This window comes from Setaria viridis, chromosome 6 (genome assembly GCF_005286985.2).
Source record: "Setaria viridis chromosome 6, Setaria_viridis_v4.0, whole genome shotgun sequence".
Lineage (NCBI taxonomy): Eukaryota > Viridiplantae > Streptophyta > Magnoliopsida > Poales > Poaceae > Setaria > Setaria viridis.
Window position 1 is genome coordinate 2,344,237 of NC_048268.2, and position 139,617 is coordinate 2,483,853.

General features: G+C 43.1%; 17 protein-coding genes and 1 non-coding gene across 23 annotated transcripts in view; 13 read left to right on the forward strand and 5 right to left on the reverse strand.

The window, feature by feature from the left end:
* Positions 1–1,573, forward strand: part of LOC117860375 (obg-like ATPase 1) — a 6,232-nt gene extending 4,659 nt beyond the window's left edge. The window contains exons 9-12 of the mRNA XM_034743651.2: positions 303–378; positions 637–729; positions 1,137–1,187; positions 1,275–1,573. Of these exons, the coding sequence (XP_034599542.1) occupies positions 303–378; positions 637–729; positions 1,137–1,187; positions 1,275–1,373 (319 nt within the window). The 3' untranslated portion in view covers positions 1,374–1,573. The remainder of the gene's footprint in view (positions 1–302; positions 379–636; positions 730–1,136; positions 1,188–1,274) is intronic.
* A 3,732-nt stretch (positions 1,574–5,305) lies between these two features.
* Positions 5,306–6,485, reverse strand: LOC117860376 (photosystem II 10 kDa polypeptide, chloroplastic). The gene is made up of 4 exons (XM_034743652.2): positions 6,214–6,485; positions 6,000–6,055; positions 5,794–5,846; positions 5,306–5,583 (listed from the first exon to the last, which is right to left on the reverse strand). Exons 1-4 carry the CDS (start codon positions 6,403–6,405, stop codon positions 5,489–5,491), a joined length of 396 nt encoding a protein of 131 aa, XP_034599543.1. The 5' UTR covers positions 6,406–6,485; the 3' UTR covers positions 5,306–5,488.
* A 2,493-nt stretch (positions 6,486–8,978) lies between these two features.
* Positions 8,979–12,946, forward strand: LOC117859495 (uncharacterized). Of its 3 annotated transcripts, none has more exons than XM_034742615.2 (4): positions 8,979–9,244; positions 9,413–11,967; positions 12,142–12,498; positions 12,571–12,946. In XM_034742615.2, exon 2 carries the CDS (start codon positions 9,439–9,441, stop codon positions 11,890–11,892), a length of 2,454 nt encoding a protein of 817 aa, XP_034598506.1. In that variant the 5' UTR covers positions 8,979–9,244; positions 9,413–9,438; the 3' UTR covers positions 11,893–11,967; positions 12,142–12,498; positions 12,571–12,946. The 3 variants fall into 3 exon arrangements, with proteins under 3 accessions (XP_034598506.1, XP_034598504.1, XP_034598505.1); XM_034742613.2 differs by having other exon boundaries at positions 8,980–9,244; positions 12,077–12,498; XM_034742614.2 differs by having other exon boundaries at positions 8,980–9,244; positions 12,077–12,464.
* Positions 12,947–15,447: 2,501 nt separating this feature from the next.
* LOC117859496 (KH domain-containing protein At4g18375) lies at positions 15,448–20,713 on the reverse strand. The gene is made up of 8 exons (XM_034742616.2): positions 20,554–20,713; positions 18,529–19,139; positions 17,563–18,063; positions 17,226–17,465; positions 16,860–17,147; positions 16,692–16,747; positions 16,493–16,583; positions 15,448–15,872 (listed from the first exon to the last, which is right to left on the reverse strand). The coding sequence occupies exons 2-8, from the start codon at positions 19,126–19,128 to the stop codon at positions 15,741–15,743; spliced, it is 1,908 nt and encodes a 635-aa protein (XP_034598507.1). The 5' UTR covers positions 19,129–19,139; positions 20,554–20,713; the 3' UTR covers positions 15,448–15,740.
* A 3,136-nt stretch (positions 20,714–23,849) lies between these two features.
* Positions 23,850–27,656, forward strand: LOC117861163 (cold-responsive protein kinase 1). Of its 2 annotated transcripts, XM_034744677.2 has the most exons (7): positions 23,850–24,107; positions 25,321–25,436; positions 25,529–25,635; positions 25,723–25,933; positions 26,023–26,260; positions 26,349–26,499; positions 26,962–27,656. In XM_034744677.2, exons 2-7 carry the CDS (start codon positions 25,382–25,384, stop codon positions 27,301–27,303), a joined length of 1,104 nt encoding a protein of 367 aa, XP_034600568.1. In that variant the 5' UTR covers positions 23,850–24,107; positions 25,321–25,381; the 3' UTR covers positions 27,304–27,656. The 2 variants fall into 2 exon arrangements, with proteins under 2 accessions (XP_034600568.1, XP_034600569.1); XM_034744678.2 differs by lacking the exon at positions 23,850–24,107 and having other exon boundaries at positions 24,118–25,436.
* A 3,841-nt stretch (positions 27,657–31,497) lies between these two features.
* LOC117861159 (uncharacterized) lies at positions 31,498–40,352 on the reverse strand. Its single transcript, XM_034744669.2, has 6 exons — positions 39,447–40,352; positions 35,097–35,260; positions 34,808–34,929; positions 34,568–34,672; positions 33,060–34,365; positions 31,498–32,938 (listed from the first exon to the last, which is right to left on the reverse strand). The coding sequence occupies exons 1-6, from the start codon at positions 39,697–39,699 to the stop codon at positions 32,105–32,107; spliced, it is 2,784 nt and encodes a 927-aa protein (XP_034600560.1). The 5' UTR covers positions 39,700–40,352; the 3' UTR covers positions 31,498–32,104.
* Positions 40,353–43,924: 3,572 nt separating this feature from the next.
* Positions 43,925–46,623, reverse strand: LOC117861164 (NAC domain-containing protein 21/22). The gene is made up of 3 exons (XM_034744679.2): positions 46,206–46,623; positions 45,509–45,837; positions 43,925–44,490 (listed from the first exon to the last, which is right to left on the reverse strand). Exons 1-3 carry the CDS (start codon positions 46,375–46,377, stop codon positions 44,116–44,118), a joined length of 876 nt encoding a protein of 291 aa, XP_034600570.1. The 5' UTR covers positions 46,378–46,623; the 3' UTR covers positions 43,925–44,115.
* Positions 45,884–45,957, forward strand: TRNAV-AAC (transfer RNA valine (anticodon AAC)). Its single transcript has one exon. It is a non-coding gene; the product is annotated as a tRNA-Val (tRNA).
* A 5,479-nt stretch (positions 46,624–52,102) lies between the features above and the next one.
* Positions 52,103–54,580, forward strand: LOC117861162 (putative F-box/LRR-repeat protein 22). The gene is made up of 2 exons (XM_034744675.2): positions 52,103–52,506; positions 53,529–54,580. Exons 1-2 carry the CDS (start codon positions 52,154–52,156, stop codon positions 54,379–54,381), a joined length of 1,206 nt encoding a protein of 401 aa, XP_034600566.1. The 5' UTR covers positions 52,103–52,153; the 3' UTR covers positions 54,382–54,580.
* A 967-nt stretch (positions 54,581–55,547) lies between these two features.
* LOC117861160 (protein ACCELERATED CELL DEATH 6) lies at positions 55,548–61,496 on the forward strand. Its single transcript, XM_034744670.2, has 3 exons — positions 55,548–58,014; positions 59,796–60,376; positions 60,519–61,496. Exons 1-3 carry the CDS (start codon positions 57,111–57,113, stop codon positions 61,257–61,259), a joined length of 2,226 nt encoding a protein of 741 aa, XP_034600561.1. The 5' UTR covers positions 55,548–57,110; the 3' UTR covers positions 61,260–61,496.
* Positions 61,497–66,392: 4,896 nt separating this feature from the next.
* Positions 66,393–67,891, forward strand: LOC117860742 (F-box protein SKIP19-like). The gene is made up of 2 exons (XM_034744117.2): positions 66,393–66,778; positions 67,243–67,891. The coding sequence occupies exons 1-2, from the start codon at positions 66,393–66,395 to the stop codon at positions 67,826–67,828; spliced, it is 972 nt and encodes a 323-aa protein (XP_034600008.1). The 3' UTR covers positions 67,829–67,891.
* Positions 67,892–69,342: 1,451 nt separating this feature from the next.
* Positions 69,343–71,276, forward strand: LOC117860743 (putative F-box/LRR-repeat protein 22). The gene is made up of 2 exons (XM_034744118.2): positions 69,343–69,635; positions 70,694–71,276. Exons 1-2 carry the CDS (start codon positions 69,343–69,345, stop codon positions 71,223–71,225), a joined length of 825 nt encoding a protein of 274 aa, XP_034600009.1. The 3' UTR covers positions 71,226–71,276.
* A 1,079-nt stretch (positions 71,277–72,355) lies between these two features.
* LOC117860744 (putative F-box/LRR-repeat protein 9) lies at positions 72,356–74,647 on the forward strand. The gene is made up of 2 exons (XM_034744120.2): positions 72,356–72,723; positions 73,677–74,647. Exons 1-2 carry the CDS (start codon positions 72,356–72,358, stop codon positions 74,338–74,340), a joined length of 1,032 nt encoding a protein of 343 aa, XP_034600011.2. The 3' UTR covers positions 74,341–74,647.
* A 3,398-nt stretch (positions 74,648–78,045) lies between these two features.
* On the reverse strand, positions 78,046–80,162 carry LOC117861166 (putative F-box/LRR-repeat protein 23). The gene is made up of 3 exons (XM_072294540.1): positions 79,810–80,162; positions 78,367–78,508; positions 78,046–78,213 (listed from the first exon to the last, which is right to left on the reverse strand). Exons 1-3 carry the CDS (start codon positions 80,160–80,162, stop codon positions 78,046–78,048), a joined length of 663 nt encoding a protein of 220 aa, XP_072150641.1.
* A 10,028-nt stretch (positions 80,163–90,190) lies between these two features.
* Positions 90,191–92,710, forward strand: LOC140223076 (uncharacterized). Its single transcript, XM_072294501.1, has 2 exons — positions 90,191–90,859; positions 90,964–92,710. Exons 1-2 carry the CDS (start codon positions 90,310–90,312, stop codon positions 91,299–91,301), a joined length of 888 nt encoding a protein of 295 aa, XP_072150602.1. The 5' UTR covers positions 90,191–90,309; the 3' UTR covers positions 91,302–92,710.
* An 898-nt stretch (positions 92,711–93,608) lies between these two features.
* Positions 93,609–102,036, forward strand: LOC117861161 (cysteine-rich receptor-like protein kinase 6). Of its 3 annotated transcripts, none has more exons than XM_034744674.2 (7): positions 93,609–94,574; positions 99,427–99,549; positions 100,302–100,435; positions 100,583–100,790; positions 100,877–101,114; positions 101,223–101,359; positions 101,446–101,774. In XM_034744674.2, exons 1-7 carry the CDS (start codon positions 93,719–93,721, stop codon positions 101,634–101,636), a joined length of 1,887 nt encoding a protein of 628 aa, XP_034600565.1. In that variant the 5' UTR covers positions 93,609–93,718; the 3' UTR covers positions 101,637–101,774. The 3 variants fall into 3 exon arrangements, with proteins under 3 accessions (XP_034600565.1, XP_034600564.1, XP_034600563.1); XM_034744672.2 differs by having other exon boundaries at positions 93,610–94,574; positions 101,206–101,359; positions 101,446–102,036; XM_034744673.2 differs by lacking the exon at positions 99,427–99,549 and having other exon boundaries at positions 101,206–101,359; positions 101,446–102,036.
* An 8,792-nt stretch (positions 102,037–110,828) lies between these two features.
* LOC117860745 (putative L-type lectin-domain containing receptor kinase V.1) lies at positions 110,829–111,467 on the forward strand (the record flags this gene model as incomplete). Its single annotated transcript, XM_072294541.1, is given in 1 exon segment — positions 110,829–111,467. A coding segment is annotated over 1 exon segment (639 nt), but the record flags the coding sequence as incomplete, so codon positions are not given.
* A 12,764-nt stretch (positions 111,468–124,231) lies between these two features.
* LOC117860746 (putative F-box/LRR-repeat protein 9) lies at positions 124,232–125,297 on the forward strand. Its single transcript, XM_034744122.1, has 2 exons — positions 124,232–124,566; positions 124,715–125,297. Exons 1-2 carry the CDS (start codon positions 124,232–124,234, stop codon positions 125,295–125,297), a joined length of 918 nt encoding a protein of 305 aa, XP_034600013.1.
* The last annotated feature ends 14,320 nt before the right edge of the window (positions 125,298–139,617 follow it).

Sequence of the window (139,617 nt, forward strand, 5' to 3'; positions counted from 1 at the left end):
AAAAAATGAGATCCTGGCTACGCTCCTGATCCCCAGCATTCAAATAATTGCCAACTTTTGGCCAATCACACATGATTTAGAAATAATCTTTTTTGTTACAATTATATCAAAATGCCTCTTGACATTGCTCAAGCTGAAATAAAGAAGGGCATTTTGAGAGTGCATGCCTCGAGGGCTAGGGTAGTGCCAAGGATTTGTGAATAAAAAACATTTTTTGAAAAGTGTCAATTGTTTGACAACTTTCTGAGTTCTCTCATTGGTTTTAAATTTTCGCTAAAAAGTTTCTCTATTATGTCCTGCAGCATGATTCCCAAAATTATCAAGACTGGTTTTGCAGCAATTCATCTGATATACTTCTTTACTGCTGGACCTGATGAGGTACTTGATCAGTGCAGCATAATCTATCCTTTTGTTATGTGTTGCTAAAACTGTTACAGTAGGATACAAGGGGTACAAAAGGTGGTATCCAAATTCATGATGTTTTTGTTGAACTTTAATAATGTTTTTAGTTCTTCAGAATGTTTTCAAAAGTTGTACAAGTGTATTTGAAGTTGAAAGGTCATTTCTATGCTCATTTTTGGAGGAGTATGTAATTTGAATTAGCTCATTTAGTGACATCTGTGAATTCTTTTTCAGGTAAAGTGTTGGCAGATCAGACGTCAAACTAAGGCACCTCAAGCTGCTGGTGCAATTCACACTGATTTCGAGAGGGGCTTCATTTGCGCTGAGGTAAACCTCTGCTATTTTAAGTAGCTGATATTTTTGTTAATTATTGTAATCTGCAGCAGCTGTAAGTTACATGTGACCTCGTTTTATATAGTTGTCCTGCTTGAAATATTTTGATTCTTTGTGAATCTAGAAGACTGGATGATTCTAAAGTAACTTGCTTTCACCTCTTGATGTAATTCTGTCGATGGTCATTGTGTAACAGCACACAGGTTCTTTATCTGATGTTTTATACTTGTGCACGCTTATGAAGGAAAAACGATAGATGTATTGCCCTATTGAAGCCACACATAGTGATATAGGTCATGGAAGTGATATTTGAGTCTTATAGAATTTAGGCCAGTCATTTATTATATCTCTATTCATGTTTCAACAAGATCATAATTGTTACATCTACTTTTGTGGCTCAGGTAATGAAGTTTGATGAGCTGAAAGAACTGGGCAGTGAATCTGCTGTCAAGGTGCGTGTGTTCTTCCCTGCAACCATTCTTGTTCAAGTTCCTTTGTCGAGTTTTGACCTCGGAAATTCAATTGCATGTGTACTGTAGGCTGCTGGAAAATACAGGCAGGAAGGGAAAACCTATGTGGTTCAGGACGGGGACATTATCTTCTTCAAGTTCAACGTGTCTGGTGGTGGGAAGAAGTGAAGGTGCGAGGAGACGATAGCATTCGATAGTGTGTTACACCTTACCCTGGATTTCTACATTTTTGAGGCCACTAGCGAGTACCGATTACAAGTTAAGATTGTACGATGAGGCTTTAAACTGTTGTAAGGCTTGTATTCGAATAACATGTACGGTTGTATATCTTGAGCTCGCTCTTACCAAAGTCATCTGCGTTCCTGAAACAGAGGAGTTGTGTGGTTGGGCTTTGCATTGAGTAACCTGGTATGCTACAAATGATTTGCTATTTTTGGAGGGAAATTATTTAAAATCACCGGGGCAGAATATATGCTTGTATAGTTGTATGTCATGTTCTTGGGTCTGGGGCTCTGGGCCGCACTCATGGGCCTTCTCCATCCTCCGAATCTATTTTGCATTTTTAAGGACAACATGGAAATGGTATAACCTTGCAGCCCGTTTGGTACCTAGAATTGAAACTCATTCCATGAATCAAATACTAGCAATTAAATTCAATAGTGAGTTAATTAGAATCTGATTTAATTCAATTTTCTTGTTTGGATATACACATAGAAACATTTTCTTAGAATTAAATTCCAAATGTTGTTAGAATTTTCAAAGTCAACTTTTCTCTTGTGATCTCCTAGCCCTTGTGTCAATGGGTGCCCAGGGCCACCCACCAGCATCTCCGTTGTGGTACATGTTCCATTAGCTGCTACATGCAGTGCAGCCATGAACAAGGATTTGCTTGGATACAAGTAATTTTTTAGCTGAGAAATCTCTACGGATTTTGGATTTTCCTCCATGGGTATTGACAATAGTTTACATAAATTGCGCTCTTATTAAAAATATAAAATGAGCTTATGTCTCAGTCGCCACCGTGTCGAAGCAGGCATTTATACTAAAGTTTAATAATTTTATGGAAGGAATTTACTTTTAATCTGAAAATGTTTGGTGTTGGCTCATAAATATTCCCGAGATAAATCAACGTCCTCCAAGTCCTCTTCACTATAGATATACAGCTAAGTTGTACTGGGTTGTAGGCTTGTAGCTGCGTACGTCCCCACCCTAAGGTTGCAACTTTTACTGTATGCCCCATGTCCTAGTCCTATTATATATATATTAATAAAACATTACATATAAAAGAGTAAATATTTTCTTACATAAGAGAAAAGGAATAACATTATACAACATATAATCTATCCATGCTAAACATTTTTTCCTTTACTCTTTAGATAACCATGGTAAATCCATGCTTAATATACTTCACACAGGCTCCATGTCGAAGATGGTAAAAGTTGGTGAGTTTGTCCATGTCTTTGGATGTGAATTTTCTGATATCTGATATGAAAATTTTCCAATCTGTTGCTCTCTCTACTGAAATTTATTCTGAACGGTCATTCTCACCGACTCACTTTGATGCTCATGGTCAAACTGGTTTCCCTTCTTCTTGAAATGATATAAGATGAGAATCCAGAGCATCGAAGATTCGAACATTGAAATATTGGGTGCCTGCATGCCTGCTAATGCTATCTGCACTTTGTATCCAAACAGCAAAGTCCACCGGTGAAAAAATATACAGCTGCATCCTTGTGCACAGTAAATTACAGGCGGAAGGCACTTACAGGTGATAAATAATACAATTATGCCAAACAAAACCTAAGTTGCTTTTTTTTTATACCCCACCGTGTCGAAGCAAGCGTTTATACTGACCATTATTAATTTTTATAGGAATTTGCTTTTAATCTGAAAATGCTTGGCGTTGGCTCATAAATATTCCCGACATAAATCTCGTCCTCCAAGTCCTCTTTGAGTTGTACTGAGCTTGTAGACTGCCTCCATCGTAAGGTTGAAACTTTATAACGTTTTCAGCCAGCAATGTTATAGATCTATGACAAGAACAAATGTGTCATAAATTTTTTATCATAGATCAACATATTTCTTGTAGTGTGGATACATTTGAATTTATTTTTTCATTATCCGCATTCATATTCGTATTCAAAATAAACGTGGATGTGGATGGATATCCAATAATATCCGCATTCGTATAGCATAAGCACTTCTCTAAACCATACAAAAAATATAATATCCGCATTTGTATAGCATAAGCACTTCTCGAAACCATACAATAAATATATTATTTTAATTTATTTTGAAACTTATATATTTATTTGTGTAAATTACTTCAAATAATTTATTTTGTTATTGTAAAGTATTTTTATGTCTTATTTGTTTATTGAATTATTTATGAGTATTCATTTATTTATTATAATATTAATTTATTTTATAATATTTTCAATGAATAATCTTAGTCTACATGTGTTATGTTTTATCCATACATGTAATTGTATGTCTAAAGATGATTTTGTTCTTCCAAAACTATCAATAAATGAATGTATACTTGCTAATTGCTATTACCTAAATTAAATGGATATTCGAATAGAAATCTGAACTCAAGCTATCCAAATCTGAATTCACATTCGACAACATCTGAATCTGAATTCGCATTCGAGTGAAAATGTGGTAAAAAGCGCTATCCGATTCCGTGCGAATCCGATGCGATACCACCTCCATAGGCTTATAGCCACTGCTTGGAGAGGCTACAAATCGCTACCGCGTAGACGTTCCAGCTACATGTGGTGTAACACACGGTACATGAGCAAGTAGGAGAAGCTAGAGGCAAACACGATTGTGAGGAGCACACGCGGGCCTAAATCGAGGAGAGAGTGCAAGGATGGGAGACGGGTAAAGGAGGATGGGGAGCATTGGGAATGGATGGTGCAACTGGTTTTGAGGAAAGTGATTTTGCTCCAATAATTTACCCCAAAAAAGTCCATCCCTTTATCCTCGTCAGAAACAAGACGTAGCACGTATACGTGCTCCCATATGAAGATCCTTTCACTCTAAGACTATTGGAGGAGCATGTTAACACTTGTGGAAGAAAATGCTACCGACATTGGTCATGTTCGGTTAGAACAAAGGGAGGAGGAAGGAGACAACACATGGGCCCAAGCAAGTGTAATAGAATCAATTGCTAAAATCATTGGTATTAATAGCTTGTGTCATATTTAGATGGTATTGGAGTTGAGTGTTCAAAATTAGATAAATAGACAAGTTTAGAAGAAATGAAGTTATCCATTTTCCTATTGCAATCATATCATATTCTTATTCATATTCATACTCTTGCACAAATAATATGTATCTGAAAGGTTATTTTATTGAGCTGATAGGTTCTTTATTCACAAAGATATATACTTCCTTTAATTTAGTCATAAATACTCTTGATGTTACAGACAAGGCACTGGTTAAACTTTTGAAAGTTTGATAATAATCAATGTATAAACTTTAAAGTAATTAGATGGAAAATATGAAAAAAATCATATGTGAGTTTATATTGAAAACTATTTTCACATCTTCGTAACTCTTTACACTTTATAAATATATTATCATACAGAATAGTGCCATATTAAAGACTATTGTTATGTTCAGATCATCAATTACTATTGTTGGTTGTAGGGAATTTAGTGCCATATTTTTGCTAGCTAGCTAGCTGGGTGATTTTAAATTTAATGGTAATCCACGTTTCTTTATATGGAGTTAGTAAATTAGAATGATCAAATGCATTATGCATGTATGAGGACAAATTTCTTTATTTCCACACTTTGATGCTATGTGAGTTTTCATTTTCATCCACATTTGGCTGAGAATGAATAGATATTCAGGTTGTATGTGTAACAGCATATGTTCACATCTATATTCAAATAGTTTGTATTTCAGTTTAATAACACGCATGAACTATTTGTGTATGGATCGATCGTGCACTACACATGCGTCGCACATCGATGAGTATGTCTTAGTACATATACATATATTCACTTAGCATCATCATCTTCCTCACAATTCCAAATGCTCACAAGGCACAGAGAAATTGCCAGTATGGAGAGCCGTAGTAGCATCAATTAATCTAAACATATAGCATCAATTAATAATTGTCCCAAAAGTATGGAGAGCCGCCGTAGTAGCATTGTTACATGAACCAAGCATTATACTGGGCATCAAAGGAGGCTAGATTACAGACAGACACCCGGGCTGATCTTACACGAACCGCAAGCGCATGCGGCATGGATTGTGTATGGATCTTCTTAGCCGGAGAGGGCGCTGGTGTTGTACACAAGGAGGGCACCGCCGCCAAGGAGCCCGGCGAGGGTGATGGCCCAGATCAGAAGCCCGGTTTTTCCTATATAATATAAAGACCAACAAGGAGATTGAACCATCATAAACATTTGTTTCAACTCTCTGCTACTGGTAATTTCCATCATTTTTAAGATGTGCATGCTAACTGAAATTACTAACAACCTAGCATACATAGCTAAGATCTGGTGCTTAATTTCTGCGGTATACTCATAGCAAAATATTCTGGACAAGTGAGAGTGAAATTACTACTTACCGCCGACGTAGACGTCACCGCTGGGAGACCAGTCCTCCTCCTTGTAGATTGGGCTGTAAATTGATTGGCAAACAAAACCTTAATCAGCCACTAATGTTCACACAACAGCTACATGATCCTTCTAAACAAACAAAGAAACATGGATCTTCATGCCTAGCTAGTAGCTACATGCATGCATGTCTTGGTCACTGGCTGAGCTAGCTCACCTGTATCCGTCGACGTTGGCGCCGTACTTGTCAACGAACTGGTACACGCCCTTGCCCTGCATCCACCCAAAAAAAAAATGAAAATTTTCAGTTTATGCGCCATGAAGAATCACCAAATTTCCACTGAAATCTTCCGGTGAATTCAGTGACTAGATTCTTGTGCTCCAAACGGTTTCGAGTCAGAAAGAAATTAAGCGGAAGAGGCCCTCCTCACCTTGACCTTCCTCCCGGAGGCATCGACGTCGACGGTCAGGCCACCCCCAATCCCGAAGGGCTTGTCGGTCTTGATCTTCTTGCCGGTGCCGCAGACGACGGCGAAGGAGGAGGCGCGGCGGCCGAGGGACGGCAGGCCCTGGGCCCTGGCCGGCGCCGCCAGAGTCGACGAGGAGATCATGGAGGCTGCCATTGCTGCTGTAGCTGTAGCTGTAGCTGCTTCGGTTCACTCGCTCTTGCTGCTATGCCTGCCGGATGCAGAGCCTCCAGGAAGCTACACGGAGCCAATATACTTGTGGCGCCAAAACCTGTGGATAATGCCAGGAGGACAGGTGCGACCGCCGTGGCGCCACGTGGCGGGGCACGGTTGGCCGGGCACGATATGGCTGGGCCAGAACGTTATCTTCTTGGGGATTTTTTGTGGACAGGGGTGAAATCGTCTCGTTGGAATGGGAGAGGGGAAATTTTGTGATGGATACACGAGCTTTGCCATGAAAAGAATCAAGAACCTGTGGTGCCCATGGTGTCAAGCAGAGTTTGGTACTAGATGCCAACAGTTGCAATGCAATCTAGAATGTACTGATAATCTGATATATATGAGGGATGCAGCGACTCAAATTTGTTGGGATTCGAATTTTCAGAGGTGAATAAGGAGCTAGTATTTGGAAAGCACCATATGCCAACCTTGTCAAAGTTGGACATCAATTATGTGATGTAGAAAGGTGGAAAATTAAAGTTTGACATGTTTGGCACTCCGGGATTTCATAGCAGAATGATGTTTACTACCTGTAGATGTTGCAAAGAATAAGTTTCTCTTTTGAATAATGTCTACCTCGTGAACAAATTATTTTTACACGCAAAATAAATACATTAAAAATAACAATGAAAAAAGATAATAAAAGGGGGAAAATAAGATAAATAGAGAGGAAAATAAATTAATATGTAAAATAATACAAGAGGAATAATAATAAAACTTTTCGCAAAAAAAGAGGAATAATAATTAAACAAAGGGAGAAGAAAAGAGAAAGAAAAATGGGAAAATTGAATGGAGATCCCATTTCTGTCAAACATAACAGCAACTCCAGCAATAGCCTCTACTCGAAAAAGTAGCTCCTCCTACTTTCTGGGGCCATGATTTCTGCCATCAACTCCAGCAATAGCCCCTACACATGAGCCCCAACTTTTATTATGACAAGGGGGACCTACTTGTAAGTGTCTCATCTCCTGTTTTTTTTCTTATCCTTTCCCACCTGACGCCCTGCTGCCCCACGTTCCTCTTTCTCGCGTTGCGTCTCTTTGGTCTTCTCCGCCGCATCCATTCTGCCGTGCCTCCTTCCTCTCGCTAGCAATGCGGAGCAGGGGAAGGCAAGGGATTCCAGCAGCTTGCTCAGGGTGCTCGGGCTCCGGTGGAGAACCTCGTGGCCCACGGGGGAGTTCGGATCCCGACGAAAGAACTCAAGCTGATGCTGTGCAAAATCCGCGGCATATGTCGAATCCACCCACCATGACATCGAATCGGACTTCCAGAGTGTTGAATCAGACCACCACATTGTCAAATCGAACTTCCGCAGCGTCGAATTGAGGAGTTGCAGCTCGGGGAGGTGGCGTGATGCAAGAGGAGTCCGGAGCTCAGGTTCCTTGCTTGCAAATTCGTTTTGGCTACTTTATTTCCTCACAGATTTTGTTTCGTCGTTTCGTTTCCTTGTTGATTTGTCTTGCTTTGATACTTCCGTGGATTACAAGTTTACAACCCTAGGCGCTAGGGATGTAGAAGCGGAGCAATGCAATCCTTGGGGCCTGTTCGGCTATCGATTCAGGCAGGCAGGATGGCAGATGTGAGCGGGCGACGGCGAAATTGAGCCCGCATCGAACGAATTGGTGGCTAGCCAGCAAGTCGAGAAGGTCAGCGGGGCGCACGGAGCAGCGGTGAGTTGGAGAGGGGAACATGCGTGCGCGGGTGAGAACCAAAAAACGGTCGAGTAGGGGCCTCCCTTCCCACTCGTGGGAGAAGGGGCTGGAGAGGGTGATTTGGGTGCCTCCCTACTCTAGGGATCAGAGTAGGAACAGTTGTGTTTTTTTACCCTTGATCCTTACTTTTTGAGTAGGGATCTGAGTAGAGATTTTGCTGGAGTTTCTCTAAATTGCTGTTCCGCAATATTGGGCTACTTCAACTTCTCCCAGCACCCTCTAGTTCATAACTTCGTATGGGACTTTTCTAATGCTTTATCGCAAAATCACCTAAAAAAATTGACGCCCATCCTCCTATGTGTCGAATTTTCGTGGGCTGTATAGCCTGCGGTCCAGTCCAACATTCTTTAGGTAGAGCACTGCAGCACCTAGTGCTTCGACTTCATTCACACCCGAGCATAGCGCCGCCAGTCCTCTCCACTTGCCCGGCGCCGGCGCCGGCAATCAAGGCTCGGTCCAGACGATTGCCTTCTTTCTTTGCTGGTACATAGTCCTAACACGCTTGGAGTTTGGGGCAGACCCACTTCAATTTAAGAGTATATTCAGCTAAGTACTCATTATTTTTGTCAACAAATTTTGTATATGTAGTACTTCCTGTGTATATATTTGAAAAACAAAAATAACATTTTTTTTGAGGGGGAAAAACAAAAAATAACAGAATGACAAGGTATTGAAGCAATTCAGCCCAAAACATAGACGAACCCACCTCTCCCTACTTACCCCGCTCCAGGCCCAGTGACGAAGCGGCCCAATCTGGTCTCTTAGCCCAACTCTATACCCTGTGTCTGACACTCTGACTGCTCCTCCTGTTCGGCGGCGGGGCAAAAGCAGGTGCGGCGGCGGGTGGCTTGCCGTGGAGGCCGCAGGCGTCAGACCGCAAAGCTTGCTGCGCCGCGGCGAAGGGCAGCGGCCGGCCAGCCGCGAGCGCACGGTGCCGCGGGGCGCGGGCGCACCGCGCTCGCCGGACGGCCCTTCTTCGTTCTCCTCCTCCTCCGACACGGCGGCAACCGGCAAGCCAGCCATTCTTCGGGACTACAGCATGCCGGCAACTGAGTTGTGAATTTGTAAGTTAATTTTGCTATTTTTCATTCTTTGAAAATTTTGAACACCCATGGTCAAAATCCTAGGCCCGCCCCTGCCATTATCTGCAATCACAATTGAAGTTAAATTTACTTTGCCTATTCAGTAAGGGAACCATCTAAATTTTGTCATTGATGATTGATGGGTCGTAGGAAGAGCTGAAAGATTCATATCTCCAATGCTCCTGTGGCGGCAGCCCAGATGCAGTGCTGAATGGTTCAGGCGCAGCAAGGTTTTCCCCTGGGAAGTTGCTTCTTGCCCCTTCTCCGTATCCGCTGCTTCAGTCCAGTCAGATGACTCGAGCGGTGATGAAAAGCTGAATTCTGCTCCTGATAATGAACCTATCTGGAAACGACACCGGTCTCTGAGCTCTGACAGTGTTGTGCAGACGCTCCGCTGCCTAAGGAGGAAGCCTGCTGTCGCATTTGCCTACTTTAAAGATACACATAGCCTTGGGTTTCACCATGACTTCTCAACCTACTCAGAGATCGTAAAAATTTTATCCCATTCATTCAAGGGGGAGATGCTGGTATCCTTGTTCTGTGAGATTATATCGGCAACTGATGGTGGTGGTCCTGACATCTTAACACACATTGATCACCTCAGAAAAACATGTGTCACTTCTCATGTACTCTCATTTGCAGTCAATTGCTTAATCAAGGCATATACCACATGCCACGATGCACAAGCAACAATAGAGAAGTTTTGTCACCTTTGCAGGCTTGGATTTGTCCCAACAGTTTGGGCTTGCAACTTTCTGCTCAAATTTGTATCTCAGAGCGGTGAATCGGATATGGTTGTCACAGCTTATGACCAAATGAAGTGCTTTCAGTTGATGCTGGATGCTTATTCACTAAATATAGTCACTAGGTCGCTTTTTCAAGCAAAGAAGGCAGATGAAGCATTCAAAGTGTGGGTTGGGATGATAGAAATGGGAGTGAAACCAGATGTACATGGATACTCGTCCTTTATAATTGGTCTTTGTGATTGTGGAAAGTATGACCTTGCTTATAACATGCTAAGCAGATATACTGTTCTACAAGAAATCACCCAGGAGAGAATTCCAATTGAGGCCATGGCTTATAAGATGGTAATTTATGGACTATGCAAAGAAATGAAACTGGAGGAGGCTGAAAAAGTCTTGGAGAACAAGACCAAACATGGATCTGCCCCTGATCGATATTGTTATAGCTATCTCATTCATAGTTATTGCAAAATAGGTAACCTAGAAAAGGCATGGCATCATGTTGAAGCTATGGTGTCCCATGGCATTGAGATAAACTGTCACATTGTTGGCTATCTTCTACAGTGCCTCAGGAAATTAGGCATGACATCTGAAGTTATTGTGTACTTCCAGAAATTTAGAGATTTAGGACTCCATTTTGATGGCGTGCTTTATAACATTGGTATGGATGCTTATTGCAAGCTTGGGAACATGAATGAGGCAGTCCAGCTACTGAATGAAATGATGGCTAAAGGTTTGACGCCAGACAAGATCCACTATACATGCCTGATCCACGGTTACTGTCTCAAAGGAGAAACAGATAATGCTTGGCAAGCATTTGAGCAGATGCTGAAGGCAAATATAAAACCAGATGTAGTTACATATAACATACTGGCCAGTGGATATAGCAGGAACAGTCTTGTTATGAAGGTTTTTGATCTTCTAGAGCACATGATGGATCAAGGGCTGGAGCCCAATTCACTCACCTATGGTGTGGTTATTGCTGGTTTTTGTAGAGGAGGCAACCTGAGCGAAGCAGAGGTGTTATTTAATATAGTAGAAGAAAAAGGGATAGATAATATTGAAGTGATGTACAGTTCTATGGTTTGTGGTTATTTGCAATCAGGCTGGACTGACCATGCTTACATGCTTTTTCTTAGGGTTGCTAGACAAGGAAATATGGTGGATCAATTTTCATGTCTAAAATTGATAAGTGGCCTTTGTAGAGATGGAAAAGTCGAAGGGGCTTCAACTGTATGTAGCATGATGCTGGAAAAGGATATTGTCCCTGATGTAATTTCCTATAGCAAACTTATATCAGCTTATTGTCAGATGGGAGATATGCGCAGTGCTTGCTTATGGTTCGATGATATGGTTGAGCGAGGACTTTCTGATGTCATTGCATACACTGCACTGATGAATGGTTATTGCAAGGTTGGGCGGTTGAAAGAAGCATGTCTTTTGTTTGATCAAATGATAAATTTTGGAATCAAGCCTGATGTAGTTGCATACACAGTGCTATTGGATGTCCACCTAAAGGAGACCCTGTACCGACAGTGGCAGGGAATTGCTAAGGACACGAGGAGCTTAATTCTTAGATCAAAGCATAAGACGTGGCTGAGCAATATGAAAAACAATGAAATTGAACCTGATGTAGCCTATTACACAGTATTGATTGATGGACAGTGCAAAGCAGCATATTTAGATGAAGCCAGGGAATTGTTCGATGAGATGTTAGCAAAAGGACTTACTCCTGATGTTTACACATACACATCTCTTATAAATGGATACTGCAGCCAGGGAGAAACAGCTAAGGCTGAAGATCTTTTACAAGAAATGATGGATAAGGGAATGAAGCCAGATGCACTCACTTTTTCAGTATTCAATCAGAGAACCGTGAGAGGTTGAAAGGTTCATTCATATTTATGATGTACCAGTTGTTGTGCATTGATGAATGGCTGAAGAGATCATGCCAGCATAAAGGTAATACTTTCTTGTAATTATATTTAATCCTTTCATCATCAGTTTACTAAATATTTTAGCATCCACTTGGATTGTGTTATCCAATAAAACGATGTTTATCCACCTGCAGGCTGTTGTGTTCTGAGAATCCTACCAGATTAGGTTACCATTGATTAGTGGGCTTATGTCTGTCAGGAAGGCAGACACCTGGAGCGCGGGAAGACTGCCCTCTCAGCACAGCTTTGGGTCTTCAAGGAGAACGAAATGCTGGTACTTTCAGCGTCAGGACCAATGACTACCAATGGTGCTGTGCACATGCCATCGTGGCAAAGCCTGCTGTGGCAGCTGCGCGAACTATGAGGTTTTACCGGACCATTTTGTGCCCGGGACTAGTGCTGTGTTCCCACAACCAAGAGGGGAAGTTGAAAGAGGTAAGCTCTCCAGGGTCCTGGTCCCAGGCCATGGGGAGCTCTCGATGCCCCTGAGTCCATGCTGCGCCACATTCACGTTTTGATGAGGTGATCCCAACTGTTTGAGCCCTGCATCCGGGAAGTACGTGTTGCAGTCTTAATATTCATGATCTTGTATTTGATATTGCCAACTCATTTTACCTTGTTTTAACAGAGAGCAAGGCGGTTGCTGTTGGGTTGCGCTCTTGAGGCCGTCTCTTGCTGAAACACTGATGCACGCTTGTGCAGGTTACTTATCCTTTTGATTCCATCAGTGGCTGACAGACTTAAGCTAGCTGGGGAATTGAAGGATCCCCTGTGAAATTGTGAGGGCGTAGAGTTTGAATGGCCTAACTGTGGGGCTTGTATATTTTGGCCACAATAGAATTTTTTTTCTGTTCTGCCGTCCCATTGGAGCTGTATGTCTTTGCATCTGTGTCGCCTTTGTAGATGAATCAGACAGGATTTGTAAAGTTACACACAGTACATGCAGCCAATAATCTGTTGGTACGCATTGTCAAAGTATTTTGTTTCTGCACTGCAGGTTCCCAGTGGCTCAGTTGTATACAGACACGCGGTCGTCACACAGCTTCTCCCATTTCAAGCCATATTTGCATATATCTTAATCCCCTGCAATCCATACGTAATTGGAGGGAATAAGGTGAAATTGGTTATTTTTTCACTTCAATCCACGTGTGTTAGAAGGAATTTGGTTTATCCAAGCAAGCTTTTTTTTTTTCGGAGCGCAATATTTCAGGGTGGGTGCATCGATTTAATGCCACACCCCTGAAGCCGCTGGTGCTTCTACTCATGTACTGGAGGGCCAGTCATTTTATTTTATTTTTGAAAACTTGGCCACTCAAAATTTTAGGCACAATTTGAGTTTGCATCACTAATTCCCATTTTCATAATTTGGTTCCCCAGTTTTTGCATTGCTTTGATTGCAAGTACTGCCAACACAGTAGATTTGATCAAATTTTCACGAACAGTTGTGATGATTATAATAGCACGCTTTCAAATATAGAGCATTGATGATCACATACACACAAATTTGGACTTACAAGGCATCTCATCTCAGGTGCAGACGTTTAGTAATGCGCGAGTGTGCGTAAACATTTCTCAACTAATCGTTTGCCTCCCGAAAATGCAACCACTGAAAAGAAATTAGGAGCCGTTTTGCAAACTTAAAAAACAACCAATCGCCGGGTTTTACATTTATTTCCAGAAAAACATGGAAAAAAACAAAGGAAGAAAACTGGCACCATGTTTCAAATTTTCAATTAAAATCTTAAACATAAAATGGTAATCGAGATGAACACAGAATCATAAAACCTTCCTAGATAAACAACACAGGGACACAAAAAATTCGCAGGAATAAAAAACTGATTTTGAATCTTCACTTGGCAATGATGGCAACAGATGACAAAATAAAAGCCACTATCGTGTGGTTCATCAACCTACCGATTAATAGAACAAGAAAAACCGAAGGTCATTGCCACTTGAAAAGTACTTTTTTGGGAACAAAAAAGTAAAGGAAAAATACAAGACTAACAATGCGTAACCTTGATTTTTTACCGATAAATATACATGCAAGATATAGAGCACACAGCTCAAGTGTAAGGATGCACAACCAAGCTCATAAAAGGTGTATCAAACAATTACGGAGGGTAAAAAAGAACAGACTAACAGATATACGTACCACTTGCCACACAGCAGAAATTACATGAATGAAGAAGAAAAATGTACGCATGTCATGCTATTGTGCTGCAAAATTTCAACATCATGCTCATTATTTACAGAAGACAACTCGGGGTAGCCACATCAATTTTTGCAGCCCCAAATAACTCAATTACAAATTTGTATGAACACAAATTATGATACATGGCAACTATTTACACTTGACCAGTGCCGTAGTTGTTTGTTACCACAGAATGGTACAAGGAGTAACTGCACAGGTGAATGAAAGGAAATTCACTTTACTTTCATGTGGTGGCAGTGGGGTTTTGAGGTAAGTTGGGGGGTTGGGGTTTCAGAAGATTAGGTTTCCAGAAAGCATATTTCTCAAGACATCCACCAGTCACAGGCACTATGCAGAACGCCAGAAAAAAACTGATCCGCATGTTGTGATCCAAAAACTTGACTAGGATTATGTACATGGATGCTTCTGAATATATGGCTATCATTCAAAGTTATCAATGAACTTATTAATATATGGTTCCTCAGCACAGTTAGCAGCAGCAGAACATGCAATTCTTTGGAACCAATGATGAAAGAATCAGGTAGTATTGACATGAAAGGATGCCATGGGTGAACGAGTCAGACTGACCGGGACCAAGGCCCCCTCAAAAGCTGTAGCAGCACAGGAAGGGCTACAGCGATGACAAGACAGTTTTTCAGAAAGCCGAAATGTCAGAATAGTTCTCAGATATCCACCCACGATGGTCACACAACACTGCAGAATGCTAAAAAAAATTTATCTGCGTGTTGTGATCCAAGAACTGGACTAAGATTATGTACATGGTTGCTTCTGATAATCCAGGGTTTTCATGCAAGCTTTCAAGAATAACTAAAGGTTTCTCAGCAGAGTTAACACAAGAAAAAACATGCAACTCTTCGTAACAGATGATGAAAGAATCAGGAATCAGGTATATATTGACACGACTAAGTTACAAGAACCGAAGCAAGCAATGGGTGAACCAGTCCGACTGACAAGGAACAAGCCCCATCCTAAGGTCACAGCAGCACAGACAGGGCAGAGCTAGAAAAACTAAAGCAAGGACCAAGTGAATCAGCCAATGACATTCACTAGGAACTTGTCAACCTTTTAACGGATGTCTGAAACACAGGACTTTGAAGGAATTTTGGACAAGCATTCAACAAAAGGTTCATTCTCGCATTTCAAAGAAGGCCCTTGCTACTACGGAACATATCAGCTAGAAGTTTCATGGAATGAATTTATGAGAGCTACACTAAGCGAGTGAAACAGCCCCTCTACTATTAATGGTGGAAAGAATCAACTCAGTATTGGCAGGACAAAATTGCAAGAGATATGTTAAGCAGTAACTGAACCAAGCATTAAGATAACGAAGAGTAAGATGACCGAATCACGATGATCATGACAACACAAAGAGCTAACAGTTAAGGATCTAAGGAACACGGAGTGCTTTGTCCACTACGGGGAGTACACCTCCCTCAGATACGCATGATATTTATTGGGAACTTGGACAGGTGGAGGAAAACACTGCATTCGATATCCTTCACGAACCCAGGGAAACTATGGATGGCAGGAAAGTCAAAAAGATTGATTGAAGAGATGAGCTAGCCTTCTCAACCGCAAAAGGAATCTTAGGTAGACATTATGAAAGCTTTGATCAAATTCTCAGCCGATTGCCTCTGCTCAGAGGTGCCAGATATGTAAGCAACATGGTCATGACGAGATGATTTTGATTCAATAATTTCAATGTCAGCTCCAGAAATCTGCAACAGTACACACAGAATTATGCATCAACATTGAAATATAATAAAACGTGGATGTTACCAAATAGTGGGTTGGCATACCTAATACAGCACACATAGATGACAGGGCATGTGTAATATTATGTTGTTTCTGAATTTAGTTTATTACGTTCTTTCATAAATTATTCCTATGTATCAATCCTTCTAGTACTACATTCTTTCATAATCTAGTTGGACAATGAATTTAGTCTCCTTATCGTAGAAATGCCATTATGTTTTTCTATTTCAATAATAAATTGTAAAGGATGAAATTGTCTTATACACTAAAAATTAAACTCCACATGTCCAGGGATAGCAAGTGAATGAGATTAAAAAAAAAACTTCAGTCTCCAAAGCAATTGGAGCAAAGTTTCCCGCAATCATAAGGTTTTTTTTTCTAAAAATGCTTTAATATCTACCTATGCCCTTTCCCCTCACACTCACTATATGCCAGATCCAAATCAAAATCAAAAGCTAGGAGAAAGTATGCTTAATTCAGGGCAAAAGGGCATGTAGTTATCGTCTATAACAAGACAAGAACTTTTAGTCATGTGCCTTCATTCTAATAGTAAGCTAATAATAAAATAGGAATATAAACTGACCTTTCTAATGTTGTCCAAGTTTGTACCACGTTTTCCCATTACTTTTGACAGGCCACTAGCAGGGATAGTCATTTCCACACGCGGTAGACGTCTGGTCATTTATATTTGGCAAAAAGAATTATAATTGCAAGTATCAAACTGGATAGCAAGTAAAGGAACACTAGCGGTACAGGTTATAGCAAGTCCGGTTGAAACATACCCTTCATATGCCTTTGATGTATATGATGAAAGTCCATAACGATCATCATCTGCGACCTGATGGGGGAATCAGCGATTAAGATAACAAAACAAATTCATAGATTAGGAATGTCTAAGATCTGAGGAGGAAAAGATAAAAGTTAAACTGATGCAAAATCACAAACCATACCTGCAAGGAGTTATACCCATACGAACTAGTACGGGGGAATATTTCCAGACCTCGCTCAGTTTCACCCCTTCGGTCATAGCCCAAGGGAGAGATTTGTTGGCTGTGAGTGTGAGGAAATAATGCAGGCAAAGGAAGACTGTTGCCATATAAAGAATCAGTGGTGGAAACGGTTAGTTTGCCATCCTTGTCAGAATTTTGGCTGTCCACACTCTCTTTCAGAACATCTTCCCTCAATCTTAAAACTATCTGAACAAGAGCATCACGCAGCTTGTCAGCCTCTCCAGATACCTACATGCATTAACAGGACATATTGATACTAAGGCTATTTAAATTTTTTGAAATGATAATATAAATGAGAACTCATACCTCAACAAGCTCATCACTGGAAGATGCTCTCCGGGGTTTATCGCCCTTTGAAATGCGGATGTCTGCCTTAGTCTTCTTCCTCATGTCATTGATTATTGAACCACCCCTGCCAATAAGACAGCCTATAACCTTATTCGGGACAAGAAGACGTAGACTCATTCTATCTTCCTCATAATCATTGATCTTTGCTTGAAGAAGTAAAACAGCTTCCACAGCTGCAGACTTAACATCATCGGTGGCCTGAAAAGGAAGATAAAATCAAAATAAAATAGAGCAGATTATAGGACACAGAAAGCAGAGAACAACCTAAGGGAGGACTGAGGAGGTTTGGTCTAACCTCAGTGGATGTAATGTTGATTATACTTTCCTCCTTGTCATTCTTTGCATCATCAACATCTATCCTTGCACCACTCTCTTGCCTTATACTCTTTATGGTAGACCCAGCTCTACCAATAACCAGCCCGATCTTGTTACCAGGGCATAAAACACGGAACTCAAGTTCTCCTGAGCATTTTGGGGTACTATAAGTAGGAATAATTGGAAGAACAGATTGATAAACAGGCAGTCGACCATGACCATCGGCAGATAGAGTAAGTTCAGGAACATGGGGTGTTGACCCTAAGATAGACAGGCTTGGATGTCCAGAAGGTATAGCAAGATCTGGGGCTGAGTAAAAGTTACTAGCTGGATAGACCGGAAGTTCTGAAGGGACCATAATGCTTGGAGTAGGTTCAGGAACAGAGGTTTCAAGAGGAATGCTCTCTTTTGATGGATACTTGTAGAGGATGGTTGATACTCCAAACAGTGCCTTTTTAACAGCTTCAGCACCACCAGTTATCTGTTTAGCATAAAGATATCTCCAAGATTAGTAACAATGAATGGAAATTATAGAACATAGCAGAATTAGAAAAAAATAGGTGCTGGATTGGAATCTTTAATTATGATACAATAAAGTGTGCGTACCAAACAAAAGCATACTTTCATCAACAAAGGAATACAATAGACAGAAGTGAAAATTAAAACTTCATTTTCCAAAAAAGATGAATCTAGAACTGTGCTAGGAGGTTGCAACTTCATTCCTGTACCATGATAAAAGATACGCACAATATATGGTACAGTGTAATGCAATACATACATTCGTCGAGAACCAAACAAGTTACTACAAATGCAAATTATACTGCTCAATTTCTGCCTACTGTTTCATCGTTAATCCCATTTAATGTTGGTAAACTTTAGTTTTCAAATAAAAAAATGTTGGTAAACTTACATCGCTTTGCAAAACATGAGATGCAAGAAAATTTACCTGAACAAAATTATCAAAACCCATAGCACATGAATGTGTAACATCGCTTGGATCTTTTGGGCTCACTTTAATGAATGCTTTAGATGTTGACCGAAGATGCTTGATGACTACACCAGATTTTCCTATAATACTTGCAGCCTGACTAGCTGGTACAAGGATGTTAGCTTCTTCTATATTCTTCTTATCAGAGTCTTTACGATTCTTATGTAGCGTATCTAGTGCATCAACAATTGCATTATGTACCCTAAGTAATGCATCTTGAGCTGCGCAAACAGGTTCATTGTCATTACCGTCATCAGCATCAAGGTCTCTATGCTTGACATAGCAATATACCAAGATAACCCTTTTGTCTGCACCAGGGTAGGGGTCAACAACCTTGACTTTGGCATTTGCTTGTTGCCTGATAGCATTTATCACATTGCCATTCTTTCCTATGACACTACCAATTACACTGTCTGGACAGAGAATACGGTAAACAACCAGCCCATCATTATTAGAGCTTTCCTGAGCATGGGAAAATGGCCTCTTGTTTTGGTCCTTCCTTTCTTCTCTTTCATATTCCCTATGTTGGCGGGGACGTTTACCAGTCTGCTGCCTCATTGTTTAGCTAACTGCACAAGGAAAGAATCCATAAGATGCATGCAATACAGGGAGAAACATCTAACAGTAACATACTTTCTGAAAAGGGAATCCAAATTCCAACAAGGAAAGGTACAGTTGTTGACAGCATAGCCAAAATTAAATCAAAATTCGAACAACGAAAAGGTACAGTTGGACACAATATAACCATTTGTGATCATAGCACAAGACATGGTACGGATTCACCATAAAAAAATAGACATATCTAATTAGAATCTAGCCAAACTGTAAATGCACCAGCTCCACCAACCAGTTTAACAAATCAAAAGCATAGGACTCAAACCATTAAGTGCACGGATAAGTATATGTTCTAATAACACATCACGGAAACAATCAAACAAAACAGAATTACACGTACCCCTGACTCGCCACAAATAATGCATCCACAAGGGATGCGACAGTTCTCACTAGAGCCCCCAAACCAGTAGAATTAGGGATTAATGTTCCAAACCAACAAGGCAAAACATGACAAACAACTAATTTAGATGGAAAACGTACCAGCTCCAATCAGTTTAACGTATAGACACGAACGCATAGGACTCAACCGTTAAGAGTATACGGAAAAATATTGTTCTAGTAACGCACCACACAAGGCAAAATTACATGTGCCCATGACTCGGCAACAATCATGCAGCCAGCAAGGGACGCGACAGTTGTCACTACTCACTAGAGCCCCTCAAACGGGTAGTAGCGATCAATGCAACGAAAACGACAAAGCGAGTCGTTACAAGTTACCAAATTTGGGGGCGAAACACGACAAAGAAACTAGATTGCTTACTAAATTAGGAGATCACGACAAAGAAACTAGATTGGGTCATCAACGACCCAGAGCGCAAGGTAGGGCAAAAAAGCGCGCGAAACCCTTTCCGACGAATCATCACGGCCAGGGATGGTATCACACAAATAACCGGAACACGCCGCATCACACAAATAGGCCAACAGGTCCCTTTGCCATCAGGACAAAAACATTGTTCTGAGATGAATATGAATAGATCTTCAAGAGTGCACAAAGAGGTCGACCAGGCCACGAATTCTGATACAGTGCAGGAATGGTGACCTAGACTCCCCGCGCATGGCAAGAATTCGGCGCATACAGCAGGAAGCCACGAGTTGTCTGGACTTATATCGCGTCAACTGCGTGGAAGAATTTTATCTTATCTACTCGAACCACGGATGAATCAGTAGACGGAGTGGATCAGCAGGGAGCCCACCACGAACCAAATCCACGACCATCTCAACCGAGCGGAGGGCAGAGAATTCTCTTGGAAGGAAGAGAAATTCGGAATCAATCGATCCAGGACCGGGGACCAGGACCGATAAATGGATAATAAGGGAACCAAACAAACAAACAAACAATCCGCCCAAGCAAGGTATAGGGTTAGTTACCAAGAAGGATGCCGGGAGGGATCGACCGGCGCGCCCCGGGAGGAATTGCGGCGGCGCGGCAGCGAGGGGAGGATCCGGCGGAGGATTTTGGGAGGGAGGGAGGAAGGAGGAGCCGGCGGTCTAGCCGTCGACTGTTCTACGGGCAGTGGGGTGGCCGGGTTGGTCTGGGTTTTTAGAAGAGGAAGGCGGAGTTGGATGGGCCGGAGGGGGACACGCTTCTGGGAGGGTGGACAATGGGCCCTTGCAGCCCATTAATATTCGGCCCAAGCAGTGGTTACAGACACGGGCAGAAAGAAACCAGAAGAGATGGTGTTGACCAATGTGTGTCGTGGATTCGTGGCGTATGTAACGGCGTAAAACTAACTGAGCTACCGATGGTAGCAACTCCAACTGCATCACTACTTTTAGCTCTCCATTTTACTTCCTCTATTCCAATATAGGTCATTCTAATTTGTAGATAGATGCATAGTTTTAGTATATTTAGATGTATAGTAAATACTATGAATCTAGAAAAGCTAAAATGATCTATTATTTGAAACTTACCAAAAATATTTCTCTCCAACTTGAGTTAGCATATTCCAATAAATCATCCATTTCCTGCTCTTCAAATACCAACGGCTAATTTCCTCTATAAAATATGTATTCTCCATCAACTCCAACATCCTCTCCATTTTGCACTTGGATTGCACTTTCCATTTTGCAATTACTATATAGGACCCACGTTTGGCAAGTTAAATTCGTTCGCCAACTTTGGCTAGCGCAAGGGAACGTTTGGCAAGATGGATGAATTAGTCATCCGGTTAGCAACTGTTGGACCGTAATTTTCTAGCACACTTACCAAATTTTAGCTTGGAGAGGAAGATGACGCACACTTTGGAGAGGAAGATGACTGTATTGTTGGAGTTGTACGCACAAAAAGCAAAGCATCTTCCTTAGATAAGTGAGCTCACCTTTTTGAGTCCTATGACATTCAACGAATTCCTTGCACCTACCGTGCATGCAGAGGAAGGCTAGTCATGCTGGTTACTGAAAACTATACACAGGGGAAGACTCGAAAATTCCAAGTCTCGTTCTTCTTGAGTCCTTGACTTCTTCTAGCTAGGATTTGGACAAGTCAAGGATTCTTTTCTTTCCTTTCTTTCACCTTTACATTTTCAGATCATGGGCACCAACCTGTAATTTCGCCAAATTTTGATAGAAGCCCTTTGGCAACATAAATCCAAAAGCAAAGGAAAATGTATAAAATCTGCATATAGTTTTGTTCAAACATTTCAAAAGTGAATACACATCACACTGTGAGGGAAACTTTTTTAGCTTTTTAGGAAAAGTTGCAAAAATCACCTCCACTTGGAGTTTGACATCCCCTCATAAGCCGCTATGTTGCAAATGCGCTGTGCTCGAATCTATTATATTTATCGCAAAACCTGCGTAAAATGATTAATCAATTTAGCCATTAGTTGGAACCATCAATGCAGTTTTTTTAATGATACTTAGATGCTTTTAGAGTAATGATAATCTTTATACTTCACAACCAAAGAATTGCCAACAAGACTTGTGGGATGCAAGTCGATGTAGCGGTGGTGGTTGCAAGCATATCCCTTGAGCAAAATACGGGCCGGAATGGGATGGAAAAAGCTTGAAATGGTTTGGGCCCAAAAAGTTCACGTGGGCCCGTCTGTGGACAGGTCTATAGATCCTAGGCATGTATTATTATTTGTGTTGGAATCAAAACAATCTCTAAACCATTTTACCGATCATACGATGAGTTCAAAAGTGACAAAGAAAACCTCAAACATGGCGTACAAACAAACGGAGAGAAGGAGCCCACAGGCCACAGTCCCAAGTATGCACGGTGACGAAGTTTAATCATTCCGAAAAGGACTATGCAACCGAAGAATTGCAAATTCCAAGTCCTTTTCTTCTTGACTTGACTTCTTGGAGCTAGGACTAGGATTTTACAAGTGGATGGGTGGAGCCCACGCGATTGCAATATTGCATCCTGTTTGCCGATATGATATACTTTTCTGTTTCTTTCTTAAGGCCAGTCTCGGAGTATCATGCAAGTTTCAGGTGTATTAAATCATATACATCATCAGTTTTGCTTACTTGGCAAGCTAATTATGAGAGGAGAGACGATAGGAGTTTCGTTCCCATGAAACCCAACTGGCACAGTTACCAAGTTCCCATGAAACACAATGAAACTTGCACTAAGAATGTTGTGGTTTCATCGCGTGACACATTTGATCAAAGCATCATACAAGAATTAAATGTTGAAGACTGTCTATGAAATTGTATAACGAAACTGCTGAGAGTGTCACTTTCATTTCATTGAAAAGCTGACATGACAGCTTTAGTAACAGTGCGATGAAACCATGTACCGAGACTAGCTAAGTGTATATGGACGGCAGTTGGCAAATTTTGATGAAATCCCTCTCGAAACATAATGCTGAGAAGGACGGGAGTGCATAAATTGATAATTTTCATCAAAGTTTTCAAATTGTGAATGTGCATGCACCTTCTTTCAGCCATTATTTCTTAGGAACCTTTGAAGTTAGTAAAAATACTTCGGTAGTTCGAAACATAGATGAGGGCCTATTTTAAATTTGGAGAAGAATTTAGTTTAAATTCAATTGTCGAAGCAACCCCATTATCTAAGAAAAAGGATTATAAGCCAAGGGGGCGTTTGATTTCAATGGCTAAACTTTAGCCCATGTCACATTGAATGTTTAAATACTAATTAGAAGTATTAACATAGACTATTTACAAATCCCATTGCACGGATGGAGGCTAAACGGCGAGACGAATCTATTAAGCCTAATTAATCCATGATTTGACAATGTGCTGCTACAGTAACTATTTGCTAATGATGGATTAATTAGGCTTAATAGATTCGTCTCGCTGTTTAGCCTCCATATGTGCAATTAATTTTATAATTAACTTATATTTAGTCCTCCTAATTAGCCTCCAAATATTCGATGTGACACGGACTAAACTTTAGCTCGAGGAACAAACACCCTCTCGGTATCATTATACAGTTATACTATAGCATGATATCTCCATTCTCCAGATCTTCTACATGGATGCTTTGTGGCATCATATAAGTGACAAATTAAACAACATCCTTGTCATGTTAGTGACCTCGGAGTCCAATATATTTTCAATATCATTCTAGCTCTATTTTTTTTTGATGGCATCGAATGGCAGCAAGGATGCACCACCACTGTACAGCAGCTAGGATCTGGCCTAGGGCCACGTGCTGCTTACTGTGCAAGTTTAACCATTTTTTAACCAACTTGTTCCTTGTTTTGACTTCATGCCTTCATGGTTTAGTCTAGACTCAAGTCTAGAGAGAGAAGAAAAGGAGAGATTGATTCCAGAGGAGGGGCAGCTCCTCCTTGTCGACCATTTCCGGTGTCTTGGCTCTCTCCTCGCGGTGTCTCTGCCTCCCTCCTACCTCCAACTCCTCCTCTCGGTCCTCACAGCAGAGGGAGCCGGCCGCGCCGCCGCGGGTTCTTGGGGTGCCGGCATTGAGCCGGCCAGCGCGTCAGCATCAGGTGATTTCTGCGTTCTTGGCGTCGGGCGTTCAGGATCTAAGCCTCTTGTTCTTGGGGTTGCCTGGTTCTTGGGCTTCTCGCCTTCCGGGATCAAGGTGGATTCTTTCCGCCCTTTTGCTAGTGATGGTAGCGATGTGCGTCTGTATTTGCCTTTTGGTCTCTCCTAGTCCTCGAGGTTTCAGTGACTCGATTAATTCTCTGGTTTGATCTGATCTTCTCAGGAATTGTTCAATTAGTGGAGTCCCGTACTGTGTGCTGTGGTTGCAGAAATTGGTCAATCCTGAACATTACGCTTGTGCAAAGGGAGTTTAGTTCTACTGGATGGGGCAAATGTAGTTTGGTAGCGGCAGATTGGTTTGTTATTTCAGTTTATTTACATCTTAAGGAACAAATATGCTATTTTACCCCAAGAAAGGATACTGCCCTGCTTGTGCATGATTGGTACCCAATATGGGGATAGGAATGTTGTTAGTTCGTTACTTTGACTGCTAATTGTTAAATAGGCTATTCTTGAGTTGTAGCCTTGTAGGCACCATCTGAGTTTCTTTTTACCATGGTACTACCACAGTAACATGAAGAAAATGGAAAATTTCCGTCTGGTGGTGAGAAAAACACCTAGAGTTCAAGAATGTCAGCACTTGGTAAAGATAAGAGTGCATTGCTTTCTTTTTACTTGTTTGAAAAAAAAGAATTTTTGGATCTTCAGTGTAAAATTGCTGGTGTGCCCATAAGATGTTTGCCAGCTGTGCCACTGCTTGCTTTCGTTGCTCAAATTTGTAAGCAAAGGTCTCTCTGTTTCTTTTTTGGTTGGTGGCTGGAAACTTAATGGCTTCACTTGGCGGGTGTTCGTGGGGTACACTGAGGAGTTACATTGAACTGGTTATGTTCTCCTATGTGGTTTCAGGATTATGTGTCTCCTGTAATCCACTAGACATATTCTAAACTAGCTTGACAAGTTGACCATTTGGTATTCAACTCCAAAACTAAACATTTTTTATCTAATAGTGCTAGTAATGAGGCTGCAGAGTCAAATCTGCACATGGGTGCATCCAGTCTCTTACTGTATACCTACGGTCAATTTGTACCGTTAAGCAGGCCAATATAGTTTTACAAAATAACGGGCATAGGTATTATGAGGTTGTTACATTGAGACTGGCATCTATCGACTATCAGAAAGAAACACCTTTCTGATGCCCCTCTGTTTATTTCTCAGGAGGTTAGCATAAACCAGGTGATTCATTTTTGGGAGCCTCCATTATATTCGATTTTCAAAAATGTCTTGCTGTTTTATGTGTGGGACAGACATGAAACAAAAGGTTGATGGTGAAGGTGAGAAATTTATACCTTAGCTTCATAGTATACCTTTTCTGTGTATAAAAGAGCTCTTCCTGATGCACTTGGATGTTTTCTTCTCATGCCAGGAGGAAACAAGGTTAAGGTTTTTTCCTACAGTGAGATGAGGAAAGCTACACACAGTTTTAGTGGTGCTAATAAAATAGGTGAAGGTGGTTTCGGTTCCGTGTTCAGGGTAATTTGCACTGTTGGCCACTTCATTAAGTTCTAGTGTCTATTGCATTGAACTCTCTTGCTTAAAAAATTCATTCTTTCTGATCAGGGAAGGCTTAAAGATGGAACAATAGTTGCAGTAAAAGTGCTGTCTGCTGATTCAAGGCAGGGTATCAAAGAATTTGTAACTGAACTCACAGCAATTTCCGATATCGTGCATGAAAACCTAATTTCCCTGGTTGGTTGTTGTGCTGAAGGGTCTCATAGGATCCTTGTATACAATTATCTTGAGAACAACAGCCTTGCATATACATTACTAGGTATGATTTTCTATTTAGTGACTTCCATTCACCAAGTCATCCTTTCAATCACTGTGACTTCTGTACTCACTACTCACATGTTATTGCAGGATCAGGCCGTAGCAACATCCGATTCAATTGGAGAGCTCGTGTAAAAATAGCGGTAGGTGTTGCTCGTGGGCTTGCTTATCTTCATGAAGAAATCCGCCCCCCTATAATTCACCGAGATATAAAGGCAAGCAATATTCTTCTTGACAAGGATCTCACCCCAAGAATCTCTGATTTCGGATTGGCAAGGCTCCTGCCTCCCAATGCAACTCATGTGAGCACTGGAGTAGCAGGAACAATGTAAGAATAACTTTGTTTGAAATTTTTGAAGGAATACCTGTGTAGAGTATACTTTTTTCTTACCGGTATCTTTTATCCCCTTTGCCAGAGGATACTTGGCTCCTGAATATGCGGTCAGGGGACAAGTGACAAAGAAGTCAGATATTTATAGTTTCGGTGTTTTGCTATTGGAAATTGTTACCGGCAGATGTAACCACAATGCTAGGTTGCCTAAGGGAGACCAATTTCTGCTTGAGAGGGTAAGCTTTATCATACTTAACAGGCCTACGCATCAGTTTAAGATTTCTCAGTTTAGTTACATTTCCAATACTGATGTTATCATTTCGGACCTGCTCACCTGCATGGAACAAAATGATTTTACAACTTTCACAGGATATAGATTAACTATTGCAGGAATGGGGAAAATTTTTCTGTATTGTAAACCAGGCCTAATATTGTTTACTATTAGGTATCTGATTAATTAACTTTGACTATTTATTTAAACTTTGTCATTTGTATGCATCCTGATAAGCAAGCAAACATCTTTGTATCTAAAAGACTAAGACTAGTTCAAGAACCACATTTTTGTAGTTACATATCCAAATAAAATAAAAAACCTCTTTAAAATGAATGACCTTGCAAGTACAAAAACTCAGACAATTGTGCTGTTCGTGGTTCTCATTTAGCTGGCTGATTTAAATTTTCTGTTGGTATTTTTGCAGACATGGACATACTATGAGCAAGGAAAACTAGAGGAGATCATAGATATAGATATAGGGGATGATCTTGATGTTGAGGAGGCATGCCGGTTCTTGAAAGTTGGTCTACTCTGCACTCAAGACGCGATGAAACTGCGTCCCAACATGACCAACATCGTCCATATGCTGACTGGAGAGAAGGGTGTCTCCATGGACAGGGTCAAAAAACCAGCTGTGATTGGTGACTTAGACCTCAATGGCAACAATGAGCAGAGACCAACTGATGCAGACTCAACCACAATGAGATCCTTTGCCACGACCGAACCATTAACATCGTCAGAAGCGAACACAGAGACATCTCTGTGAATACTGTTATTATTGTTTTTTCTTGTAAATTATAGGGGGAGAAAGAGGTGGAGAATTATTCTAGTGGTGCCGTGATGCTAAAATGATGCATCGATTTTGTTAGTTGTGTTCATTTGTTGTTTCAGTTTTTTTTTTTTGTATATACATTGAAACAAGGTCATTGGATGGATAAAAAAAGGAATAAATAAACTTAGTTCCTTTTTGGTCATCTGTCTATTGTCTACTTGCTCAGTTTGATCACCTTGAATCCTTGCAAAATTTCAGTCCCAGTTCATAAAAGTGATTGAACCAAGTTTACCCTTCTGGATCATACCCATCATTAATACAGTGATCAACCATTCAGTTTGGAACAACTGATTATGGTATACAGAGTTGATGAAGCCGTGAAGGACCTTGGGCCTGGATTGGCATATTTTCTGCATTTCTGCAATTTCGAAGGACGAAATATGTATAGCTTCATAAAAAGGTTTGGACTGAAAGTGAGAACGGCTGAAATGCTGAATGCATAAGGTGACGGGAAGGTGAGTACATCAGAATTCAGAACTTGTTGCCTGAAAATCAAGCAGAATATTTTTCTTTCACTGATTATCTAAGGTTTATCAGGTGCTAATCATATCGATTTCACAACTTGATTCTAACACAATAAGAAACCTGTAATGTATCTCAGCACAAACACACACACAAGCTAACCAGATGGAGCGGTGAAGTACAAGACAATACTAATGGCGTATCCCTATCTCTTCTGAACGCCCAGCGGTTCTTCAAAGTGAAGATGTGGCTCTGGTACCTTGCTGGTGCCCGGAAACTCCAGGAATACATATGCTGAAGGCCTAGTCTGAGTACTCCAGGTCAGGCTGTTATTTTATTATCAGGTGATTACTGATTAGATCTTAACTTGGAGAGGGTCCACAGGGACGGTGGGGGAGGGAGAGATTATCATTTTTGTTGGCTATGTTCATTTGTTTCAGTTTCTTGTATGTACTTTGAATGAAGTCGTTGGGGAAAAAAGAAGAAAATATATACACACTACTTTTATTTTGTCATCTAAGTGTTATGATCCTGCTCTCTGATCACCTTGAATCCATGCAAATGTGATATCCTGGTTTATCAAAGTGATCTGGACGTTTACCGCTTTGGATTGATCATATCTCTTGCTACTACTACTACAACGAACCAACCGCATTCGAATTGGAACAGCTGATCTGGATATACCGATATAGAGAGCTGTTGAGGTACCATTGCGCCTAGATTGACATATTTAGCACCTTCCTGCAATCACAGATCAGAAAGAAAGTGTACCCAAGGAATAACTAGAGAATATCTTACGCCTTCAATCTATGTTAATTTTGAACTTGTGAAGTGTGTTGCTGGCCAGTTCATTGAAGTGAGCTTGAACAACTTTACTTGCCCTGATCACATTCACATCTTTTTTTTTTACGGCAAGAGCTTTGCCGAAATTTTATTAGAAGAGGAGAAAAAAGTAAAGTACAACTTAGCGGACGCGACTAGGCAGCGCCCAACTTAGAAAAAAAAGGAGAAAAAGAGAGAGAGGGGGACAGCAACAACCCTTGACCCCCTCTTGTTTGAAAAACATAAAGAAACGAAAGCGGACACACTAGGCTCACTGGACTTCCTGCTGTAGATCTTGTTCTTGGTTGTTTCGCTGTGTTGTCCACTGATATTGCCTGGTTTCTTCCTTAACGAGGAATACCACATCCTCAAAAGGCTTGCTTTCCTGGTTGAATGTTCTTCTATTTCTTTCTTTCCGTATGTTCCACCAAAAATACACAACAAGTCCGTTAAAGTAAGGTCTGTTCTGTCTGCCGATGAGCCTCCTACTTTTTTTTCTCCACCCGTTGTAGATTGAGGACGTCGTATTTGCCGTTGGTAAGTGATGCATGTTGAACCATGTAGCCAGACGGGCTCCATACTGCGGTAGTTTAGATACAGTCTTTGCACAAGTGTGTTGGCGTCTCCGGATCCACATTGCATAGCTTGCAAATCGAGTCATTTGGCCAGTTCCATTTTGCTAAGTTATCCGCCATTAGAATTTTCCGGTATAGTAGTATCCAAGCAAAGATCCTGCATTTAGGTTCTGTTTTGGCCTTCCATATCGGAGTGATGTTTATTTTTCTTGTCTGTCCTTAGAACTGTATGAGGGATGTGCTTTTTGTTGAGTATTCGCCATTCTCTGTCCAGCACCACTTAATTTCATCCTCGTTGTCCTGATTTATTTGTTGCGTCAGGATTTCCTCCCAAAAATTTACGTATTCCCTGACCTCATCTCCTGTTGTTAGTGGTGATATTTGGTCTATCCACTAGTTATCCTGTAGTGCTTTGTGCACTGTAAGGTTTTTGCATCTGGACTTGTGAAAAAGCACCGGCTCTATGTTTTTTTGCATCATCCTATTTATCCAGGAGGAGTACCAGAAGAGCGCTTTCCTAGCATTGCCCATCATCACTACTGTTGATGTGTTGAAAAGGTCGTTGTCACTTTTTGTGCAGGGGGTATCCAGTCCTTTCCATGGCCTATCTTCATTTTTCCACTGGAACCAGCACCATCGTAAACGTAGGGCCCTTGCTAGCCGCTCGATATCAAGGATTCCAAGTCCCCCCAGTTTTTTCGGCTTGCATGTTGTTGTCCATTTAACTAGACAATGTCCGCCATTTACTTTTTCCGGTTCCTCTCCCTTCCATAGGAAGCTCCTCATCAGATGGTCTATCTGCTTTATCAACCATTTTTGCACCGGAAAAACCGTGAGATGGTATATAGGTTGGGAAGTTAGTACGCTTTTTACAAGCGTCTCTCTTCCTGCAAGGGATAACATTTTGCCCTTCCATCTTGGTCACCAATTTTGTCTATGAGTGGTTAGAAGACTATTCGTCGTAGTTTGCACGTATGCAGGGGAGGCCCAAATACTTTCCTGGGAACGAGGACACCTTTCTTGGGAAGTCCACTAGTGCTTTAGTGATAATTTCTAGCATGCATCGGATTGGAAAAATTTCTGTCTTGGCCATATTGACCTTAAGTCCTGAGCAGTCACCGAATAGCTGCAACAGTTGCTTAATTCGTTGTAGTTCTGTTTTGTTTGGATTGGCAAATATTGCTGCGTCATCAGCATAAAGGGAACAACGCAATTTTGCCACCCTTGGCAGGACTGGTTGGATAATGTTATTTGCTGCTGCTAGTTTCATGATTCAGTGCAGTGGGTCAATTGCAATAATAAACTGCATCGGTGACAATGGGTCACCCTGTCTCACTCCTCTGGCGTGCTTGAATTTTTTCCCTAGAGTTCCGTTGAGAAGTATTCTTGAGGATGATGTGGGATCACATTCACATCTCACCTTTATAACTACTACTACTTAGGTACTCGTTAGGGCTACATTGTACCAATTTCTTAAAAGAAGTTTAAAAAATATCCAGACAAACAAGTAGCTTGAAGTTACCAAACTCAATAGTAAGCTTCGAGGTAAAGCAATTTGTGGAGTATTTTTTTTCCCAACCCAGCCACGACATATTCAGCAATCTGTACTTCACATTTCACTTGCGTCACAACAATGGTTGCTTGGATAACCAGAATGGGATATGTAGACATGGGACGATACAGATACATTTATCAGGCACTAATCCTACCAATGATGTACAATCACAATTGATCTCAGCTTAAATACACGCAAAATTAATTTATCCAATAGAAAGGTTAAATATATCATAGCACTGAGAGCCAGAGGAAGAAACCTCCAGATTAACCAAGTGCTGCCGTAATATAAATTACAAGTTACGTTAAAGTTGATTACCAGTCAGAGAAGGGAAGTGTTAAAAGTATACATAAATCTGCATTCTCTTGGGGAAAAAAAAAGAATTCAGCCGGGGTGGCTGCTTGAGAGTACTATAAAATCACAATTCTAAGTTAGAAGAAATTTTAAAACCTCACAAAATAATGGTATTGTACACTCTAATTTGTTCTGTAATGTAATGTCATATAAGTCGCAATTTGAGGCACTAATCACCAACCTTGCAACGTCTTCAGCAAGCATCCCAGTTGAAAGTTTCAATGAAGGTGGAAGTACTAGAAATTGGATGACTCAGATTCATCCGCTGTTTGGATCATATTTGTGAAAAATACAAAGTATCTAGTAAGAGCCAGAGGCATGCTTCCAGCTTACTTACCGTTTTTCTGGTCCGACTTTGGAGAGAACTCCAGATTTTGACATGAAAAAAAGACGTAAGTTCTTTACATGGTAAATGATAGAAGTGAGGAAATCACATCTTGGTTTAAGGCTGTAGAATGTGCGAATTACAAGACAATCAGTCTACAATACAAACAACGGTGTCGCAATTCGTGAGTTTTCAACAGGGAGCCGCTGAGGTTGCTTGGGCAGCTGCTGACAGAGATTTTTGAGTAGGTTCAGTTATGGTGTGCTACAGGCACCAAGCACTTGGCCCTCCTTCGGTGGCCGGCTGTTGGTCCGCAATCTTCTTAAACCCGCCTCATTTTATCCTACCCTTCTGAGTTGTTGTTTGTGTTAAAAGACAGTTCACTTCTTTTACGTTTTATCCTATGCGTGTGCCCGGTTAGACCCACGTTGTAAACGGACGTTCTTTCCTTCTTTCCTTCTTAATATAAAAGATACGCACCTCTCATGCGTATTCTCGGAAAAAAACAGTGTCGCAATACTCTATGGGCAAAGTTTTGTAATTTGAAAGGGATGCTTATCGCCTCACATTGCCATACATTGAACCTTGTCTCAGCTGTGCGAGTCAGAGAACAAGTGTATACATACACTCAAGAAATCCGTCTCACCTCTTGAATGCTTCTGCCACACTATGAATTTTGATCCCAGACAGGCACTTGCACGGATACACCGGGCTCTCCATCCCAATACCAAGCTTCTGCCCATTTAATTGAACCGATGTGCCAACGCCATGCTGCCCTGTTGGAGCCGCACCATTTGCCTCATCAGCCAAGCGCTTAACAACGGTCCACACCTCTCCGGCCATGTCAGGGCGATTATCGCTTGTCATCTCAGTGCATTTCAGCGCAAGACGCACCAACCGCTTGGCCTGTGCGATGGGCCAGTCCCCAGCGGATGTGTCCATCACTGATCTCAAGTCACCCCTCTCCAACGCATCTCGGACCACCCTCACAAGGTTCAATGGGGATCTGGCGGTGAGCACGCACAGGATGGTGACCCCGAAGGAGTAGGTGTCTGACCGCGTTGTGAGCACTCCGGTGGTGTGGAATTCCGGGTCCATGTATCCCGGTGTGCCCCAGGGGTGGCTGGTGCAGAGCATGCCACTGCCTGCAGTGTCTGAATGGATGAGGTGCCGGGATGTGCCAAAGTCACATAGCTTGCTCGCTAGATTACCGTCCAGGAGTATGTTTGCAGGCTTGATGTCGCCATGCACGATGCCATAGGGTGTGTTCTTGTGCAGGAACGAGAGCGCAGAACAGATCTCGGTGATGATGCGTGTCCTAGCCTGCCATGACAGAGCTGGTGCTCCGGCCACGCGCTCCAGGCAGCCCTCAAGGCTACCATTTGGCATGAACTCGTACACAAGGGCCAGGGCTTCTGGGCACGCACCCACAAGGGTCACAACATTTGGGTGTCTCACCGTATTCATAAAAGTGACCTGCAAAACGAAGTAGTTCATTATAGTGACCCACTCTTGTAGTGATTGATTATTTGAATGAATTTCAATAGAACGTGGAGAACATGTGAATGGAAAAGGCGACAGGAAAGTGTGTATATACTTCGTGCTTAAAATCTGATTGGCCTTGCACACCAGTGGAGCTCAACATCTTTATAGCCACAGTGGTGTTCCGGAGGAAGCCCTTGTAGACAACACCAAATCCGCCTTGTCCGACCTTGAGGTTAACATTGAAATCCTTTGTGGCACGCTGGAGCTCCACAAGAGTGAATTGAGAGCTGGGCATGGTGTTGTTATCAGCAATGATCTGTGCTGCTTGTTCATGCAGTTGTACCGTATCTCCAACTGTGCTATCTCGCTCTGACATGATCTGCTCCAGTTGTGACATTAGTTTCTTGGCCTCCTCTAATGCATGGTCTCGCTCAGCCATCATAAGCACCTTTTGTCTTTGTGCCTCTGCTACCTGTAGGACTACATGATCCAGTTTAGTTATTGTCTCGTGCCTTTCTTTGCGAAGGGCCTCAATCTCTCCGGCTACCTTCTCCAGCTCAGTTAGCATTTGTTTCATTAGTCCACAAAGTTCCTCGCATTTTCCTATTGCAGAATCCCATCTGGAACGCATTTGCTCTTTCTGCTCATGTAGCTCCATCACCTCTCCATCTGCACAGTTCAATTCAGTCTTCAGCCACTTAATTTCTCCCTGGAGCTCTTTGACTTCTGTCTTAGCCTTTTCTGTTTTCTTCTGAAATATCTTCATTTGTCCTAATACATTTCCCCGTTCAGTTGTTACCTGCCTTTTCTGTTTATGTAGCTCCACTATTTCTCCACGTGTAAAGTTCAATTCAGTCATCATCCGTTCCTTTTGTTCCTGTAGTTCCTTGATTTCTGTCTTCGCTTGTTTTGCTTGCTTGTGATATGTCTTCATTTCTCCTAATGCACTGTCTCGTTCGATTGTTACCAGCCTTTTCTGCTTTCGTAGCTCTTTCTTTTGTCCTTCCAGAGTTCTAATCTTGCTCACTGCATTATCCCGTTCAATCATGAGCTGCTTGCTCCTCTCAAGTAGTTCGGCCACTTCACTCTTCATAATCATCTCCTGCTTTTGTTGGTGCAGTAACTCGACTTCTCTATGGGCATTTGCTTGAGCAGGCACCATCGCCTCAATTAGTCTTTCTTGTTTTTCCTTCACTCTATCACCTGAACCATGTAGGTCTTCTAGTATTACTGTGTCTCCTTTTTCATGTGTTCCCTCCGCATTTTGTGCCGTATCAGCTTGCTCCGAAATCACCAGAGCATGATCCTTTTTCTGCGCCAGTAGGTAACCCTCTGCATCCAGACTGTTTTCTATGTCCCAGAAATTATCATCTGCATCAACAAAGACTGGCACTGACCTCAAATCTTCACTTGGGCTCCTACTAACACAAGCTTTGTGTTAATATATAGGGAGAAGTACATAGAAAATGAACTATGCATAATGCTGGGTGTAAGAGATGACCAAGCTAATTTACGCTGGATGAAGCAACTGATGTCAATAATGCGAAGTAGAAAGGTATTACAGCAAACCATCATAATCATCGTTTTTATTATTATCATTTGCAAGCTCATATAACATACCTACTGAAGATCACCTTCTGATCACAAACAAACCATATCTCACAAAATGGATGAGCATTTTCCATCAATTTAATAGCTTTCTTAGACTGTGGAACTTTCATTTCCCTGGAAACAGGAGTTCAACTGTGAGACTATATTATACCTATAAAGAAACGAAACAATTGCATATTATGACGAAAGTTAATCTGTAATTAAGCAGAAGGCCTGGTTATGAACCCAATGGGTGATCATGTCACGCACTTGGAATGGTGCTTGTCTGAGGCTGCACCCATGACAAGGGTTCTGATCCAAAATCTATCAACTAGTTCTAAAATTCCTTCAGCAACGTTCCACTCCTCAATCATTAAGATTTTGGCCTTGAACTGAAAAAAAAAGGAAACATGATGAGCAGCGTTAGCTTTCTAGCATTCCTATCAACACTACTTTTAGTATTTGGCTATCTATTCCGAAAAAGAAAAGGATTTGACTACCGCTACCGTGTGGCCAACAAAATGAAAATGAAAATAACAAATACTACAAGAGTAGTTACCTCCAATTTTGCACATTGATTCAAATACTTGTCCAAGGGTGCATGCTGTGACTGTGAAAGTTCCTTTGCAGCGGTCTCTCCATCTTGCTCATGTTTTGTCTTGTGCTCTTCTTCTAAATCATTAGAATATTTCTCACAATGTTCCACTTTATGGTTTAGTGATCCTGAATGAAAGATTTACAGATTAAGAGGAACACATTTGGAAATAGGCCCATTTTCAGAGGCAATTGCCTATATAAATCGATTTCTATATGCGGTCCACATAAGCAACACCATTAAAAAAAGTAACTAACCCTATTTTAAGAAACAAATTGTAAATTTTCACATGAAGTCGGATGTACCAAAATTGTAGAGCTCAAAAAGATCTAAAACATTTTAGTTGAAACATTTTCACTTGAGACAGTTTAGGTGCTCAAATATCCATTATAATTTCTTATATATGTTTTGAAGATGTACTTTGTAGGTAAGAGGTAAGGAGGCTATGTGTGGAGAGAGGCAAAATATGAAAGGAAAAAAATCTACTTTATCCACTTAAGCCACCGAATAAAACTTAGGGTCAATTTACTTCCCTGAACTATTTTAGTTGGTCCAATTTACCTCCTAATAATGATATTTATCCTTTTATTTCTCTGAGTACAAGAAGAGTTTATTTTTAGAGAAATTTTAGAGTGCTTGAAAAAAAATGAGAGTCGTCCATCCAGCGAAATCGAACAGTGGAAACAAAGGAAGTACCATGCATGAAGTACCCAAGAGAAGTACCAATTTGGTGGGACCAAGTACCAAAAGTAGTGAGAAATTACTATGATCCCTTTTAATTATATGTAAATCTATTTAATTCTTTTTTTGGTAGGAAGGATAAGAAAGGAAAGTACCTGCAAGTACCACTGGTACTTTCAAAGTATTGTAACAAAGCTCTTATTTTGAATTTTGCAGGGTGACTTATATCATGATGCGCTATGTTGGAAAAAATACATTAGGAAATTTTAACGACTATTTTTCATGCAAATTTGAATATTAAATGTTACAAAAATAACCATGAAAAATTATTAATGTCTTTTCTTAACATAAGTTGTCATGCCCTCTATTTACTCACAAATTTTGAACTTCAAACTCAATTTTTACATGGAGAAATAAAAAATACAATTCTTATTAGGAGATAGGTTGGACCAATTGAAATAGTCTAGGTGAGCAAATTGAGCCTAATTTTTTCAGGGTGTTAAACATATAGGATCGGTGAGTACAATATAATGGACTTTCTTGCAAATATAAAATATATCATGTTTAATTAGAAATCTAAAAGTTTAAAGGGTAAAAATTGATTTACACATGCGGTTGCATTAAAACTACCACCTATGAAAATCAATTTCTATAGGAAATCATGTTAGCTCACCCACACATGGAAGTGCATTTTTAGAGGTGGGTGCTTGGCTGGTTCGTAGAAATGCATGGTTTCAACTAGAGATTGCAATGTGCACAGACCTGCTGGGTTTTGCCATCCCAAACCCGTGCCCGGAAAATTTATTGTGCCCGTTAAAAGACCCATGCCCGAGACAGGCACAAACTTTCGCCCAAACCCATGCCCGTCGGGTTAACAGGCACCCACGGGTCACCCGTGCCCGATAACAATCCTGGAGGGAAGTGTCGCTCATCGACCAAACCAATAAAATTGAGAGAAAAAAGAGACCCCAATTATATGCCAAATTGGACAGGTTGCAGTGCTTTTCAAGATTCATTCATCCATACAACAAGGTGGCACAATTTTCAGTTTGATTCATACACATAAATTAGTCAAAGGCTCAAAACTTTTCTCAAATACGAGGACACACAAACCCATGGTCAAGAACTAAGAAGCTTCTGCAGGGAAAAAAGGAACTCGGAATCTCAGACGAATAGCTACAAACACTAGTTAGCAATCAACAACTAGTCACCAGTTGGCCAGGTTGCAGATGCACAGCATGGACATGGGAGTCACGGCATGCGTCACCGTCACGGAGTGCAGATGTGCAACGCAGCAAGCATGGAAGGACAGCCGGATAGGGGTGCAATGGCGGTGGCTCAAGTGGGGAGTAGTGGGAGAAAGGGTGCAGGTGCTTAGGGTTTCAGCCAGGGTGCCAGGCTTTTACTGCTTGATTGGGCTTGGGCTGCTGGACTATGTTTTTGGGCCATTCGATGAGCACTTGGGCTGAAATGAGTAGGCCGAGCATGTGTAATTTAGGGGTATTGTGGGCTAATATGAGCTGTATTGCTACAATGAAACGGGTAAAAAAAAATCTGTGGGTTTACAAGTTCGGGTACTAGTCCCAAACCCATGCCCGTAGACCCGATGGGTCTGACTTTTTGCCCATTAACAAACCCATGGGTAGAAAAATTAACCCATGTCCGTACCAAATAGAGTAAAAACCCATCGGGTTTCGGGTACCCATTGCCATCCCTAATTTCAACAAGCATTTTGCTAGAGTTTGGTGGCCAAATTGCCTCTATAAATACCATCAGGATTGCCTATAAGAACCGTTTTTGTAGTGTGCTTCGAATGGTCGGAGTAGTCGTGGTTATTGTTGGAATGAGAAACTCAATCTATTCCATGGCCCAAAGGGCAAGATGTCCATGTGTACAAGTGCAGAAACCCCTCTAAGTAGAGGAAAAATACATGTAATAAGTATACACATCTAAGACATATATCTAACACCCCCCTCAGACTCATGGGGGGATCCACAACACTAAGTGTGGAGAGGAAATAGCTATGTTGGCCCCTTGTCTATGCCTTCGTGAAGAAATCCGCCAACTAAAACTCAAAAGTCACGTGATGAAGAGCCATAATCTGATTAGAGGAGAGAAGAGTTGGTGCATAAGGCATCACACAAAAATCCTCAAGTAACGTTGGAGCCATGTGACCTAAGCTGTAACAGCCAGGATAGCCCTTAACTTAGCCTCATCACTCAAATGTGAAACTGCTTCTTGGTTTTCCAGGCAATCAAGAAGGACCCAGGAAAAACACAATAAGCCGGAAGAGAACAACGATCAGTGTGATCACTAGCCCATGTCGCATCAGGGTACGCTTGGAGTTGGAGGGAACTAGAGTGAGGGAAGAACAAGAGACATGAGATGGTGCCACAAAGGTATCATATACACGAAGAAGGTGAGCATAGTGGAGCTGTGTGGGAGCAGAGACAAATTGACTCAGAATATGAACATCATGAAAGATGCTAGGACAAGTGATCCCAAGGTAAACAAGGCTCCCAACAAGATGACAATAGCGAGTGGGGGTGGGGAAGGCGTGTGAGGAAGGGGCGATGAGACGCTGGCGAAGGTCGAGCCACATGCAAAGGTGGGACCTGTAGCGGACCCATCGGCATGACCAAGACGACGCAGAATCGACTCTAATGTGTGAGTGGAATCAACCCAGGTGCGGTAACGGCGATGAATCAAGCCATTATGAGCCGTTCAGGATGAAGAATAGCGACCATGGATGGCAAGAAATAAAATCAAGGAACAATGTAAGTGCACCCACGCAGCAAGAACAATTGCTAGACAAGTTGGAGAAAGAACCTAACCTAGCTCTAGTTCTGTATACCATGTTATGAATATCACTTGTATTCAATATGAGGGTCCTAGGCCTAAATATATACATATACAAATATTAGCAAATATGTACAAAACCTCTTGTACGATAGGAAAATACAAAAAGTACATATACATCTAACACAACCTACTCATGGGGCTTGAGGCTGGGGTATGCTATATGGTGGTGCACCACATAGAAATTTCCCTTGAGGCTACATGGCATGGAGAGGGGCAATCTGCTCCCACCCCTATCACCTGCAGGTTGCCTCTCCCCCTCATTGAATTTTCAAACCTGTCCGAATTCATTGGACTTCTTGAGCAATGTTGCTTAGTGGCTACTTTTGACTATTTCATACCCTACTTTGGCTACTGATTCATTGGCATGTTTTTTTTTGTTGTTTTGGCAGCATTTCTATCATATACATTAACCATTGCTCCCATAGCTGTCATCTTTTTACTCGGAGTTTAAGGGTCTTTGCAACGAAAAGAGGATAGCATAACCAGTAGTAGAAGACATTTGCAAGCAGAGGTGCCTTTTGTCTTATCAATTCAAGGAACCTATAATGATAATTGTTGAATAAATATTAATTAAGTGATAAATTTTGTCTCTGTAGGAAACAATATGATGAATTCCGTACTATGCACTGCTCGACAAAAGAAAAGGGAAACCCTCGCTTAACATGAGATACTGGTGCACCATGTGGTTCAAAGACTTGGCATAAATGGCAAAACTCCCTTGTCTCATAAGGACACGGACTGTCAAAGTCGGGGAAGAGAGTATGGATGAACCTGTTTGCCTCCGCTTGATGTGCATGATGATGATCTCGGCGCTGCTGGACGCATGCTCAAGAACCCAGCACAGGATGGACTCCCCAGATTCTTCGGGCAGTGCCACGAATACCTTCTCCTGGAACAGCATGGCGGCATCCGTTCGCATCTCCAGGCCTGCGACGACTGTAAGATGAAGGTTAATTATAGTTGGGTACGGCTGCTTCCCTAAGTGGAACGAGGAGAAGGAGATGACGACGAAGGCATTGGGCATGCAGATGGGAGATTATATTAGCATCAGCCATCAGGGAGTGGTTAAGCTCAAGACTAAACTTATTATTCTGAGTACTATTTTTTCAGTCTCCATGGCTGCTTAGGTACTGAATACGCATATAAGTAGTCCTAAAACGATTTGAGGAGAAATTGACAAAGCAGCAGCAAAATAAGTTTCATAAAATTTTCATACGCTTGGAATGGCCCCTGCCCCCCGAGTTTGGTCTCGAGTACTAGCGTACTTCTGAACTACTGCAGAAAAAAAATCTTGCCCTACATTTGGACCTGATACTAGATTGAAAAAAAAAAACTCTAGCAACTGCTACCAGAGAAGCACACGGCTTCAAACTAAGATGGTTTGGTCTGTATATTCTGGGCTCCTGTGGTTGGTATAAATCATCACATCATGTATGCACACGTAGTAGTTGTAATTATCTGATAGAGAACAGAAAGTAGTTTACAAGGTTCCTTTTCTTTTGTCTGATGCTCTGCCTACTCTAAATAGATATAAGCAAACTATATCTCCGGTTGTTACTCAGTGAGATTCGCTTGACGTTCTTGCACTGGAGCGTCCAGAGTGTGAGACAAGAACTGGCAAGTGGCTCAGATTCCATCGGGCTGGGGGCTATCTAGTGTGCAGTGGCAACCTGCTGCTGCTTTCATGCATGCGTGTAAACCCTAGGTGCTCAACCAAGGTCCAAGGAATTCGTTCTTGCGATTTCTCCTGAAGCAAAAAACTTCAAACTCTAATGAAAGGATACTGTGAGTCTAACAGGCCATACCCAATGCAAATGCTATCACATAAGGTGGGGTTTGGGGAAGGGTCTTACCCTTGCAAAATTCTTTTAAAATTCTGCAAAAAAAAGCTGGTTCTAATCCATGACCTCCAGGCCACAAGTGGAGAGTTTTACCACAAGTGAGTCTAATGTAGTCTTCAATTTGGAAAAGATAGGCTACTATTACTGTGGTGCTAATCTAGATCGCAACCTTGTATCACTCCAATTATTACAAGCGCAGACCAAAGGAGAACAAATCAAAGTCGATTTATAGATAAACACTGATCTGAAGTGACAACATATTTGGAGTAGGGAGTAAAGGTAGTTAATAAGAGATAAAGACAAATCTTCCTTCACTTGCATTCATATGGACGGACCCTATACCAAGGCACCTATATATTGACTCTGTTTTAGCTGCACAGAACTGTACCAGCCAATGTTTACTACACAACAGTAGGTCATACTAAGCACTGCACTTAACTAATCACTACCCAGCACTAATACAAATATCACCCGGGCACATCTGTGCCAGAGCATTTTCCTACCCCCAACTTGGAGCCAACCCCAGTGATGAAGTGCTGTTGTTGCTTGACATGCTGCCGCATCACTGTCCTGATGGAGTGATGGATAACTTCTCAGAGGTTTTAAAGGCCACCAGGTTCCCAGGGCTCACTGGTCCGGTGAGTGGCAACACCAGCAGGCCAGAGAAGCAGACCCAGCTGATGAGGAGACAATTCCTTTATGCCGTCAGAAATTATCTAAATCCACACTCTAACACTATAAATTTTCTTCTACTTTCATTACCATCAGAAATGATCTAAATGTGTACTCTACCACTATAAATTGTACATAATGTTGTATTGTCAGAAACAACGCCGTTCATGCTGGAAAAAATTGCATGTAGAAGGCTGAGTGTGGGAGTTCAATTGCTATGTGGAGGATATGTACACGCCATATAACTTGGTGGCCGGGAGCATATTACGGTGGAACTCTAACATGGACAAGAAGTGGCATTGTCTACCGATACCAAGGGAGAAATCGTTATTCCGAGTTTGCATCCTCTTTAACCTACTATTTACATTTTTGCATTTTTATACTTGCAACTTGAGCCTTTAAATTTTTGGAGTAGTTCTAGTTAGGATTAGATCTAATTTGTAAAACTCTTTGTGGGTGGGTACAAGCACTGATTGAACTATTATAGCTGCACATTTATATAGCACACTACCAGAGAACGGAACTTCCCTTCGCACCCCAAAACTCTAAATATACCAGCTAGCATTAGTATTGGGAGTAACGGCCACGATCCCTAGAGGATCTTTTAGTATCGGGTGATAATACCAACTGATTGGTGTTACCACCCGATACTAATGCTCCTCTAAGTTTTATTACCGGTTGGTTTTACCAACCGGTAAAGGGTATCATTTAGTATCAGTTGGTGTTGGTCCTTCACGAATTATTTTAAAAGAAAAGCATGTCTTACTTAGTCACGTGTACTCCTACACACCGTGCACACGTATATTTTGCGTAAAACATCGTGTCACTTGTGAACTGCGACGTGCATGTGTGCGAGCCTCCCAGTGATTTAATTTTTTTTGCAAAACCTTTTAGTACTGGACTAATATTTTATTACCGGGTAGATGATCTAGTACTAAAGGGTGACACTTAGTACCGGATTTGCGTGAATCCGGTACTAATGGGGTTTTGGAACGGGTATCTTCGTACCTGAATTACCATTTGATAAATCACCTCAGTGGGACGGTAACCTTTTCGGGCCTTAAATCAGATCCTCAAATTTGTCTCAGTAACGTGTGGAGTAAAACGCAGCACTGAAATGCAGCATAGAAAATGGAATTAGTGGCAGACCTAGCACGAATTATTGGTTGGGCGGACAAACAAAAATCAAAGTTATAAGCAACAACATAATTGAATCGCATAGCATACCATATTTAATCAGAATCACATAACAATTTGGGTATAAACGATAAATGGATGGTACAGACGACAATTCGAGATAGTACCATAATCCGTAATTGTCAATTTAAAAATATAAATTAAAACATTAAAGGATAAATAATCTGTGATTATTGTCATTTTTTATTAAAAAAGCCATCAACTAGTCCGTAGTAGTTAAGCGAATACATACTCAAAATTGTTGAGAATGGTAATTAAGAAAATTTTATCAGTAAGCACATCTAGTTCTAGGAGTAAAAAGGAAAATTCATCTACAGAATAATTATGCAATTGGCTAATTGCAATCTGCCTGTGTTTTTGTACCTGCCTGTGCCCGGTGCCGCAGATGGAACTCTCAGTTTCAATCCCTTCATTGGCCATTCGCCATCGCTTTGCACCGGCAGAACCGTCGCCCTCACCTCGGGCCCTCGGCCGCCAGTGAAGCGCCTCCCACCATCGGCCAGACCGCCGGAGTGGCGGCGGCACAGCTCGCAATCGTGGCGGCGGCTTCGCTGGTGGGGGCGGCGCCGAGGGGAGGAACAGCGAGACCGAGACGGGCCAGAGCCCAGAGGCCGGCACTGATGGATTATGTTCTGTAGCAGCGTTGGGCTATTGGGCCACTGGGCTGTTGGCCTTTTACTCAGCATACGTCAAAATGTCAAATTGGGTAGGGGGCCTTCGCTGACTTGTCCTCTTGGTTGGTCCGCCACTGAGCTTTTTTTTTTTGGGAACTGGGCCGCCACTGAGTTGAATGTGCTAAGCTCTGATGAGCATCAAACTGAAAGCTGAACGAAAAAAAAAACAGAGAAATGGCTGTCTTTCGTAAATTGTACAAGTCAGGTCTTTTAATTTCCTCTCCTGAATGTGTCGAAGATTCCATAGTATTACTTACTTATGAAATGCTTCTGTAACATCAGAACTTGCTGTCTGAATATTGAGCAATTGCCAGAGTTTCTCAGATAATATGATAACATATTTGTCTTCACTGATTATCTGAGGTTTATCAGGTGCCAATCATATCGATTCCACAAACTTTATTGTAATAGACTAAGAAACCTGTAATTATCTCAGCACAAACACACACAAGCTAAATCAGACGCAACAGTGGAGTACAACACAGTACTGACACGGTGATAAAAAAAAACACGGATACATGCTTTGATGAGCATGAAAAACTGAAAGCTGAACGAAAAAAGGGCCGTCTTTTGTAAATTACTACAAATTACACTTGAACAGCTGCTAATGGTCTTCATTTCCTTTCTGGAATCGACCGGAGCTTCCATGTCATTATTCATTTTTTTTAAAGCAAAGGTTCTGTGATATTACTAATCTCATGAGAGAATACAGTATGGAGTACAGGAGTAGACTGATGTGTTTGTACATGGAAATTAAATAAAATACCCTGCAGAGACTTCGCAGCACAATTAGATTTAGATTATTTATTCGCGTTCATCTGCAATTAGAAACACATTTGGAAAGTAGAGAAATAGGAGCAAGAGATAAGGCCAAGCTTCCTTCATTAGCAATAATCCAATGTACAAATACTACACCCAGCCATTAGCCCAATAATGAATAATCTACTCTGTATGTCACACTACTTAATCAAATTTATGCAGCAGAAACTCTACCAACCACTCAATACTAATCATCGCTAACACTTCATACACCACTATCCACCAACACCACAGATGTCATATTCCAAGGGGGTTCCACATCTGTGACAGGACATTTTCCTGGTTCCAATTGCAGTTTGGAGGCAGCTCCAGTCCTGAACTGCTGCTGTTGCCTGACATGCTGCTCAGCATCACTGTCCCGATGGATACCTTCTCAGAGGTGTCAAAGGCCAGCAGGTCACTAAGGCTCACCGGTCTCTTGAACGGCAGCGCCGGCAGGCCGGAGAAGCAGGACACCTGCTCAGCGACCGTTGGGGCAGCACCGAAGGCGGTGTAGGTGTCAGCGAGGGGTGCAAGCGGCAGGTCAGCCGTCAGGTCCTGGGCATCTTCAGGTGGTAGCTTTGGGGTGGTTGTTCTGCTCTTGTAGAACACCCTGCATAGCACCCAGTCCTCCTGTATTTTGCAGATGCATGTTTTAGAGTTCATTTAGCAAGTGTAAGTGATATATATCCAATGCAAAAATTGTACCAATTGTGGTTGAACATATTTTCATTGGATATTGTATTATCCTTGTCGTAGGTTGCAGTTGGGGGGCTACGATATTTCATTCTAAATCCTAATTGGTTAATTCAGTAGCCTGTTACTACACATAGTGTTGGTGGAACCAATATGATAACGCTTTGTAACAATTTGTATTGAAAAACTTATTTTTTTTTCGGAAGTTAATTACTTGAGGAAGTGGCAATCATACAACCCCAATGTTCAACTTGCAATTTGGAGTGAAGAATTTGTCGTCTAGAGAGTCAAATCCTTTTCAAGAGAATGTTCAGTACATTAATTTACTTCACTCTAGCTCATCTGATGTTGATGGAACTGACATAAAAACTTATTTGCATCAAGTTACTCTAATAACTTTAACTTTGGAAGTTTGTTGTTTGAGGAATTAGCAATCTTACAATCCTGAATTTTTAATTGGCAACTTGAGCGAAGAATTAGTCCTATATTTAGAGAGTCAATCCTTTTCAAGGGGATGTTCACTGCGCTATTTTACTTTAGTAAAGGAACATTCAGTGCATTAATTTACTTTACCACATGGCTTATCTGATGGAACCAGTTGAACTACTTTGGATTGGATCATTCTAGTGACGTGGACATGGATTGACTAAAAACACATTGGTGGATAGGGAGACATGTCTGACACCGTGTAGGATGATTGAGGCAACTTGCATCTAGTTTGTCTTGCAAGAATGGTCAGGGCAGCATCTTCTTCCTTCAGCATGGATGGGACCCTCATACTTTTGGATGGAACCAGAGAGTAAGATTTTGTTTTTTTCCATTACAGAGAGTTACCAAAAACAACTTGGAGGCAAAACTTTTGAGTTTTGATATACCTTTTCAAGAACTGTAAAAATCCTCAACCAAACAGTAAGTTTAAAATCCTCAAACAGCATGATCTAGGAGCTGAAGTTACCTTGAGCCGTTGGTGCCTCGCCGGGGCAGGGAGGTCGCGTCCTACCAACGGCGGTGGCGGCGGCGCCGCCGGTGGCTCCAGGCGGAACTCGTGCATGACCCACTCCGTCTTCCTCCCCTTGGGGGCGCGGCCCCGGTAGAAAACGAGCGTCTTGCGCATCCCCACCAGAGCCGCGGCTTCCCCACCGGCGCCGGCTACGACGGCGCGGTCCTTGCCCGTGGCCTTCCAGTAGCCGGAGACGGTGGCGCGGTTGGTGCGCTGCCCCGTCGCGTACTTGCGGTCGCGCTGGTTGAAGAAGTACCACTCCTTTCCTCCCACGCAGGCCGCCTCTGTTTGAAGGAATAATATAGTTTCAGTTGGCTATCGACAGAGCAAGATTTCGTGGTGTAGTTGGTTATCACGTCAGTCTAACACACTGAAGGTCTCCGGTTCGAGTCCGGGCGAAATCAATTTTTTTTAACTTTTTAACTTCTTTAAATTTCCTCTGTTCCATAGCTAGACTCCATATATTCTTGCTCTGTTTCTCGTTCTGTCTCTCTTTTTTTGAAGATAGGAAATTGAGATTTGAGAATATGAACCGAAACATATTAAGCAAAGCAATTTGCAGGTTAATGAATGAAAAGGAGGATCGGGTTTCAAATTACTGGATTGATGGGTATAGCTACCAGTACTAGCTAGTGCTTATGTTAATACAGACCTGGAAGGTCCCATGGCTCGCACTTGTTGAGGTCAACGTCGACGATGGCAGCGCCGCCGTGGACACGGCCTGAGAGCCTGTGGAGGAGGTAGTCGAGCACGAGCTCGTCGTCCCTCGGGTGGAACCTGAACCCCGGAGGCATTCCTGCCTCCATCATGCTGATCGAGCTCATCTTCTACCTAGGTATCTGTTGCCAGGTCCAGAGAGAGAGAGAGAGAGAGAGAGAGAGAGAGAGAGGGTTTTGATGAACAAGCCGAGCACTGGGAAATGAAGCATCTCATGAACGGGCAGAGGGTATAAATAGGGTGCACCAAGTCAACCATGCAACCTGCTAGTTTCCACTTGCTCATGGTTGATGAAGCACATAAAAAAAATCCGATCATTTCTAGCTATAGCTCATAGGGTTCAAGAGGCTAGCTAGGCTCTAGTGGTTTCAGAATGGAGCTAGCAAGAGCAAGTCAAATGAAAGGGCACATCAATCCAGCTACTCCTAACTGCTTTTGCAATTTAAACTGTTACATCCTAACTGTCCATTCAACAACATCGTCATTAAGGGTTCTGAATTACTGTCGCTTTTCTTTTAGCATGGCCCTTCTTGGCCATACTAATAAGCATCTTCTCCCATCCTCCTTAGTATATATGTCCTAAAACCACCTAGGATCTACTCCCTCAGGTCAGAATTAGATGGCGTTTTCACAGCTAATTTTGAGCTACAATTAGTTACTTCTTAATGTCTGAAATGTCAATTAAATCCAATTGGAGGTATAGTATTATATCCTAGGACTGAAAGTTGGACTTTCCTTTTTTTTTCTTTGACAATATTAGGCAATACAATACAAATGTATGTTCTACACACACCAGATATCCAAACACACACCAGAATAAGACTGTCGGCGCAGCAAGTAATCTTTCATGTGTAAATAAACCGACAACCAATCTTTTTCCATTATGCCCAAAGTGAAGATACCAATCTTTTCTAGTAGTAGCAAACATCTATAAAAAAAAAAGATTACTTGCTGGTCGATCTTTTAGCCGACAGCTAGCAACAAGGTGGAGAGTTATACCCAAAGCAGAGATGCTCCATCTTTTTCAGTTGTATGGAAAGATATATACAAAAGAAATAGATTTTTTGATGGACGGCTAATTAGATTGCATATATATATATACATATAAATATGTCATTATGTATATATCGGTTAGTTTAATTCGCTTGAAGCCACTCAAGAATTCAGAACTTCGTATCGTCGTGGAACAGCCAAAAGGATATGGGGAATCAGACAATCAGTGGTAACAAGTGGCATTGGACATCACAATTGTGCAAAAGATAGTGAAAGTGACTCTTCTGCTTTAATCGATGGTAGACCTCTGCCAGGTTTTCCTTTTCTCTCTATTTGTGAAAATGGCACAATACTGATCTAAAGTATTTAATTGGAGCCCTTTTTTGCGATAAGATTTCTCAATTATTTTAGATATAATTAAAGCTTGCTATAGCTAGTGAAAATGGATTTATCCATTGGTCATACCACACATAAATGGATTGGGAATGGATGCCATATAAAAAATACAATAATGACATAACTAAACAAGCACCCAATAATATTTCCTCAAAGAAAAAAAAACAAGCACCTATTAATACACCATATATGTGCCAATATGCCACTTGATAGGGAGACACCACTAGCCCAATAATGCACTACTACCACGAGTTGCACAATCACATAGTACATTTATCTCCGAGCTTTCAAGACAGTGAGTGCTCTGAAATCTTATCTGCACAAGCTTGACGACGACGACAATGGCCAACCAAAACTGACGGCCGGCATAGTCTCATGAGCGACGTTAACCCCCGGGGGAGCAGCTTCACATGGCCTCTCACGTGCCACCGCACACGTGTGCACAGCCACCGCCGTCCGACCGGAGATCAACGGTCTGGAAATCGCAAGGTAGTCGCCGTCCAGGGTCCACCGGGATGCTGCACGCATATGGACAGAGTTCCCAGCCTTTGATCTGAAGCTTCTTCTACCTCCTATTGGCGGGCCTATTATTGGCTGCACTTACACATGAGATGGCATATGACAGAGACTGAGAAATCGATGGATGGGCGTTATAGTGATACTGTGGGGCTCATCTTTCGCAACAAGTGGAAATGTTTGGTCATAGTCTATAGGGCTTTTATAAGAAAATATGACCTACCTTCTGTACATTTGTCTGGATGTTTTTTCACATATGGTAGATAGTCACCGTACCAAGGCATTAGTTGCTTAGTACTCTTTTTTTTAAAAAAAAAATGAACCGCAGGAGAGCTGCCGCTATAAAAAAGAGTCCTTTAGTACTCTTGATCTCATGTTATGAAATTATTGTTGGGCATTATATTACAGGTAATGACAAAATGAGGTGGTCGGGAAGTTCTTTAGAACTCTTGGCTAAAGTTTGGATTCTAGGATGGCTCCTGCTCTGAATGGATAAGTTCAAACCTTTGTGCTTGCCTAAAGATGGTATGAGTTGTTGGTATATCCAACTGTCGTCATACTTGAGATGATGTTATTTTCATGTATAGTATAATATTTTACTCCATCTATCTCTGCAGATTAGAATTTATCGCCTATCGAATTTTATTTGCTTCAGCATTCAGTTTGAATTGGTTGGATTTTGATATTAGATGCATGCACCTGTTGCCCTTTAATTTGTCGACGTGTCGTTTTCAGAACAGTGATCTGCATAGCAGTTTCCTTCGCGCACCTAATTTTTGCACTCTATGTGTATGGCATGTTTCTCATCAAGTATGAGAAGAAACAAGAAAGGATATATGTCCTGGTCTGTCACTATCAAGACTAGACTGACAACGGCTTTATTCTGGTAATATTAGAGAAGGGAGAACCGGGCTATTGTTTGGGCATATTTATTATTCCCTTCGTTTCTTTTGTGCAAATAAATTGCAAGCATGATGGAGATTTTTTGGTGTACAACAGGTGGATTGTGACGTAACAATAGTCATGAGTAGGTCTTTTGTTTGTTGTTTACGAGAACTGAGTAGTATTGCACGGTGCCTGACTGAAGAAACTAAAATAGTTCAAAAGATTAGGAACCCCCCCCCCCCCCCCCCAAAAAAAAAGACTAATTGAAATCAGCACGTACTAGTGATCATGAGTACTTTGCATCTAGTGATTTGGGGGGAGCAATTGGAAAGAAGATGGACAGAGATTCAATTGATAGTTTTTTTCACTGCTTGCCTCTCCACGAGAGTACAGGAGGAACACAATACTGGGCTGATACACGGCCTTCATTCAGCCCAACTCGAGTCTAGTTCACCCCTACAAGTTAAGGACCTCTTTGGAACGAAGGACTATCAAAATGTAGGAATAGGAAAAGTATAGGAATAGGGTTGCATGACATTTGCAATCCTATAGAATTTGAATTTGAGTGTTTGGATGCAACATAGAAAAAATAAACGAATGAGAAGAGAAAGATAGACATAAAGGAAAATTTCCAAGAGGTTGAACCTCTTATTAAATTTCCTCCAAAATTTCTATATATTCATGCATCCATGAGAATCCTAAGGAATTTCATAGGATGCAATCCTTTGTTCCAAAGAGACACATAAGAAATTTTCCTATAGGATGAAATCCTTCAAAATTCCTTTAGTTTTCTTTCTTACAAAGGGGCCTAAGCCGACAAACTCCGCTTCTCCTCATTGGGCTTCCTCCTGATCAACTCAGAGGCTCTCTAAATAAGGCCCATACTCAAATTTGAAGGCCGATATTTTTAAAAAAATTATGAAACTCCAGCAGGACCCTCCAAATTTCACCTAGTTCCTTTTAAAAAAAAAATTCGTCCAAAACCATATAGACATGGGTCTCTCCAAAGCCCATACTTTCTTCACATCCTCCCTCCAGCACACGCCGGATTTCCAATCTATCTTCTGGTAGATAGATAACTAAGAGCATCTTCAAAAGTGCATAAAAAATTAAGTCTAAAAACTAGTTTTGGGACCTTACCAAAAACTATTGGAAGAAAAAAAATACCCATTCAACCAACAGTTTCCAAAAACTTAATCCAAAAAGATTCAATTCTTACCACATCATCCATACGTGGGCCCAATATTTATTTTTGGTTGTGAACGGTAACAGTGGGATTTTTTTTCCCTCCACCTTTTTCCCGTGGGTTTTGGGTGCACGGAGAGGGGTAAATTTGGCTCTAGATGGAGTTTGTATTGGGCATGCGGGAAAATTGGGAACTGAATTGGGTAACTGCTGGAGCGTTGTTTTTCTACTTTGGAATTATAGGTTGGGCACTCTTGGAGATGCTCTAGACATCGATGACCCGGCAATAGCCAATAACTGACCCACAGCAACCCAACGAACTATGTCAAAATTTTAGATGAACTATCTTAACATTATTTGCATAAAAAATTGGTAAATGTCAAAAGAATGCTAAGAAAAAAAATGTTGACGAGTGAAAAAAAAGTTGGCGCATGTAAAAAATTGTTGAACAATAATGTTGGTGAATGTAAAAAAGTTAAAAAAATATTGATATATATATATATATATATAAATGTTGGTCAATTTTAAGAAATATTATACATAAGCTTAATATAAACTTTAAACATGAATGGAAGACACAGCCCTCACTGTCGGAAACAGTAAATTCGTCGAGTGTAAAAAGTGTGCCGAGTGCTTTCTTTCGGGCACTCGGCAAACAACCTATTTGCCGAATGTATACAAGCAGGCACTCGGCAAAAATAAGGCACTCGGCAAACCACTCCCAGACACTTGGCAAATACGCGACACTCGGTAAATCAACAGCGCGTGCTTTGCACGTGTGCCGTCCGTTACCAAAGTGGGCCGGCCGTTAGTCCTTTGCCGAGTGTTGGACGCCGACACTCGGCAAAGAGGACGGTCGCCAAAAGTTCGCCGAGTGCCACTTAAATTCGGCCTTACCGCACCTTTGTTTGCTCCGACACGCACCGACCGACCTTTGCCTGACCACTGGCTATACTGGGCTCGAGCTCCTCTGCCACCACGCATGAACAGGAGGTGGGCGGTGGGCACGGAGTGACGAAGGGGAGGTGGCCGAAATCCCCTCTCTGAAATTGCCTGCCATCCTCTGCCCCAAATTGACAAGGTCACCCTTTACCTGATATGCATGTGCAGAGCTTGAGGCCAAGGCGAGGTCGATGCCACCTCAGATTTTGCGTGAGCTAGCTGAAACCTCTGGCTCGGTGGATCTAGCGACTTGAGTGGGTTCAGGACGGGGAGATGGAGGAACAATGATGAGCAAGTCCTACTTGTGATATTACAAGTACGGGGATGAGATTTATAGGACATCGATATATAGAGTTGAGGGTTAGAGGAAAAAAATACATGACTTCAAATAGTACAAATCTCTACCTAAGTTCTAAATTAAGGGTTATTGCTGGAGATGCTCTGAGAGCGTAACTCTAATACTCTACTTGAGCTACTTGAGCAGTGCATATATCTACTCTTATTTTTTGATATATGCATTCCACGTGTACAGACATGTATGTACACGTCCCTTTAACCTACTTGTGATACCAGAAGTCACAAGAATTGAAAAGGATGGACCCTACTTCAATCAGAGAGAAATATAACTTTACATACCATATCTTTCGATCATGATTCTTGTAATAGCATTTAGGATGTTAAATGGATATGTATTTTTTTTAAAGGCTACCATATACGTTTAGTTTCTCACAGCAAAATTTGACCAAAACTAAACAGCACCATGGTGAGTTGTGTCAATGACAAGTTCTCTAGGGCCCATCTGCCAGCGACACTCTAGTCCGGCAAGGCACAGCAGCTAAACGAACCCCTCACAATTCGACGCCTCGGTCCCAATTTCCGTCGTCTTCCTCGACGAACATTAATAAAAAACGAAGTTGCCAGTACACCCTTGGGTCCAAACCCTAGCTAGCCGCCCCACCTCGCGCCATGCCGTCCGGCGCCTCCTTATTCCCGTCCCCTCCTCGCCGCCGCCGCCGCCGCACGGAGACCCCGCAGCAGCCGCCGGAGGAGAGGGACTGGGCGGAGCTGCCGCGGGACGCGGTAGCCACCGTCCTGGGGAAGCTGCCGGTGGACGGCGTCCTGGCGGGGCCCGCCCAGGTGTGCCGCAGCTGGCGCCACGCCGCGGCCGAGGAGCCTGCGCTGTGGCGCCGCGTGGAGGCGCGGTTCGGCGCCGGGCTCGCCGCCGCCAGGCTCGCCGTCTGGAGAAGCGCGGGGCGGTGCGAGGCGTTCGAAGCGGTGCGCGTCGCCGACGACCGGATCCTCCTCTACCTCGCTGCCTGGTACGGAAATTCCTAATTTTTCTTCCATGGATGATGGATGTGTGTTAGGTCTAACATCGAAGCATCAATGGAGGCTAGGGTTGCCCCTCATTTTAAGATTTTTTTTCATTGTGGCAACAGTCTTTGTCCAATTTGTAGGGCCAATTGGAGTCCCTCCCTAGTCCCAAGTCACTATTAGCATGTGGTTTGTGGACTTGTGGTAATTTGGTGTTGAATTGTGCATTTGTATGAGTAGTTATGATATCCTCTGGCCATTTTCTAATAAGATGCAAAAGGTTCATGGCAACTTAATGCATTTACATTTTAGAGTGCAAAATACAATGCAACTAATTTGCATAGGTGCATTATACCTGTCTTCAGTTCCATAATTCTGCCTTTGTCATGCCAAATTTACCGATCTTGATTGGGGGTACATGTGTACTGTAGAAAATATTTTTGAACAGTTATGTTTGGCAGATGAACCTTTCAGTTATATATCATAGATTATTTCTTCCCTAATTCACCTGAAGAAGGGATGGCCTCTCTTTAAGAATTAACAGGAAGACATATATGTCAAAGTAGTTGGTATGTTTTCCTGTATTCCATTTTGTGATTTTAAAAATGGCAACTGTGGGCCTTATAAGCACATAATCTGATATTCATGAATACAAGTGAAAATTTTACCAGTTACCACTAACCATCAGTAAGTTTAGGGACTTGGAATTTTGTAGTCAAGTTAACAAGTTTAGACTCTAGAGATATTACAAATGTGCACATGGTTAAGAAACTGTAGTACATTTTTTATCTGAACATATGATCCGTTGATTGTCTTTTATCTAGCTTAAACTTTTTTCCTTGTAAAACATTCTCTATATTACTCATGCAACCATAATCTTGACTAAAAGGGGTTAACTTATCAATGGCATAGGATTATATGTAACTATAATTTGGTTTAAATTAAATCAATGCAGTTCTCTGCGTCTTTGATTTGTAAAGATAACAGCATCTTTAGTTTTACTAAGATCAAGTTGTCTTGTTTGCAGGTTGTCATGTCTAAAGAGCCTTTGCCTCGTTTCTTGCTACAGTGTGTCCAGTGAAGGATTTATTGAGGCAATACAAGGGTTCCCACTGCTTGAGAAACTCGAGCTTTCACTCTGTAAAAACATTTACGGGGAGGCAATTGAGGCTGCTGGAAAAGCTTGCCCACACATGAAGCGCTTCAGATTGAGCAACGACCGATTCTACTCCTTTGAAGATGAATGCATCAATGATCAGGAAGCCCATGGGATTTCAACTATGCGTGAGCTACGTTCTCTTCAGCTTTTTGCCAACAACCTCACCAACAGAGGTCTGGCAGCCATCCTTCACAGCTGCCCCCACCTGGAGTGTCTCGACATACGGCATTGTTTCAATGTTGAATTGGACGCTGCCCTGAAAGTCAAGTGTTCAAGGATCAAGACACTGAGGCTTCCGAATGACATCACTGATGACTACGAGTTTGAGGTCAAAAGCCCCATTAGGTTGAATTCAAAAAGATCCAACTTTGATGATGATGATGGAGACCAGAACACATATGATCCCAAGAGTTATTATGGAGACTGGAACACATACGATCCCTTCAAGAGTTATGGAGAATGGAACACATATTTTCTTTTTCGCGACCATGCCTTAGCATATGATCCCTCCGAGAGTGATGATGATGTCCTGGATGACTATGAAATGTATCAAATTGAGGATGAAGATGTCGATGAACCCATTGATGAACCTTCCATGCGCATGGAGGAGCCCGGAGAAATCCCTGAAGACGAGGAGGCTATGATGTTAGATTACGACGCCATACTCTATGAGCAAGAACTAGACGAACACAAACCTGATGAAGATAGTAAGATGATCTAATGAGATCGGTGTCCTTTGTATCTAACAATTGGTGGTGGATAACCCTGCTCCAGTTTTTTGTTTTTTTCAAAATAACCTGCTCCATCTGAAATCATTTGCTTGGCTTGCTCCCGAACGGGAGCAGATTTCACATGGTTGGGTTGGCGGCTATCTGTTGGGCCCTTTGGAAGTCTAGAAACAGTGCATGTTTTGAAGACAACGAATTCGATCTCCAACTGAAATCATTCGCTTGGCTTGCTCCTTTATCAAACATTGGGCAGGGTTGCAAAGAGGTGATGACCAGAAGGCGCTGGAGGAGGGTGCAGATGTGCTCAAATCAGTGGCTGTGGAGTTCCACAAGCAAGTTCATGCTGATGAATGATGAAGAAATGGCGGTCAATTTGATCCAAGGAGGAACGGGATGAAAAACGCGAAGAACTGATGCAAGCTCCTGCAGCTGAGGAAGCTGCCCCGAGGGAGGATACCTCCAGTTCTGTTACTATTGCCAGTTTTTTTTTTGTTGTTCTGCCATGTTTTGCCTTTGTTGTCGGGTAACTCTGTACGCAGATTTCACAGTCGCAGATTGCAGCCCTGCCCCCCCCCCCCCCCCCCCCCCCCCCCCCCCCCCCCCCCCCCGGTTGCTGTTATGTGCGGCTGTCTGTATTCCAACTGGGATAAAAGCTCCCTCTTTTGTCCCGGTTGGTAATTTCAACCGGGACAAAAGATTTGGACCAATTACAACCGGGACAAAAGGGGGTGCGTGGTTGCCAGATTTCCACGCGGCCCTCAAGGCAGCGCTCTCCACTTCCTTATCCTCCTAGGCTCTCCTCTCCACCTATCGTTTCTCTCCTCATCCTCTAGAACCTCGATGGCGCCCCCACTAAAAAGCTCCTCTTCTCATCCTCCTCCTCTCCTCATCACTATTGGAGATCTCCACTGGCGCTCCCCTCCTCCCCCTTTTTGCACCACTGCCACCCCCTCCCCCTCTGCTGCCCCACCCCTTCCCCCTCTGCTCACCCCTCAATGGCAATGAGGAGCGGTAGCGGGGCGAGGGTAGGCCAGTGGCGTGGCCGGGCGGAGTCAAGGCGGGCGGGGGCGGAGCGGAGGCGGGCGGCCGGCGGGTGAGTGGCGAGCAGAGGCGGGCGGCGGCGGGGGTGGTGGCCGGCGGGCGAGTGGTTGGTGGGTGGCGGGCAGCGGGTGGCGGCTAGGCAGGTGCTTTTTTTATTTTTTTAAACCTTTTAGTCCCGGTTGGTAACACGAACCAGGACTAAAGGGGGTGAATGACCTGGGACTAAAGGACACCCCGTTTTGTCTCGAAAATTTAGTCCCGTTTGGATTTTCAGGATCTATGGCCCTATCCAATTAGAACTAAAGGTACATTTTCTAGTAGTGAAGCCTGACGAGTCCAAGATTTCCAATGCTTCACACACGCAAACACACGAGTCAGCACTGTTGCAGGTCGCGGTGATTCCACAAAGGATAGGCATGAAAACCATGGTTCACGTTGCACTCACCTGGAATGTAGATTTCAGGTTCCAGAGGCCTAATCACTCCTTTCGTCTGCACCTTGTTCTGGAGCAAGAGCTGCAATATATGGCATGGGGCAACACTAAATGAATGTACATGGGGTTTCTGCTTTTATCCTCATGCAAGTATAACTGTGGTTAAGGTTACTACCAGAGCCCCTATTCCTGCTGCTACACCAACGGTGAGGGCCATGGCAGTGGTGGATTGGCCATTTTCAAACTTTCGGAACTCCAGTAGCGCCGCTTGGTGCTTTTCGATGGCTCGCCCGTCCACCTCCACTTCGTGGTGCAGCAGTACCATGTCCTGAATTACAAGGGCGGTATCTCAGCAATGGTTAACCAAGGAAGGCTATCGATTTGATTTCATCCATTTTTCGTGCATGAAGCAATGCAGTATGAAATTCGGTGGTAGAACAGAGTCTGAAAAGAAGTTCGGAAATTAATGTGCCAAAAAAAGTGACAATATCTAACAAAATCACTCATCTCTCAAATTAAACTAAGGGGGAGAAGTATGGTCACCAGGGATATAGCTTACATCTGCAAAAATAAGGGGAGACATTCTCCAAGTTAGTAAATGCAAATCAACATCATTCATATTGTTAGACACTTTTATGTATTGAAATCCAAAGTTTATGAATGTTCAGCATTTAAAAGTCCAGTAATGTAAAGAAACTTGTTAAAAGAAACCAACGTTAAAGAGCGTCATTAAAAGAGTGTCTCTTTACAGCACAGCCAGCGGGCTTGCGCATCACAAAATCATTAAAGAACGCTGTCTCCTAAACACCTCTGAAGAGGACAAACATTCAACCTTCCTCATCAAAAAATCATTAAAGACAGCACTTGGGACCAGACTTTTATTCTTATTGTTTGCGGCAGTTTACTTGGCAGGTACTCTTAGAATATATCAAGGTCCCCTTCCACGTGAGAATCTTACTTAAGCAAATTGTTAATTGTCTCTATTTTGATTCTCCTTTTCAGGGAGCTACTTTTCTTCTTCATTTTTGTTCTAAGTAGGAATTGGGGTTGAAATGGTGTTACTATTACACTATTCTCCCCCAAAATATTTAATATGTTTACAGAGTTGTTGCGCCAAAGGAGATTCTTGGTATGCAATATATATAAGCGCCCTCAGGTCGGCATTGAAACGAACAACCGGAGCTTATATACTGTAAGCATCAATCCGTTACTACTAGTGCTAGAGAGAGCCACAACTTGCTGCTGGCAATGGCATCCGCCGCTTGCAACGAGTCTCCTAGCCCGTCCATGGGGTCAAATGCTCCGGCAGGGGCCACTGATGATGAGGCCAAAGCATTGGCAGCCAAATGCCGATGCGAATGCCAGCCGCCGCCAAGGGATCTGCAGAACAAGGAAGAAGAAGATGCTTGGACGGGGTTGGTGGCCATTGAGTCGATCATGCACCCACGGCTGCTAGCAGCGGCATCCAATGGTAAATGGGGAGAACTAAATTTCCTTCTCAACAGGGAAGATGCGCAAGCCCAAGGTAGCTCGATGCATGACCAGCTAGAGGCATGTAGCTTCACCGACCTGCCCCCCCAGGGAGCTAATATTGATGTCGAAGATGGCTCCCACCTGCAAGCACCACCACTGCCGTCCGCAGGGTCGCCGCTGGAGAGCGTCACCTTCGCGGAGAAAGACTCTCTGTTACATGTGGTGGCTGCCAATGGGGATGGCGACAACTTCTTGAAGTGTGCCAAGCTCATCTACAGCAAAGCCAAGCACCTGCTGCTTAAGCCAAATGGAATGGATGACACGCCCTTGCATTGTGCTGCCAGGGTTGGGAATTCCAACATGGTCTCGCAGCTTATTCAGCTAGCAAGAGGTGACAACGCAGTTGAGAGGTTACTTCGGATGGAGAATGCCAAGAAGGAGACGGCTTTGCATGAGGCTGTCCGTATTTGTGATAATCCTCTCGTGAAGGTGCTACTGAAGGCCGACTCCAAATTGGCTACGTTTCCTAAACAAGGCACATCGCCGCTATACTTGTCTGTCCTGCTTGAGCAGGACGCCATTGCTCAAACACTGCATGATATGAGCGAAGATAACAATATCTCCTACTCTGGACCAAGTGGGCAAAATGCCTTGCACGCTGCGGTTCTTCGAAGGCCAGGTATGCACACATTGCTGTACATCAAGCTAGGCTCCAGTGCTCTACTACCGTCTTCATTATTACTACAGTACAGATTAATTATACTGTTTTTTGAGCATATTCTTTCGAGAGACACAGGAAAACATTAACCTTTAACCTATCTACCACTAAAAAGAGATGGCTGTTTAATTTCTAGATCTCCTATAAGCAAAACTATAAGATGTATACTGAGCATCAACAGTACTGTAGATGCACATATCTCATACGCCTTCCAAATTAAGGGTACACAAAAAAAAAATCTTATTTGGCTAGATGAGATAAAACTGGAATAATAATCTGAATTTGGGTAAAACTCAGGAAGTCTGTTTATTGTGGAAAAATGACCTGAACCTGTTTGTTTTCCAGAAAACTGGTTTCCTGTATTGCTTCTGTTGCTATCTTTCTGTCAGCTTTATTTGGGGCTAGCGTGTTTAAAGAATTGATAAATATTCCTTGCTAGTGCTTTTCTCGTACCAGTTCGTTTTAGTATATCCAAGAAAAATCGCATGGTGGCTAACAAAGACCATCGCTGTTGATCTGAACGCACTAGTAAAAACAAGTTTTTGTTTGTACCGTACCAATAACATGATCAGCAACCTGTCTTACAAACTAACAACCTAAAACACAATTTCCTAAAAATCCGCATAAGGCTTGTCCTGTGAAAACCAATTTTAAATACTCATGATGCAGACGACAACTCAAAGAATTTACTCCCCCCCTTTGTTTTCACTAGTAGAGAATTGAGCTTTAGCAGGATAAAAGACCCCCCTTTTGTCCCGGTTGGTAATCGAGCTCCCAGGAGGCCCCCCCCCCCCGTCACAAGTCACGCGATTTTTCACGCGAAATATGCGCGTGCGCGGTTCGTGGGATTCGAACCCACAACCTCCAGCCTCGCGCGTAGCTTCCTTGCCATCCCACCTACACACCACATCTGACTATGTAGGGGATGCTATCCTTTTGTATTAACTCGTGGGGGACCCTTTTATCCCGGTTGGAAACACCAACCGGGATAAAAGACCCCCTTTTATCCCGGTTGGTGTTTCCAACCGGGATAAAAGGGTTCGAGGATTTAATCCCCTTCCAGCCACCTTCCAGTCACCTCGTTGGGGGACCCTTTTATCCCGATTTGAAACACCAACCGGGATAAATGACCCCCTTTTATCCCGGTTGGTATTACAAACCGGGATAAAAGTCTCTTAACCCTTTTATCTCGGTTGGTAACACCAACCGGGATAAAAGGGGGGGTCTTTTATCCCGGTTGGTGTTTCAAACCGGGATAAAAGGCCTCTCAGAGTCTTTTTTTCCCACTAGCCTTTGCAACCGGGATAAAAGGTCCCGGTTGGTGAGCCCCCCACCAGTGACCGAGTTTTAGTCCCGGTTGGTAAACCTTTTGTCCCGGGCCAACTTTAAACCGGGACAAAAGGGGGCGTATGGAAAGTCAATTCTCTACTAGTGTTTCTTCTTCCTTTGTATTGCATATTTTGTACTCCTTTCAACATCTTCACTGGCCAGTGTTAGTAGAGGGGAAATATTTGGGGGAAACCATCATGAAGTTTTGGGAATTCATTACATACATGGAGATGAAGATAAGGTTGTGACGTACCAGCATATACAAAATCTGAAGACCAGAGACATCGTATGTTTACCTCACTTTTAGTTATAAAATTGGCAAATCACAAAGAAAATAGTCTAGGAAAAAAAAGACAAAAACCAATGTTGAATGATACTTTTGTAAGCTACAGAGGTCTTTAATTAATTTTCAGGCCTTGCGACGAGGCTGTTGGAATGGAACAAGTCTCTCAGCACGGAAAGGGATGAAAACGGGAGCACTCCTCTCCACTTTGCCACACTCGGAGAAAAGAGCATTTCTGCCCCCAGTTTGATGGAATTACAGAGGATAGGGAGATGGAGACGGCTGGCTAAAGAATTATTCCAAGCTAACCCAGTTGCACTTTACGTGCCGAACGACGACGGATTATTCCCCATCCATGTTGCTGCCTCCGTAGACGATGAAAGGTACATCACCATCTTTGTTGACAAGTATCCCAGGTGCGCTGGTTTGAGGGACATCATGGGAAGGACATTCCTGCATGTCGCTGTTGAGAAAGGGAGTTGGAAGGTAGTCAGATACACTTTGAAAACTAAGTCGCTAGCTTGGATTTTGAACATCCAAGACCGTGGAGGCAATACTGCACTGCACCTGGCTGTCCAGGCTTCGCATTTTTGCATCTTCTTATATCTGTTTCAGAATCGGCGAGTACACTTGAGTATGACAAATGCCCAAGGGCAAACTCCTCTGGACATAGCCGACACCAAGGTTCCCAAAGGTCTGCTGTATTTTCAGGTAATCGATTCCCTCCCCTCTCCTGTATGAGGATGAACTTTTCATGAAGGAAAGAAAACGTTTCAAAAACAATGAAGAAAAAGGAATTATTGGGTCTGCATGCGTGATTATATTTTTTCCCCTATTTATTTTGATTGTGTAGAACCCCGAAGCACAGATATTCCAGGCACTCCGTTTTTTGGGCGGTACTCGTGGTGCTTCTCGCTTGCATCATCACCTTGGGAAAAACTATGGAGGCATTCATCAAGGACGACCCGACTACGAGAAGGAGGAGTTGGAGAACATAAAAGAGACAACCCAAAGTCTATGTGTTGGCTCAGTTCTAATAGCGACTGTGGCATTCGGCGCAGCTTTTGCCCTGCCTGGAGGTTACAGACAAGATGATGGCACGCCGATCTTTGCTGGGAGGTATACTTTTCGTGCATTCGTGATGGCCAACACATTTGCCTTCGTTTTCTCCACGATGGCTACTGTTGGTCTCATGTATTCTGGTTCTCCTGTCTTCAACACAAGGATCCGCAAATGGCGTTCGACCATAGCGTATTTATTCATGGAGATTTCAGTCACATGCTTGGTTGCTGCCTTCGCTCTTGCTGGGTTTTTGGTGCTGGGTTCAGATGCTCATAAGACAGCCCTTGCGATTTGCTTCATCAGCCCCTCTGTAGTGCTATTCAACAATGGAGAAAATTTGTTGAACGTTATTCGTCTTGCAACCACAGTTTATAAGAGAAACGGCCTCCACCATTTGTCATTCCTAGTTCACGCAGGTAGAGTGGTGGGGTACACTCCGTTCCTCGCACTTCTGCCTATCCCGTTCATTTTTGTTTGGGCCGCATATGGAAGGGACCATTCTATTTCACCGGCACCAGGTCCAGCGCACTGAGTCCAAAGACGCGGCTAGCTAAAATCTGGTGATGGTGATTGCGAAGATGGAACAGTATCTGCACTGAGCAAGCATTATTTGTTCTCGCGCTCTGCCTACCTGGGATTTATTGTACTACACTCTGCATTACGGTTCTTCAGCAACTTGTTACAATTTGACGTGTATTCTGTTGTGTTAATAATTACATCTTTGTCATTCGAGCATTATATTGCTGAGCTCATAATAATGCAAACATATTTATCGAATTCAAACTTTGTATTGCTTGCCATTCTCATTTGTAAATAAAGACGATGCATATTGCGGCAAACTTTAATATACCACGAGTAAGAAAGCTCACTGATCTAAAAAATAATACGCAAGCAGCGGTAAAACCAAAGCACGGCATAGGTAACGGGCATAAATGTGTTAGAAAACTAGGCATATTATTATGACATATTTTAATTCCGAGAATTAACAAATTAATCATGACAAATTGTAGTGAGCTTGAGACAGCATGATATGTGCATGTGTTCAAATTTACACTTCTATTAAACAGAACATAAAACAAAAATAGAACCAGAAAAAGGTTTGCAATGTAGTACCATAGGGTGGGTCCGTTGCCGGGGGCATTGAATGTGCTGTCATCAATAGGTTGACCTTGCTTGAAGTTGCACTACAAAACCGATGCGATCCATCGCAGTGCAGTCCTGCGAACGACATTCTAGATGTAGCTGGAAGTATAGTCGTACAACGATCTTCTGGAAGTAGTCGTACAACGAGCGGTTGCGTAGTTGTACGCTCCCAAAAGCTTTATTGCCCGCCTATTCCAAGCAGGATCACGAAGGCGGGGAGGTTCCGGAGGCCTGCTCACGCAGACCCATGTGCACGCAGAGCGTTGTGTTGAGGATGAAGAGCAGCAAAAGCAGCAGAATAATGAAGGAAGAAGAGAGAGATCTCTTACGCATGAGTATTAAGAGTATTCAGGTGTTTTGCACATGTGAGGATAACAGGAGGTGCAGTGCCTCTCTTATATATAGGCTCCAGAGGTAAGGTTCATCGAATCTGGACATCATAATACGATGGAAGTTACTAGTAATTCAAGCACTAGTAACCCTCTGCACTTTATTGGCTGTGTTAATTGAGTGAATCAATTCTCATAAACATTAATAATCACATCTCCTCAACTTCCATGCAAAATTGACCAATTGGTAACTCCTACTATTTATCGTGGACCTTTTAATTCTTATTTGATTAATTGAAATAAATGGGCTTAAGATCATCTTCCTATTTAGGATCCAACCCTGTGCCGATCAATAATTCTTATTTGATCAATAATCACTTTTAGGAAGCTGATGAGCGTGCGTGTCTTCCTATTTAGGATCCAGCCCTGTGCCGATCAGGACTGTCTTTGGAGGTATCACTAGTATCAAGGTTAGTGGCTTTGACATCGATTTCTTTTGCCGGCTTGACCTTGGTTGCCTCCGACTTTTTTTTGGTTTCTCAAGTTCTTCGGGGGGTTATCTTCTTGGCTGCAGCGAAGACTTGCATCATGAAGTTGTTTTTATATTTGTTTTACGTACAACATTGAGATTGGGTATTTCGTTCGTTCCTGTCAATGTTAAAAACACCATCTTATTAGTGACCAAAGGGAGTAGCATCTAAGAATGCCACAACACTAGCTCGTAACCTTGTTTTGAGAAGCGACACATACTACCTAACCAAATAAGATACCTCATGTGGCATTTTTTTTCAAATGCCAACATCAAGTGGCATGACTAACTCGGCCTTGTAATTTATGGCCAACTAATTACTGGCATCCAACACATAGCGAGAAAACACATGGAATGATGTTGCAATCAGTTTCTTGACATTGCTTTAACGTGTTTATATTATTACGACTCTGGATTGCTCCAAATTCTAATGAATACTCTCTTTCATTTCTATGAGGTGCGAAGTGACTTGAATTAGCTTGGGTACTGAAGGACAACTAAAAAAGCCAAAAACAACGTCCATATCTGAAAAGTGAAATAAAGTATATGAAATAACATGTTTTTGAGACATCTAATTGTCTCTTTTTAAGGATTTTTTTGACAGAACCTTCTACTCTGTCAGACGCAAGGAGCTAAGTACAGTACACCACATTAATTTTGAAAGGTTTTTATTTGGTCGCAGCTCCCGTATGATGCCTGGTAACCAAGTCTTGGCTTTCGCTTCCCTTGCGATGGGCTTGGGCGAGGGAAACCTGTCAAGTATCATCCACCTAGCTAGGATGATGTTTCCTTCGGTCTGTTCTGAATGTACAATTTCATTTCAGTAGAATTTTTTCTATTTCTGTTGGAAGATGCAGTCAGAGTTTGGTTAGTGATCAATGGATAGTAACTCATATCTGTGCACAGAGTTCAATTAAAGATTAATGGTAGACGAAATCTAACCATCAAATTGGAGATCGAGATACAGATCATCCGCCAGTCGTGTTAGATTTTTGCTAGTGTTAGATTTGTTTGTCGCCATCAAAATAAATGTTCAGATTCTATTGCCTGCTGCCAGTGTCAGATTATTTTGCATCCTTACGAATTTATGAAATGTGCCGCCGAGTAGAATCTGGATTTTGTGCATATTTCCCAAACCTCCCACGATGCCCTCTTTAACTTCCTGTTCTCTCGCTGCCATCGCACGGGGCACCATCTCCAGGCGAGGTGGAGAGGTCAGGGAATAGGCTGAACAGCATGCATGGAGGGGTGTGAGGCGTTTGGAGTGGAGCGCATCGGGAATGGCCACATCCCCTCTCTATTTCACCAAACAGTACGACCACAACTTTTTTCTTCTTCTCATTGATATTTAGGTTATGTTTTCTTCCTTCTCATATGATTGGAGATATGATAACTTAATTTTGTTGAACAATGATTTTTTTCCAAAAATAAATTGTAGTTGCGGCGACTAAAGCATAGTCCCACACCTGCATGGCTAATGTTAGGGTAACTCAAGGTGGAAATGCTCACATCATCTGACATATTTGTGAATTTTGCTACCCGGGAGACGACTGAAATTAGAAACTTAGCATCAATAGAGAAACTGTTCTACTCCAACGTGGTTAGGGCTTGGAACTATTTTTGGTACTGCTTCAGAAGTTGCCACCTAGATCATGGCTAGTGGCTACTCCACTATTTCCTCATTTAAGTCATACACAGTTTGATTCGGTGCAGTCTCCAATACCACATTTTGAACCGTTAATATATCTTACGTAGAAACAAAGTAACAAACTTATCATGACAACACTTATGTTTTTTTATTCATTAAATTTACTTAGATTACAGCAAGCATGGAACCCACTAAGAACATACATATCCGCTCATTGTTCTTCGTTTGTTGCTTGTCTTTCATGAAGTGGATGCGCGCTTCATTGCTCCACAGTAATACCTAAGAAACAAAGTCAATGCCACGTTACACAAATGGGCATGAAAAATAGTTTGGACTTTGGGCATTTCTCACTTGATAAGGATGTAGAGTGTGCCATACTTTTTAATATTGTATAGAAAAGGATGGATAGCATTGGCCACTTACTTCCACATTTACTTCCCACAGGCACCGGTTTCTGGCAATCCTTTGCCTGACGAACAAGCTTAGATGGGCCTATCTCATCCTCGTCTTCAGGCAAGAGTATACTACATATGCAAGCCATGCCAGATGCTTCCACAACATGACAACACAACGGACTTGGAGCAATGTAGCGGCCATGCTTTGTGATGGTTTTCTTGCAATCATTCATCACTTAAATTTTCTCTTGATAACATTCCTGCTCCGCCCATGCTTGATGTGTTGTAAACCTGCTGAAAACTAGAAAAACGACCGCGAGTGGAAGGGCTTCTTTTGTGACCATCGTGTACTAGTTTGGTCTCGATGGTACGACAACCAAGTATTGCTAGTTTGCTACTATATGTTTGCATGCAAATTTTGAATATTGATCCTTTTGTACACCACTTGCACTAGCTAGACACTTCTATTTATAGCATATGAGGACTCAAGTCTAATTATTATATGAATTAATATCAAGGAAGAATCATCAACGGAGGATAATGCATTAACATCATATCTTGGAAGAAAAATTAAATATTTATGAATCCTTTAGTCTGTAGGCATGTAACATTAATTGGTAAGTCAATAATGATGTGTTTGTATCCAAATGACAGTACAGAACTGAAATCGGCGCTGAAAAACGTAAATATTAGGATATCTTTAAGCTCAACAATGATGCCAATGCTACAAATATTCAAAAAGATATCTGGGTCCGATTATTTATGAATTGATGCACAAACAGCTGTGGTCACGCCTTCCCTTATCTTCCATGGTTCGTAATAAAATCATGTCAAGGATTACTTCTTATTTGCCACATCTGTGATCTATAATCCTGAAAGACAAACATGGGACGAGGTACCAAAATGTCGAATAATATTTTTTTAGCAACTCAGGGGATGGTCTTGGATTGAAGATGTTTTTAGCCTCGATAATATGACCTTACCACTACATGGTTTATCCAACAACGGGGTTAAAGCCAGTATAAATTCCTGTTGCGGTCGCTGAAAACTCAAATAACTCATGATACTAATTTTATAGCTTGTGGTTCTATGGCACCATGTATAGCATACTAATGAAGTGATACATTGTTATGCATGATAATAAAATGATCATACATTGTGACAAAATAAATAGAAACACATCATCAATTGGAGTTGTGGCTCAAAATCAATGTTCAATGAAACATACCGCACATCATTCATAAATCCATCACCGATATGATTTTCGCATCGTTGCTGTCGTCACAATTTTCATTACTAAAATAATGCATGTTGCATTGATGCTACGAAGAACTAGCTAGTACTAACTTCAGAAGTCAATAATAGACCAAAGGAAAAGTAAGTTGCTTTTCTTTGCAACCATCAGACTACAGTTACAAAAATGATCATATTGGACACACATAATCTTTTTGGGATTATTTGGATCATGTAACATTATGTTTTATATCTCTAACGGCTCAAATTAAAATCTTTTGAGATGCCTTTAATCTCGAGAGACACTATATATTCTACCGAAGTCCTAACAACCCACGAGCCGCAATACCACTTCCTCCCGAAAATCCGATTCCCCCCAACCACGTCCATGCCCTCCCGCGGCATCGGCGGTCGCGGGCGCAGCCGCCGTGCGCGACGCCGCCGCGAGGAGGCGGCGGCGGAGCCGAGGGACTGGGCCGACGGCCTCGGGCCAGACCTGCTCCTGGAGATCCTTGGCCGGCTCGACCACGCCGACATCCTGATGTCCGCCGACCGCGTGTGCTGGGCCTGGCGCCGCGCTGCGCGGGAGGAGCCCACGCTGTGGCGCCGCGTCGTCATGCGCGGCGGCGGCGGCGGCGGCCTCGACGGGATATCGCGCAGGCTCAACCGCTGCGGCGCGGCATGCGAGGCCGTTCGGCGCGGCGCAGGGCTGTGCGAGGCCGTCAGCGTCGAGTACGCCGCCGATGACGGCTTCCTCATCTACCTCAGCGAGATGTGAGAAGTTGCTAACCATTGCATGTTTGATGTTCCGTTTTGTTGCAAAACCTCGCACCATAATTTTGGTTGTTTTCACCAAAGAACTCAGATGTTTTGGTTTACTTTGAATTGGTAACGATATTCTAATGATATCTCTAGAGTAGCGAAATCTTCTTGGGTGTTATGTCTAGAACATAACTAGACAACTCTATATGCTGTAAAATTGCCATTGTTGCATGTAATTTGTTTTGAGGTTATGTTTGGACATGTATATACAAAATAAAATTGAAGTGTTATGATTTCAAAAACAAAATAGAAAGATAATAAGGTAATTTGAGTTATGGATCGGAATTACTTCAAGAGCATATACGGTCGTATACTAGGAATAAGTTTAACAGAGATCGAGCAGCTCTTATAAGAAATCATTTTATGAACACCTAATTGAGCAGCTTTTAATTAAAATCTTAGCGTTAATTTTGCAGGGCCCCCAAATTGAAGAGCCTTCGTCTCATTTGTTGCAATGATGTAACAGAGGAAGGATTTACAGAGGCAGTGCAGGAGCTCCCTCTGCTCGAGGAACTCGAGCTATCACTATGCGACAATGTTGGCTGCTCTGTGGATTGTTATGAGCTTGTTGCTGATAAATGCATACAGCTCAAGCACTTCAGACTGAGCAGACATGATTCTAAAGTTGGACAAGCGTGGTGGCAGAACAAGGATGTGCCCGCGATTGCATCTATGCACCGGTTACGCTCCCTGCAGCTTTTCGGCAATACTCTCTCAAGCAATGGTCTAGAAACCATCTTGGATAACTGTCCCCAACTGGAGTCCCTTGACATACGCCGCTGTGCCAACGTGAAAATGGATGGGGCTCTGCTTGCCAAGTGCTCCAAGATCAAGAAAATAAGGCTTCCTGGTGACTCAATTGATGACTATGACCTCAGGGACCGCAGCAAAGTTCGTAGCCCTGTCATGCGACGTGGTAACCATAGGGTAGTACAGCCTTTTAGAGGCAATTATCACCACTACTTTAACCGTGATGAATTTTTCCCGCGCCTTTCAAGATGATGGACTGTTACAGGCCATCAAGTGTATATTGTTTTTTTTTTGTAGCAGTGAGCTAGTGACTGCTTATGGCCATGTGAGCAGATATTCATTTGAATAATTTCCATATACCTACACTAAATTTAATAGTTGGTCTGAACTATATTGAACGGTCCATGCTATAAAAAGCTTGTATGAATTAAAGTGCGGTTATTTAGTTTGAACAATATTTTAGGGTGTTGAGAGGAAGAATATTTTTATCTTATGGAGCAAACTCAAATTAAATTTGCTGCAAGCCAAAAGGGATGTATTGGTAGTTCAAGTTTCAAAGCTACTCCAGCACCATATATAGGTGGGAAAAGTATATGCAGGCTACACATTTTTATGAAGTGCTATAAACTACTTTCTAATCACCTTGTTCCATCCGACCAATCGCTCAATTAATCCCAAAAGCAACACAAATTAACCCACACCGATTCACTCTCTTCCTTCAATTGAAATACCATTAGATGTACGGACGGACTACCAAAGTTGGAGAGACATCTACGTATTGCCAAAGGGGCGTCATATTTTTTTTTCTTTTTAGATGGGCAGTGCGTACAGATGAATACATTTGAAGCAATAATCTGAACCAGTAATCATGTCAGGCGTCAAAAAAAAACAAAAGAGGTCTGTAGCCGAGGCACAGAAATACACTGTGTAACAACAACACAGTAGTCATGGATATATTGTCTTGAAGAAAATTAACGAGGATCACATAAAACTCTCAAACAAGGGTACTTGACGTTTTCTGTTTTTTTCAGTCAAAGTTTAAGAACTTTTTTTGAGGAAAAAAGTTTAAGAACTTAATCTCTTCATTTGAGGTTGCAAGGTCTATTTCATTATGTTAGAACAAGCCTTTGGGCTTTGACTAATCTTGAACATAGTTAAGAAGCTAGGTGTGCGCTGAGGGAGAGTCACCATTGGGGCGCATCTAGGAACGTTTCTCATTATTTTTTACTCCATTATATTCGCTTGTCGACATAGTCAAATAAAGAATGGCATGCATTGCATTAAACTTATTTCAAAAACATGATTAAGCAACTTGTATTGATTTATCATCCACCACTTTACCCTATCAATCAACAATGCAGTACTACTTCATTCAGAGCACCTAAAATCGAAAACTGTATCTTTTCTTCAAGAAAAGAAAGAACATTATAACTAAGAACACTCTTATGAAAGGTCCAGATCATCCCCCAGCTCCAAAAAAAAAAAAAAAAAAACTCTCCCTGACAAGTGGTGGATCGGACGCAGTAATATGGAAGGCAAGACGTGTACGTGTTTCTTGGAAACGTACTTGATTTTGGATTGGAAAGCAGAAAGATGCATGATTTGGATTGGAAGATGCCCACTTTTATATGTTATTAAGCCAAATCAAAACATTAAGGCGGCCGGAAACCTTACTTCTACTTCACAACCCGCAGGCGCAGGGGGCAGCTTGCATATCCCGCCTGCTGTACAAAAATATCCTTTCCAGGGAGGAGGCAGTGCCGGCGATGGACTGGGCGGACGGCCTGCCGGCGGACGTGCTCCTGGCGATCCTCCACCGGATGGACCACATCGCCATCCTGCTGGCCGCCGGCGGCGTGTGCCGCTCCTGGCGCCGCGCCGCGCGGGAGGAGCCCTCGCTGTGGCGGCGGATCACCATGCGTGGGCACGAGGGGATCGCGCGCTGGCTCAACCGGTGCGGCGTGGCCTGCGAGGCCGTCCGGCGCGCCGCCGGGCAGTGCGAGGCCTTCTGCGGGGAGTATGCCGGCGACGACGGATTCCTCGTCTACCTCACCGAGCAGTAAGATTCCAAATTCTGCCCGGTTGTGATTTGTGAATATGTCGCAAATTTCCAGCGTGAATTTATGTAGGTCGTTGTATATACCAACGTACTGCATGGTTATGATGTCTCTGCAATTAATGTCGTTTTGCAAAATTGAAAGGGCCGCTGCTACATTGTCCTTTCAAACCCTAGTTTTTCATCCTTTCACTTATTGTTAACTGTCATCAAGATGTCAAATGGCTTTTAGAGGCTGTTTACACCTATGTGAGGATATGCACTTTATCCCATGACAACCCTAGGGTAGATCGATCAATATGCAGCTTTATTTCCTATACAAGGACAAAGCTTTATTTCCTATACAAGGACAATAGCTCGAGATAGGAGCATGTGGTTTGTGTAAAAGCTAGGTATATGTTGGAGAAACTTTTGAAGTCTCCTACCTTGTTATCTTCAGCAGTAATTAATTATGCTGCAGTTTGAATGATGAAACTGAATTTGTTATCAGAACTAACTGTAGCTCAACTTTCATTCCATCGGCTTTTTATCTGTTGTTCCTACAAACTTATTTGAAACATTTAATTGGACTGAAAAAACTGGACAATTTTTCTGAAATATAACTATAGATTGTGGCATGGAATACAGATTGAACTACAGATACTTCAGAGTTCAAGTTCATGTTTGTGTTTGAACTTTAGAGGCTGTAGCTAGCTGACGATTTGTTTATCAGCTCATGTCTTGAACAAATTTAATTTTTGAAGGGATTAGACACAACCAAATTTATATGACAGATTACTGGATTGGTGAATCTGTTTTACGCATGTATACTAAAAAAAGTATGGTACGTCAAGTGTGTCATCACCGTGATCTTTGTAACGCCGGATTTGTTAATATATAGTGGAAATATAACTTATTACTAAATGCCAATCTATTATAAATCGGTTGCTTCCATATATGAAATATGTCCCTCTATAATAATCTTATTTTTCAGAAGTTTACTAGTGCTGAACAGCTTTTGTCTAAGTTTTAGCTGATGCCGCTCAATTACTGATTGTTAAGACCTCGTGCTCCATTTGCAGGGCCCCTTCTTTAAAGAGCCTTCGCCTTATTTCTTGCAATGGTGTCACAAACGAAGGGTTTGCAGAGGCAGTGAAGGAGCTTCCTCTACTTGAGGAGCTTGAGCTATCTCTATGTGACAATGTAGGTGGCTCTGAAGTCTTTGAAGTTGTTGGCGAAGTATGCCCACAGCTGAAGCACTTCAGACTTTGTAAAAAACGTTTCGATGTTAATGTGCGGAACAAGGACAACGATGTCCGAGGGATTGCAACTATGCATGGGCTACACTCCTTGCAGCTTTTCAGCAATCTTCTCACCAATAAGGGTCTAGAAACCATCTTGGACAACTGTCCCCATCTGGAGTCCCTCGACATACGCTACTGCTTCAACATCGACATGGATCAGACTCTGCTTCTAAAGTGTGCCAGGATCAATACAGTAAGGATTCCTGATGACCCGATTGATGACTATAACCTCGAGGTTCAAAGCCCTATCAGGACATATTGTTTCCGCTTTCGCTTTCGCATTTGTTGTCAAGTGAGCGCTCCATCTTAATGGTGTGAAATAAGTACCAAGGTGCTAGCATACCAGTCAAAAGCATCTGTGTTTTCTGTACTTGTGTATTGTGGTTTGTTCCGGTTGCCTGCGTGGTGCGTTGTGTTTTGTTGGGCAAATGAATAAATGTAAAGCGATATGAAATAGCAAAAACATGTCAGGCAAAAAGAAATATTCCCAAGATTGACACTTGACAGAAGGTCCGTAGCCGAGGCACATAAATACATTGTAATAAAAGACACAAAGACAACTTAAAAATCAATTCGCAAACTAAAAGACCATCCATTTGAATTAAAGAAATGTAGAGCTACCATCTCCGAGGTTTGGCATGCTCAAATGAAGAGCATCTCATCGTTCTCACCTTGCTGCAACTTGACTCAAGATCGCATAAAACTCTCCATTAGGATACTTGGCGTTTTCTATTTTTCAGTTAAAGTTTAAGGACCTCATTTGAAGTTGCAAGGTCTATTTTTATTTTGATACAAGAAGTTTTTGGCTTAGATTTATCTTGACTTCTGCCGTAGCGAAACGAAATATATAACATTATAAAATAATAGGAAGGCTTCCTAAAAAAATAATAGGAAGGCGGTTGTTCAGAAATATATAAATTTGTGTTTAAAAACGCCTGCCTGATTTCATAATTCTATAATACTAGGGCCTGTTTGGATACCCTGTGTTAAAATTTAACAAGTGTTAAAGTTTTAACACTCTCAAATAGAGTGCTAAAGTTTAACACATTGGGGTGTTTGGATGATGTGTTAAACTTTAACACCTTTGGTGGGAAATGACTCCATTGCCCCCTCATTTATGGCCGGCGGAGAGAGAGGGAGGAGAGAGAAGGGGTAACCTGGGAAAAAGTGTAGAGGGGGACCACTTTTAACACCTTTAGCAAGTTTTAATACCCCCTCCATGTGTTTATGAAAAATGGGGTGTTAAACTTTAACACCTTACTTTTAACACAAGTGTTTGGATAGAAAAGTGTTAAATATTGTTAAAAGTGGGGTAAACTTTAACACCCCCTTCCCAAACAGGTCTAATTGTTACTTCTATATTAGACATCAAATTTACGAGTCCTTCACAAGTGCCCCGACGCGACTTCCTCCGCCTGCCTGTGATCCGCTATCCGTTCCATGCCTTCCCGCGGCCTTGGCGGCCGTGCTCGGCGCCGCCGCGCGTGCCGGCGGCGCAGGGACGCCGCCGTGGCGAGGGACTGGGCCGGCGGCCTGGGGACGGACGCCCTCCTCGCCATCTTCCGCCGGCTGGACCACGTCGACGTCCTGCTGGCCGCCGACAACGTGTGCCGCTCCTGGCGCCGCGCCGCCCGGGAGGAGCCCACGCTGTGGCGCCGGATCACCATGCGCGGGCACGAGGGGATCGCGCGCAGGCTCAACCGCGGCGGCATGGCCTGCGAAGCCGTCCGGCGCGCCGCCGGGCAGTGCGAGGCCTTCTGCGGGGAGTACGCCGGCGACGACGGCTTCCTCATGTACCTCGTCGAGCAGTAAGATAACAAATCGTACCCCCTTTAATAAGAATTTTTTTATTAATTTTTGTTATTAATTTCCATAGTGAATGATTCATATAAATTAAGTGGTAAAAATACTGATTATGTGTCTGTAATTTATGTACAGTGTAATCTTTTTTGAAAAGACCGCTAATTTATATGCTTTTAGCCTCTATTTCTGTTTAGACTCAGCATTCTACCATCGTATATTTTTTTGTTAGTTGTCATCAGTGATGTGCCAACTGACTCTCGTATGTTGTTTACATCTATCCCATGTACACACTCAACTGACATTAAAATATACAAACACCTCAATAAGTAACTTTCTTATAAGGAATTGCTATAAAGCATAAAAAGTATACATATATGTATGCAGGAGACATATTGTTTTTAATCCTAATTAACTACTTAGTTATATTATTAAGCCACAGCTTGAATTAGCAGTTCAATCAAGTTTTTTTAATGGATTATGATTTGTTGTCCCTGAAATTTCTGAAGGGTAACGCTGAATCAGAGTTTGAAAAGTTCACATCGTATTGTGGAATAAACTGGACTATAGATACTTCAGAGTTGTCGTAGTGTTTGGACTTTACAGACAAGCTAACTGAAAATTTGTTTTCCATCTTGTATTCTTGAAAATAAATAAGTTTTGAAGTCGAATGGACTCAGATGAATCATACAACAAATTACTAGATTCAAATTCATGTAACTGTTGTAAGCTTGGAGCCACCACTGGCATACTCCAGTAGTATGGTCAATTGTCATCACTGCAATTTTTTCATGGCAGATCTGACAATATACAATGGGTTCATTCTATCGAATACTACATTCCTATTTAATCTTATTTTCAATTTTTCCCAGAATTATACTAGTTATGAACAGCTTCAGTTCAAATGCTTTCTGGTGCCGCTTAATTGCTGATTGTTAATGCCTAGGTGCTATTTTTGCAGGGCCCCATGTCTGAAGAGCCTTCGCCTCATTTCTTGCAATTATGTCTCCAATGAAGGATTTACGGAGGCAGTAGAAAAGCTCCCTCTGCTTGAGGATCTCGAGGTCTCGCTATGTGATAACGTGGGCGGTTATTACGCGTGTGGTTCTGATCGCCGTTCTGATGTGTTCGAGGTTGTTGGGGAAGTATGCCCGAAACTGAAACACTTCAGACGGAGCAACAAACTTTTCGATGTTAGAGTATGGTGGAACAAGGACGATGATGTCCAAGGGATTGCAACTATGCATGGGTTACGCTCCTTGCAGCTTTTCGGCAATGCTCTGACCAACGAGGGTCTAGAAACCATCTTGGACGGCTGTCCCCATCTGGAGTGCCTTGACATACGCCATTGCTTCAACATTGATATGGACGAGGCTCTGCATCTTAAGTGTGCAGGGATCAAGACGCTAAGGCTTCCCGATGACCCAACTGATGACTATGACCTCGAGGTTCATAGCCCTATAAGGATGGTTGTGGAGGAGGAAATCGTTTGGGATTCTGGTTACTATTCCGATGATTCCGGGGACGACGACTGGGATTTCTATGGCGAGCCTTCCCGCTATGAGAGTGACCTTGACAAGTATGAAAAGATGCTTCCATTGAACATGCGCACGTTCCTGAAATAGAGGCCATCTGCAGGCTGAATTCCTCCACTGGCATGCCCGTGTACTTTGCTGTCAAGTGAAGTCCGTCTGAATGTTGAATGGTGTGAAATAAGTACCGAGGTGGTAGTTTATCTGTCGAAACCATCTGTACTTTGCCTACTTTGTTTTGTTTCCATTGCTTGCATGGTAATACCAGCAATAATGCTATATATATTATCCATCTTAAATTTGCTTAAACAACATTTATATATGTACGCTTTATATGTGTGTGCCAGCATGTTTTTGTACTTAAAACTATTATTCAGATTTGTTTCTTGGACACTGCTTATACATCTGAGATAATATTTAGCTCAATCTTTAGTGTCACCGTGGAATGGGCGTCATTTTCTGGCTACAGGTGAACAACAGATTGTGAAGCAATCTGAAAATGTCAGCCAAAAAGAAATATCTGAGGCACAAAAATAGATTGTATCAACAAGCTCTTTAACATACAGCAGTCATGGATAGTCTCGAAGAAAATGAATGGATTTTTTTTTAAAACACAAAATTATCAACTTATATATATAGCCAAAAACCACGTACATTGGAAACCGGATGCTGTAGATGTGTACTATTGTTCATATCTAAGATAATAAGATATATAGGCCCACAAATGCAAATACACAGTACATATTATGTTGCATTTGTTCAACTAAAATTTGATGCCCTGAGGACATGAATGCAGCGGGTTTCTTCAAGGCACAATGCAGAAGAACGAGGACCTTATTAGTCGTTTCACAAGGCCAACCTAATGTATACTCATAGGCAATGTCCAAGTTGTCATGGAATCTAGTAGAATTCATCATCTGAGTGCCATTCACAGCCAGCGACTTCATCTGAGTCAATAGCAATAGGCAGCACTCAGGATCTTCAGTTGCCTGTAGCTCCTCAACCTAGCTCACCAGCTGGAAACCTCATGAGTGATTTTCTTGAGACGTGGACAAGATTCGCAAACAGCCTGAAAGTGCTTCTCAAAGCCGGACCCGTTAGGAAGTGCGAGTGATATATACTTCAAGATGCTCAAGGAGACATTGATTTTCTGGCAATCTAAGAGACGGAGGCTCTTCAAAGAGGGTGCTCTGCATCAAGAATCAATGCTTTGAAATTAAACTACTCTCCTAATAATAATTAGTAGTAATTTGAAGCAAAACTGACTAAGCATTCGATAACAAAATTATAAAAGCAAACCTTTCGACCAGGCATCTCAGCAAGGCATCGTCGCAGTCGCTTCCTGAGAAGGCCTCGCACTGCCCTGCGCTGCGCCCCATGGCGGCTTGCAGCATCGCGCGCCCTTTCGGCGACGACACCGAGTTGATGGGACTAATGTCTTGTCAAGAATATTGTTAAGAATGTATTTGTATATTTTCTAGGTCCTAAGAATGCAAATCAAACCACCGTAAAATCCAAATCATAATATTCAAGTATCCAAGCTATGGTATTCTTGATATCCAAATCGTGGTATTCAAGTGTCGAAGCTATGGTATTCAAGTGACTGAGCCTTGGTATCTAGGATTAATCTATTGTATTCTAGAGCAACCAAATGATGGTATTTTTGGTGCTTACATTGGATGAGTTGAAGAGAAAAAGGAACCATCGGATGTTCCGATGGTCCACCTGAGAAGCGTCAGAGTAACCATCGAGTGAATTGGGCGGCTGTCTAAGTCAAGACCACTGGATGTTCCGATGCCCTATTTTTCTAGTAGCGTTAGATGAAGTATGAGGAGAATGCTTGGAGGACAAAGAAAATCCTATAGCACCGGATGATTTGATGGTAGGCTAAGGGAAGCGTCGGATGAAGTCTATTTACTTCGGGAAGTTCTAGAGAGGTTTTGGTTGGAAAACCATCAGCACCGGATGATTTGATGGGAGCATCGGATGAAGCGTCGGATGAATTCTTGAAGAAGTTGGGCGCGGGGGAGCCAACGGCTAGTTACACTGGATGTTCCGATGCTACCCAAAAACATACGATGGTACACTTTAACTAGCCATTGGAGCAACAACTCTTTGATGCCTTGGGATATTTATACCTCCTCCACTCGGTCATTTGAAGTTGATGGAGTGTGCAAAAGTCCATTGGAGATCAAGACTCATCAAGAACACATCCAAGCCACCAAAAGTGCATAAGTGATTAATCAAAGGCTTAGCACAAGCTTAGGAGAGTGATTAGTGCTAGGATAGGCCTAGAGAAGAGATAGTGCAAGGTGTGCCTGCCTTGTGATCGGTTCAAGGAGTGAACCGCAACTGTACAAGGTATGCCGGCACCTTGGAGCCTTGGTGGCTCGCTGGCAAGTCTTCAACCCTCCAACTTGGTGTGGAGTGGCGTTGACGACGATGTGCGGGGATGTGGAGACTCTCTCCTTCATGGGGAAGCTCCTTAGTTGAGATGGCATCAAGGTGACCGGGAACTTGACACGAGCCTTAGTGGCCAAGCTTTTGTGGCAATTCAAGGGGTGTCCTGGAAGAGAGTTGGTGTACGGAAAATAATACTCTTTGTGAGTGCTTCAACAACGTGGACTAGTGGTGGCTTGGTGCCTACCGATACCACGGGATAAATCCTCGTGTCAAGAGTTTGCTTCCCCCTCATCCTCACCTCTTACGTTTCCGCATTTCATTCTTGCAACTTGTGTGCTTTTACTTTTTTAGTGTAGTATCTTGCTAGTATTGTGTTGCAGAACTTTTTTTTATGAGAGTTTCACACTATATCAACCATAGTTGCACATGATCTAGTTTATGTTTTATGCAAAAGTAGTGGAAGTCATAGGTTAAGGTTTTAAGTTTGCCTAATTCACCCCCTCCTCCTCTTAGGCTACGAGTACTGATTCCTTAATTTCATCTCAGAAATTATGGTGACTGTAGACCCCTGAAATTTCAGACAATGGTGGAAGCAATTACAGATTAGAACATGTAGAAATTAATTGCAGGTATGATGCAGTCGGCTTGGAACGTTCGGAAAGTAAGAAATCTTTATATTCATTCTTTTATGGTGTTGTACTATATTCACCCGATGAAACATTCTTTTATGGTATGTATCTTTTGTACATAAAATAATATTCATTTATAAATATTATTAGTCAAATTGTAGATCTAGGATCTGTAAGAACATGTATGTTAGAGGGTATGAAAATAATATATGTCTAAAATAATACATGTTTGTTGTTTGGGTGTTTATAGGGCTCTATTGGTTTGTTCGGTGGTGTTAGGGTTTGGGTAGCAGCACCGAAATCTCCTCTCTGTCTTTGCCGGTGCTGAAAATGGCTACTGCCTTGGGCGTAGATGGAGGCATTGTCGAGGTCAACTACTCCCTTGTCGTTCTTGCCAGGTGAAAACTAGCAGGGTTTAGGTGGATTGGAGTGTGTTGTGGGTCTCTTCTGTTTTATGGGTTGTGTGCCAACGTTTGTGTGGTGTGTGGTGGTTTGTACTACTGTAATTTGGATCATTGTTGTAATTTTCTTTTTCTTAATGAACTACGTGCTCGCTCAAGCATGTTCTCGGAAAAAAAAAGAACACCATTCCTTGAAAATAGAGGATTTCATAGGCATAAGACAGTGAGCGAAGCTCAGTCAAAGGAAGAAATAGATAATCTATGTAGTCTTCACGTCATAAAAAGATTGTGATGATTAGGACCCAGAATTGGCAATTCCAGCCATCATGGAAACTTCCAAAACAATCCATACCCATGTGAATCATTTAGCCATGAATTGAGTATTTTGGAATAGTCAGGTTCTTCACTCTGGTGCATTTCGCCTGTAGCTCGTCATCCATCTCATAGTATTTAAAAGAGCCAGTAATGTGGAGAGACTCCAGTAGAGGGCAGTTGTCAAGGATGGATGCCAGTCCTTCAGTAGTGAGGTCACACTGAAACAATTGTAACGACAGTAATTCGGACATCATTGGAATTCCCTGTTCAATTATATCCAATACCAATTGCTCATCATCACCGTAACCTTCATCAAAACACGGGCTGAAAGTCAATTTGAGTTTCTTGAGTCTGGGACAAGCTTGACAGACAGATATCAACATGTCGTCACTGGGGCTACTAACATATTTAAGTTCAAGATCCTCGAGGTGTGGGTACTTCTTTACTGCCACCTTCAATACTTCGTTGGGTACATCTAGACATAACAGATGCAGGTTCTTCAAAGAGTTTGCTCTGAAGGTATGTTTAAAATTAGAATTCGTGTATGAACTCATAAATGCTAATGCACGATAGCAGTGATTTGTAACAAATAATGTATGCAGTTAAGCAAGATTAGCATGCTGAATGCACGATAATGTGAAGAGATCAAACTATATAAATATAAAGATAGAAAGTGATGGTTTTAGGTTCTTTAAGCAGGAAGATATTTAAAAAGCTCCCACATCACCTAATGAACCTAATGTGCTGATTAAAATTCCAGCGACTGACACATCACTACTGCAAAGAAAGTTTTTAAGCCATTACAGATCTATGACTGGACCAAATAAATTGGGCAAAAGGCCTCTTTGCCGAGTATATTTTGCATGATACTCAGCAAAGAGAACGCGTGGCAAAAATCGGGTTTAGCACTCGGCAATGTCTTTGCCGAGTACCCGATAAAAATCACTCGGCAAAGAAACTTTTGCCGACACTGTTTACGCCGTGTGCTGTTTGCCGAGTGTTACACTCGGTAAAGGTTTTGCTGAGTGTTCTTTTAGCTTCGCCGTGTGCTGTGGGCACATGGCAAACTACCAAATTCCGGTAGTGAGTGGTACGAAAACATAGAAGGTCAAGCATGCTCCTAGTGGGTTTGGCTAGGCTATACATAGATCTTTGGCAAACCGTGAAGATAAGAATTTGTGTCATTTTCAAGGTTTCTTTGATGGCATGTATATTGCAGCATATAGAGCTCACAGATCTTGTACGGACGGGTATCAGGGAATGAGGGGCTCTCGTGTTTACAACTGATCGATGTACTTTCCTTTTCCAGCTCTCCAATATACTGGAGACACTCCTATGTTTTTAACAGTGTTAGAAAGTCAAAATCAAGAAAATGTGCTGGATATGTTTTTGTGAAAATTGCAGCCCATGAGTCAATTACTGAAAACACAGCATTGTCCACGTAGCACAGATTTGTGGAAAATCATCTATACCGAGCGATATCAAGATTCCCTCAAATCTACTTAACATTCCTCTGTCAAACTAAAAACTTTGAAGAAACAAAACTCTTTCACCGGCCTGTTTGTGTATGCAATTGACAAAAAGGCTTAGGGGTTGGCCATCAGGCAAGACTTCCACAGGCATCAAGCAACCATCGCAAATTCTCAGTGATCACCACAATAATGTCTAGCTGCGCAATAGATGTACGTGTCTAGAGTGTCCAACTGCCTAATTGCGTACCGATTACCGAATGCAACCGAGAGGATGATAGTTTCACTAATCGCCGAACGGCCGAATACAGTAATAGAAGAAAATTATATGATAATCAGTATCACCTTTCAATCAGATAGAGCAGCAACTCCTGATCGCATGGTCCGGAGAAGGCCTCGCATCGGCCGGCGCCGCGGTCGACGGCAGCGCGCAGCATCGCGCCCCACCCCTTGCGAAGGCCCGCGGACGCCAGCGCGCCCACGTCGATGTCGACGCGGCGCCACAGGCCGGGATCCTCGACCGCGGCGCGCCGCCACGCCGCGCACGCGAGCTCCGCGCCCCGCATGATCTCGAGGCAGGGCCCCAGCCTGAGGAAAACGGCGGACAGGATGTCGCGGGGCAGCGCCGCCCAGTCCCTCGCGGCGGCGCCAGCGGAGGCCGGTTTCGCGCGGTAGCGCCGCGGGGAGGAGGAGGGCATCGCTTGCATCCCCGTCGTGGGCCTTCTGTGATGGGCCTGAACCGATCATTTATACACACAATGGCTCTTTTGTTCGTGTGTTTTAGGCCAGGAGGTCACTCGCATTCATAGAATCTTCCTCGCCAATGCAAGTTGCCATTTGCCCGGCTTCTTTCGTCAGAAAAACGACTATAGGGATCTACTGCCGGGCCATATTTTGATGGCTTAATATTATATTGGGAATTCGAGTCGTGATTACTAGCTCCACTCTACAATGAAATAACCAACCAAGCTAGAGCCTGTTTGCAGGCTTCTTTCGCTCAAGCAAGGTCAACCATTCAGAGCATGAGCATTTTGCAAGCTGGGCTGACAAAAAGCTTGGTTGGTTTTGGACCTAAAATTTGTGTCCCAGTTCGCCCATAGGAGAGCATTGGACCATCTTTTTAGGCCTGATTTGTGACCCATCCATTCATTTTTTTAATGCAAAAATAATTAAAACAATTGATTCGTGCCAGGCCTAAAAAATCTCAGGCTTGGTTACAAATATCTACACCCGGCCCTCTAATGTAGAGTGGACCCTAGTGGCCTAATGTAGAGTGAAGTCACTATACCTGAGGACTGGATGTGCTGCTGCTGGATCAGAGGACAAGTTGATTGGATTTTAGGTAGGGTTTTGACAGTCCAGGTTCTTCCACACAATGATTCATATGGTGACGCTGGTAGCCAAATGGAGTATTCCAAAGTTGAATTGTTGAATGCAAAGGAACTATGCTAAATGCATCTGCATAGACCATGTGCTGCGACGGAGGTTCTATGTTTGGTCACTATCAAGTAGACAGCCACCGTACTGAAAAAAATACACAAATCATCTTGAATTGTGTCCGTGTGCAAAATCTTAACTTTTTATCACCTGGTTACAGAAGAAGAAACATTTGAATTAGTGTTATATTCAGGGCACGTAGGGAGTTATCTCTTCAAAATTATTCTGCGGAGCATTGCATCTTGTTGAATATTGTGCTTCAATTGTGTGCATAAAGTTGTGAGCTAAACATATCGACCAGACAGATCACCATACCATCAAATAAAATGCATGTATTCTATACATGTAGATACAGCAGAAGAACAAACAATGGTGTTAAAAGTTTTTTTTCCCCTATACATGCATATCTATTTTATATATATATATATATATAAAAGTAATACTATATGGTACGTGAGTAGAATAAGCTATTCCGTAGCCATCCGTCGAACCAGCCTGCCCCCGTCGTGCCGCTTGCCAGTTGCAGTTTTGCGCTTCGATTGGCAGTTCTCCCGTGGATCCTCCGCTCCATATCGACGGCGCCGCTGCAAAATCCCGCGATTGGATTGCTGGCGCCCTTGTAGCACCCACGCGCCGCGAAGCTCCTCCGTTGGTCATCGTCGCCCTTCTGCCGCCTGCCCGCTTGATTGCGCGAGCTCGACCGGCGGATCCAGCGCCGGCTCTGCATCTTGCATCGGAGGAGCGCCGTCATGCGCGGGCTATTGGCTTCGGTGCCGACCTCGCATTCGCCGCCCGCTCCATCGACAATCTGCGCCGCCCCGACCTCTGCTCGTGTCGAGCAGGCCTATCCCCCGGCTTGGCTGGAGAAGGGAGCTTGAGGCCTCGCGCGCTGCCGCCCATCCATCTCCCGAGCCCAAGAGCCGCCGGCCGATTTGAGCCTATCCTTCGCCGATTCGAGCCAGTCCGTACCAATTCGTCGTCCTCCACAGGTGGTCCTCTCCTCCCCCCGCTCGAGCGCGGGCTGCCGCTATGTGAGCTACACCCCCGCTCAAGCCCATCTCTACCCCAAGCTTGACGCCGGTGTCGCTGCTGCCCACAACCCCTCTGTCCCAAGGTCGTCAGGCTGGAGGTCCCGCAGGTCCACTGCGGAGCTCGCTCACGCAGGTCCATGGCTGGATCTCGCGTGGATCTGGCGAGGGCTAGTTAGGCAGCTCCCTGCTACGACCTTATCGGGTGGCTTTTCATTTGAGGCAGTGGTGAGGTCGTTGAACTCCTCAGTCCCCTTCCCCTTTCCTCTATGTCACAGCTCGATCTTTCATTGTTCTGCATACACGTGTGTGGTTCAGTGGAGAATTCGATTGGCCAGAAGTCAGAATCATACTCTACATTACATAGTCAATTTGAGTTGCTCCCTGAGACTCTGCATCATGGGTCGGTGCCGGAGCTTGTATTGTGAATTTGTGATCCAGATTATTGGATTCTTGTTTCCGTAACCTGTAAATGTCAATTGAGCTGGACAGAATATTTGGTTTGAGTTTCTATTTTCTAAGTCTGAGCTAATTGATGAAAACCAAATGTTCTACGATGCTGCTAGTACCGTTATAATACAACCTAGATGTTTGCTTATGTTTTCTTAGACATGTATACACTCTCGCTAGTCCAATTGCAATCCTCTGATGAAATCTCCCATTATTCAACATGTTCACTTTCAGAGATGTAAACTATATCTGATTAGGTTTAATTCCTGAGAAACTACTTTTATTAAGATTCTTCAGATGCATAATGATACTATATTTTTAGATCAATAATTCTGATAGTGTGTACAATAATACAGATGAATCCGTTGAATATAATTGTAAATTAGAATAATAACGTAATTTGCCAGAACCAAGGGTTGCTTATCTTTTGTTTCCCTATATTTAAACAAATGTTATCTTCATCTTAACATTAGTATTAGTATGGTATCCTGAAAGAAATATCAGAGCTAGTGCCACTGCTCCTAAGGCATACTGATCAGATTTGCCAATCCAAATCTGCTAGCCTGCTAGATCGCACTTGGTTGGTTTGATTCACTGATCTTTTATCACCACAACTAAGATGAGTTGGCTCTTGCAAAATCATTATATTCACTTTCTATTAATAATGTAATTGAGCCATCAAATCAGCCTGTCGTTTAAGTTTTGCTGTAAGTAAATCGTGCAATGAACCCAAATCGCTAGGAGGCCATGGTATAGCAGAGGTGCTCACGACGGTTCGGCAGCAGCACAAGCAGAGCCCCACCGGCCGTGAATTGGCCGGATCGGCAGAAGAATACTCTGTCTGAGCTTGGGTGCTCTGTTAGCGTCACTCACAACTTTCCCCGCACGTTCAGCACCAAGATTTTGGCTGATGCAGAAGCATACAGGCATGAAGCTGTCGATTCGTCACTAACAGGCCAACGGGGCCAGAAACGAGCCTGCAACAGCAACTAATCCCCTTATTTTGTGCACGCGGTGACTTGATTAACATTCTTAATTCTGCCTGATGCTTGCAGATCGATGTACATGTCGGCAGCCAATCCTGACTTCTGCATAGGCCTCAGCCATGGAAAAGAATCCCTGCTTTATGAAGTTTCAAAGGCAAGGCGATCATGACCTTCACTGAATTATGCTTTTAGCAACTGCACGTAGATGGCTATCCACATTCTGGTCACCTAAACTATGATTGTTATGGATCATGTATTTCTTCGTAGATCATGTATTTCTTGTATTACGTATGTTTTAAACTTTGAACAAATGAGAGACATCAACCTAGCGGGGAATAATAACTGCTCCGTGTTGCTAATGGAAAATGTATGAATATTTTCTAGTACATGCAAGCTCTGTATACCAGCCACAATGCACTTTCTAAGAATCTGAAGGAGCATCATGGGGATTTTCTTTTCGTTTTACTTCTACTTTTTGCTAATCTGAGTGATGGTGCGTTCATGTGTAGCAGATTGCAATCCGTGCCAAGAATCTGGAGTCGGAAATGGCACAGTTGCTAAAGATTTAGAGGTGAAGATGCAAAAGTCATAGAAATTGGTGAAATGATTGCAAGCAGCACAGGCAAATTGGACTAGGATTCAGATATGGGTCCTTGGTAGTGTTAGAAAGTTATGTGGTGTTGCCCTTTGGCTCGTGTGGCTGGAAACGTTATGCACGGTCTTGTTTTGGTTGGAATTATGGAAAAATCGTAGTGTGCATGTATGTTGATTGTATTTATGAATGCAAGTGATGAGCAATGGACCTCTCCAATCTTTTTATCTGTTTTTTATTCGTAACGAGAGACGCGTATATTCATCTAATGTGATAACGGTTCCATTTAAATCAGTATCTATTGTTATGTCACCGGATCATGCACTCTTCTTTAATTAAACTAAGAAAAGATTCCCCTTTATGTTCTACACGAGACTTTATTTGACTGAATATGGGAGTGTTTGGATGCTAGGTGCTAAATTTTAGCAGTGTCACATCGGATGTTCGGATGCTAATAATTAGGAGAACTAAACATGAGCTAATTATAAAACTAATTGCAGACCCCCTAAGCTAATTCGCGAGATGAATCTATTAAGCCTAATTAATTCATCATTAGCAAATGGTTACTGTAGCACCACATTGTCAAATCATGGACTAATTAGACTTAATAGATTCATCTCGCAAATTAGACTCCATCTGTGCAATTAATTAGGCTATATTTAATACTCCTAATTAGTATCCAAACATCTGACATGATAGGTGCCAAATTGTAGCGGGCTTATCCAAACACCCCTAAATCTATTGGAAGCTCGGCTGTTCGTTCACCAGCAGACCACATGCTCTGATATTTTTTGCAAACAAAAAACCAGTCCTGCAGACCGGACGAAACGAGTGTCACGGACGGACGTGACCGTCCACGCCCGCGGAAAAACAGGACCGGCCAGGGCGGAGGGCGCTGCATGCCTGCATCGCGCGTGCGGAAAAAAATAGGACCGCTAGGGTCGCTCGGTCGGGTGCGGAAGGGCGGGTGGACGCCGCAGCGTCAGGAGGGGCTCGGGTACGGAATAATATATGTATGTATGTATGTATGGTTTATTCGAGAATCGCAAATACTATGTTAAAGTAAAAGCTAAGGCTCCATAATTTTCAGCAATATGTGACATATATTGATAAAAGTACATATATTGGAATAACCAAACAAACCGAAAGGCACTCAAAGGCAGAATTCTTTGGCTACAAGGATGAGTATAGTACTGTCACCAAATATGCTCATCGTCATGATATCAGAATGGATCCTCCTCCAAGATCTCACATTCTAGATTAATGTTGTAATCTTCAGAATCCTCAAAATCTGAGCCATCAGGAAGAAAAAGATTCTTCACTCTACCACACCCACCTGTAGCTGGTCATCTATGGTGCCACAAACGTGCCAGGAACTTCTAGATATTCTAGTAGACGGCAACTGTCAAGGATGGCTGACAGCGCCTTTGTAGTGAGGTTGCATTCAAACAGTTTTAGGAAGCGTAGCTCGCGCATCAATGGAATTTCATATGTTTCACTGTACTGACGCTTCCCATTGTCATCGTAATCGAAGTCAATTTCCATACCAAATCTGATATCGGTCAGCATGAGTTTAGTGACGAGGGATATGATATCCATGGGTCTCCTTACTGATCGGTCCTGACAATAATTGAATCCGCCTGACTAGAACGTGCGGACCAAGGATGTGGAGATACTTTGGAGCCTAAGTCAAGGAGGCCGGACGATTCAAATTAGTCTGGATATTGTGATACTAGTTGTAATCTGACTCAGATTGCTTTCCATGCAACAACCAACTAGATTAGATTCAAACCGACCTGTAACTCTAGGTCGTCAGCCTATATAAGGCGACTAAAGGCACCCCAAGGGTATCCTACATCAACTCTCGAGCAATACAAACCACTAGCATACAGGACATAGGACATTACTCTCTGGAGGTCCGAACCTGTCTAAAACCCTCGTGTCCCTTGTGTTTTCACGATCACCTTTGAGTTCTTAGTTTCACAATCCACTCCACCTACAAATCAACCACTTGGATAACCTCTTAGTAGACTGCCGGTGAAAGATATCCTCGCGAGCACCCACCCACCCCCTCCAACCTAACCGGTGGCATCGGCGGATGCACTCGCGCTATAGGCCCCGACCAGGCGGCCACCACGCGAGCGAGCAAGGCCGCGGTGATCCAATCGTCGTCGCTGGTTACACGCATGCAAAAAGCATTAGCGCGTACTCGCGGCTGCATCAGCAACGATAAAGGAGGATTATTCTCTTCTTATTTTCATACTATACATCCGATTCAATCTGCTTTGTCTTAATCGATAAACAAAGATTGTTTTAATTTATCTGCTAACTTGATGTGCGCATGGTCTTCTGTGTGCGCTATCACCCTGTTCATGGTCCAGTTTTCCGGATTCCTGGTTTGTTTCCAAACCAAATCAAGATGCAACTTGCTGGTGCGGGCCGGGCTGGTTTTGTACGGCTTGCTTACAGCTAGGAGAACCGTGGGTGCGGGTTGGTATGGCTGGTTTGGCTGGGTTACGCTGGTTATTAGGTAAAGGGACTGCTACAGAGATCCGCTTGCCTGGTGCCTGCAGATGCTGTGTATACGGATCTAACGAAGCAAAGTATTGTGCTGTGTAAAGATACTGTGTAACGAACAGAAAAATAAGCAAAGTATTAGACTGAGATAATTGAACATATTTCCTGTCAACATGATCAGGATTAATTGAACAAGAACCGCAATTGGTCATAATTTAGCTACTGCCAGTTGCAGCATGATTCAGAAGCTACTCTTCTGTACATCCCAAAAACAAGCAATAATAAACATCTGCCGCTGCCGATTAGTATTTGTCACACCAAGAAGCAGCCACTTTGTGTAGGTTCATGAATACCTTACTGCTTCAAACTCAGTGAAACTCTGCCGATTAGTAAGCAATCAGATAAGCATTGCTGCACATCTAAAAAAGTGAACCATCCATCCTGCTACAGACAATCACCAGACCTTGTCACAAACATAGTAGGTTCCTTTTCAGAAATTGCTATGCTTCCAACTCAGTTAAATCTGCAGCAAAAGTTTAAGTTACATACTAATGCAATGGAGCAAGGGAGCAAAGGAGCAAAAGTCACAGATAAAGGAACATACCAATGCAATGTTGATTATCTGTGCGGTCCTTTGAAAGAAACTCTGTATAAAAAGAAATAGAATGTTGTGAGCAACTTTAACAGACTTAAGGTGGCGTTTCTACTGAACTATGAAAAACTTTACCTATCATGATATATATTGTATACCGTGCCCATCTTCAACTTCCGCGTGTGGAGACGAGGAGTTCGTCACTGGATCGCCGAAGGACGTCAGCATCGTCGTACCGCCGTACTGGCTGCCATACGATGCAACTCCATACGCAACCAACGTACTGGCTGCCATACGATGCAACTCCATACGCCCAACGGGAACAGCGTCAAGAAGGAAACAGCTCCAACCGGCAATCGTAGCTATTCGTGCATGCACGGTTGAATCGGGAGGCTGCACTGCACACGGACACTTCCAAGAAAAATTTTCAATTCAATAATACGTTTTCTTTTCCTATTTATGTTCGTCACTTTATTCTTGACAGCTAACAAAGATTATGTTAACTCTTTCCTAAGCCTTGTGAGCAGATTTAGAAATCTGGCAGCTATGGCCACATATGGATCACGGTGATGGCTGCAGATACCTGCGTTGTCACAACTCGACATCAAAGCTTCACCATTCAGCGGTACGACCCATGGCCGCAACCACCCCAGCATGGACTGCTGTCCTAACGCCGACACACCCGCGGACCACTTCGATCACCCGGATGCAATATCGGGCCAACTGCTGCTAGCCCGGGTACGATGCTGACTCGCCACAAATTAAGCTAAGTCCTATTCTCAATTAAATATTTTATGACTTCCGTATACCTATATACGCCTCAGCTCCTCTATGTCTCTGTGACTTTCGCCGACCACCTCGGCTCCTCTGTGACTTTCGCCGACCACCTTGGTTGCACCTCGACTGCTTATACAGCTTGGTCCGTCCACTACACGGGCGGTCGGGGGCTACACCCCACAGGTGCCCAGCTCATGCTGGTGCTTTTCCGCACACTTTCGACTGCTTTGTGGCTTGTCCATCCCTCTTAACGGTTGCTAAAGTACTCGGGTAGCACACGCCTTAATCCGTGAAAACTTGACTCATCCTGCACGTCTCCTATATGCAAGCATCGGGTCAGCCCTAGCGCTATAGCCTGCGATAAGCTGTCCTCTCTGTGAGCGGTGGTCAGCAGGGCTAGGTGCTTAAACGTAACAGGATAGCTACCTAGGGAAATTACACGACCTACAGAGTAGGACGTGTAAGAATTTACTTCTACAGTAAATTAAACTTCCAAGTTGTTCAATTATTAAATGATCTACACTATGCTACATAATGTTTGTATTGTCCTTCTTCAGCTCAAAAACTACTCGGCGTGTCTCCCGTCGCCTGGCCGACCGGTTTGGCTCGGGGCGGGAGGCGACTTTGCGTGCTTCGGTGGCTCGGCCGGCTCCGGGGTTTGGGGGTTGGACGCCGCAAACGACTCGGCGTGCCTCCCATCGTCCGATCGACCTCTTTGGCTCGGGTTGGGAGGCGACTTGACGTGCTTCCGTGACTCGTCCGACTCCCAGGCTTGGGGGCTGGGCACCACAGACGACTCGACGTGCCTCCCGTTGCACGGCCAACCTCTCTGCCTCGGGGTAGAAGGCGACTCGACGTGCTTCTGTGGCTTGGCCGGCTCCCAGGCTCGGGGGTTGGGCGCCACAGACGACTCGGTGTGCCTCCCGTCACCCGGCCGACCTCTTTGGCTTGGGGCGGGAGGTGACTTGGCGTACTTTTGCAGGTCATCCGGCTCTCAGGCTCGGGGGCTGGGTGCCGTCGACGACTCGGTGTGCCTCCCGTCGCCTAGTCGTCCTCTCTAGCTTGGGGCGGGAGGCGACTCTACGTGCTTCCGTGACTCGTCCAGCTCCTAGGCTCGAGGGCTGGGCGTCGCAGACGACTCGGTGTGCCTCCCCTTGCCCAGCCGACCTCTCTAGGTTGGGGTGGAATGCGACTCGGTGTGCCTCCGCAGCTGTACCAGTCATCGTTCTCGGGGGTTGGACACCTATTTCAGGTCGGCGTGCCTCCGTGGCTCCGCTAGTCCTCATCCTTAGGGGCTGGGCACCTACTTTAGGTCGGCGTGCCTACTTTAGTCACTTCATCCTGTTTGGCTCTTTAGTCCTTTTTAGTCACCTTTTAGTTACTAAAATTTTAGGAGGTGGAACCAAACACCCCTTTAGTATTATGTTTAAGTGCTAGCTTGGAAAAGAAAGACATGGTAAAAAGGCTCACCCGGAATTTCACGGTAATAATATGACCTTCTTGTTCTAGTGGTTGTCTAGGAACATAAATATATTGTTCCACGGTGGCGGACAATGGCGGCGGCAGCGGTTGGCGGACGAGGGGTGCGGCGACGATAAGAATGTGTTTTTAGGCTGGGAGCAGAGTTCCGGTGTACCTTCACCTCTCCTGCAGGAACTGGGAGCCGAGCTGAGCCTTTCCCAGGCAGAGGCGCGCGCTCGAGCAGTCGTTGGATGGACTAAGTCGCCACGGGGTCCCCAGAACCATGCATGCAGGAAGAGTACAAGGCCGCTTGCGTGAATGGGCCTCACCTCAGTGACATGTTGTCAAGCAATGACTCTGCCGACACTCTACCGACCACGCGTGCAGCTGGCAGAAGTTGGTTTTGGCGGTGAAGGAAACAGCCATATATGGTACTGGTACACATGCATAGGGGATGCAACTTGTGTGTTCTGTCTGCTGTGAAGCAAAAGGAAAATATATCCACAACCTATCTCTTCTTTGGCCGTGTGTTAAGATCCAAGGCCGTGTACCGGGTGTTCTGACTTTCCTGGAAGCCTCCGTGACTTTTTATAGAGGAGGCTGCCATCTCCTCTATACGAAAAGAAACGCAAAAAGTTAAATGCGTTTTTACTGCCATCTCCTCTATTATTTGTATCCACACAACCTAAATCTATACCTATTATTAAAAGCAAGCAACGTCTCTGCTAGGATTTTTCGTACGTCCCCCTAATTTTGCAAAAAAAATCCTGACATTTCGTGAAATCAACCCGCAGTCCAATTCCGAGTATAGGGGGGCTCGGTTGGAAAAAATAGGAAAGCGAGGGGGTTAAAGGGGAAAGAGCTCAGCTCCCTCGTCCCCCTCCCCTCCCTCGGGGGATCGAGACGCCGCCGCTCCGTCCGGCCCGTCCGGCTCCGGGCCCCTTCCTCGGGGATGGAGATGCCGTCGCTCCGTCCGGCTCCAGGCCCCTCCCTCGGGGGATCGAGATGCCGTTGCTCCGTCCGGCTCCGGGCCCCTCCCTCGGGGGATCGAGACGCCGCCGCTCCATTCGGCTCCGAGGCCGGTGGCCAGTTCCCACCTTCGCCCTCCACCCAATCTCCACCGACGACATCCCACCACCGCTCCGTCCGGCTTCGAGGCCGGTGGCCAGTTCCCACCTTCGCCCTCCACCCAATCTCCACCGACGACATCCCACTGCCGCTCCGTCCGGCTCCAAGGCTGGCGGCCGGTTCCCACCTTCGCCCTCCACCCCATGTCCACCGACGACATCCCTCCATCCTCCGACGTTGACGCCATCATCCTCTGGTTCCTGCGCCACTTCAGGGACCCGCGCGACACCGGCCGTGTCGACCCTGGTAATGGCCACCGCATCCTCGAGGTGGCAGCGAAGCAGGCAGCGATTGGGGTGGAGGCCAGTCTGCCAGGAGAGCTCGCTGCCGAATCGGATCGGAATCGAGGCTGACTCGGGGCCAGACTGCCAGGAGAGTTCACTGCCGAACCGGATCGGAATCGAGGCCGACTCGGATAGGAATCGAGGTTGCGTTCTTGCCTAAATTTAACGTTGCGCATACACATTTACATTATGATAATATATCCATTCTGCGTTCAATGTTGTTTACGGTGTTCTTCAATGTATGCAGATAATGAGAAGATTGATGCATCTGCCAAGAAAAGCAAGAAAAAGAAGTCCAAGACCGAGGCTGATGGTGATGCAATGGACCTGGATAAGCCCTCCAATGCTGCTGATGGCGAAGCTGAGCCTGGAACCGAGAAGAAGAAGAAGAAAAAGAAGCATAAGTTAGAGGAGGAGACCCAGGAGCAGGAGAATGGCGCTGCCAATGGTGACGCTGAGGTTAACGAAACTCCCAAGAAGAAGAAGAAGAAGAGCCGCGAAGTTTCAGAGGAAGCTGAACCTAAGACAGCCACTGAAGAGAAGAAGAAAAAGAAGAAGAAGTCCAAGGCCGAGGACGATGAGTAGTTTATCTACTTTATGGTGATGAATTCGAGTGTTTGTTGAAAACAGAGATGAACATCGAGATTGTGGTCCATGCAGAGTTCGATGAAATCCTGCTCGACTATGAAATTGCATAGGTAAATTGCAGTGGATTGAATTACCTTATAAATCAGTTTCTTTTTATAGGGATACATACCTCCTTTATGAGCTGATGCATCCATTTCTTTGCTGATGTTTTTCAAATTCAAATTCAGCTTGCAGTTCAAATAACGCGCTGCAGTATGCTTGCTGTCTTTTGTTTTTGGTTCTACTTGTGCACAGCCGTACACAGCAATATGATATGAGTTGAGATTTGGCTATTGTTCTCACTAAATCTGTTACTAAAGACTGTACCTACTGTTTGAACCTGTACCTGCTCATCATGTTTTATCATATTTGATTTACATCAGCTTTGCTATCCTGTAAAAATATGTGCAGTAGGATTGGTTCTTTTAGTTTTATGATAGCATTACTATGTGGTTCTTTTAGTTTTACTATGTCTAGCGCGAGAAAGAGGATGCCCTCCTTTTGTCTACCAGTTGCAGCCAATCGCTCGGCACTGGACAAGTTTAGAAGGCTTGAGCATGTACCAAACAACTAGCTTAAATTGCACGATCAGATGGCTGGAGCGTCTTATTGTTTGAGTAATGGTAAAAATATCAAGCAAATAATATGGTTGACAGAAGTACTGCTTAAATATGAATGTGACATGTTTTCGCTCTTGGATGTTAGAATTGATGCGTGGTAGCCAGTAGCTATTAAAAAACTTCTTAAACTTAGGAAATGCTAAATGTTACGGGGAACCAAAAGGAAAAAAAGATATGGCAGTATTTGTGTTGGTATAAAATATCATTAGTTTGAAAAATACAATTGGTCTTTTACCAGAGCAACCCACGGGTATTTTGCTAGTGCTTTTTTAAACCAAGCCACATTCTCTCACTAAGGCCCTCTTTGTTCCTCTAGAACTAAACTAAGGGGGTGTCTGGATACTTTTAACACTTTTTTACCATATTCCTATCTAAATAGGGCTCTATTAAAGTTTAGCACCCCATTTTTTATAAACACATGGAGGGGGTATTAAAACTTGTTAAACTTGTTAAAAGTGGTCCCCCTCTCCACTTTTTCCTACCATTGCCCCCTTCTCTCTCCTCCCTCTCTCTCCACCGGCCATAAATGAGGGGGCAATGGAGTCATTTCCCACCAAATGTGTTAAAGTTTAACACACCATCCAAACACCCCAATGTGTTAAACTTTAGCACTCCATTTGAGAGCGTTAAAACTTTAACACTTGTTAAACTTTAACACAGGGTATCCAAATAGGCCCTAAACTTTAGTCCCCCCTTATTCACTGGACCAAACTTAATTTAGTCCCCCTTGTTTGGTTCTAGTGACTAAAGGCCATTAAAGCAGTTGAACAAAAATAAAACTATCCCTAATCAATGCCTTGGGGATGTTGGTGGCATGTCCATGGCCGGGCAGGGCCTGCTCCGGCGGCGGTGTGTCCAAGTCCGGGCATGGCGAGCTTCGGGGGCGGCACGTCCATGGCCGGCACGGGGTGACCTCCGACAGTGGTGCATCCATGGCCGGGCGGGGTTGGCTCCGACGGCGGCGCATCCAAGGCCGGCGTGGGGCAAGCTCCGAGGGCGGTAGCATGTCGGCCAGGCGGGGCGAGCTCGGTGGTGGTACGGCGGTGGAGGACCGCACCAATCGTGGATTGGATCGCGAGGAGTTGGGGGAGGGATGGGCCGTTAATGAGGGGCCCACCCTGTCCAAAGTTTCTTTTAGTCCCTTTTAGCAATCTCTTGAGGACTAAAGGAATAAATTTTAGGAACTCCGCTTTTGTTTGGCAGTTTAGGACTATAAAAGTGACTAAACTTCAGTAAAGTTTAGCAGCCCGAAACCAAACACCCAGTAACTCATTTGTTTACATCATTCAATAAAGGGGGGAGCTCTTTTATTTAAGTTGGTTTGTTAAATGCCATGCACTCATGCTTTAGAATTCCTTGAATGGTTCTATCCATGAGCCATTTTTCCAGCAGGATCCGGCAGCACTATGTGCTAGTGTCATCCCTCACCGGTCACCGCTGCTGCTAGTCAATCGGAACAATAATGCACGCAGGAAGAGTACAAGGCCACTTGCGTGAATGGGCCTCACCTCAGTCACATGATTAGTAGGAGGCCACTTGCGTATTTATGGCTGAGCATCTGCGTGCAGCTGGCAGAAGTTGGTTTTGGGGGTCCAATAATTAATAGCTACAGTACTATACAAATATAAATATGGGGGTGTCCTTCGCTGACTTCATTTGCATGTGCTAGCTCCGCGGCCAATAACAAAAAGCAACAACCTCTAGCTAGCTCGGCGATCAGTCGAGCCATCCGTCCATTCCCAGTTTCCCACTGCCATGGCCTCGGCTGCAAGCAGCCGCAGCGTGCAGATCCTCCTCCTCATTTGCACTTGCTTTCTCCTACCCTTATCCCTAGCTGCTCAGGGAGCTGATGATAAGAATTCTGTGCAACTAGTAGACTCGAAATTCTCCTTCAGTTTCGACTTCACCAATGCATCCAGCTACCAAGCAGGCGACTTAAGGCTCGAGGGCAACGCTTCGGTGGAAAGCAATCGAGTCGACCTCACCTGCCACTCGCGCGGGAGCATCCATCGTTGCAAGGGGCGGATGTCGTACAACGACCCGGTCACGTTCTACGACGACACAGGCGCCCTGGCGTCTTTCAGCACAAGCTTCACCTTCGTGATCTTGGCCGAAAATGACGACTCCGCGGGGGACGGCCTAGCGTTCTTCCTCTCCGATTACCCATTCAAAATGATACCGGACTCCGAGGGGGGACGTCTCGGCCTCCTTAGCGAGACCACACTACCCTCACAGTCACAGCCCTTCGTTGCCGTCGAGTTCGACACGTTCCAAAACGATTGGGATCCTAGCGCCAAGCACATAGGCGTTGACATCAGTTCCATCCGCTCCTCGAACTATACAAACGTGACGACCAATGGCTTGAATGGCACCATGACAGCCAAAGTCCAATTTGACAACACCACCAACATGCTGCTTGCATCCCTTTGGTTTGATCACCATCCCGATATCAAGCCCGTTGTAGTCACTTATGTGTTGACAGATCCAAAGTCTTTGCTTCCGGGGCAAGTGGAGGTGGGGTTTTCATCGACTACCGGCTTAGCGACTGAGCTCCATCAGATACTCGCATGGTCCTTCAACTCCACTCTTCCTGCTCCGTCTCCACATAAAGGTATGTGCACTGCATACACTACTTGTTCTCGACACAAGCACTAAATACAATATTTTCTTTTTGGGCCTTTTACATTCCTTGGGAAGGTCATTATACGATATTAAGGCTCTTTAAGTATTTTTTTAGATATATAGGGCAATTGTTCTTCTCATAACTATTGTTCTCTCCATTGGCAAAGGTTTTTGTATTCTAATTTAAATTTTTTCAATACTGAAAATAAATTAGCGAGAAATAATCCTCAACCAACATTTCTCAAAAGGAAAATGAAAAGTCAGGGCTCTTCCAATCTTGTTTAGATATGTGTTAGTACGTACGTTCCCACATGGATGTGATGTGTGGGCCGGGGTGTGGTATGTATGTGCATCTTACCTTGTATTCCTAGAAAGAATATTGGTACACAGGTATAAAAAATTGTGCCTCCAAAGTTGTAATTAGTAGCAACTGTTAAAAGTCCATAAAACCACTTGTTTTCCATTTTGAGGAAGGGACAACACTATCACAACAAAGGATCAATACCATTATGATATTAAAAACGGTATACATAACACACATCTGGAATAAACATATTACAGACAAGTTTTAGAGCCCACCATCTAAGCTAAACTCTGTTGGAGCCCAAAAGTGGCACGGTCCGGGATATGTGAGGCTAAGGCCAGAATTGCTTGGTACTAACTCTTGATATTTTGCAAGTTTGGCTTGAATATGAATTGTGCAGGGCAAAAGGGTCGTTTTGGATGCTCTGGACGTAAGTTTGCTAAAAGGGACGAATCAGCACCTGGAAAGATACCAGAAGTAGCGGATATGGCTGATATGACAAAGCCATCCGGTCTGACCAGCCTACTGAAGCGGTCTGACCGGCTATTGGACCTATGGCCGATCCGACAATCAGACCGGTCACCCAACCGGTCAGACCGGTCAGATCTAAGTGATCAAAATGCAGATTGGACTTAACCATTACGTAGATCTCATTGAGATGATCGAAATACATATGTGGATCGTCTAATTTGGAGTCCGGATGAGAGAGTTATGGCTTCGATAAGATTCAACCCTAGGCTGACCGGTTAGACCGGTTGGGATGGGCGGTCTGACCGGTCTACCCTGCCTAGCCCGAATTAGGAGCTGTATTTTGACACGGGATTTATATAATCTTCAACTCCTACTGGGGCAAGACCTCTCCACCGCCACGGCCGATTGAGGGCATCCCAATCGAATCAATCTACAATTTACTTTTATCTTCTCAACCCTAATACTTTTCCAACTCATGCTGTTCATCTACTATTCTCCACGACCATAGATGGCGTTCTAGGCTTGCTGGTTGACCTAGGGCATGCCGGCGACGTCCATGCCCTAACGGGGTCCCTCCCGGGCGAGAGCTTCGACGGCCTTTGCTAGTTTGCTAGTAAACTAGTCGTTCTTCACCACGTAAGTGCGTTTGTTATCCCTTTGCTAGTTTGCTCGTAAACCTAGCCGTCCTCCACCATGTAAATGTGGCTGTTATTCCCCCGAACGATTGACTCGAGCTAAACCCAAGGCAACCGGTCTGACCGGGCTGCTAGACTGGTTTGACCGGCCTGTGCAGCCTCTGTGCTATTCGGTCTGATCGCGACCCGCGCGATCTAGCACACTGTGTGTTGGCCAGAAAAGGCGCCAACACATTTTGGCGACTTCGTTGGGGAAGAAAGATCTGGTTGCTCAAACTGTTCTATCAAACCCTAGCCAAATATCCCATTGATCTATTATTTTGATTCGCCGTTGTAGTTGCATCTAGTCCTTTTGGACCAATTTTATTAAACTGTTTGATCACAAAGTTATTTCATCAACTCTTGAGTTAGGAGATCAAAAGTATTGCAAGTGGCATAATTCATTTGATCATAATACTAGTGACTGCAATATATTTTGTCAACTTATACAATCAGCCATTAATACCAGACGATTGAGATTTTCTCAAACACAAGAGGATGACCAGTTGGCTGCAATTGGTTGTGATGGCAAAGGATCATTAAATCGGTTAGAGTCAGCCGATTCATCAAAAGGTCCAAGTTTAATTGCCAAAGAGAAAGATTCAAAACTCCCAAGTGATGAGAAGGACATCGTCCATGAATTGCAAGTTGAGGCAATAATTGTGGACGACGAGTCTATCAAAATCCTAAAAGTTAATGGGGGGCAAACGGATTTTTCTCCATCAAATCAAGAACCTATTGCTCCTGCTGTGCTGAGCGAACAGGTCATACCGGTTGGGCAAACTGGTCTGACCAGTTTGGACCAACAGGTCAGACCGGTCTCCCAAACTAGTCAGATCGGTTCAGGTTTGAAAAGTTCAGAAATAACGAGACCTGAGCATCCTGTAGTGAATGGAGTTAAAGACCATGTTAAGCACAATGGTAAAAGACTGAAACTCACTTTTGATGAACTTCTTGATAAATATCAGAAGAATAATGAGGTCAAGCGTGCTAATCGGTTGAATTGTGTTAAATCATCAAGATTGCCTCCTAAACATAATTCTGGGAATTGGAATTGGCAAGAAAAAAGGTTTCATTCAGCAGCATCCTGTCCTCCTTTTGGGCCATCAATGCCAATTCCATATGCTCCACATTCCACTAGTTTTCATCCTTACTCATCATGGGGGTGGAATGATCCATGGGCACATACTCCTTCACATTTTAAACCATATCATGTAGAGTATGCATCACCAAGGGAACCATTACGTTTAAGGCAACCTTTGTTGAAAATGACCGTTTTAAGCAAAAGGATCGGTCTAATGTGCTAAAGGAGAAAAAGGTTGTTAAGAAAGTTTATCGAGTGAAAAGAGATGATCGCAAAGATAAGAGTTCAAATCTGAATTCAATCAATGAAAAGCTGATTGACATGCTAAGTACTTTGGCTAGCAATGCCAAGGATGAGGAAAAATTAGCCATTGATCCTCCAAATGCCAAATCTGAACAAAAGAAGTTGAAGAAGCAAAAAAACAAGGAAAGATTGCTGCTGTCCAAAATTGAAGCGAGGCCAAGTCGTCCACTTGGTTTATCAAATTGGCAGAAGAAGAAGCTGCAAAAGCTTAGTGCTCAAAAACTAAAAAAGAAGGGCATGGCATGGGTTCCTAAACAAAGCATACAAACTCAAAGCAGGGATGATGTTCAAGCAAAGGGTGCAGCACAGTTGAAGGAGAAGAGGAAGTTTGAGAGACAATCTCCAAAACTAAGGTTTACACCAAATCATCAAAATTATTGGTCATTACCTTATCCATTTGCTTTACAAATGCCATATGTGCCCATATCTTGGAATTCATCCTTAGATATGTTTGGTTATCTCTCACACACTCATTTTGATCCATGGGTTCCACATGGGTCTTTACATCATGGAGGGTTATCACCAAGTTGCTATGCACGTTGATTAAATTGCAATAGTTGTTGCTATTGATTCTCAGAAGCCGAAATATTTAGTTCTTAGATATTGGCTCTATTCTTAAATATGAAGGATCTCGTCGGGGCAGGCGCACTCCAGGTTGCTCTAGGATCGGCAGACCACCTAGAGCGCCTTCAAACGTCGTCAAGACGAAGGAAGAACAACAAGTAGTAGATTGGAAAAGCTTGGGCAAAGAATAAAGGAAAAGATACAAAATAGGAGATTGGTTTTCTTCGATTGGGTTGGATGCGCTCAATTGGCCGAATCCCTTTATATTTATAGGGAGGGAAGGTCTTCCCCACGCAGGAGTCAAAATCCTAATACAAATCGTGCTAAATTACAACTCCTACTCATACTACACAGAGCCAGACCGGTCAAACCGGCCTGGGCAACTGGTCTGACCGGTTTGCCCGGGTGCAGATCTTGCAAAGGTTGTATCTCCCTCGTCCGAACTCCAAATTGGACGTTCTATATATGAATCTTGATCTAATCCATGAGATGTATGCAATGGTGGAGTCCAATCTTCATTTGGAGCACTTTGATCCAACCGGTCTGACCGGTGGGGTCAACCGGTCTGACCTGTCTGCACGGGGTGCTGATCTTCCCGAGGGCATAACTCTCTCATCCGAAGTCCAAATTGGACATTCCATATATGGATTTCGATTGTCTTGATGAGAGCTATGCCATGGTGAAGTCTAATTTGTATTTTGAAAGTTTTTCCCAAATTGTTCTGACCGGTTGGGAGATCGGTCTGAACAGGTCTGACCATATTTACCCGAACCTGCCACTTTTAGTGTCAACAATTAGATATCCATTGACCGATTTAGAGTTGGCAACCTTATCTTCTTCGATGAAGTTTGGGTTTTCGATTCTAGGTTTAGGGATGGGGAGATTTGTGGCTGGAAGCAGAGCGGGGGCACTACGAAATAAAATCATTGAACAAGAAAGAGGATGCACGGATAAGGATGGCGATTCAAGGCAGATCCGTAGACATCAGTAGTGATGAAGGAAGATTGACTGCCGTCACTGGCAAAGAAACACAACAGGCGGCACCATAGTGCTCAGGGTAGCCGATTGGATCATGATGTGCCCGCAAACACTGACGTAGCAAAGGGACAAAGTATAGGCCGTTGGATCTTAATTCTAGGGTCCAAAAAAATGATAGATTATTAATCAGTAATCTTTCAACTGTTGTATAGACATATCATATATTATTATGTTCGTTGACTGAAAGCAATTAAAATTTCGGTCACCTCTCAGCAAATATAACCAATAATGCATCAACCCGGTCTGCAGCAGTGTCCCATCGTGAAATCACTGTAGGGCAGTACAGGGGGTACTGTAGGACAAGTTGACGGCAATCTAGAAGCAAAAGTGACACGAGTACAAAAAAAAAACACTAAAGAAAGCGCGACCTGACCGACAGTGGTAATACCTCACTCAAATGCAGGAAAAAAAGGGCTTGGGTCGACTCTCGCCGTCGCCCTCCCTAGTGGTGGAACGGTCCTTATTGCACTCGTCATCCTTGGTGTTTTCTTACACAGAAGAAATGCCAATCGAAAGAGAACGCCAGGTACGCGTACGCCTAAAACCTCAGTTGATATTTGTTTCTGGCTGTGTCCATTTTACTGGGTGGTGCAGCAGAGTTCAGTTACAGCAACCGAGCAGTCCCACAATATTCCATCACTAATTAATAAGATAGTATTGGGACTGTCCTAATATAATTTTTAGGATTATTGGAGCAGGTTCCCAATATATATTATCGTCTTTTTAACACTATTTCGCTATGTACTTTCACATAAAAGTTACAACTACGCTATGTTCATGTCCGAATAATTAGCGATGTTTCTATCACACACGATTCGTCTAAGTTTGAAATGCAGAAATTCAAACATAAATATGGTCCAAATGCATCAAACAAATAATCCAAAATAAATATGAAGAAAGGAAACATAGAGCATCACACACTACCATGGAGCTGCCACAAATGCTCAATAAGGTTATCATGAAGTCATTCATGTGCCGCGGGATCTTTAATCTTCCATAGTTCCATTGCACCAATATGTGCCCCTCGATCAAAGCTAAATACATTCTCAAACCAGCATCTCCCTAACCGGTTGGAAAGGGCCATCAGCACCAGTGCTATATTTTGACCGGCAGAGCATGGAAACATTTATGTGTAGTGCATATTTATGCTAGCTGTACATGCAGGCATGGTCGGATGGCCCCACAAAATTTGCGCTTGGTATTGAGGGTTATTTTTCCATGAGCTTTACTTATTACAGAAAAAGGAGCTAACGTGCAGGCATACTATTTTTTTGACAGACAACAGTAGCAAAGAAGAGGACATCGGATATGTTGAGCCGGAGCAACTTAATCTAGCGGTGTTAAGAGATGCAACCGACAATTTCTCGGAAGAAAACAAGCTTGGAGAGGGAGGTTTTGGAGAAGTGTTTAAGGTACATTTTCACCTATATGTATAGACACACAAATGAGAAGTAGTATAATATACTAGCTAGGTACAGTCATCGTGACAGAACTAGTACTATCGTGAATTGCAGTGTAGTGTCACGAAAATGTAAGAATAGGTATTTTCTTTTGTGCAGGGTACATTACAAGATGGGGAAGAGATAGCTGTGAAGAGGCTTTCACAGAACTCCTCACAGGGATTCCAAGAGCTTAAGAACGAGCTTGTTCTGGCTGCCAAGCTTCAGCACAGGAACCTAGTGCGGCTCTTGGGTGTGTCCCTGCAAGAAGAGAAGCTGGTCATCTACGAGTACATGCCCAATAGAAGCCTAGATACCTTCCTTTCTGGTATCCATCAAGCTACTGCTCAGATTCAAAATAAGAGATCTCTCACAAATTCATCTTTCTATATTTGTTCCTCGTTGTGTGTGCAGATCCAGTAAAACGGCAACAGCTCGACTGGAGCAAGAGGTTTTCCATCATCTGCGGTATCGCACGAGGACTTCTCTATCTCCACGAGGAGTCCCGCTTGAAGGTCATTCACAGAGATCTAAAGCCAAGCAATGTATTGCTTGATGCAAAGATGAACCCCAAAATTTCAGATTTTGGCATCGCCAGGGCTTTCGGTGGAGACCAAACTAGAGATATAACAAGACGACCTGTTGGAACACTGTAAGTACCAATAGCAACCTAGCTGTAAATTCTGGCAATACCCTTGATTAATTATTAGTGAGTCCTTATTGCACGTCATTGATGCATTCAGCGGGTACATGTCCCCAGAGTATGCCTATTGGGGGCATGTTTCAACCAAGTCGGACATATTCAGCTTCGGGGTCATAGTCCTGGAAATTGTGACCGGGCGAAAGAACAACAGCGCGTACAACGACAATTCAGACTCCACATCCGTTCTGGGCCATGTAAGTGTATGGACAATAATGCCGTAAGGATATTCCCATGTCACATTTGTTTCACATAAATGTACAACGATGGATCATCTGTTCAGGTATGGGACAAGTGGAGAGCTGGTTCCATGGTGGATGTGGTAGACACATCGCTAGTGGAGTCAGGGTACCCGGAAAGAGAGCTACTCAACTGCATAGAGATCGGTCTCCTATGTGTCCAGGAGAACCCAGCGGACCGACCAGACGCCTCTGCAGTGGTGCTTATGCTCAGCAGCCCGACCTCCACGTCTGATGACAGGCGTGCCCCGTCTAGGCCAGCCTTCGTCTTCAGCTCCGGCTTCACTGAATCAGATCACCCATCAAGATCCAGTGTCAAGATCTCTGATGGCGTGCCGCTGATTAACGGTAAACAGTCCTCGACAACCACGGTTTCAGAGAATGAGATGTCGATCTCAGAGCTTCAGCCGAGATAGATATGTGTAGCACAGAGTGCGCAGCACAAGCCAGCTATGGGCTCGATTTTGACTATAATGAATTATTTATTTTCATTATGCTTCTCCTCTTTATGGCAGCCCACAGCCATGTTCTGTATAGACCAGTCAAACCAGACTACAGAACCGGTCAGACCGGTGCCTCCAAAATTGCTGGACATCATCGAACGTTGAGATGTCACTGATTCTTTACTGCCTCCATTGTTGTTTTCCTCAATGGTTTGATGCTCTAAACTGTTTTCAGCCAGAACTTGTCGTCTAATAGCATGATAATCGCTAGTAAAATGTACGACACCTTCGGCTTTAGAAAAATAAGCATGCTGTTTTCTTTTGCTCAACTTGCTCTTGTACGGCTAAACTTGACACTTTTGGTGTAACAGATTAAGAACATGCATAATGCATGGTTTGGTTGTTGCTCAAAAGTGATTCCAATCTCTTCAGCCCCATTCTGGATTACTGTAATAAAGCTCTCATTTCCATTTGAGCAACTGAAAGAAAACCATAATCCTCCATTCCATCTCCAATAAAGGATCTTAATCCCTTGAAAGCAATATTAGCAAGATCCTTATAAAAAACTGACAAGTTAGAGCAACGGTCCCTAGTTTCTTCGAATCGTGTTATATAATCAGAGACCGATTCATCTTCACCTTGCTAAATGCTATAGAGGTTGGTAGTATGTGATGTTTGAGAATAACTAGCCGGGTAGCTAGAACTAGCATGGCCAATCTTCTCACTCACCAGCATGTTTTGTGGTGTGATCACATATTGTGAATTCACAGCCGATGAATAAATGGTTGAAACACCTTGCAAAATATTATTGAAATTTCTAGCATATGATGTCTCATACAAATTGGCCGAACTCACTATGTTAGTCTGGCCTTGATAATTGCCCACCGGCTTTTGAACTTGCTAGTGGCATTAAAATTTAAAGCAGACATATTATTTGACAATGGCTTTTGCATATAATATTCAGAATTATAATTTGCAAAAGTAGAACCATCTGAATAATGATTAGCCAATGCAACATACCTACTAGTGTCATATCTAGCAACACCAACATGAGGATTCATGGTACTTGCAAAATAATTTATTATGTAATGTATTTGCAACTTGTACCTTGGGCTCATTGTAGTAATATTGTTGTGGAACATAAGGATAGCCTGCCATGATAGGTCTTGATGCTCCTGATCTTGCAGTTGATAAATTTAGATATCGATGATAATTGAAGCAACTAATGACCAATACTTTGCTTGTCTTCTAGTCTTCAATATAGAGCAGCAAGCAAAACACAATGCAATCGGCTTGAGCAGCCTAATGCAAAGTCACAAAGATAGATGCAATTGATCCAAAAAGACCAGATGCAACTATAGCGGTGAATCAAAATAATAGATCAATTAGGTATGTGGCTAGGGTTTGATAGAACGGTTTGAGCAACCAGATCTTTTCTTCCCCAATGGAGTCGCCAAAATGTGTTGGCGCCTTTTCTGGCCAACAAACGAGTACGCTAGATCGTGTGGGTCGCGAATAGACCGAATGGCAGAGATGCCGCACAGGCCGGTCAGACTGGTCCAGCAACCCGGTTAGACTGATCTCCTGGGGTTTGGCCTGGATCAGTCGTTCAAGAGGGTAATGACAAGGCTTATGTAGTGGAGGATGGCTATGTTTACGAGGAAACCAACAAAGTGATAACTAACGTACTTACGTGGCGAAGAACGACTAGTTTACGAGCAAACTAGCAAAGGTCATCGAAGCTCTCGCCCGGGAGAGACCTCGTCAGGGCGTGGACGTCGCCAGCGTGCTCTAGGTCAACCAGCAAGCCTAGAACGCCATTTATGGTCATGGAGAATAGTAGATGAATAGCATGGAGGTTGGAAAAGTATTAGGGTTGAGAAGATAAAATTAAATTGTAGATTGATTTGATTGGGATGCCCTCAATCGGCCGTGGCCTTTATATTTATAGGGTGGGGAGGTCTTGCCCCAGTAGGAGTCGAAGGTTACATCAATCCCGTGTCAAAATACAATTCCTAACTCGGATTAGGTTGGGGAGACTGGTCAGACCGCCCGTCCCAACCGGTCTGACCGGTCAACCCAGGGCTGAATCTTGTCGAATCCATAACTATCTCATCCAAACTCCAAATTAGGCGATCCACATATGTATTTCGATCATCTCGACGAGATCTACGCAATGGTGAAGTCCAATCTGCATTTTGAGCACTTTGATCTGACCGGTCTGACCGGTTGGGTGGCTGGTCTGGATTGCCGGATTGGCCACAGGGACAATAACCGGACAGACCGCTTCAGTAGGCCGGTCAGACAACCGGGCTTTGTCATATCAGCCATATTTGCTACTTTTGGTATTGTTCCAGGTGCTGATTCATCCTTTGTAGCAAAATTATGTTCAGAGGAGCCAAAACGACCCTTTTGTCCTGCACAATTCATATTCAAGCCAAACTTGCAAAATATCAAGAGTTAGTACCAAGCAATTCTAAACTTAGCCGCACATATCCCGGACCGTGCCACTTTTGGGCTCCCACACATGGCCCCCTGTTTCTTGGTATAGCTTGCGTACCAAGAAACATTTATCAGAACCTAAACCGCACAGGAACAGTTTAGAGCATAAGCGCATCAACTATGTTTCACTTTTAAGGACGATAGTGTCTATCAGGCATATTACTTGATTCTGCCTGATATGAAGAAATCATCGTATTGTCCATATTTACACATCTTGTGCGAGTGAGATAAGCCTGAGTATTACTACCTCGGCTATGGATTCTTGAAATACTAACTCAAAGTCACTCTCACCCTCACAAGCTATTGTGGATGCATAAAGCGACCAAATTGTTATAATGTCAATTGGTCTTTGCAATACTTCTCAAATTGAGAACGAAGAAAGATGAAATGATTCAATATTGCACCCACAAGCCATTTCGACCATAAACAAGATAAGGTGAGTAATCAGACCAAAAGATGAACATGATACAATTACCTTGGAATTTACAAAGGCCAGATTACTCTTGCACCTCTCTTGTTTACTCTCGCCTTGTCTTTCAATGCATCTTATATTATGCAAATAAATGACAATAGACTTTCCCCAACTACCAACTTTGGCTTCAGCAAGTTTGAAACTTTATTGGCCAAAGTGGCAAACATACCGGTTAGACCGGTCTCCATGGCGGTCAGACCGGTCTGCCCAGGATGTGCTCTCTGACATCGCCTAACATCAGCCTTTAAATATAAAAGCATCCCATAGACGTTATAGCCTGATGTTTGTTATGCCAGAATGTTAACTTCTGGTTCTCACGCCTAGGTATAGGATTGTACTTATCAAATATGATCTCTAAGCATTTACTAATATCAACATTCAATGATCCATTTACACACTACTAGCAACGAATCATCAAATGCTTCTACATGATTCACGCTCATGGATTGTAAACTTTCTAGCTGGAACCGAAAAATTCAGATTCAGCTTAATTCCTAATGTTAAATCTGTTAACTAGCTAAAGATCAAAACAACATCATGTGATGAAATAAAGATATCACCAACGCATGAAGAAACCCTTTGAAAGCCAATTAAACACAATCTCCACGAGGTAAATCAGCTATACCGGAGACCGGTCTCAGATGGCGGTCAGACCGGTTGCTCAAGATGTACCTTCTGACATTGCTAAACATCGGTCTCTTCTCATAAGAATGTCCTTTGGACACTGCGACGTAATGCTCATTCTTCCAGAGTGACTATACCGGATTTCTAATGTCTAAAGACACGACACATAATAGAACTGAGATGATCCTCTAGACGTCTACTAAGAAAAACATCTAATGACTCCTTTAAGCATAAATATTTTCTACACCTTCAGCAACGAGTCATTAGATATCTCAGAATATTTTCCAACCATGGATTCCAAAATCTCTAGCCTGAATAAAGGAATTTCATATTCGGCTTGATTACTGATGTTAAATACTCTAACCGGCTAAAGGTCTCAAAACAACACCGATTCATCGGCCATATATTGCCAAGGACGATAATTTGGTATCATCCATGATGAATCCATCCGTATGAATATGCATAGCCAAAATAAAAGTGTAGAGAGATACAGAAATTCAGGAATTAAAACCATCTCTAAGAACTAAAAATTCAGGAATTAAAACCATCTCTAAGAACTAAATATTTCAGCTTCTGAGAATCAATAGCAACGACTATTACAATTTAATCAACGTGCATAGCAACTTGGTGATAACCCTCCACGATGTAATGACCCATGTGGAACCCAAGGATCAAAATGAGTGTGTGAGGGATAACCAAACATATCTAAGGATGAATTCCAAGATATGGGCAGATATGGCATTTGTAAAGCAAATGGATGACGTAATGACCAATAATTTTGATGATTTGGTGCAAACCTTAGTTTTGGAGATTGTCTCTCAAACTTCCTCTTCTCCTTCAACTGTGCTGCACCCTTTGCTTGAACATCATCCTTGCTTTGAGTTTGTATGCTTTGTATAGGAACCCATGCCATGCCCTTCTTCTTCTGCCAATTTGATAAACCAAGTGGACGACTTGGCCTCGCTTCAATTTTGGACAGCATCGCTCTTTCCTTGTTTTCTTGCTTCTTCAACTTCTTTTGTTCAAATTTGACACTTGGAGGATCAATGGCTAATTTTTCCTCATCCTTGCCATTGCTAGCCAAAGGACTTAGCGTGCCAATCGGCTTTTCATTAATTGAATTCAGATCTGAACTCGTACCTTTGCGACCATCTCTTTTCACTCGATAAACTTTCTTGACAACCTTTTTCTCCTTTTGCACATTAGACCGATCCTTTTGCTTGAAACGGTCATTTTCAGAATATGGTTGCCTTGAACGCGATGGTTCCGTTGTTGCTGCATACTCTACATGATATGGTCTAAAATGTGAAGGAGTATGTGCCCATGGATCATTCCACCCCATGATGAGTAAGGATGAAAACTAGTGGAATGTGGAGCATATGGAACTGGCATTGATGGCCTAAAAGGAGGACATGATGCTGTTGAATGAAACCTTTCTCCTTGCCAAACGATGAAGTTTTTCAAGTTTATTATCCATGTACCAACGGAGGATGAAGTTTCCAACCTTTACAACACTTGAATGATTGCAATCCCCAAGAAATGGTCACAAATCCGGCAACACCTCCCCTATGGCGCTATGGATAGGGTGAAACTTAATTGAGCTGTGGAAATTGTAGTAGAAATGTTGAATAGTTTGAGAATATAGAAAAATTCTTGAATTAGTGAGAAATGAACATTATTTCCTACAATTTGATAACATTACATATAAATGAAAATTTTCTCCATTCTAACTTATTCTAAAAATGAGTAATTACATACCTCTTTTTGAAAAAAGTACTAAACTATGAAATTATTACTCTAACCTTAAATCAATTTCTTTGACTAGTACAAATCATGTCATCCAAAATTTGTAGCTTATTCTACAAATCACAAATATGAGCTCTAAATAACACATTCATATAAATAATGAAAAAATTCCCCATTGTACCTTATTCTAACAAGCACAAAATACTCTAGCTCTTAAGCATAAAACTTAGTATACTAACTATGTATCAAGGGAGGATGAAGTTTAGAACACTTGAATGAGTGACATCCTCTAAATAACACATTCATATAAATGAAAAATTTTCCCAATTGTACCTTATTCTAAAAATAACAAATTACTCTAGCTCTAAATCATAAAACTTAGTATATTAACCATGTATCAAGAGAGGATGAAGTTTCTAACCTTTAGAACACTTGAATGAGTGAAATTCCCAAGAAATGGTCACAAATTCAGCAAAACCTCCCCCTATGACGCCATGGACATGGTGAAGCTCGAGATGGAGGATGGAGCTCGGGCCAGAGAAAGAAGGAGGGTATATATAGAAACAAAATTAGTACCAGTTGGAGTCTCCAACTGGTACTAAAGGATGCCTTCTAGTACCGGATGGTGCCTTGAACTGATACTAGAGGAGGGGTGCCACACTAGTTCTGGTTGGTGGAAGCAACCGGTACTAGAGGTTGCCCTCTCTAGTACCAGTTGATGCAAACAACCGGTACTAGAGTGTGCTTTGAGAATTAGTACCGGTTGTCGCAACAAATCGGTACTAATGCTCACCCTTTAGTACCGGTTGTTTCCTCCAACTGGTACTAAAGGGGTCCTCGTGGCGCGCTCTAGGCTCTACCCCTTGGAACCAGTACTAATGCTACTATGAGTACCAGTTCAAAATACAACAGGTAATAAGCCTAGGGATGAGAGGTCAGTTTTCTAGTAGTGAATCTAGAAAAGGATCCAAACAACAAACCAGCATCTGCATCCGCACGGGAGATCGGAATAGAGAAATCACCAATTTTAACTGACTCCATTGGCCGGTGTTTGATTTTAGGAGAATCCTGAGCTAATTTCTTGGCAAATCGAACTCTTTTGTTTTGGTGGCGACAGGGAGATTTCATCGCTCTCTTCTGTTTCTTTGACATGACTGTATACAGGAGACCTGGGCAAAACTCACTTAATATTCAGAAAGCCGAAACGTGTAGCGACGAAAAGTTGCAAGCAGCCACAGCAGAGGACGTGTGATGGACAGGAGAGCCAAAGAGGTTGAGGACTTCCCTCTGGAAACCAGATCCCGGATGAAAGTCCAACTTCCCCTCCAGTTCCACAGGCAGATCCATTGGGAGGAAGGCAGGACATCACGGTGAGGAGGAAGACACACCTGCGTAACAATTAAAAATGGAGAAGATTGTTGGAGTATAAGTCAATTGCCGGCCTCTACTCATCAACTTAAGCTTTTGGGTTGAATTGATTGGTCCATGCAACTCAATATGTATCAGGGTCAGAGATTTCAAGTTCGAGTCCTGGTGGGCACGATTATATAAAATAATTGTAGCCCACGTACTCCAATCTCTACGTAGGCAGCCTGAGGGAGACTGAATTGTCCACCTCTCCTCATTAAACTTTTGTATTGAACTAGTTGGTGCATTTAACTCAATACAGATCAGATCGTTGGATCATAGCATAGGACCCCCCGAGGAGCCATTTCAGCCACTCCTTTTTTACCCGTTAGAGAATTAGAGCATCTTCAACAATCTCCCTTTTCCCAATCCAACTACCATATCAGGAGAGATGATAAGAAAATAGTACTCTAGTAGTCTCCCTTTACATTTCCCTTTTCCTAATAATTATTGAGACAACCCAATAATTCACCCCAACTCTGCCTAAATAAAGGAGGAGTTGTGACTCTTCCAATACAGCAGTTAGATTGTGATGAGATTATTGGGAGACTGCAAAATCAACTCTCCTAATAACGATGAAAATGATATTGGGATATCTCTATTAACTAGTTATTGAGAAACATTTATTAGGAGACTCCTGGAGATGCTCTTAGACCTGCTTTTGACTTGAGATTTGAGATAGGCTATGCAACATTGTTGAGCCAAGCAGCTAACTGAGGAGAGAGGCGACGGTTAATCTGAAGCAACTTTCTCAATCTATATCTAAATTATCCATCTATACCATTATGAAATACTCCCTCTATTCCAAATTGTAAGTCATTCCAAGAATCTTGGAGAGTCAAAGTATCTCAAGTTTGACCAAAATTATAGAGAAAATTATAAGATTTATGACATCAAATAGGTATACTATGAAAATATAATTGATGAAGAATCTAATGATACTTAGATGACATCATAAATGTTATTATATTATCATATAAATTTGGTCAAGTTAATGTTATTATATTATCATATAAATTTGGTCAAACTTGAGATACTTTGACTCTCCAAGATTCTTGGAATGACTTACAATTTGGGATGGATGAGTAGTAAAAATAGTCCACTAATCTTCATCTAATTATACTACTAACATATCATTATGAAGAGAGTCCAAAGTAACCATGATGTCTATATCTAAATTACTCACCGATTAAAAATTATCAAAAGTCATCTTCATCTAAATCACCCACCCATGCCGTATGAAAAATAACCTTTGTAACTCCTCTAAATTTACTTCTAAAGTACCATCCGTAGTCAAACACATAGATGAAACTAAGGTTTCGGAAAAATTTGGAGGTGTGATCGATGTAAAAGGAAGAAACTGTGAATAGGGATAAAAAACATATGGAGTAGTTGGTCACTAAAATACATCACAATCGATAAAGATAACAAAATATTAGTACGAGTATATTGTGTCAGAATATAATTAAACAAATGAGATAAAGAGAGCTAAACTTATATCTTTTAAAAGTACTAGCCTGTGTACAGTAGCATGATCGAGTTAATGGACGAGTAAATATAATGCAGTATAAATATATATCCGTCTACTGCACAGGCCAAGACGACAGGAAGTCTACGATTATTACTGTTGGAGGAGCACTAGCTCTAGTGCTGTTGGTCCTCGGGGCGTGGTCTATCGTCTCACGTTGGAAGTGGAGAAGAAACAGACACCATGGCTTTGAGAAGCTGGGGAAGCACGAGCCTACTCGGTTCGAGTATCATGATTTGGAAGCCGCAACAGACCATTTCTCCCAAGAGCGGAAACTTGGAGAAGGTTCCTTTGGGGTGGTCTATAGAGGGTACTTTGAAGAAACTGGGATGTGAGGTAGCGATAAAGAAGATAAGTCCCAGGTTGTGGGACCAAACATGGATTTTTATGCCGAACTCGACACCATCACTTCAGTAAATCACAAGAATCTCGTCAAACTCGTTGGTTGGTGCAGGGGAAAGAGCTGGAACTTTTTTGAGTTCTTGTGTTGGTGTTGGAAGAAGGAAAACGATGAGCTCTTCCTAGTCTATGAATTGGTGCCCAAGGGAAGCCTGCAGGACCACCTAGACAACAAGGAGGAAACTCTACCGTGGCGAACAAGGTACATAGTTTAAATAATACTCCCACACATGCATGTTGTTTAATTGGATAGTACATAGTACATCATTGAAGGTTCATATATTAATTTAATTCTTTCTAATAACAATTAGGTACAAGATAGTGAAGGACATCGCTAGTGCTCTTCTCTATCTCCACCATGAGTGCGTCCCAGTCATCTTGCACAGAGATATCAAGCCGAGCAACATCCTTCTGGATAACAACTTCAATGCCAAGCTTGCTGACTTCGGCCTGTCGAGGATCACGGATCCTGGCTGTTCAAAGGTCCTGACTAGAGCTGTAGGAACCTAGGGTTACATAGATCCACAATGCAGGAAGGACGGGGTGGTTGAGTTCAGCCGTAACTCTGACGTCTACAGCTTCGGCATTGTTCTGCTCGAGATCGCTTGCAAACAAGGTATGGTCAGGGAACGAGTCTTGCAACAGTACATCAACAGATCTCTCCTGCAGCAGGCTGCTGATGACAAGTTAAAGGATGAGTTCAATAGAAGTGAAATGGAGAATGTGATCATCCTAGGGCTCTGGTGCTCCTACCCTGATGATAGTAAGAAGCGGCCTAGCATGCAGCAAGTAGTGGCTGTCCTGGAGCATGGCAGGACATTTCCAGACGACCTTAACTCATTATTAGACACTACTTCAGCTTCTACACAACAGGAAACGTACATGGTCCTGCAGGCACCTAGTTCAGCTGGCAGCACCTCCTACGATAGCATGATGCATGCATGAATTGAATGACACCACGAACCCTATACATCTTTGGTCGAGGTTATTGGCCATACAGTATGCGCGTGTACCGAAACGTAATGGCGTGGACCAGCTGCAGCGTCCATGGTCCTCAATTACGCATCCTCTATTAGTAGTGGATATGTGTGTATATTTTTATTTGATAGAACAGGAGGGGTGAGGCCCCTACTGGTACGAGAAAAGATATGTGTATATATTGCTTTTGCCATTGGAAACATGAATCAAGCATGCTGCACTGCTGAATACATTATATACCAGGCCGTGTGTTGACTGGGCAAACCGGCCTGGCCGGTTTTGGTAAATTTGTCAAATGCTGCATCAGCCTCCACCATTGCGTAGATCTCGTCGAGTAGATCAAAATGCATACGTAGAGTATTTGATTTGGTGTCCGTATGAAGGAGATATGGCCCTAGAAAGATTCTCCCCGTGAAAATAGGCTAAGCCGGTTTTGGAGGTTGGCTACGGCGGTTTCTTGGCCTAATCCGAGTTAAGAGTTTTATTTTTGGCATAATTAATTGGGGTTTTGACTCCTACCGAGGCAAGACCTCCCCATCTTTTAGATATGAAGGGCCACAACCGATTGAGGAAAATCCAATCGAACAATTCATGCACATTTACCTTTTTACTTCTAAACTCTAGCTAATTCCTCTTCCAAACCCCATACTGTGTGTCTAGTGATCCCCACGATCAGATATGGTGTCCTAGGCTTGCTGGTCATCAACCTAGGGCATGCGGACAAAGTCCACGCCATAACGGGATCCCTCCCGGGTGAGAGCTCCAATGGCCTTTACTAGTTTGCTCGTAAACTAATCGTTCTTCGTCACATAAGCACGTTGGTTGTCCTTTGTTGGTTTGCTTGTAAACCTATCAATCCTCCATCACTTTATTAGTTTGTTTGTAAACCTATCAATCCTCCATCACGTAAGGGTGGTAGTTATCTTTATCGGTGACCACCGTTTCCGGCAAAGTCCAACGAAACCGGCTTAGCCTATTTTAGAAACCGGCTTTGGCCTGTTTCAGCAACCAGCTTAGCCTTTCAGCAACCAGCTTAGCCTTTATCCGAAACCGGCTTAGCCGATTTTCGCTGGTCACAGGGACTCTATCGGTTTGCGACCTGTTTGGTGAAAAAAATATGCATGTTATAATCAATTACAGTGGCAGTACCTATGATATGTAGGCCCCATGATTTGAGTTTTTGTGTTGCTTGCCTCCAAAGAGAATGCCGGATACAATTTAATGTTTTAACTGAATATTTGGTATGAAGCGTATATATGGGGTACAAGAAAAGCATCAGAATTATTAATTAAGGAAAGATAAGAAAGTCCATGTTTTGCTTGCGTACGTTGAGGCCGCTTCAGCCGTGGCAACTAGCATGCATGAAAGGAAATGATTAGCTATGGAAGCTTATACTAACGTGAACAACTTAAACACCTAGTTATGCACGTGAGGTTGCTAGCTTCCTAGCATGAACGTGATGGTCTTGCTTCCTAAGAAAAGCAGAGTCCGATTGACTTATATGTTCCGGTGTGCTAAAGATGCAAGCTAATTCAGTTGAGGAAACAGAAGGGCTGGATTAGTCTGATCAGGTCTTCAAGCAACCGACATAGCTCCTTCCAAAATCATAGGCCACGGTTCTGGCCTATATAAAGTACCGATACCTTTCAGCTTAGGGACACTGCACCAGAAATCTGTGCTAACACAAGGAAATTAGTGTGCTGGCGGGCGCGATTGGCACCACCAGCATAGAGAATCGTCAGGCTGGCGGGAGCACATGTCACCCCATCTGTGCTAGCGGGTGACATAACCACCCGCCAACATATAGAGACACTGTGCTGGCGGGCGACACAAGCCCACCGCTAGCATAGATGGGGTGACCTGTGCTGGCGGTTGACTTATGTCACCAGCTAGCACAGAGAGGCACTGCTAGCAGTTGGCTTATGTCGCCCGCCAACACAGAGCACAGTATAAAAGCTCCTGTTTATCTTCCTCCCTAGGCAACCTTCCATTGGTGGTTGGCTGAGAGGAGCTCGGGAAAAGCTCCAAAATACCAAATCTAAGGGGGAAGGTTTTGCTCTTGATTTTCATGGAGGAGGTGGCTATATAAGGTGAGTTTGTGTCATTCCAACCTTCTTTTAGAACTTCTATCCATCGTATCTAGTTTCATTAGCTTGTCATCTAGATCTAGATCTAGAATTAGGAGAGAGAGAAGGGAAGAGAGAAAAAAAATAGAACCAAGTGTCCTTCATTTCCTTGTGACACTTAGTTCTACAAGGGTCCTTAGCTTTTAAATTAAAGCACAAGTCAATAACAAAATGCATGACAAGATAAGAAGAAGGTAAACAAGCATACAGGTAATAACATAAAGGTAACCACACACATGAGTATACATGTCAACAATATAATCTAACATGCACAAAAGCTAAACGACATGTCTATTACATGAAGATACACAAAAGAACCAACAAACACCCCCAAGCTCCCCTTATCTCTACTCCCCCTTAGGCGGCGAGGTAGAAGCGGCGGATTCAGAGGGTTGAACAATGTATGCTGAGACCAATGTAGGAGCTTGGGCTGGAAACGCTGGAGAACTCTCAGGAAGAGGTAGATCAACACGAGGGGAAGCGGGCACACCCTTAGGCAAAGGAGATGAAACTGTCCCCTCAACCTCAGAAGCCATCTCTGCGTGAATCTGCTGAGTGACAGTGTGAAGAGCAGCATCCGACTCGTCAAGCCTATCTGACCGAGGTGTCACAAAGGACAGAAGAGGAGAACTGGACCTTGGCGTTGGGAGAGAAGGCTGCGATGTCTCCTCTGACAGAAGTGGAGTTGTAGAGAACGGAGCATACACCAGAGTCGACCTCGAACTCGTGAACTGACCCTGCCGTGGCTGCTCGGGAAAAGAAGGTTGTGACAGTGTAAGCTGCGGCCCGGTGGTATGTGGTAGTGAAAACATCCCTGTCTGCAGAAGAGGTGAGTATGGGTTAGTGGCTAAGGGAGTATGCACGAAACCACCAATCAGAGGAGTAGGAGTTTTGGGATCGTGTTGGAGCTGCTGAGTAGTCGGAAGTGGGGGTGGCTCCAGCCCAGTGTGACGATACAGCTGTCCTAGGCATCCAGAGAGAAAAGTGAACATCTGAGAGTTAACCATCTGCTATTATAGGATCTGCTGCCTCTAAGCCTCGTGCTGCTGTCTCATACCCTCAAGAATGACTTGCTGGGTCTCAAGATGAAGGGAAATCTGAGACTGCATCTGTACCATCCTCTCCTCAGCCTGCACCATCCTCTCCTCACTCGCCTACTGCATGGCTGTGATAGACTGGAGTATAGCTGTGAACGGGTCAGGCTGAGTGACCTGAGCAACTGTCAATGTGGGAACTGTCGGCTCTGGCTCTAACTCATGTTGTCCTGAAAGAGAAGAACCACCTGCCTCATCATCATGAGCATGACGAAATTTGAAAGTGGGCTCTAAAGGAGTGTAGTCATCATCCTCATCAGAGTCCTCAAAATCTGTGGCAAGGTAGTGTGGAAGAGGAGCCTCAGCGGCTACAAGTAACTCATCCTCTCGCTCGGCCTCATCCTTGGCTGCTTGTGTAATAGCTCTCTCCTCAATCTCAACATGTGCACGCCGAACCCCTCTAGCTCCTCTCCTAGCATCATTAGGCATTGTGGGCCTATGGAACTTGAATCACGTCTTGGAGCTCTCATAAATGGATATGTGCTGCTGAGCTCCCAAGCAAGCCAACAACCAACTAATCCAATGAGTATATAGCTGCTAACGGTTCATGCCCATCCCATCCATAATAGCATCCTCCACCTCACACAACAAAAGATCAACGATGTCAAACAGCATGTATGTCATGATGTGATAGAGAAGTCACTGCAGCAATCCGATGATCGACTCGACATTCCCAACTTTGAAGAGTAAAGACCTCTTGAGAGCATTGTGAACCACATACGCCTCAGGAGTCAAGTGGTCAAGAGCCCTGGGAGTGCCTGGAAGAAATGACTGAATGAACAAAGGACTGATCTCCTCATCTGTCGGGAAGATGGGGTCGTGAGCACTACGAGGAGGATCAATACCAGGATAGCACATCTAGTGAAGTGACATGTCATCCAATGGAATACCAAGGTTACGAGCAATTTTGGCCCTTGAAAACTGCCATCGCTCTCCCTGTAACATGAACCGGATCCAGAGGCTGTCAGGGTCAATGTGAACTATAACATAGAAGATTCAGACCCAATCTGAAACATATCGGGATCTCTCACTGAGTAGAGGTGGCAAGCCGGGGATGTACTTAAAGTATGGAAGTATGGGAGTACCACTTGTGGCTATCCTGAGAGCTGTCCACTGTAGCATCCTATGTGCGCTAAGTTGAGAACCACCTCGAGTGTAAGAGGTGAAGAAGCTCTCCTGTAACAGAGTCCAAAAGCGAGGATCCACATTGTGGTCACGGCTAGGCGTGAACCACTCATCGATAGTCACGTTCCTCAACTTCTTCACCTTAGGCCCTGGCAAGGTCCTCAAATCACGAAGATGGACTCCAAAAACCTCAGCTTGGGTGCCCCTGATCCTGCCTCCCTCCTGATCTGTATCACTGTTGTGCTCTCTCTGAAGGATGGGAGAAGCACGCTGTTGTGCTGGCCTCTAAACGCTTCCTTCGCTGGTCCTAGGATGGGAACACTGTACAAAAGAAGGTGTAACTATCTCTATCTGACGAGTACGGCCTGACCTCCTCAAAGGCTGCTCTATCGGGTTCTCCCCCTGAGCCTGTGCACTGCCCTAAACTGGCTCTCCAATACGAATACCACTCTGTGGCTGCCCCTCAGTATCTTTCACGCTCAATGCACACTCCCAATCCTTGTCGAACTTGCTTTTCTTCTTTTTAGGCACAACCTTTTCCTTACCCTTCCTCTTCTCGCCTGTCATCTGCAAGAGATATGGTGGAAGATTATAGAATGATATATATATATATATATATATATATATATACAAGAGTAGAATGTAACTAAGGGTTAGAGGTCCTTAAGCATAGCAAAAGAATGATTGAGCCTAATCATGATTTTCTAGGAGATAAACTTGCTCAACACATGACAAAAAGGGTCGGAAACTATGATAAAGTCCTTAGGTGTACAAGATGTGCAAGTGTGAACTAGTGAGTATGATATGAAACAAATAATTGTGACCAAGAGGATTTGATGCTAAAAGTTGTGGCAGTGGGAGAAAGCAACAATTTTCACATAATCAACCTCCAAAATCACATCTAGTCATCCCTGTCTAAAAACTATGCATGAAAGCATATCAAAGTGAAGCAAAGGGGAGGTGTAGATGGGGCCTCACCACTGTGCAAGGATTTTGGGAAGGCAGTGGACTCCTTTGGCCTTGAAGACAGCGGTCAGTGGCCGATGGTGGTGGCGCCCATCGCGGAGATGGCCGGAGGCGGCGAGGCGCATGTCGTGGAGATGGCCGGAGACGGTTATGACATGCGGCCTATGCGTAAAAGAGGCACTGGATGTTCCCATGGGAGTTGATAACAAGCGTTGGACAAAAAGTTGGAGGAAAAATTAATTAGGTGCTGAATAGCGCACCGAAAGGTCCGATGCTAGGATTTTTAGATGCGCCAGACAAATTTTTCAAGGGTCCAAAAATTACTGAGATTTTCATCACCACCGGATGTTCCCCTTTTGGAACCTAAGAGGCATCGGAACATCCACTGGTGACAAAATTGCTATGCCGAACTAATATAATTTTCAAAGAAGTTTGTCACTTGCCTATGATCTTGTTATAAGCATTACAATGCTATGTTTGTCATTTTAATGTAATTACATCCTTGGTTTAACTGCTATATTTTTCATTTTAATATAACATGGAAATCTTATCATAGGTTATTAAAAATGGATCAAAGAGCATGGGTATATGGCATACGGAGGCATTCACCTACTTTCATGTTAGAGCTAGAGAAGTTTGTGGAGGCTGCAAAGAAGCTCGCTCGCATTTGCAAGACAAAGCAAATACGTTATCCGTGTTGTGACTGTAGCAACAAAATTGTATGGGAGGATACTAATATCACCAAGAGGCATTTGATACAACGAGGTTTTGTGCATAGCTACACAATTTGGTCCCACCATGGAGGGACATGAGGTACTTCCAACAACACAGACATCAATACTGACTATGATGAAGTGGGTGGTGATGATGCAAACAACGATAATCGTGTTATGATGGATGATGATTACGACCGTGGAGATCAAAATGGTGATCAAACAAATATGCGTGTGGAACCACAAGTGGACAAGGAATGTGATGCTGATATGGAGGACATGTTGTACCACATTGAACCGGAAGTGTTGCTAGGGAGTGCTAAAGGGTTAGAGAATTTTGAGACCCTAAAGAAGGCAGCAAAGGACCGTATGTATGAGGGATGTGGGAAAGAGTGGACAGTGCTGAGTTTTGTCCTTCATCTTCTAATCTTGAAGGCTAAATTCAGCTAGTCAAACAATAGTTTCAATGATCTCCTTACTCTACTTGGCAATTTGCTCCCGAAGCCGAACTTTGTGCCAAAAAACACATACGAAGCAAAGAAAATTATCAATCCATTGAAGATGCCTGTGCAGAGAATTGTACCACGATGAGCACGCGGCATTGGAAAGGTGTCCAAATTGGGATGCTAGCCATTACAAAAGTAATGCCGATTTTTGTGACGACCGTGCCGGTTCCTCAATCAGGAATAAGAGGAAGAAGGGTGCAAATAAAAGTGCTGGTGCGCAAGTGGAGGATCAATCCTGTATAGGTACTGACATGATGACTCAGCGTAGAGTCCCTGCCTTAGTGATGCAGTACTTGCTGGTGGTGGACCATCTGAAGCATTTGTTCTCAAAATCAAACACAGCTGAAATGATGACTTGGCACGCTGATCGCCCAGTAAAGGATGAAGGAAAGCTTCGACATCCATTCGATACTTGCTAGTGGAGAAACTTCGATGCCAATCATCCAGGGTTTTCAGTTGAAAAAAGAAATGTACGGTTCATGTTGAGCACAGACGGCATGAATCCATTTGTGAAAGAAGCAGCACGCACAACACATGGCCAGTGTTGATGACCATATACAACCTTCCCCATGGCTATGTCACAAGAGGAAGTTCCTTTTCCTAAGATTCTCATACAAGGCCCGAAGCAGCTTGGCATCGACATAGATGTTTTCCTTGAGCCATTGATGGAAGATATGCAGAAGCTTTGGGAAGATGGGGTTCGGATGTGGGATGAGTACAAACATGAGCACTTTACACTAAGGGCCATTATCTTTGTTACCATCAATGATTAACCCACCCTGTTTGTCTTGATAGGTCAGGTAAAAGGAAAGACAGCATGCCTGGTTTGCTTGGATGGAACATCATTTGTGCACCTTAAGAGATCTATGAAGACAGTGTTAATGTGGCATAGGTGCTTCTTATTGAAGACGCACAGATACCGCAGGATGAATGATTTCTTCGATGGCACCAATGAGAATGACTTTGCTCCAAAACCGGCTACTGGTAAAATAGTATTTGAAATGCGCTAGAAGGTCAAGTTCACACTCGGTAAGAAGGTGGTGCCGATAAGTCAAGAAGGAGAGGAGCAGGCTGAAACTATAGATGTCGCAGACATGCTGTTTAAAAAGATGTCTATTTTCTTTAAGTATTTTCCATACTGGCAAGAGCTGGCGGTGCGCCATGCCATTGATGGGATGCATTTTCAGAAGAATGTGTTCGATAGCACCATCAGATTCTTGGGCTTATCAGGCAAGGCAAAAAACAAACTAAAATCATGAAAGGATCTTATTGACCTTAAAATCAAGCCAGAGCTCCACCCGCAAGAAGTACAGAATAGTAAGCATTACCTTCCCCCAGGTTGCTACAACTTAACACCAAATGAGAGATTGGCAATGTGCAAGTCCTTGCACGGGCTGAAAGTGCCAACCGGATTCTCATCAAACATCCGGTCACTAGTCTTGAAGGACATGATGCTTGCTAGCTATAACTCTCATGATTGCCATATGATGATCATAGTTTTTCTCACTATTGCGATCCAGGCTATCAAATCAGTATTCGTGAAGATGGTTATCACATGGATGTGTTACTTCTTCAATGTGATTTCGCAGAAAGTGATTGATTGTGTCGAGTTGGCTGGGCTTCAACTATTTGTGTCAAAAACTCAAGCCCAGCTTGAGATGTGCTTCCCTCCATCCTTTTTGATATCATGGAACATCTCATAGTCCACATGGTCTAGCAAATAACTAAACTAGGGCCTATGTACTTCCATCAGATGTGGACATACAAATGGTTCATGTCGACTCTCAATGGATACATGAGAAACAAGGCCTTTCCAGAGGGCACCATGATCGAGAGCTACCATACAAAAGAGTGTTCATTGCTGCATAGATTACGTAAAATATAAGAGAGCTATTGGTTTACCAGAATCTCGGCATGAGGGTAGATTGTCTAGGAGAGGTACCATTGGAATGAAAAGATTCATAGACAAGGATAACCAGCAATTGGAGAAAGCGCATTCAAGCGTTCTACAACAGCTTGCAATAGTGGAGCCCTTCGTCGAGCAACACCTAAATGAGGTACGTGGACAAAGTATTGGTCGCTCGGAGGATTGGATCATCAAAGAGCAAAAGTGTCGATTCCCATTATGGTTGAAGGACCATGAGCATCGATTTCAAGGAAATTCCATAGAAGATGTAGCATTGACCAGGTTGGTGTCTGGGCCATCAAGCAATGTCACCTCATGGAAAGCATATGAAATTAATGGATACACATTCTATACCATCGCAAAGGACAACAAAAGTGTGGCTTACCAAAATAGTGTAGAAAGAACATGCGGAAAGAACATGGAGGAAATATGGGAACTTGATTATGGAGAGAATATCCGGATCCCCAAATGGAGTTACAGATGACAATTATGGGTTGACACTTGTAGACCTAGCCAATGTAGCTTACAAAGATGACCCATGGGTACTCGCGCTGATAGTGTCGCACAAGTATTCTACGTAACAGACCCTATGAATCCAAAGAAGTACATTATCGTCTCCAGAAAACAAAGGATCCTTGGAGTTGAAGGTGTACTGGACGTTGAGGAGTACAATCAGTACGAGGAATTGAACTTTTCAAAGACCATGAACGAAGAATCAAGCGTGTTGAAGCAAGCATTGATAAATCCATGAAGCCATGGTTACATACTAACTGTGAAGGAAAAAATATTAAAGGATAAATAATATTTATTTTCTCTTATGTTGTTTGACTAATTAATATTCTTGTAAGACTTATTAATTATCTTGTAAGACTTTATTAATGTACCATAAGCCATTTTGTTTATAATTTTCGTGATTCAATGGCAATATGATCATTAGCAGTGATAAAGTGTTTAGAACATGCCTTGAAGGTATTCTAGATCCTAAAAAAGCAACCATAACCAAAGAGAATCAAAGAACTGAAGAAATCTAGGAAAACACACCATCAGATGTACCGATGGCCCCCCAGAACAGCGTCGTAGCAAGTTTCGGAGCAATTGGTATGCTACAAAGCAATTGAGGTAATAAAGGTTTGCCGGATGTTCTGATGGCCTTATTTCTAGTTGTGTCAGACGAATTCTTAGGGTTAGGCTTCAAAGGCAAAGAAATCTCTAAAGCACGGAATGTTCCGATGGTTAGCCAAATAAGAGTGTCAGACCAAGCATATTTACTTTGATCCTTGACAGAAGGTTTTGGCCATAAATACTTTAGCACCGGTTGATCCGATGGGGGCATCAGATCAAGCGTTGGATGATCCGATGCTCACTGCTGACCGTAGTGCTTCCAAAAAAACTGCTAGCACTGATGGTAGTGGGGCCCACTAAAGTCACTAGGGGAAAAAATTTGGCCTCGCACACGAACTCGTTCAACGCGTCCGATCCTGGGCCTACTTGCGAGTGCGCGTAGCACTACGAGTAGCGGGGCCCACAGACCACTCGCAGTTGCACAAGACGGTACGGCCCAAGCCGCAAGGGGAGACGGAGGACAACGTGAGTTCGAGAGAGGCACCGGCGACCAAGTATTTAAGCAAGTGTTTCTCCCTGTGCGAAAGTGAGGTGGGACTAAAATGCTGCTATGCGACCGCACGCTACCTCAAATGGGTCAAAACTCCAAAACAGCCCACGTAATGCGCACTGCAGCCCGCCAGCGCAGTGATTTCAATAGAATTCCAAAATGATTTAAATACGTGGCAAATGATTTCAAAATTGTTTCAACTTTTACACATGGACATAAATGTTATATAGTCAATTTAAAAAAATATTTTTTCGTAAATAACACAAATCATAATGAGTAGTTAGTTCACTTGTCACTATTTTTTCATAGATAACACAAATCATAATGAGTAGTTAGTTCACTTGTCACACTTTCAACCTATAGTGACAAGTGAACTAACTATTCATTATGATTTGTGTTATCTAAAAAAATATTTTTTAAATTGACTAAATAATATTTATGTGCATGTGTAAAAGTTTGAAATAATTTTGAAATCATTTGCCAAGTATTTAATTATTTTTGAATTCTTTTGAAAGCACTATTTTTGTGGGCGATAAAGCCGCCCACCAGCATTAAGGCACTACATTTATTATGTTTACTTACGTTGTTATATATTATTATTATAAGTCTATACGATGGAACTTGTTATTTAGGACTGCGTTATTTTGTTTGCCAGCATACAAAAGACTTAATATATAGAATAGAAATTATATCCAGATATACTTTAAAGTTTCTTGAATATAAGTTGTGTTCTTTCTTTGCATTGAATGAAATTGGGACCATAAAACACAAATAAGTGAACTGACCATATGCAAATTGCACTGACGGGTCGTGCCTGACAAGGAAAGGTCCTGACAAAATCAGTGGATCCTAGCAAAAAGGTCTGCCTGACAAAGAAAGGAAAACACCAAATATGATTTGGGTAGAAAAGGTTCACTCATGTCTTTGTACTATTGAAATATAATTGCATCTAGGTTTGTCCTATGTCTTTTTTTCAACTTTGACTAAGTAATAAATATATAAAAGTTATATAGTTGGCAATACAAGATTGATCCATTACAAGAAATACGTTCATAATATTCCCCAATTCTCGTTATTTCATTTAGAGTTGAGCAGAAGAATAAGGAGGAAGATAAAATCACCATGTTACCTTGAATTAATATATTATTTAGGAAAAAGTCCAAATTACTCCCCTCAAGTATTGGCAATGTTCGAATAACACCCTAAACTATTTTTAGGCTCAGTTTACACCTTATAATATGCCATTTTGGTTCAATTCACACTTTAAGACAATTGTCTTTTTGTTTCTCCATGACAAGTGGAGTCTTAAGTTAAAATATTGCGAGATGATAGCAGACATCGTAACATTAATGGATTTTATCATTATTTTGATAGGTTATGATATTTAATAAAAATTACTTATTTTGATACACAGTTATAATAAAAATAATAATGAAAAATTCTAATATATTTTTTGGAAATATATTATGATGTCCACTACCACCCCGCAAGATTTTAAATTAAAATTCAAATTTTTCTTACCATTTAAATCTCTAAAGTGTGTGTGCATGAGAAAGAAGCTAGTTAATCGTTAACTCAAGGACGACTTTTACAATAAATGTAAAAATAAGAGCCGTCCATCCGAAAAGATTGTATAGTGGAAAGAGGAGGTACCTAGATTTAACTAAGGAAAGGTGCACAACTAGATTTAACTAAGGAAAGGTGCACAACTGGTGGTATGACTCCCTCCGTCCCAAAAAAAATAAGTCATTCTCCGATTCAAAATTTGTCCAAAAAACAAATTATTATACTCAATTTGGCATGTGTGCATATATACACATGTGGGCATGCAGTAATCAATTAGCACCAAATATGGTTAATAAATAGGGGTAATTGAGGTTCTTTTACCTCCCTATTAATCTGTCCAAAAATTCCTAGGATGACTTGTTTTTTGGGACGGAGGATGTATGTTTGTAAAAATGGTCTCCAACAACTTGCATGTCTATGATGTATATTGTGGAGAGATAGAAAAGTCCTTTTAGAGCTCTCATACAATGATTTAGCATATATCCTTATAATTTGAAGGCATTCCTGGGGATCACCCTGTTTGAGAAGCGTCCATCCGTTAGATGTCTTTACATCCAATGAAGTACTGAATAAGCCCTTTCCTTTAAGTTATTGAAATTTCAGCCATATTTTTACAGAACAGCGACGTTCTAATCTGTTTGCCAAGCTTGTCCCCGTCTTTAAAAACATTCTTACAAGGTTGTAGTTTCAACGATGTCAGAATTGTTTGGTTGTGAACTGACTACGGCATACTGAAGAACAACATTATTGACAGTTGACCTCTACTAGAGTCTCTGCACGTTGATGGCTCTTTCCAACTGGAGAGGTCAACGCTTGCAAGCATTTGGACCTCGTCTACATATACATAAAATTTGCCATTCAAAAATAAAGTTAAGCAACAATTAATCTATCCAAAAACCAAGCAAAAAAGATTCATTCATATTATAGTCAAAAAAGGCTATAAATTTTTTAAATAATTTTCTGAAAACAAATCATTGACAGAGGATTCCGAGTCACTTAAGGAAAATTAAGTAAGCACCTTATTAAGGAGAAAGGATGGACTAATTTGAAGTCTCTTCCCACACGATTTCGATTCCCGTTGTTACTGCCGAAGATCCACGCGTTCCCAACCCAAGCGATGGCCTCCTCCGGCAGCTGCTGCCTCCGCCTCTGCATGGAACCTCCGCCGGCGGCGAGGGACTGGGCGGGGCTGCCGCGCGACGTCCTGTTCATCGTCTTCCTCAAGCTGGGCACACGCGAGATCATGCGCGGCGCCGAGTTCGCGTGCACGGCGTGGCGCCGCGTCGCGCTCAAGGAGCCCGCGCTGTGGCGCCGCATCTACATGCCCACGATCTGGAGGTACTCCAAGGCATGGCGCCCGATGCTGCGCGCCGCCCTGGACCGCGCCGCCGGCCAGTGCGTCGCCTTCACCGGACCCTGCGACAACCACTCCCTGCTCGACCTCGCCGAAAGGTATTCATCGTGTTCTTCGTTCTTGTTACCTTCTACTCTGAAATATGAATGGATTGGAGAACTTGCAAGCTCCAATCCAGATCTGTTGTTTCATTAGATGAGCTACTATAGGTGTATTGTTCTGACTCGAAGGTGTGTGTTCCTGCAGAGCACCGTCTTTGAAAAGCCTCGTTCTCTTCGACTTTGTTGCGTGCAATGAAGTGTTGGACGAAGCCCTCAAGCAGCTCCCTCTCCTAGAAGATGTTGAAATTTCACCGGCGCATCGCAGCTCCGACGACTCCAGAAGGCTGTTCCTTCCAGTTTGCCAAGCTTGTCCCCGTCTCAAGAAACTCGTACTCGAGCGCCAGAAGGTTTTTGCCCATGACTACTCTGACGACGGCGCGGATGATGGTGACCAGCAGCAGAGTCATCGTGAGCGGTGGTCATGGGATTGCATATTTCGTCCCGCTGTCGAGAAACAAGTACTTGAAACTCCAGTTATGTCCGAGCTACGCTCCTTAGAACTGTTTGACTGTGAACTCAATACTGCTGGACTGTACCAAATCCTAGATGTGTGCCCTCTACTGGAATCTCTCCACGTTACAGGGCCTTCCGTTCATGGCGAGATGGAAAACAAGCTAAGGGAGATATGTGCTGGACTGGGGAAAGGGAGTCTTCCTAGTCATGAGGCAGCAGATGATGAAGGTTCAGATGATTACTGTAATTCACAGGAGTATGATGACTGGAACTAAAGAGTATTATGCCTACTGATCTTCTAGAGATCTTTAGATCAGTTGCAACAACGGAAATAAGGTGCATTGCTATATCACATTGTGTCTAATTTTATGGCATCAATATCACATTTTATTGAATTTCAAGGCACCTACAAGTTTTACATATGTATCTATGATCTGTCTAATTTGACTCTGCTCAACTGATGATGTTCTTGACACTAGTTTATTGTGCATCACACAGAGATGACTGTCTTAAAAGAAACAGGCTGCCGTCGAGATCTTTCTTTTCCTTATACATTTATGTGTCATGTACTCAGGTCAACTCACAACTTTATGAATTCTACCAAGTGTGGAATAGTGATGAAATGACTAGCTATCTTTGCTGAAAGCAATATTAATATTCCATCCCTTAACATTGGTCGCTGTGATGATGTCAACGTGGATGGCATACGACAATAGCATCAAGGCTTGTTTATGGACACGACGAAGATCAAGACGGCCAGCGAATGGCGTTCAGCATGAACTCCTCTCCGCAGCACCGCCGGCCTCGTCTTGTTGGGCAGCATCTTCACCGGCTTCTTTATAGAATGCTTGATTTTACCTACCATATTTTCTGGATAAATTCAGATGTTGCCTGGCTGATATAGGGATTAGAATTATATTTCTGAATGTTTTTGAACAAATCAAGATACTGGAATATGTCTACAAATTCTGAGCATTGATGCACTGTGGTCTTCCAATTTCTTGCTTGGGCTCTAGTTAACTTACAAGTGCCCCCTAACTAGACCGTCGTTTTCAAACTCTTTATTTAAGCATTCAGGGATCACCACCAAGTCCCGTTCTTCATGAAAATCATCATCCATAGTCCTATCTTATTATTCTATACTAATTCTCATGAGCTGTGGTCGAAAAAACAAAGAAATCCTACAAATTGGAAAAGAAAAAAAATCACCCACCCACCAACTTTTTCTACAATAGTCTTTTATTTCTTCGATCGATTTCACGATATTTTGGTTCTTGTCAGACAGGCAACATACCAACTGACAACGAAAATAAGCATCAAACCGTTGTGCACACAGCAATATGTCTCCTTGGGTTCTTCCATGGGCTGCCAAACCTGAGGTCGTAGTCGTCCACGGAGTCACACGGTAGCCACAACGTTTTTCACCCTAGTAGCACCCTAACGGAAGTATCATGAACTAAAGATATTGTCCAGGTCTCCTGGCAGCAGTGCGTCCCTTGGCAGCTCCGCCCAATCCCAATTTTTTTTTATTTTTAATCTTTTTTTAATTTATTTTTAAAAATAACCTCAGCCGAACTTTATTTGCGGCAGGTGACCCTTTTACCCGTGCCAGACCGCCCGGCGCGGCAGGCAGCCTCTGCCGCGCCACATGCACTGGCGCGGCGGACCCCTGCCACGCTAGCGCGGCGACTCGCCGCTCCAGGTGGGCGCTGACGTGGGCGGGCGTTGACGCACCAGCCCGCCTGGCGCGGCAGCGCCCAACCTACATGCGCGCGCCAGCTCCTTCCTCCCTCCCTCCCTCCTTTATTCTTCCTCCAGACACCACGTGCCCGAAGCTCTTGGCGCCGCCGCCCGGCGCCCCACCCCCAAATCCACCAAAAATCCGGCGATTTCGGTGGGGGAAAGTTGAGGATTGGTGACCGCTTTGTGTAGACGGTATCCCTCTACTTTTTCTCATGTTTTACCGCTGCATTTGGTAGATCGGAGGATGTTTAGATGACATAGGGTTAGGTTAATGATTTCAATGTTGAATGAAATGCAATGGTGTTTTGTGTTAGATGATGCGTAGTTCAGACGCAATTGAGTCTCTGCCCGCGATATTGACGTGTAGAACTTGTTGAATGCTTCGATTTAGGTATATATTCATCCATGTGTAGTTTACATGACATGTATATTTTTTTATATGTTCAATTAATTTGTCTCATATTTTTGTTCCTTAATATAGTTGCTATAGTTGATATGGCTAAGTGTTTGTATTTTATAGATGGAGTGTTTGCATTTTTTCGAAATGATGTATATAGTTCGTATGGATTACGTGTCTCAAGTTTATTTGTGTATTAATTTTGTGGCACTTGATGTCTAGGTGAGATGACGTCGTTTGGTTGTGAATACAAGCGGCCTAGGTGGTATGTGCGTTATGTGGGCGAGTCCAATGCTACTGGTCCCGTACCTCCTGCCCTTCCGGTACCTCTTTGTAGATGTGGCGTGGAAGCAGAGGTGAAACAAGCAAGGCATCCAAAGACAGCCAGAAGAGCCTTCTATGTATGCAAGTGGGCTTTTAATCCAATACCTGCCGCACCTTGTGATTTCTTTCAGTGGATTGATGGACCCGACAAATATGATCCTAGGATCCGCCTATTCCCATATCATAGCACAGAGCTTAAACTATACCATCAGTTTAGGCGTTGGGTTCCTCCTCCACCAAACCCACCTAGGATGACCGAGGAGGAGAAGCAGGATGCTGCTTGTAGGCGTGTGAGGGATCCTCTCATGTGCAAGTGTGGTGTTCCTGCTAAGCTTATGCGTCCTAACTTAAGGGTTCCACCTAAGTTCACTCCATTCTTTCGATGCTCGCTAAAGACTCATGTAAGTTTATTATGAGAATATTAGTATGACGTGTAGCTAGCAGTTATAATTTTATTGATATATGGTCACTTATAATGTCGTCACTATTTTTTTGCAGGATGGGTGGCCGTTGTGTGATTTCAATAAGTATATATACGGCCAAAAGGCAATGTGGCTAACGGAGGAGCAAGTGCGGGAGTTCGAGAGTAGAAAGGCACCATGGCCATGTGTGTCCTCTCCTAGTTGTAAATACAAGTGTGGTATATTGGCAACAGAAGATGTGGTGCCTTCTGAGCTTGGATATGGTTTGTTTTATGGCAATGCACATGGCGATTACTGGGTTAGTAAATACTCGTCTCTCATGTGTTATTAAGGTTGGAACTTGTTTCAAATTTGTAAGAATATGAAATTGTTGTTGCAGGAGGGAAGGACATGTGATTGGGAAGATTTTTCTGGTCGTTGTGATTTGTTATTAAAGTTGGGTAATACATCAGAACCATGGAAGTCAAGAAAACAACAAGAACTGATAGAAAAGATTAGGAAGGAGTATGATGTGCCTATCCCTGACGGCGACTTGCTTTGGGGAAAAATATACTAAGATATGGTTCATGAGACTGGAGTGGAACCTGAAGGACTTTATGCGAGGGAAACTATTATTAAGTATTGGAGGCAGAATAGATCCAAGTATCCACGACCTCTAACTGAAAATGAGAAGAGAGAAAATAGGTGGAAGTAGCAGGAGGAGAGGGAGTTGGAGAAACAAAGGTTGAGGGAGGAGAGAGATCGCTTAGGTTATGTGGTTGATCCGAATGCGAAATACCCTAAGGGTTCATGGGAAGAATATTTGCAGCAGGTTAGGGCAAGAAAGAGAAGGATTGAAATGAAAGAGTTACAATAAAAAGTGGAAGAGGCACAGATGGAGTTGCCGATTTACCTGTTGGTAAGGTTAATGTCGATAAGAAAGGGAAGGGAGTTGTTATTTCCGGGGATGATGATGATGATGAGTTACTATGCGAAGGTGACTCGGACTAGATGAACGTGTTGATTTAGCTGGATCATGTTTCTCTTTAGTTGTCAAAACTATGTTCATTTATGAGATAACTATGTTTATGTTTATTCTGAGAACTATGATTAGTTGTCAAAAACTATTTTCATTTGTGAGAGAACTATGTTTATTGTGAAAATTATGATTCTTTGTTAACAAAACATGTACTATGTTATTTGTATTGAGTTTGCGTGCATGGTTGCGGTCAATGTTTCCATTTTGATAGTATGTTACTTGCATATACTATCACAAGACTCGCTATTCTCGCTATTCCAATTTTGTAATGGGTATTTGCCTCTGACCATCAATTCAAATGTGAATGACCCGGCCTCCTCCCATCAATTTTATTACGACATTATATTTTTTCCGTTTATTACCTTTGAGGATCAGTCGTGGTCATCTTGAGGTTCCTTTAGGTTCTCTCCCAAATAATCCGAATTTTCCTCCGCGGACCTAAAAGGACCTAAAAGATCGACCACATGGAAAAAGGAGGGGGCCTGCCCCACCAGAAGACTACAAATTTCAGTAGGCAAATTTCAGTAGGTTGCGGGGTTGTGTGAGGGGGGCTGCCGCACCAGGAGGAGTGGCGCGGAAGGGGTGAGCTGCCGCGCCAAATGCATAGAACTTTCAGTAGGCTGCCGGGGTGGGGGGGGGGGCTGCCACGCGAGGAGGAGTGGCGCGGCAGGGGTGAGCTGCCACGCCAAATGCATCGAACTTTCAGTAGGTTGCCGGGGTGGGGGAGGGGTCTGCCGCACCAGGCGGAGTGGCGCGGTAGGGGTGAGTTGCCACGCCAAATGCATACAACTTTCAGTAGGTTGCCGGGGTGGGGAGGGGGCTGCCGCGCCAGGCGGAGTGGCGCGGCTGGGGTGAGGTGCCGCGCCAAAAACATTAAACTTTCAGTAGGTTTTCTGGACTGCTAGACTCCCGCCGACTCAGCTAGCGCGGCAAGCACTTTCAGTAGGTTTGCACAATCCGGCTGATGAAACTAAAATAGCATTTTTTGGTCTGATTTTTCTTAAACTAGTTTGAATCATGAAATTATTCCCTCTCTCCTCTAGTATGCGATAGCCACTAGTACGAACATTTACGAAAAAGTACACGAAGCACAAGTATGTCACGAAGCAAACATATACCATTGTATGGACAGAAATGAAACTAACATCCAACTTAGTCTTTTACACACGTGACAGTTCCAACAGTCTTGCACACACAGATAACATAAATTGCAAACCTAGTGCATCACACTTGAGACATGCAACTTTCATTGTCGTGGCCGCCGCTCAACCGGAGGGCTAAAAGGATCTCTTGGGCGACGCTCCATCCTTGGATGCGTGGGCAGCACATTGGCGCTGCCAACGTCGGTGTGGTCGCGGGAACGATGCCGCCGGCGTGGCATCCGGGTACGAGGTGCAGGTTCCTATGGAATAATTGGGCAAAAAGCATGCCGGTGTATGACAGTTCGGGAAGTGAACATTAAAGATCTTGAATTGAATTTGGGGAAACTGGTGAATGTACCTGGCTAGACTCTCCCTACATCTGAGTCGCAGGTGGAGCATCGATCATGTCGGAAATCTCCAGTTCCTCACCATATGTAGGGTAGTCATCCTCGGACTGCTCACCTTCAGAGTCCTCGCTTGCCCGAGGGGATGCGGGTGCCTTGCCTCATGACCTCCTGCTAGGACCTGCAGCAGTGGATGGTGTTGCAGCCCTAGGGGGAGTCGCCAATGGAGTCCGACATGATCCTGAAGAAGTACCCTGGCCATTGTCCCCGTGGTGCACATCTGCGGATGACATGCAGTTCATCCTCATGGCCATTTGCCTGCAGCTTTTCCGAACCCTCTGCAACATGTAAGCAGCATATATTCACAACTATGATATTGATAGGGTTACGAAGGTAGTACGGGCATAAGTGGAAATTAGATTGGGCTTGTACCTCTGCGAACTAACGAAGCACACCATCACCGGATCCGACTGCGTGCTCCATGACCACGCCCGCCTCGTTTGCGAGCCTTGCAAGCTGTTGTCCCTGTACGCATAGTTTTCATCCCATGAATGATCAATGTTACGATACTATGATTACAAACCAAAATCTTACCATGTAGTCATGGAGAGGTGCATGCTCAGGCTGTGTCCCATAGCGTGTCACTGTGTCGTACACGTCAGCTATGTCATCGGACGAGTCAGACGGTGCATCCTCAATGGGCACATTACTCCAAGATGGTTTCACTTTAGTTCTCGTCGAAGCACAATACCATCGTATGTACTCATTGTTTGGTCCTACTCGCTAGTACGACCCACCTTTAGGATCGCATCTTTGCCTATTCTCCCACTGGATGAGGTACTGAGCATGCTTCACCCTCCAATCATTCTCCTTATACCTCTTTTTGTGGTCGATCCTGCATCACAAATTAGTGAAGTATTAGTATAACATGTTAAGTACGTGCATCGAATAACCTTGAGTAGTTATTGATTCATGCATACCTGTGCAGCTGCTGCAAAGTCGTAATTCCAAAGGAGGGTACGGTTGCATCCTCCCAAACTGCCGCATCACCCTATGCGGCATATGGAACTCTACGACGTAGTACAAGATCATTGGAGTCGTGCACCTCCACAACTCTCTGTCTCTGTAGCACGTCGGTGAAAATACGATCTAGCTTAGCTGCTGACAGTCGTACGGTTTCCATTCAACCTTCAAAAATGTGTACGCAATACTTATTTTATCTGTCATTATACGGAATAGAGTTTAAAAAACTTTGGAGAGCAAATTACCTGGTGCTGCATGACAACATCCAACTCGTTTGTGTAGGCCCTGTAGCGCCTATCAGGATTGCCACGAACGGGCTGCACATGCTTCCACACATGATAGAATGTGGGATGAGCATCGTTTTGATGCCATGGTTGCAATTGCAAGTAAGTCCAATTGGTCACATGATACAACAGTTTTGCGAACATTAAAGCATATAGGTGCACCCTCAACCATTTGAATCCCTCGTAGTGCGCCTGCAAGCCTCACATAGCTGCCTGTACAGCCAGGAGAGAACCGCTGAGCCCCAACTGTAAATGGCTATGTTGTCCCAATCCTGACCCAAAATGGGGAGAACCATCCAAGACATCATGTTCCCAGCTGCATCAGGAAGGAGGAATGTGCTCACAAAGTACCATAGCCAAACTCGAGCATATCGTTGCACAACCTCGTCATTTGCTCCCCGCGGACAAATGTTGAAGTGCTCCCTCAACCATGCGGAGCTCACACCGGAGGTCTTCTTGGAGTTGTGTCCGTCCTATAGCTCTGGCGGCCTAATCCCAATATGCATTGCTACCATGTCATGCCAATTCTTGTTCTGTATAATTCCCGTCACTGGATGCCCCTCCAGTGGAAGACTAAGTATCATAGCAACATCCTGCATTGTGATGGTCATCTCTCCAAACGGGAGGTGGAAAGTGTGAGTCTCCGGACGCCACCTGTCGACCATAGTGGTCAACAACGGTCCGTCCATTGGAGGGACACCTGCAACAACCTGAACTGCAATATCCAAAAATCCTGCTCTCTGCAAGTACTCCGCGTACCGCTTATCCCACCTAAGTGGTGAGTGCACTCTAGCCCTGAGTGGTTTCAAATCCTGCAAAACATTATAAGATTATTACTTACCTACAAGGAAATAGACATTGGTGAAAAAGGTGGTTTCGAACAAAAATGAGAAGTCAATACATTTGAGAATAAAAGGCTCATCAACTATACGAATAAAAGGCTACTGAAGTGGTATGTAACACAAATATGATATAAATGACATTTTCAGTATGAAATTGTTTACATTGTACACAAGCAAATATTAAGGACAGGCACATCCTCAATTTATAAGAATTTCGTAACGACTATTTTCAAAATACAAGTGAAAAGGAATGTTAAGCACTATTGCGACAAATTAGCAAGCATTGATAAGAACAGTTCATACGAAAATCTTGCAATTCTCATCCTAAGGTATACATTCATCAGCATAAATTAGCAAGCATTCTGATGTAGTACCTCATGTTGGTCGGCGAGGTGGTGGGCATGGTGCTGCAAGTCGTACGCGGACTCAAGAAGCGGGTATGCTGGGGCCACCATCCTAAAGAAACAACAAACAAGATCGTTAGTAAAAAGCTTCATTATATAATAAGTACATTAACTCTGATAATTTACTACTATAAAAAAAGATAAAATGATAACCATGCAAAATACGAGCAACGCGCATACCCTATTGTTCGAAGAACGCAGCCTATTACTGTTCGCCCTAGATTTCGTGGCTTTAGAATTTCTATTGCGGCATGTGCAATTCCTAATGATCTTGTGGCACTTCGAGCAACGATTTTCCGACTTGTCCACATCAAAATCACCAGTGCCATAATCTGCAGAAAGCCTCCCTTGTGACACGTCCATGTCACCTGTGAAACGCTTCTTCTGCCTCCTTCCTACTTTATTTCTCATCAAATTGGGGTTGGGCACGTACCCTACCCCTTCATATGCCGGCCATTGTGACGGATTAAGGTAAGGTTGAAAGCTTGATTCCCATATTCTGACGGTGTGCTCCCTAGAGTACAACGGTGACATGTACAAAGGACTTTCATAGTTAAGACCTCTTGCCTTGCAAGCTATAATGAAGTGTGAACATGGAAGGTGCAACAATTGAGGAACGTTGCAGGTGCACGAAACTTCGTTCAGATCCACTCTGTAGTGTCGGCCTCCATGACTCTCACCCCCAATGTTAGTACTACCGCAACTTCTTATAGAATACACCATCCTTTCTGGCCCGTACGGTTCTGCTAAGTGGTGCATGGATCTAAGCTCAGCCTGTGATAAATAATCATCTGCAACCTTCCCAATTCTATGGCCTTCATCCAACATTGCACGTGCCTTTTGCCATCGGTCCACAAAGTAGGCGTTGCATTTTTCGAATAAGTATTCAATAATTCAAGAGACGGGCCTACTTCGGATGCCTTTGAAAACAACGTTTAGTGATTCCGAGTAGTTCGTGGTCATAATACCCCAACACATCCCTCCCTCATCGAAAGCCTGTGCCCATTTATCCTTATCCTCCATTTCACCCTTCAACCTTTCTTTTGCATCATTGTTCAAGTCCTTCACTAGATCTTCTAACTTCTCATTAAATTCTCTCTCCGTATGAACCTTGCATAAAGTCTTCAATTTTCCAATCACGCGGTCGCTCTTCTGCCGACAGGACATGTTGGCAGCAAAGTGCCTCGTGCACCACCTATGCACAAGCGGTGGAAAACCATCCATGTGGTCCTTCGCACAATTTAGGAGCCCATGGTGCCTATCCGATATCATACACACTAGCCGTGAAGGTCCAAGTACATGTTGCCGAATAAGTTTCATAAACCATGACCAACTCTCATTGTTCTCACTCTCGGCCAAGGCAAAAGCAAGAGGCACAAGCTGCTGTTCTGGATCTACACCAACTGCCATCATTAATGTACCCTTATACTTCCCAGTCAAGAATGTACCGTCCACAAGTATCACAGGACGACAATGTTGAAATGCCTCACTACATTGAGGGAAGCACCAAAATACCCTTTGGAGTATATGCTTCAAAACTCCTTTGTCAGGATGCATCATGCCACATCAGTCGATGAACCATTTAACCCCGGGATTGTAGTAGGCTATAGCTGTGAGTACCCTAGGAACCATGCCATACGGCTCCTTCCAGTCCCCCCAAAGCAGGGCAACGACGTGTTGCTTTGCCCGCCAAGCCTTTGAATACTTCACACGGTACCCACTAAAGGTGAAGATGGACTCCACGAGGGATGGCACCGATGTCTTGCTATCTTTACGGATAATGCCTAGGATACACCGCCCAAGGTACTTTGCTGTGCACTGTACGTGCACTCGCTTCGGCTATGACAAACAACAAGTATGTAGTTGCACAACATTTGAAATTCTCCATTGTTTGGTGCTTGATATTAGCCGAGACCATACACGCCAATGGCATCCTTGCTTGCACATCACATTGTATCTTAAGTTCTTATCAGAGTGAACTACGCTAAAAGGTCTATGTAACCTCACTACATAGTCAGCCAAGAAAAACTTCAGCTCCTCAAGACTATTGAACTTCATCCCCTTCTTAATCACTGGACTCTCACCAAAGGACGTCCCTTCGGAATTCACCATACTAGATTCACATATGGCTTTGTGGACCATACTGATGTCCTTATCATTAGGAACGGATGGCAGTTCAACATCACATTCTTTTAACAGCTGCAACTCGTTCTGGGTGTAAGAAAAGCAATCATCCATACGACCAATGCCTTCTACATCATGCACGGTTGCGGTGTCAAACTGTGATCCATCCTCTTCATTTTCTACCTCCTCGTCCTCATTTTCATGCCCACCACTCTGAGATAGTGACTCCTCCTCTACCTCGACACCTACTACCCCATCTTCCTCAAATTCACAATCTTCGGAACCCATAGAGACATTATCATCATCTATATTTGCTTCATCCCTCTTAAAAATGTTATTGGGAAAATCATCATTGGCAATAGCCAAGTCAAAAGCACATTCTGTTTCACCTAACACGTGATGCAATATTTCTGACTCCTGGGTACCATTAGGATTCACTACCGCCACTTCCTCCCTCAAGACAACATTTGGGCCAGGCATACGAACAATTTCAACTATAACCTCCAAACATGCAACATTTGCTTCGTGAACAACATCCTTATAGTGCTTCCAATTTGCATCGGACGCTAACTTCATGAGAACATAATGAGCTCTAGCTTTCCAACAATCAAAACGACCTCTCAAACTCATCTCATCCACTCTACATCCACACTTTCTCATTACACGGTCAACTAAATCAGTAAAACTTGGAGGACCCTCGAAGAATTCAATTGACTCATTCATATTCTCTAACTCCCCATTTTGTTCACAATACCACCATCAAAAAATCGAACTAAATGATCCATCTACAAAATACAAAGATTTCACCATGTCATATACACTACACATTGCACATATTCGACATATCAACTCGACATATTACACATATTGGACAAATTGCAAACAAAAAAATATACATGCCATGTAAACTATACAATTGGATGAATATATACCTAAATCGAAGCATTCAACAAGTTCTACACGTCAATATCGCGAGCAGAGACTCAATTGCGTCTGAAGTACGCATCATCTAACACGAAACACCATTGCATTTCATTCAACATTGAAATCATTAACCTAACCCTAAGTCACCTAAGCATCCTCCAATCTACCAAATGCAATGGTAAAACACGAGAAAAAGTAGGAGGATACCTTCCACACGAAGCAGGGATCGATTTCCTCAACTTTCTCCCACCGAAATCGCCGGATTTAAGGTGGATTTGGGGGTGGGGTGGCGGTCGGCGGCGCCAAGAGCTTCGGGCGCGGGGTGTCCGGAGGAAGAAGAAAGGAGGGAGGGAGGGAGGAAGGAGCCGACGCGCGCGTGTAGGTTGGGCGCTGCCGCGCCAGGCGAGCTGGCGCGGCAAGCGCCCGCCCACATCAGCACCCACCTGGCGCGGCGAGTCACCGCGCCAGCGTGGCAGGGGTCCGTCGCGCCAGTGCATGTGGCGCGGCAGAGGCTGCCTGCCGCGCTGGGCGGTTTGGCGCGGGCAAAAGGGTCACCTGCCGCAAATAAAGTTTGGCTGAGGTTATTTTTAAAAATAAAATAAAAAAGGTTAAAAATAAAAAAATCCCCAATCCCCCGTTACCACCTCCTCATCCTCCTCGCCCTTGCCTTCCATACGTGGCACCTGCACCGCTGGAGGCTGCCCTTGCTCAGCGAGGCGAGGTCGACGGTGGCGGGAGGAGGAAGAAGATGTGGCCATCGATCGTCGTCCGGCCGGCCGGCCACCCAGCTTGTCATTCTAGCTATGTCGCCGCGGACGGGCCGTAGTGTTATAGGCAACAGGGTCGCGTGCCATCAATTCACCGTCGGCGTTACGTTGGCGGTGGTGCCGGCTCACCGGAAAGCGACACCTTTGTAGTTAAGCTGTTCCTTCGTGAGCAAGCTGTGGACAAATCTATCATCTATTATTATCTTAATACAATAATATTAAAAGAAGCCACCATATTCTTCGAGAGGGTCTAGAAATTCCCACGTTAATCGAAAAAAGAGAAGAATATACACTGTTGGATTTTATGTACATCTACCGGTTTATATTATTCTAAAGAATCCATATAAAATTAAAAATTTGGCATTTCTTATCAAACTTTGGATTCCATTGTTTTCTTAACTTAAAAGGCATACTGCTAATTCCTACCGGAATAGGACTCCATCTTTCCATAAACATGATTCGGTTAAGTGCAAAGCATTTGAGAGCGGATTATTTTTTTTTACTCTAAAATATGTATCAATCCATAATGTAGGCAATAAAAACTCCACATTCAAAACATTTTATATGGAAAACCAACAGAAACAGATGGGTAGCTGGGTAGCTACAGTCCAGAGATAACCTAACCGCATGTTATGCCTTGAGCCGCATGAAGTACTCGATGCCCGGCTTTATGCCTGGCCAGGTGCACCCCTCATGGGTTTCCTTGCTTCCTTATTTGGTGATTGTATCTATAAACTGACCACTCTTGTCCGTATATGTGTACGTGCTATGCACCTCCGTAATCAATCTACAATTTTCCTAACCATATTTGCTTTCAACTAAAAGCAAGCCTCGTCGCGCAACGAAGTTGCCCACGAACCTCAGCCGCCGCCATCGCTGTCGCCGGCGGCGAAGGTAACGAAACGAGCAATACCCCCCATAGCTAGCTAGTTGTGTGGTCCTGTTCGTTCGGCGCCAAGATCTTAACTCCCCTCGCGGTAGGGCGCCGATTCATGGGATGGGAAAAATGTTTGAATTCGTGATTGATGATCCGATCGATTTAACAACTGATGGAGTTTTGTGTCCATTCCCGCTTGATGGCGTTTCAGTATTTTGTTTTCCTTTCGTTGCCACCGACTAGATCCTCTCGTACTAGTTCAGTTCATCGTTGTTCTTGCCACAGAGTTCTAGAGGAGAAGCTTCTGAATATTTTGGGACGCAAAGTTCTCTGCTTTGATTTGGATCCTAGTTCGATACGAACTCTACCTCTCCCTGGCTGTAATAGTTTCACCAATTCTTTTCCCCACAGCAACCACCACACATACATGTTTGTTGCAGAAGATTAGTTTTTTAGTATAAGGTCATGCAAGATTTTGTACGATCTTTTTTTTTGTTTGAAAAAGCTTCTTATATATGTTGGATGGAACAAGTTACCATGATCTATTATTGAAAACATAGTGCTATCAACTGTGGTTTTGATGCATCAATCAAGGTTGATATAAAATGTCTCACTACCGGAAACAGGAATTTTACCGAGTGTAAATTCTTTGCCGAGTGCTTTCTTTCGGGCACTCGGCAAACACAACCTCTGCCGAGTGTATACTGGCAGACACTCGGCGAAGATTATACACTCGGCAAAGCTGTGGTTTGCCGAGTATCCCAAATAAGACACTCGGCAAACATACACACGACACTCGGCAACAATTTGACACTCGGTAAACGCCAGCACATGGCTCGCACGTGTGCCGTCCATTAGGGGAAGTGGGCCGGCCATTAGTACATTGCCGAGTGCCCGACGCGGACACTCGGCAAAGAAGTGGTTTGCCGAGTGCCCCGTCCAGACACTCGGCAAACTATAAAGTTCACCATGTGTTTTCCAGTGACACTCGGCAAACTTTAGACACTCGGCAAACTTTTATAGTTTGCCGAGTGTTTGTGGAGGCACTCGGCAAAGACAAAAAAAAATTTCCACCACTACCCTCCACACATTTTCTACTCCCCACATACGACATTTGGTAGTCCATCTCAAAAGTTAGTCTATTTTTTTGGTCTGTTTGCTATTTTTAATGAATTGATAGCATTAATAGGAATTTATTTATTTAAGTCAAATTTTACCTGCAAGTGATTGAAATAATAGGTTAAAATCAGTGAAAAAATCATATTCATATTATTGAATCCAGATTGAGGTCTCAACCAGGAAATGAAAAGAAATTTTGAACATTTTTTTTAGAAAACACGACCACGAACATGTGGTTGAATGGTTGTTAAATTCTAAAAAAAACCAAATGAAGTCTGAAAATCACAAGATTTGTCAAGATGTCATGATATTACATGTGGAGGCTGTGGTAAAAAATTGAGAAGGTTTCGCCCGATTTCTGACATATGATGCTTACCAACCGACTCATCTCCTGAAAGGATTCATAGAAGTTAGAGAGGATCCAATAAGATTTGGAGTCCAAGTGACACTTGAATTGGGGTTTGACTTCAAAGCATTTTGTATAGGCAACATACAACATAGATTGGTTCATGTCAATTTTTGGAAATTTTTCGGATCCGTTTGATATTTTTTATTGATTAAATGCAATTATAGATTTTTAATAGATATAAATTCAATTTGAGCTATAAATGCATGAAATATTAGAATAATATCAGTAGATAAATCATATAACCATTGTTGAGTGAATTTGACATGGTTTTTCCCAAGTATATTAGAAAAAGTCAGTAAAACACGTTATTGAAGAAGTGTATATGAAATGTAAGTGTACTTTGCCGAGTGTCTAGAGGAAACGCTTGGCAAAGGTACCCTTTTGCCGAGTGTTTTCCCCAGACACTCGGCAAAGTAGGTACACAGGCCCACT

Bases quoted from the DNA above. Each gene is read 5' to 3' on its own strand.
- LOC117860376 (XM_034743652.2), bottom strand. From the start codon at position 6,405: ATGGCAGCCTCCATGATCTCCTCGTCGACTCTGGCGGCGCCGGCCAGG. The intron at 6,056-6,213 runs GTGAGGAGGGCC...GGGTGGATGCAG, and splicing joins CCTCCGGGAGGAAGGTCAAG to GGCAAGGGCGTGTACCAGTT. The intron at 5,847-5,999 runs GTGAGCTAGCTC...ATCAATTTACAG, and splicing joins GCCAACGTCGACGGATACAG to CCCAATCTACAAGGAGGAGG.
- LOC117859495 (XM_034742615.2), top strand. From the start codon at position 9,439: ATGCTCCTGTGGCGGCAGCCCAGATGCAGTGCTGAATGGTTCAGGCGC.
- LOC117859496 (XM_034742616.2), bottom strand. From the start codon at position 19,128: ATGAGGCAGCAGACTGGTAAACGTCCCCGCCAACATAGGGAATATGAA. The intron at 16,748-16,859 runs GTATGGTTTGTG...TTCCCCCATCAG, and splicing joins ATGGGTATAACTCCTTGCAG to GTCGCAGATGATGATCGTTA. The intron at 16,584-16,691 runs GTATGTTTCAAC...ATAAATGACCAG, and splicing joins ACATCAAAGGCATATGAAGG to ACGTCTACCGCGTGTGGAAA.
- LOC117861163 (XM_034744677.2), top strand. From the start codon at position 25,382: ATGTCTTGCTGTTTTATGTGTGGGACAGACATGAAACAAAAGGTTGAT. The intron at 25,437-25,528 runs GTGAGAAATTTA...TTCTCATGCCAG, and splicing joins ACAAAAGGTTGATGGTGAAG to GAGGAAACAAGGTTAAGGTT. The intron at 26,261-26,348 runs GTAAGAATAACT...CCCCTTTGCCAG, and splicing joins ACTGGAGTAGCAGGAACAAT to AGGATACTTGGCTCCTGAAT.
- LOC117861159 (XM_034744669.2), bottom strand. From the start codon at position 39,699: ATGCCCAATGCCTTCGTCGTCATCTCCTTCTCCTCGTTCCACTTAGGG. The intron at 35,261-39,446 runs GTTCATCCATAC...TCTTTCATTCAG, and splicing joins CATCAAGCGGAGGCAAACAG to GATCACTAAACCATAAAGTG. The intron at 34,366-34,567 runs GTATGTTATATG...TTGTGTTAGTAG, and splicing joins CAGAAGGTGATCTTCAGTAG to GAGCCCAAGTGAAGATTTGA.
- LOC117861164 (XM_034744679.2), bottom strand. From the start codon at position 46,377: ATGAGCTCGATCAGCATGATGGAGGCAGGAATGCCTCCGGGGTTCAGG. The intron at 45,838-46,205 runs GTCTGTATTAAC...TCCTTCAAACAG, and splicing joins CGAGCCATGGGACCTTCCAG to AGGCGGCCTGCGTGGGAGGA. The intron at 44,491-45,508 runs GTAACTTCAGCT...TGCAAAATACAG, and splicing joins CGAGGCACCAACGGCTCAAG to GAGGACTGGGTGCTATGCAG.
- LOC117861162 (XM_034744675.2), top strand. From the start codon at position 52,154: ATGCCGTCCGGCGCCTCCTTATTCCCGTCCCCTCCTCGCCGCCGCCGC. The intron at 52,507-53,528 runs GTACGGAAATTC...TCTTGTTTGCAG, and splicing joins CTCCTCTACCTCGCTGCCTG to GTTGTCATGTCTAAAGAGCC.
- LOC117861160 (XM_034744670.2), top strand. From the start codon at position 57,111: ATGGCATCCGCCGCTTGCAACGAGTCTCCTAGCCCGTCCATGGGGTCA. The intron at 58,015-59,795 runs GTATGCACACAT...ATTAATTTTCAG, and splicing joins TGCGGTTCTTCGAAGGCCAG to GCCTTGCGACGAGGCTGTTG. The intron at 60,377-60,518 runs GTAATCGATTCC...TTGATTGTGTAG, and splicing joins AAGGTCTGCTGTATTTTCAG to AACCCCGAAGCACAGATATT.
- LOC117860742 (XM_034744117.2), top strand. From the start codon at position 66,393: ATGCCCTCCCGCGGCATCGGCGGTCGCGGGCGCAGCCGCCGTGCGCGA. The intron at 66,779-67,242 runs GTGAGAAGTTGC...TTAATTTTGCAG, and splicing joins CTCATCTACCTCAGCGAGAT to GGCCCCCAAATTGAAGAGCC.
- LOC117860743 (XM_034744118.2), top strand. From the start codon at position 69,343: ATGGACTGGGCGGACGGCCTGCCGGCGGACGTGCTCCTGGCGATCCTC. The intron at 69,636-70,693 runs GTAAGATTCCAA...CTCCATTTGCAG, and splicing joins CTCGTCTACCTCACCGAGCA to GGCCCCTTCTTTAAAGAGCC.
- LOC117860744 (XM_034744120.2), top strand. From the start codon at position 72,356: ATGCCTTCCCGCGGCCTTGGCGGCCGTGCTCGGCGCCGCCGCGCGTGC. The intron at 72,724-73,676 runs GTAAGATAACAA...CTATTTTTGCAG, and splicing joins CTCATGTACCTCGTCGAGCA to GGCCCCATGTCTGAAGAGCC.
- LOC117861166 (XM_072294540.1), bottom strand. From the start codon at position 80,162: ATGCCCTCCTCCTCCCCGCGGCGCTACCGCGCGAAACCGGCCTCCGCT. The intron at 78,509-79,809 runs GTGATACTGATT...ACATACCTTCAG, and splicing joins CTGCTCTATCTGATTGAAAG to AGCAAACTCTTTGAAGAACC. The intron at 78,214-78,366 runs GTCTGTCAAGCT...CAATTGTTTCAG, and splicing joins GTGACGACATGTTGATATCT to TGTGACCTCACTACTGAAGG.
- LOC140223076 (XM_072294501.1), top strand. From the start codon at position 90,310: ATGCCGTTGCTCCGTCCGGCTCCGGGCCCCTCCCTCGGGGGATCGAGA. The intron at 90,860-90,963 runs GTTGCGTTCTTG...CAATGTATGCAG, and splicing joins CGACTCGGATAGGAATCGAG to ATAATGAGAAGATTGATGCA.
- LOC117861161 (XM_034744672.2), top strand. From the start codon at position 93,719: ATGGCCTCGGCTGCAAGCAGCCGCAGCGTGCAGATCCTCCTCCTCATT. The intron at 100,436-100,582 runs GTACATTTTCAC...TCTTTTGTGCAG, and splicing joins GTTTTGGAGAAGTGTTTAAG to GGTACATTACAAGATGGGGA. The intron at 101,115-101,205 runs GTAAGTACCAAT...TGATGCATTCAG, and splicing joins AGACGACCTGTTGGAACACT to CGGGTACATGTCCCCAGAGT.
- LOC117860746 (XM_034744122.1), top strand. From the start codon at position 124,232: ATGGCCTCCTCCGGCAGCTGCTGCCTCCGCCTCTGCATGGAACCTCCG. The intron at 124,567-124,714 runs GTATTCATCGTG...GTGTTCCTGCAG, and splicing joins CTGCTCGACCTCGCCGAAAG to AGCACCGTCTTTGAAAAGCC.